At 46.6% G+C, this 144,179-nt stretch overlaps 2 protein-coding genes, 1 long non-coding RNA gene and 1 pseudogene across 4 annotated transcripts; all 4 read left to right on the forward strand.

The window, feature by feature from the left end:
- Positions 1 to 25,264: 25,264 nt before the first annotated feature.
- On the forward strand, positions 25,265 to 38,223 carry LOC144175571 (uncharacterized; the record flags this gene model as incomplete). Its single annotated transcript, XM_077704631.1, has 6 exons — positions 25,265 to 25,657; positions 28,159 to 28,272; positions 33,994 to 34,090; positions 34,186 to 34,310; positions 36,458 to 36,748; positions 37,949 to 38,223. Coding segments are annotated over exons 1-6 (1,263 nt in total), but the record flags the coding sequence as incomplete, so codon positions are not given.
- A 51-nt stretch (positions 38,224 to 38,274) lies between these two features.
- LOC144173594 (uncharacterized) lies at positions 38,275 to 43,812 on the forward strand. 2 transcript variants are annotated; one of them, XR_013323331.1, is made up of 3 exons: positions 38,275 to 38,985; positions 40,227 to 40,567; positions 43,609 to 43,812. It is a non-coding gene; the product is annotated as an uncharacterized LOC144173594 (long non-coding RNA). The 2 variants fall into 2 exon arrangements; XR_013323330.1 differs by having other exon boundaries at positions 40,232 to 40,567.
- Positions 43,813 to 48,679: 4,867 nt separating this feature from the next.
- LOC144173595 (protein eyes shut homolog) lies at positions 48,680 to 100,395 on the forward strand. The gene is made up of 10 exons (XM_077701952.1): positions 48,680 to 48,806; positions 54,251 to 54,415; positions 61,101 to 61,181; positions 73,730 to 73,972; positions 83,850 to 84,006; positions 85,527 to 85,618; positions 88,438 to 88,713; positions 89,945 to 90,073; positions 96,874 to 96,981; positions 100,298 to 100,395. Exons 1-10 carry the CDS (start codon positions 48,752 to 48,754, stop codon positions 100,336 to 100,338), a joined length of 1,347 nt encoding a protein of 448 aa, XP_077558078.1. The 5' UTR covers positions 48,680 to 48,751; the 3' UTR covers positions 100,339 to 100,395.
- Positions 100,396 to 107,558: 7,163 nt separating this feature from the next.
- LOC144173596 (baculoviral IAP repeat-containing protein 5 pseudogene) lies at positions 107,559 to 108,319 on the forward strand (annotated as a pseudogene).
- Positions 108,320 to 144,179: the final 35,860 nt, after the last annotated feature.

Genomic DNA, 144,179 nt, shown 5'->3' on the forward strand with positions numbered 1-144,179 from the left:
TATTTCTGAGACCCACTTTGGGTTGCCCATAGAAGCAGCCATTCCACTGAGAGAAGGACGAGTCATTTATGCGAGCCTTCCCGATCGAGATGTCAATAGTCACCTGCACTCATGCTATTGTCACTCCAATTGCCTTTGAACTCTCAACTGTGCGTTGTGCTGTCAAAACTGCAAATGCTCAACGCAGGAACACACGTGTACACTAGCTCAATCAGCGCAGTAAAGCACTGGACAGGAAGATGCTTCGAGTCTTCCAGCATATTCATGGTCACTATTCAATATTTCCATCTGGTGATTGCAAAGACACAGCCTGAATGTTTCTAACCACTTTGCCAACCACATTTTCCCCTCGCCATACCAGACTCTTTGCCCAATTACTGCCTTCAGGTCCTTCTGCTTTCTTAAGACTCAAAAATCTCTGCCCCCAAAGTTGCCGATGCATCTGCTCCCTTCTTTGCACTGTTTCCGAGAGGAAGTTTCTCTCCAAAGGCGTCTAGTTGGAGTGGCCCTCACACTTTTTCGATCTGGACACATGTAATACTCTGTCCACTGAAATCCACATACATGAGTCACTAAGTCATAAATTTTCATAATGTCTTTGCACATTGATAGCAGGTATAGGTTCTAAAGAGTGGACTCTGGTGGTATGTTTTGGGGCAACACGTTACATAAAATGGACTCGGCAAGCCTAAAAAGGCATTTTTAGGGCAACAAAAAGCCAATATAGGCACGAATCTAAAAATAAGCCCTTATAGGCACAATCAACAGTTGATTAAATTTCGATTCCTGTAGTTTGTGCTTATGGTTGAATAAACTTTACAGGGACTCCAGGAAAAAAAATGGGCATTTTGCCTAACGTTTCGATCTCTAGTTATATTTTGTATATCAGGGCATGAGCTGTGTCACAAATGTTATGTGCCTGTGCATGACTGTTTTGTGTGCTGGAATTTGCTTTTTTTACTGATGTGCACATGGTTTTTCTATGTACAGGATTGTACTTTAGCAGTAATACTTTGTTGCACTTGTTCCTGTCATCCTCCTCTGCCTCGTGTCAAAATTTTGCCTGTATATTAGAGCACTGCACGGTCCTGATTTTAAGGCCCGAGCCCGACCCGAGCCTGCTTTGTGAAGCCCGGGACCGTAACGCCGGGCCCGGGCCTGGGCATTCATAAGTGAGGCTAGCCCGGGCCCCGTTTCAAGCCCAGGCCCGGCCCGGGCCCGTTGTCTCAATCCCAGGCCTGGCCCCGTCATCTCAAGCCCTTGCCCAGCCCGGGCACGGTCTTTTTGTGTGTGTGTGTGTGTGTGTGTGTGTGTGTGTGTGTGTGTGTGTGTGTGTGTGTGTGTGTGTGTGTGTGTGTGTGTGTGTGCGCCTAGGGAGGTCCCGCGTGTGTGACCAGGCCTGGTCTTAAACGTTGAAGAAAATTTGTTTATTATATTTGGTCGAGTGTCTGCGTAGCGGGAAATCAGACAGAGCATCTAGTCTGTACAAGCACGCCCTGAATTGTAACGCAAAAAATAAGATTTTAAAAGTACACGTAGTTTAGCTCACACCGTCTGCAGTTCACGCCACATGGGCGTAATAATAGCTCGTATTCTTACACGAGACACACCATCACCTTTGATGACCAGACTCTTGGCAACTTCATGTGGTTGTTTCGGTCACAAGTTGGTATTAATGAAATTTCTTGCTCTCCATTTGAATCCACGAGTATGTGCGTGCGTTGAAATATTTTCCCTGGAGTCGTTAAGCGGTGGCGCTTCTCTAGCACGCGAGTTTGATTTTCAGCCACGGGAGCCGCATTTAGATTGGTTCGACATCTAAAACACACGTACATAGACATAGGTGCACAGCTACAGGGTGGCTTAATTAATTCCTTCCCCGCTAGGGCATTCCTTGTAACCGTATCTTTGATATGCTATACACCAAAATATAAAATCTTGATGCAGTTCATGAAATGTCATTAAAGCTAGAGTATAGTGACTATCAGCCCTAGCAAAACACGTTTTTAAAACAATGTGTACAACTAACATCAAGAAGCGCGTAAAAGTATATTCAGAATATTCAATTTTATGATCTTTTCTACACTTCATGTCGGAACTATTAACGGCCGGGCCTATGAATTCAAGCCCGAGCCTGGCCCGTGGCGTCGAGCCCGAGCCCGGCCCGTGCAGTGCTCTACTGTATATATGCGAATGTATCTTACCAATAAATCCTAGTTGGAAATAGCACTTGTTCATGTCATCCTTCTTTGACTCTCATCCAAATTTTGCACTTTACACGTGTGAAGTCGCCCAAAAGTTCACATCGGTCAGTTACATGAGAGATCCAGAACACCACGCACTAAAAGTCTGCATGGCTTCACCTAATAATTAGGCTGTAAGCTTCAAATGATACCAACTAGCCATCCAAAGTTAACATCTATGGAGAAAAAGTGAGTAGTATAATGCACAAAAGAAATTGGAAAAGATACGAGGCTGTTTGGGCACAACTTTTTATTGCAATCGAATATTCTGAAATAAAAAGAGTCAGTGTTGGGTGCAACAGGGCCTCGGAACACATTGGCTTTAATGTTTGTTTCAGTGAAGTTTTTTCTGAGCCGACATCACATGCACAGAGTTAGGTAACAGCACTGTATCAATATCAAAACTATCATGCATAGAGGTGTGGCTTCTATACTCAATAAAGTGCAAACTCTTTATTAGAAGAGAAACAAAAACTGCATGCAGTGCCCTTAAAGCAAGTAAATATCTTCATTCAGTGACTTTCGCTTCACCTAATGGGAATGCACTGTCCCCTTATAACTGGTGAAGGTGGTTCAAAAACAATTCAGCTGTTATCAACACACCCACTGAAAGGAAAGTGCTGGTGATCCCTTTTACATTCCTGTGTTTGAGGTGTTTGCAGCATATTGTGGCAAATTTTAATTTTTGTTCCCAGTGCAAATTACGAAAGGCACACATTGCGGCTCGTTGAATGTTATGTGGTGCTTTTGAATGGACTGCGTATTAAGGGTGGGCGATTGATCGACCAACTTTCCGATATATGCTTTAGTTGCGATTAATTTTTTAATTGGTTTAAGTCATGTGAGCAAACCGAAACAGGAGTGCCGCATTGAAATTGTGTGCATTTTGAGGACCATATTTGTGTTCAAATAACCCGCCTGACGTTACAACAGAAAACAATGCAAGTATGCTCAGAGATGACAGCGATTAAAACTGATAGGGCGGAGAAGCATTTTATTATTTTATTATTTTGTATGGATATCATTAAAATAATATTTTTGGTCATTTTTCTTTTAAAACCAATGCTACCAATTAATTGATTAATTAAGATTAAAGCTAGCCAGTTAATCGGATTAAAACTTTTAACCAAAGCCCAGCCCTACTATGTATGCAACCTACACCTTGGCTTTATTCAAAAGGTCAGACAGTGCACATCATTACTACAATATTGTTGTGTGAGGAACAACACTACCACCACACAGGAATTAGAATACGCATAGATAAATTCCACAAACAGGCAGCCAGAATGCAAAGGAAGCCAAGTAAACCAGGGGAGGGCTTCCACTTATTAAACAGCCATCGGCTCAGTTCTTGTGCAAGATGGATGAAGCCTGCCACTTCTGTGGTATCAAAACAGCTTGTCCGAGTTGCTGCTGGTATGAAATGAAATCATATTTGCTACCACTAAACAAATGCGGTCTTAAGTAGGAACAAAATGCCTGAACTAAAAGCCTGCAACCCTCCTAGTTTTATTTCTTATAGGAGTTTTTGTAGAGACCAGCCACACCAGCGGTGCGAGAATATGAAATTCTGCTTTTGAATCTGTTTTATTGGAATAGCTTTTAATAGAAACAAATATTTTCAAGTTAAGGTGCCCTCCTAAAGCACCATTCTCTTCAAAACGCGTTTTTGGTTGAGTTGGTCTACGATATTGACAAAATAAATAAAAAATATGAGCACTACATGAACAGCGCACGAAAAGAACGGACGACAAATACACCAGCTGCTTGCCTTTCTCGTCGGTTGTTCTTGTACAGCTCATATTTTTACACCTCCTTCCTCCTGTTTGTTCAAACCTCCTCTTCAGAGGTTTGAACATTCGTAAAGCAATTTCAATCTTTGCGAAAGGCGAGAACGGCCTCAGGAATAAGCTTCGTCCAATGCCACACCATGCTCAAGAAAAGTGCACGTTCTGGTGCAATTTGCAGCTACATCCTCTTTGGAAAGAACTTGATGGCTATGATATAATTCCCCCTTTTCAGGAATGAGTATGCGCACAAGTGGCGTAGATGAAATTCGCACCCGCCGCGGTGGCTCAGTGGCTAAGGAGTTACGCTGCTCAGCACGAGGTCGCGGGTTCGATTCCCAACCGCGGCGGCCGCTTTTCTGATGGAGGCAAAAAGCAAAAACGTCTGTGGGTACGAGATTTCGGCCCACGTTACAGATCCCCAGGTGGTTAAAATAATCCGGAGCCCTCCACTAACAGCGCACCTCATCGCCGGCGTTGCGTCGGCGCGTTAAACCCTACAATCGATCAATCAGATGAAATTCGCAAGGCACCAGGTGAACTTTCTAACGGTTTGCTCCGCTTTTGGGCAGCTCCGCCACCGTAGAGTGTGCATTTAACGGAAGAATTTTATGACATACGATGCATGAATGGAGGAATGTTTTGTAGGATGCAGACGCAAAACACAATCCATGTACTGGCTATTTGGGTGCATTGGTTGGACACAACAGAAAAAAACTACATAGCTGCAATGACAGATATGTAAGACGTGACCCACTCAGCACTCGCTTCCGCACGTGCCTGTTCGTTTAGACCAATAAAAATTAAAGCACGCAGTTGCAAGCAAGCATCAGCAAAGACCAGGGCCGTAGCCATAATTTTTTTTCAGAAGGGGTTATGGGCTATCGGAAGGCAGGAGTTTTGCCGAAGGGAACACGAATTCTCGCTTAAGCGCTGCCCGGAAAACTTTCGGAGAAGGTTCGAACCCCCCCCCCCCCCCCCCCATTTGGGTGCATTGGGTGCATTGGTTGGACACAACAGAAAAAAAACTACATAGCTGCAATGACAGATATGTAAGACGTGACCCACTCAGCACTCGCGTGTGTGGTAAATTGCTTGCTCATGCCCTCTCCTTCTCGCCAATGCAGACATTCAGTTCAAGTGCTAGGCATGAATGCTAGTACAGCAATCTTCACGGAAGAGAGTGATTTAAAATGAAGCACTCATAATCCCCAACCAAGTACTGAAAAGCATGAAGTCAACATTAAAACATTTTTCGTTCGTCCGCAATGCCCACAATGTCTTTGGCACCTCACTGCACCTAGCCTAGCTAGGACTTCGTGCTGTGGAAAGCAAAGATTGGCTCGCTTCCGCACGTGCCTGTTCGTTTAGACCAATCAAAATTAAAGCACGCAGTTGCAAGCAAGCATCAGCAAAGACCAGGGCCGTAGCCATAATTTTTTTTCAGAAGGGGTTATGGGCTATCGGAAGGCAGGAGTTTTGCCCAAGGGAACACGAATTCTCGCTTAAGCGCTGCCCGGAAAACTTTCGGAGGAGGTTCGAACCCACAACCCCCCCCCCCCCTCTCGCAACGTTACTGGCAAAGACTGTACCCAAGGTCTGATGAATCTATCACACACGAATGCTCGAGTTCACCGCCCTGCCGCGACACTTTTTTTTGTTTTGTTTTGGTGCAGTACGATATCGGTCATCCAAACTTTTTATGGGCCTGGTACTGGTACTACAACGGAGTTATGGTGGAGTCAGTGACTGCCGAAGAGGCAACATGAGCAACACGCTTACAGCAGATACGCGACGCGTTCATCAACCAACAGCTCGACGCAACACTTGACAATCGTGTAAGCACTGTCCACAGCGGCTGCGTTGACAGGAACTCGGGCATCAAACAAAACGCCAAAGCGAACCCACCGCTGCAGAAGGGCGCACTTGCGCAATAGTGATAAAAAAACACCTTATACCGCAGTGCATAGCTTCTCGGTGCTGTGCGCAGTGCCTTCGTGATAAAAGTAAAAAAAAAAAAAAAAAAAAAAAGGTCCACGGCCCAGGAAGTGACGAAAATGTCTTTATCACGTGACTTTTGGCTGTGTCGTCACGACCTCGATCTGTTGATGGCCGGAGAGAGCGTCCCGTAAACATGGAGGAAGAAAATGGGTCTATTCGTTTCACCTGCACCGCGTGAACCAGTTCAGGCGGTGCCGCACTTCGCCGTTCGTTTCAGCGGTGCAGCTCGCGGCACCTGAACCGCGCCGTTCGATTCACCGGTGGTGCCGACGGGTGCAGGACGGGTTCACGGCTTTGCCTGCACTCCCTGCCGAGGAGGTGCAGAAGCAGACGAAAAAAGTGCAGGGCTGGTTCCGCCGATGGCGGAACCCACTTTGCACCGCTGTGAACTGGTTCAAGAGGTGCAGGCTGAATCGAATAGACCCAATGTTAGGAGGGAGCATGACGTCAGGCGGCACAGCTTTGGCAAGCCAACCTCCTCTGACGCCGCATTCTCCTCTCCTCGGGCTCCTCTCGCGCAATGCATTAGGGAAAAAGCACCACTCTCAGGCCCGCGGTAGCATTTAGTGGCTCCGGCTGGCCGCCGGCGGAGATGGAGGCGAGCGCCGTCGCCGAAAGCGCCGTACAAGATTGTTCGCCAGCGTTGCGCTCCAAGTTTCGTATCGTGGAAGTACTGCCGCTGTCGCTGTACAAAGCAAGGCGAGACTTCGATCGCATTCTTAAGAAGCACCCATACGAGCTGCAAGCCGAATTTCACTTCTGACGTTGGATCGCTCGAACGCGCCGCCGTAAACATTCACAAGCATGGGGCGGCCTACAGCTGCGCGGTGTTTGCCAGGTATGCTGTGACGATTGCGTTTGGCATTCTGCTGAGTTATCGCGCGTAACGAGTGTCGTGTTGGCGGGGAGGTGGCGAGACTAGCTTTGGTTTCGCGCGCGCTTTTGCATACGTTCGCCTTTTCGGTGCTCCGGCGTGATGGTACGTTTTTATCTACTTCAGTGCACTGGAAAACAAAGGGTTCAGAACCCTTATGTTGGGTGTGACCACCTCGCGTCGCAAGCAGTACTCCGGCTGTTTGTCCGCTGAGGACCGCTCGATCGGTGCGATACGTATATGAAAAAAAAAAAAAAAACGAATGCTAGATTACGCCTGGGAGGCACCTTGCTGAATTGTGGACTGACTGCGCCTTGCCAATAAATGGTTAAAGAAACGGTTGAAATGGTTGATCTTTTCAACTTTGCCGGAGCGGCAAAGTTGGAACGGCAAAGTTGAAAAGATCATTTCCACTTCTGCACGCGGCGGCGGCGCACAACTCTCCGACTGCGGCGTGAACTTCGACGGGTCCGAAAGCTCAGTAAACAAAGATGTTTTCTGCCTCTCCCGTCCGACCACTTTGCCCGCACGATCAGGCCGCTGCGCGTTTCGGGTTGCAGGCAGAGCTTCGCGCAACGACTCGTCGCCGAAACTCGAATACGCGGACGGCCCGGCAACCAAACTGATAGACGCACGCACGCAGCGTCGGCGAAGGGCCACATGAGGCGCAAAGAACTACCGCTTGCCTGTCACGTGAATAGAACACCTCCCATCAGTCTTTCCTTTTTATTTTTTATGACTAGGCTTCATGATTGTCACGTGACGCTCCCTCCTAAACTTTTTTTTCCTCCATGCCCGTAAACGATGCTTACCACACGCCAGCCCCGGTAGCTACTAAATTCGAAGTTGCACTTACATAATACGTCAAACAGTCCATTTCTTGAAAAAATATAGTTTCTTTTTTTTTCAGCGAGCCGCTATGACTTACGCAAACGCCTGCTACCCACCTAGAGTTCCTGTATATAGCTATATACAGGAACTCTAATTTCGAGTGTGCTGAAACGTTGCTCCTCCCTGCGAAAAAGACATATGAGGCGGAAAGGAAAGAGTGCAGAAAAAAGCACGCACATCCCTAAGCAGATTGCTGCATCAGAATTGTTGTCTAAAAAATTTCAAGTGGAAGTGTCTACGTAGGCCAAACTGGAAGGTGCGTTATAGGGACACTGAAGTGAATTTGTCAAGCTCCCGTTTTTGCTTGCACTGCGTAGACTGGCTCAAATTAGCACACTTTTCATCGTTTATCCGGTTGACAAATCGGTAATTGTTTTACAACGCGCGAAAGACGAAAAACTACCATGCGCGGTTTGCGGCGGCCGCACCAACTAAGGCTGTGACGTTGGGAAGAGGGGCGCCGTGATTGGACGATGCCCAAGGTTAGCAATCACACAAGTTTAGGTTTCGGTTTCGGTTCTGTAAAACATAACCAATGGCGTTGTTGGATGGGCATTCTCAATATCTCAGTAATCATCGTACCGCGCTTCTGCCATGTTGTCGGCTGTAAAATGCACAAGATAAGCCTCCCAAAACGGCTTGTAGTCGTAGCATTCACTAGCCGAGACCTACGCAGTGCATGAACGCCCTCCGCGTACCCGCAGATGCCCAAATGTCATGCGCTTTTCCCCCATATTTGGAGCTTGCCTCCCTCATGCCTGTATCGTAAAAAGCGTGTTCGCACCAGGCCAAGGGTCTGTTCATTCTGGCCCGTGCCCACTGCCTGCAAGCAGTCGGTGCTTATGGCAACAGCACGCCAACGAGAACTCGCTAGCGCGCCAGTGCCAGCCTGCGCGCGTTTTGTGGACTAGTTCGTGTAGCCATGAACGTTGCGGCCCAAAAAAAGGTGAACTCAATATAGAAAACATCGGCGGAAAACAGAAAAGTTAACTTACAAAAAAAAAAAAAACCACGTACCCGCGGGGATTCGAACTCGTGACTTGCAAAACATTTGCGGAGACATACCTAACGCCGGAGACCACGGTGCTCCGTGCCCGAGACCACTGAGCCACAGAGCGGGACGCGACGGCCTTGCTAATATTGTACAACAGGTTTACACTTTTATTTAGTTTTGGCATTTCAAGCAGCTTAGGTGACTATTTGTTGTACTGCGATCGTGCAGTAAGCGTCGCCCGAGTTTCCACAGTAGCTCACGTCTAGCAATTGCATTTCGTAGACGGAAAAGCGTTCGCAGATGCGTAGTCGTGCTGCTGACCGCTGTGCTTGTTCGCCCAGCGCAAAAAAGTGCTTCCCGCGCCCTAGTTTTACGCTGTACGGAAAAATATCAGTTGATTTTATTTCCTTAGTACCTATATTGACTTCGCTGACTCTTCTCCCGCCTTCAAGAGGCCTTATATTTTCCTACTGGCGTACCAGTCAGCGAAGCGTCGCATGTGCGCTTGTGCAGCGCTTGTGTGAAGCGACCTTGACTTGGAGCTAGATACAGTTTATAAACAAACCAAGTAAAGAAAGGCGCATTCTTCCATTCACAAACGTGTCCTGGCTTCGTTTCAACTAAGCGAACGAATTGCGACCAAGCAATTTTTTTTAACCTCCTTGATTGCGACGACCCGCCGGTGGCCGGCGGACGAAACGCTGGGCCGACTGACTCTGTCGGCCGGGGAGCCGTGCAGTAGCGCAGCCGTGGCGCAGCCAATTGCCAGCTCATCCCCTCCTGACGTCACACGAAAATGCCGCAGAAAATGGGCGAGCGTAAAGAGAGGAGGACAGCATTTTCGCATTAGTTTTTCTACTAAATAAAATCGCGTAAACGCGCCTAGAGTGGTCGAAACATGGCCTGGGGACTCCGGACTACAATTTGCGCTAGTAATCCCGCAATGTTTACATATCACTTCAGTGTCCCTTTAATGTTCGAACGCATGAGCATAAACTTCCAGTTGCGAATAACGCCAATGGACATCTCCCCATCCACTGCTCGTCAGTGCAAGACGCTTCTGAAGCAAGTGAAGATGGTTGGTGCTTTGATAGTGATGCGATAGAAATTGGCGGAGATTGTTATAGAAGGAAGAAAGGTAATGATTTTATCAGTGATACGGCAGTTTGCTGCACAACAACGAGATAAAGTTTATTCAACGTTTTTTAGGCCACATATTTCTTGCAAAAATTTATTTTATTCGGTTCCGCGTGCGGAGTGTTGCTTTGGTCTGTAATAATATGTATTTAATAAGGTGTAGGTTTAGGCAGATTGGTATTCCATACTGAACATTCACTTGCACGAAAAGACGACAAATGAGGGCACACGACATAAAGCGCTTTGTGTCGTGTTTTCTCATCTGTTGTCGTCGTCTTTCTGCGTTAGTGAGCACTCAGGGCTTATATGTGATCCTGTGTGGAATAAATGTTAACTGAAGGTCTACCCACCGCGGTGGCTCAGTGGCTAAGGCGTTGTGCTGCTGAGCAGGAGGAGGCAGGTTCGATTCCCGGCCGCGGCGGCCGCTTTTCTGATGTAGGCGAAAAGCAAAAACGCCCGTGTATACGAGATTTCGGCGAACGTTATAGGCCCCCAGGTGGTTAAAATTAATCCGGAGCCCTCCACTACGGCGCGCCTCATCGCCTGCGTTGCGTCGGCGCGTTAAACCCTACAATCAATCAATCAATCAATCAATCAATCAATCAATCAATCAATCAATCAATCAATCAATCAATCAATCAATCAATCAATCAATCAATCAATCAATCAATCAATCAATCAATCAATAAATCAATAAATAAATCAATAAATCACTCAATCAATAAATCAGTCAATCAATCAATCAATCAATCAGTCAATCAATCAATCAATCAATCAATCAATCAATCAATCAATCAATCAATCAATCAATCAACAATTAACTGAAGGTCTGCGTCGGCCTTTGGGTCTTGATCTTTCTGTAATCATCGTTTGTTTGCACAGTTTATACTTTTAAGGACTATAATAGCCTTTCTTGAACGACTTAAACGCAAAAATTTTTATCTGTCTCTATGTCTGTCTGTCCCATGATTCAGCTGCCCGGCCAAAAATTAAACAAATTGTTAAGCGAGATTCCTATAAAGACAAAACCACACTAAACTTATAAATATGCTATTATACTTCATACTCATTACCATTTTGCAGCAAAACGAAATTCAAGAAATCAGGAATACATAACTCGTATTAGCAGTCTTATTTCAATTAAAAACTGACATGGACTTCAATTTTTTTGTATAACAAATAGAAACGCATATCGAAAACACTATTTTGGCCGCAAATTGCAAAAAGGGCTTGCGCTCGTCCCTTCACCTTGTGCTTGCTCTCATTCCAAGCCTAACAGTAACAAAATGTCCCCAACAGAAGGTGTGTGGCAGTGTGACATGGAAAAATTGAATTGATTTTAACGATTCCTCTACCACATTTATCATGGGAGGGGGAGAGGGGAGGGGAAATTACATGGCAGGGACAACGAAATTTACAACGAAGCACATACCTGACCAATAATTGTTTGTGAACTATCTGAGAATGAGTGGACTACGCCTGCATGGCTCACTTTGACACCAATTGGGGGGAAGTGGTCGTGTGAAGCAAAGGTAACTACGCGTTTGCACTAAATAAAATTTGCGAATTTCTCGGGCTACCTCTGCTTCTGTAGCTCCAGGAGAAGTAGGAATGCTTTGTCATTCAAAGCACGTCAGCAGAGTTGGGTGCCAAAGGAAATTTTCGCTGCAGGCAGGCACCCGGGATGTTATGTTACGAACAAAAACAGTTGTAGGCATTGCCTTTGTATTCAATGGGTTTTGATTGTTTATAATACCTTTCCCTGTATTTTCTTCTTTGAAGCGCTCCTGAAAGTCGTCAAGTGCCTGACAAATCGCAGCCAAACACAAGCTTCTGATGCCACTGATGTGAGTAATTATGACGCAATGGCTGGGTAATGCACTATTGTGAACTTTTTGCAGTCTGAAAGACGGATTACCCGCCGCGGTGGCTCAGTGGCTAAGGCGTTGTGCTGCTGAGCGTCAGGTCGCGGGTTCCATTCCCGGCCGTGGCGGCCGGTTTTCTGATAGAGGCGAAAAGCAAAAACACCCGTGTGTGCGAGATTTCGGCGCACATTAAACATCCCCAGGTGGTCAAAATGAATCCAGAGCCCTCCACTACGGCGCGCCTCATCGCCTGCGTTGCGTCGATGCGTTAAACCCCACAATCAATCAATCAATCTGAAAGACGGATTACCATTTTCGTGCTTTTTGTGTCGGCTTGATGTATCTGATTCTCGGTGGCAGGAAATTTTCAAACTTTCAACTGCAAGTTTTCAATTCTATAGGTGCCCCATTCAAGGTGTCCCGTAGTCATCATTTGTGTGGTGGAATTAACCTGAGTGCAATTATGTACCTTGTGTATGGGCCCGCTAGAATATTGACCAACTTCTGTGGATATGTTGCCATGAACCGGGCCGTCTGATTTATTTGTGTTGTTACTAGCGCCCAACCACGTCCGCCTATTTCATCCTGTGTTTCAAGCGGAGCGTGCGTTTCTTACTCTTGTATGCCGCACCAGCAGTTTTGTTTGATAGGGAAAGGGTTTAGCTTTGCAGTCACTATCCCACACTGCTCTTGTTTGATTGACAATGTTCTCGATCTGATTCGATGCTTCCAGAAAGAAGAGCACCCCAGAGAAATGCGCAGAGAGCCAACGCCGCATCATTCCATTCGTCAAGGCTTAATCGTGCATGTGACATTGTTGACTGCCTGTTCGCCGCCTGTGTCTCGTTCCAATTGCTTATTGCGGAACAGAAGTGCGCTCCAATAAACGTTCATTTCTTCAAGAACCTTGCTTCTTTCTTCACTGCGTGAGAATATACCGACTAGTCTGTCGGAATGCATCGCGCGTTATGTGCGTGTATTGGAAGGGGGAAGCCACATATTATCTGGCTAATCATGGAACCAAACACAATTGAGTTTACTTTGAATGCTTGGGATGTCATGTGCGTGTATTGGAAGGGGGAAGCCACATATTATCTGGCTAATCATGGAACCAAACACAATTGAGTTTACTTTGAATGCTTGGAATGTTATGTGCGTGTATTGGAAGGGGGAAGCCACATATTATCTGGCTAATCATGGAACCAAACACAATTGAGTTTACTTTGAATGCTTGGAATGTTATGTGCGTGTATTGGAAGGGGGAAGCCGCATATTATCTGGCTAATCATGGAACCAAACACAATTGAGTTTACTTTGAATGCTTGGGATGTCATGTGCGTGTATTGGAAGGGGGAAGCCACATATTATCTGGCTAATCATGGAACCAAACACAATTGAGTTTACTTTGAATGCTTGGGATGTTATGTGCGTGTATTGGAAGGGGGAAGCCACATATTATCTGGCTAATCATGGAACCAAACACAATTGAGTTTACTTTGAATGCTTGGGATGTTATGTGCGTGTATTGGAAGTGGGAAGCCACATATTATCTGGCTAATCATGGAACCAAACAGCGCGATTGTTTACTTTTTTGGGTGTTATATAGAATGAAAGCTCGTAAATTCAAACTCCAATAATGTGAATTTGCAATTATTCAAACTGCACAATTTGGTCCGGCCAAGAGGCATGTATATTGAAAAGCCCAGTAATTCAAACGCGAAGGGTGATGTCACGGGTCATCAGAGCTATGCCCAACCGCACTGGAAGCTTTGGGCCTGGCCTGTGACTGGAGAAACGAGCCCATTGCTTGTACACGAGGCTGCGTCGCCACTGGAAAGGAGACTGAAACGGAGAGAGAAGTTAAATCGGCCGAAAGCAATTAGAAACTCGCATGGTGGACGTTTCGAAAGAACTTTCCTTGTTAACTACGTCGATGTGGGCACGAGTTCAAGGTATAGGGAATGCTGAACGATGGCATCATTTCTGAAAATAGGAGCGCAGAACGTGTCGTTGCCAGTGACCACGCATTGTCGCATGAGCGCCGGCAGGATTTTGTCAGGGGGGCAAGCCTGTTGCATCGCGAGGGGAAAGGGAGGGTGCAATTGCTAGTGCGACTTGGGGGGAGGGGGAGGGGTGGCAGTGCCGCTTTTGCACCCCCCGTGCTCACGCCCATGGCTGACGAAGTATCAGTGCGGCCATCGCTTGGAAGCCATAACAGGATGGAATGCCACCCGTCTCTCTTTCACGTTTGGAGTATACACGAAAAGGAGGCCTTCCGCCATATTCGCTCATTAGAACAAGGCTTTCGCCTTCAAGGGTCATTTAAAGGGTGTGATACCGGGGTTCTTGCACCCGGCCGCGGTTCCCAAGAAAGGACACTGAGCCCCCTCGATCACACCTTTACTTGGAGTCCCGCTACGCCAGGGTACACCGCTCAGCCGATCCGGCTGCACACACGTCGCCCAGCCGAGTCCGCCATGTCCTATTCCACGCTCCTCTCGCGCCACCTCTTCATCCTCCGCCGGCACATGTCCATCGCGCGGGATTGTCCACCGCCACTATTGCCGGATTCCCACACTCTCCCCCCCTCCGAAGAAAAGGCCGACGCTGGCTGCCCTCGGCTGCAGTCGTCGGCACTCTCGAGGGACTCCCACGGCTCAGCCGGGATGGCAGTAGACCGGTGCCACAGGTGGCCTCCTAAGACCCGGGGGTCCTTGCAGAAGGTCCAAACGTGGCAAGGTCCTGTCCGCGGGCCTTGCTCCGCGGGTCGCGTCGGCACTCTCGAGGGACTCCCACGGCTCAGCCCGGATGGCAGTCGTCAGCAGCTGTCCGCCTCGAGCTCCTGCTTCATCTTGGCGAACTCCTCCTTGGTCATGGAGCCCTCGCCCTCGCCGAGCTTCTGGAGCTTCTCCCGCGAGGCGTCGAAGTCCGGCCGCGGAGGGGCCGGGGGAATGATCATCCCGGCGTAGTCCTCGCTCTCCTCCAGGGCGTCATGGAGCCAGATGAACTCCTCGTGCTGCCGAAGCACAGAGAACTCCGGCTTCTGGAAGTCCGACAGCGTCGTCTTGGTGTGGACAGTGAACTTGACCTTGTCCCTCTCGCTGAGGGCATCCGAGATGTCCACCACCAGAGACTGGTCCGCCAGGTCGATCGTGTCTGACCGCATCCTCAGCGAGCTGTCGGTCACGTTTGCCGTGTCATCGCTGCCGTCCTGAAGAGTCATCATCACTGGGCGCTGGCCGGCACAGCGACGACGCAGTCCACCGAAATCACGCACGACCCAAAGCAGCGACCGCTCCGAGCCGGCCTCGCTGCTTCCTCCGTTCGAAAACGCCCACTCACCATGTCCTGTGCCACTGCATTCTGGGCGGGAAGAAGACCACAATGCCCTTCCCAGGAACCACGGCCGGCCCCACGTTCAGGGCGCCAAATGTGGTACCGGGGTTCTTGCACCCGGCCGCGGTTCCCAAGAAAGGACACTGAGCCCCCTCGATCACACCTTTACTTGGAGTCCCGCTACGCCAGGGTACACCGCTCAGCCGATCCGGCTGCACACACGTCGCCCAGCCGAGTCCGCCATGTCCTATTCCATGTCCTCGCGCCACCTCTTCATCCTCCGCCGGCACATGTCCATCGCGCGGGATTGTCCACCGCCACTATTGCCGGATTCCCACAAGGGGCTCCGAAAGAGGTTTTTCCTATTCTTGGGTGTTCATATTTTCAGATAAATCAATGTCCTGGTAGTCACCTCCTTCAGGAATTTTGTTAAAACAATCAGTACTGGTGGAGTTATTGCAAATCAAAACAGAGCATTTTCGCCCGCACTGCGATTTTCCCTCGTTTTGTCCACCACCTCGCACCGCGCGAGCGTGACTGCCCATGATGCCGCGCTTCCTTCGCGGTGACGTCTGCAAGAACGTCCGGTGCGCGCGCCGTCCGCTATATCTGCCACGGCCGGACTGGGCGCGCACTTTTATGAAGAATGGCAGCATCTCCACTCCGTGGATGATGGCGAAGGTGCGGAGTACGGGGACTCGAAATGACATCCAACTTGCGCCCCGACCGTCATTCGATTTGAGCCGTGAGTTAATTGCACCTTGATTATTCCCTAAATGAAACTGCAACTCACGGCTCAAATCGAATGACGGTCGGGTCGCGAATCGGATGTCACTCGGGCCGCAACTTGGATGTGGTTGTGATCTAGACATTTCACAACCGCGGATCACAACCTGACTACGCCGGTGTTTTTGCGTGTTTTCTCGTTGCTAGGATATATGTTTGTGCCTGTTTTAGAGTGTTTTGGAGTGTTCTTGTACTCTTTTAGGTAGTTTCCGCACAGATTTTCGCTTGATGGTGGTGTGCGCACGGATGGACGCGGACGGGCATGGGTCCTAATGTACTCCGCACCGTTACAGGCGAGGGAGTAAGCCTTAGAGCACTGCACGGGCCAGGGCCGGCCCGAAAGCCCGGGCCCGGCCCGCCCGCTCGAAGTCGATTATCGGCGGTCCCGGGCCGGGCCCTGGCTCAATGTCGCGGGCCAGGGCAGGGCTCGGGCTCAACGCCGTGGGCCCGGGCCGGGCTCGGGCTTGAACTCATAGGCCCAGCCGTTAATATATGTCCGACGTGAAGTGTAGAGAAGACCATTAGAATGAATATTCTTAGTTTATTTTTGCGCGCGTCTTGATGTTACTTGTACGCATTGTTTTAAAAACGTAGTTTGCTAGGTCTGATAGTGGATATGCTGTAATTTTAATGACACTTTAGGTATTGCATCAAGATTTTATATTTTGGTGTACAACATAACAAAGATGCGGCAACAAGGAATGCCCTAGCGGGAAAGGAATTAATTCAGACAACCTGTAGCTGTGCGCCTATGTCTATGTGTACATGTTTTAGATGTCGCGCAAATCGAAATGCGGCTGCCGCGGCGGGGAATCGAACTCGCGTGATAAAGAAACCACGGCTTAACAACCACTGGAGGTGAAATATTTCAACGCACGTACATACTCGTGGATTCAAATGTGAATCAACAAATTTTAGCAATACCAACTTGTGGCCGAGACAACTAAAGGTGATGGTGTCTCTCGTGCAAGAATACGAGCTATTATGACGGCGATGTGATGTGAACTGCAGACGTTGTCAGCTAAACTATGTGCACTTTTAAACCCTTATTTTTTGCGTTTCCCTTCATGACTTGAGTGTGCATACTAGATTCTCCCTGTGATTACCCGCTACGAAGACACTGAACCAAATATAATAAACAAATTTTCTTCAGCGTCAAAGACCGGGCCTGGTCACATAGGCGCGGGCCCTCCCTAGGCTCAAAAATAAATGACCGGGCCTGGGCCGGGCCTGGGCTTGAGACGACGGGCGCGGGCCGGGCCCGGGCCAGGCTCATTTACGAATGCCCGGGCCGGGTCCGGGCTAGGTGCTAAGGGCCCGGGTCAGGCTCGGGCTTCACAAAGCGGGCTCGGGCCGGGCTCGGGCCTTAAAATCAGGCTCGTTCGGGCACTAACTCACGGTCGTAGCCCAGTGGGTAAGACGACTGACAGTAGCTCTGTCTGGTCTATCAGACACAGGCTGTGTCTGATACAGGCCGGTGCCTGTGTGATTTTTTGCTATTGTAAATGCTATGCGCACGAACTCGGACGGACAATGCGAGGTCCTACGGTACTCCGCACCTAAAAGTGCGCGCCCGCCGCTCCTCTAGTCCGGTCGCGATTCTGCGCCGCAGCATCGGGACGGTGCCGTGTGACTTTCTGCGTTCCATTGTGGCCGTTTTTTTATCATTTTGGTTACGAATCTTGCTCTCTGGTCACGGCTGGAAAAGCTGATGGAAGTAATGGGGCGGGACTTCTCCGCTTCCACACCACGACGAAAGATCACACGAAAAGAGAACGACCCTGTCACCGCGCGTTCGCGGCGACGACATGTCTTTGTACATATGGGAGCGTAAAATATATGAGCGAATGACTTAAGAACAGTGTCCAAATTTGTTAGAGGCAGCATGTACATGCGGTCGGAACCGAGGACGGTTTATACCTATATAATGCTTATTTGACCGCTCGTTCGCGCCAGTGTCGAGCTTTGTCGTGTTGTAATGACGCCATGCACGCAATGCACGTGCGTACACAGGCAGTAGTAGTATTACATTCCGTTATTCCGAGGGGTTCTAAATATTAATACCCGTAACAAAAAAAAAACAACAATAAAAAAAGTAAGTCGAACGATAGAATGGGACGGCACAGGGACTTTTTTTCGAGTGATCAGGTACACGCCATTTGTCCCACACTCTATGTACCCTCCTGTGGAATTACTGCGGTTAATGCGCTACTCTACGTCATATGGTCTGGGAGTGCCAGAATAACCCAGGCTTGAAACAAATTTCCAGTCCTACATACGGGCAGTGGGAGAGTGAACTTGCCAGCTCTGACCCCAGCAGGCAGCTATGGCTGACTGAAAGGGCGATGACGGCGGGTAGAACCAACGGAGTCCTGGACCTCAACCACTTACCAGCTGTTCAGTCGAATAAAGTATTTTCTTCATCCTACTCGTGCATTCCAACCTCCCTTACTTTCCGGGAAACTTCTGTGCGACCCTGTGTTTATCAACTACTACACACGCACACTCTACGTAACCGGTATTTCGAGCGGTCTCGGAAGGGTACGGCGAGTTTTGGAGCCGTGCGCGCCTGCCTCTTTGTTCGACTGTGCATATGATTACACAAAACAATTATTCCACCCTAGCCTTTTCCCTTGATGGCCTGGAGTCCCTTTTGTCTCTATAAAGGCTGTGTGTTCATTTTCTTACGTGCTCAGTGTTGCCAATTGCGATAGGTGGACGGTTTGGTTATGGTGAACTAGAATAATTGGGCCCAAGTATTCTAGTTCACTGCAGTTTGGTTGCCGGCCGCGACCCTATATCCAGATCAGTGGTTTTGAAGAAGTGGTGATATGGCTGGCCCCGTTTCATCGCTTGGCACCAAGCTTCACTTTAAAAGTTGCAACGACAAGACTCAGCAACTTTGTGCAAGGCTCCACAGGAATTCGTTAGTGTCTTTCGTCGTGGAGGCTGTGGCTTATCCAGCAAACATTGCGTATTGTCTCAGCCCATTTACGCCTACTAGTCCACACTGTCTTGGCCGCAATAATTCAGACGTACTCTTATTTCGGCCCTAGCCCAGGTGCGAGCACGTGACGGTCATGCACTTATATCGGTGCTCCGCAACAGCACTAGGAGCAAAATGTCCGGTAACCGGCCGCCACCGCTTAAAGCTGCAATTTTTATTGCACCAAAATATGCACCGCGGTATAACGTATTGTTCTAAAGAAAACTTTGTCTGGTCTACAACATTTCAGTTGTATATCTTGCAGCATCTGTCTTGCGTTCTCTCTTGATGGACATTGGGGAAATTTGTGCTTTGGGGCTTTATTTTAGGTTTTTATGGTTTTCTCGACCACCGTTACTTGCAACATTGATTTTTAATTTTTAAAGTATGTTTTCACGTTCTTGCAATATATATTTTCTTTGGGTCATTCTGTACAGCTATGCCTAATTGCTTTTCTTAATATCACACCGTTGCTCAATTGATACCTCGTAATCTTGCTGTTTGAACGACCTTTTAGGAACATAAATCCCAAATATTTACTCATTTTGTTGCTTCTGAAATTTAGGAGGCGCCTTTGAAATTCCCGTTTTGAGGCGCATCCACAGCAATCATGCACGCATCGTCGGGCGGCAGCGCAACTAGCTGTAACATCACAGTAAGAACATTAGAGAGTTATACCTTGCTTTAACATTTTTCTGTGTATATTGTTCGGTACAGCTCGAAACTAGATAGTTCAAAAATAATGCATCCTTTTCTCGTTGTCATAAACAGTTTTCTATCCACGTGACCGGTGTCGCGACCGTTTCAGTTGACTGGCAACCATTGTAGCAGAACTCAGACCCACAGGCTGTTCGTACGGTTTGTAGCCAGTTTAACTGCTGAAGTTCACGTTGTTTTGCCGAAATCTCTTGGGATTAATCTTGCCTTTTTTGTATCAAACGGCACAAAACCGCTCAAGCATAAAAAAAATGACCCTGTGCGATTCGAACTGGCGGCCGCCGGGCCAGCCCAACGTTACGGCCAGCCTGCATTGAAGTCTGACACCTTGGTTGCCTTAAGGCATCGACGTGAGAAGCACAGTCAGCAGGAAACTGCGGCATAAAAGCCACATCAAATTTTTAACCCAGCTCTCTGGCGTGTTTTCATCAATTCTAATCAATCCAGAGCTTTAACCGCCAATTTACTGTTGAATTAACGTTTCTGCTGTAAGCCAAAGGGGAGCATATCCAATCAACGAGGAGAAAACAGGGAAGCAATCGAACGGCGGGCTGGCGGCACTCGGCGACTCGGCGCTGTATCACTGCTTCTCGCTAGTTATTTTTGCGCTTGATGAGTGAATGATGGCTTGGTTTTAAGTTCCGACTACTCAAAGTTCCTTCGATAAACGTGGTTATGTGGTAAATTCTCATTTTAAGCTTTCGGTCATTTATCTCGCCAGGTCAGAAGTTTCACGTTCGCGAAACTCACATTACAGGCTACGTGAGACAGACGTCGGCGAGCTTGTGCAATTATACCGGCTAGCGGAGCGACAGTTTAGACCTGTGCGATACAGCGTAAACAGTTTAGTAATGCCCAGTTTACGTTAAACGTGGTTACTTCTGCCTGCGCCACTCGCCGGTGTTGTTGACTGAAAGTTCGACCATGTTGATCCGTTGTATCAGAGGCCAGACATTTCGATTTCAGTTGCACGGAGAGTTTCATCATGGCGCCGATGTTGTAGCTTTATCTGGAACGAGGAACGAATACTCAGGAGAGGCCCCTAGCATCCCAATGCATTGCGAAAAGTGTGGAGGAAGTGACGTCATTTTTCTTGAGCCCCAAGACAGAGTTGCCTAGTTTCTTGCGGCTGCGGTGGTTAAACGTGGCAAAATGCCACGGACATTTTTTTTACGGTGCTTTGACTGTGGCTTCCTCGCTTCGTTGACAACACAGCGTGGCAGCCCCTGGGGCGTCGCCGTCGTCTGCAAAATGTGCACTACAGCTGATTTCGCAGCGTTTCTTCTACTGCCATTTCCTTTGCGGTCTAATGTTCCTTCGAAAACAACACCCGATGGTTAATAATTGGCGTGGTCGGTGAGCATATTTCGGTGAGCATATCTCGTCGATTCGCGCTGTGGTTTTCCATCCATATCGGTCTAGCGGTGAAAGGTGCGCGTTGGTAGCTTCGGCAGCGTCGACCCACTTTCTGCGGTGATTTGCTTCAGTTGTGAATCTATTCTCAACGAACACAAAACAAAGTGAGGCAGACACATAGTGCTTCCGTTTTGCTCGACATATAGCGCATGGGCGAATATACTTACCTGTGAACCGGGAGTGCGACGGACTACCCGGCACTCAACAGTGAGGCATCTTGCGAACCACTGCAGCCACTTATTCACGTGAAGTGAGATTAGAGAGTTTTAGTTTCACGAGTGTACAGAGTTCATGTACGCAAACGTGAAAAGCGTACGTAGTCCACGCGCATGTAGTTTGCAACTCGTGCGCGACGCTCGCCGGGCGTAGGGTGCCTTAAGGTCCCTGTGCCTGGGTTCCTAGCGCCATCTATGAACAGACACTGCAGTAGCCACTCGTGATCCCGCGAGCCTGTTGCTATGAAGACGACAAATTAACGCTACTTCGTCCTTCTATGTCAAAAACGAATGCCGTTTTTCGATTGAAATTTTGTGTGAGGATTAGAATAGGCAAATTGAAGGCGAAATCAGCAGCTTAGAACATGACATCGCACCGAGGAATTAGCGACGAAGCTGTTTTCTCTGCGAAGCGGGAGGTCAGGGCGCCGCCATGTTGGTCAAATCAAACCGGAAACAGCAGAGGAGAGTGGGAAATAGTGCGGGGCTCAATGTGCTCATCGACATGGCTGGTGTGGCTTCACAAACGTGACGTCAGGGCCTCTCCTAACCTTTTCTTTCCTCCATGGCGAGCCCGCTCTGTGCCGATATGTTGTGCAGACGAGGGGGAACTGTGATTGGCTGCTTAGCAAGCTTCACGATTCACGAGTTGAGGAGGAAAGCCTCGGTGGAACCGTAACAGTATTTTTTAACGCGAAAGTGTTTTATGCCGGGATACTCAAACGTCACCGACGTCATATCCGTTACGGAAATGACATCACCAGGTAAGGTTCTATTGGCGCGGCGGCGCTAGGTTTCGAGCCGATGATCACCCTGGCCGCAACGGGAGGTGTGAAACGCTCTACCGACTGAGCCATGAAGTAATCCCCCGGTAGCTGTCCGAACGCGCCTTATGTGCTCTCCTCTAACTTGTGCATTCAGATGGTGCTGCCGTCTCGGAGAGGCGAAGCGTAGCGCGTCATGATGCTAATGAACGCGATAGGTGGCGCCTCGATAGGGCTGCGGGTAGCAACGGGCATTAGTATGAAACTGTATGGCAGCGGGAGCTGCTGGGTTTACCCGTCCGCCGCCTATGTAGAACGCCGCTCAGCTTGTGGAACGCCGCCGCCGCGTTCTACAAGCTGAGCTCGTCGCAACGCCAGCGTCTGGTGTACACGCCACGGAGTAGGACCAATGTGGTCGCACCTTTGCCTAAGCGACCCGCCAGCAGGACGTCGCTCGCCAAGCACACCCACAAAACTGCTGCCGACCGGCAAATCATGCTCCTTTCGCTCTAGCGCACTGTGACCACCAAACGATTCGCTGACAACCCGTCCGGTTTTGGTTCGCACGGTTTGCGGGCGCCTGTGTTTTCAAAATCTAGTGTCTGTGTCTAATATTGATGCGTATAACGGTGCCATACCGACGAAATATAAATAGCGATGTGCAAGTTCATATCGATGCACAACAAACATTCAATTACTCCTGTGAAGGCAGATTTCACTTTCGTGTTTTACGGATTCCTATGAAAGAAGGGTCTTTATAAGGACTTGCTGTTGGGCGAGTTGCTGCATCTTGGTGAATGAACACGGGTTTGCGCAAAAAAAAAAAAAAAACACCACACACAGGACGGACGGGACGAGCGCCATCCTGTGTGTGGTGTTTTTTTTTCGCGAAAAGCACGTGTTCATTCACCAAGAAAGAAGGATCAACTACATTTTTCCTATTGGCGGATATCGGGCAACAAAACGGGTATGCGTTGTTTGTTTATCAAGGTTGCGCAGTTATAAGTACCCACACAACACATTGAAATATATCTTTTCACGACCCCTTTGATGTCTCAATCATGCATATATCGTTTATGGCTTCTTTGGTTTGTTTACGTCTGGTCATTTTCTTTTGTCTTTTTGCTGCCCTCTAGTGCCAAAGAATTTGCGAAAAAGTCTGCAGTCCCGTGTGAATAAATAAAATAAATAAATAAGGATTAACACGAGGGCGTTATCGATGTCTTCGTTACGCTAAGGAGTTCGTGTTCGTAACAATTATTAAATCCACACACACGCACACGCATACGTACTCAGGCAAGAAGTTTAGTGGCACAGGTCTATGTTATGGCTGGTGACCGTACTTCACCGTCACGACTGCCCACTAAGCTGCTAAGTGGTTAAAGTCATCGTATCACTACCACGTTTGGCTAGAACCTCAGTTATCTGCACAGACCCACGGAGACGATATTGTCGCTAACCATGCATTGGGTTTGTTCATGTTTTGTTTTTGCCAACCGGCTGCTCCGGGCTGTGTTATCTGTATTGCCCTTGGGCCAAGTGAAGCCCGTGTTCCATTATTTATTTGTATACTGCACGTGTTATCTCTTTTGATAGGGAGAGCGTTTCGAACAAACGTCAACAGCCTAGAATAATCTTCCTTGATCTACACTGTTCTGGATGAAATCGGCGGTTCGAGAAACGCTCGCGCCCAAAGATAAATGACCGCAGAGCAGACGCTGCGGCATTCTATTTCCCGACACTCGCCTGCGCACGTCACTTTGTTGACTGCTTGCTTCGCCGACTGTGTATTCTTTGAGTTGTTAGGGGAGCACAAGTTCGCTCCAATAAACTAGTTTTTTTTCCTTCAAGACAACTGCGTCGTCTTTGGCATCGTGACAATATCCTATGTATCATGTGTTTAGCAGACTCAGGGTCCAAGCGGCCAGTTTCTGTACACACAGATATACTTCAGCGTAGCCTTGTAAGTTCTGTCCCGCCTTCCGCCTGGACTGGCTATAGGCCCCGTAGCGATGGTCAATGACCGCCGTCACGAACGCGCTAACCTCGGCCACGGGGCAAGCGTTCCGCGTGCAATCGATGGTCTTCCGGCGTCGCCTTCGCGCTTTGTTGGTCGCCCCCCAAATGTGCTGTCGGGCGGTCGCCATGGCGACCCCGTGGTCACTGCCATGCGGCCGGCACGCTGCCCGACAGTTCCGTGAATGACGAACCCTGGGCAGTCAGCAGCGACCATAGAATATCCCGGAAAACGAAACGGAAACAATCAGTGGTAGGTGCCCTAATCATTCTCTCATTTCACTTCCTTACTGTGTTCCACTATATTCCACTATATTCGCAATGATATATTTGACGTAGAAATATGGCTTTTTTTTGAGGAGTTAGCTCGAAGGCGTTGAGCCGAATTCGTTCGGTCTCTCTTAACGTAGATGTTCAAACGTACAGTCTTTGTCAAAATATTCTAGGCCAAGCCGGAACCGCGCAAGCCGCAAAAAACTCTATAAGCTGACGTCCTGAGCGAGGCTGAAACGTTTTATGCAGGAAAGCTAGAGAAAACACCTTTCTTTCTTACTGTCATAAGACATTTTTGTCACATTTAAAGGTATAAAGCTCATTTTTGAATCCTTTGTGGTCAAGAAGGCTGAGGATTGGCGTAGTAAAATTTGACAAAGGGTGCACGTGTTAAAAGATGAATTTGGGTTGCAGAGCAGGCTAACGTATTTCAATATTACATTGTGTGCACATGTAAACTGATGACACAATCGATAGCTTTAGGGAATAGTCCTTCTCGCGTACTAATCATGAACATTGAAGAACAAGAGTATGGCAACACCACCACGCTAGCTCAGTAGTTAAGGCGCTATGCTACTTAACAGGAGAACGCAAGCTCGTTTACTGGTCAATGTGGGTGTTTCCTAAAGGGAACGAGAAACAAAAACACCTCCACGTGCGGCATTCGCGCGCAAGTTTAAGATCCCCACGTTGCCTGACAGTCTGTGACGTGCCCCATATCCCAGCCGTACACATTCGATGCGTAAACCCGCCACGTAGAATTGATATTACCTAGTGACCTCGACTTTCGCACTATAGAAAACAGAAGGGTCCTGTCGGCGATGCCGAGAGACTCTGTGCATTCGTGACGAGCTTTACACGTGTTGCAATCACGTTGTTGGACACCATGCTTCTTCGTTAAAGGCACGGCGACAGGGCATAGGACACGTGGCCGGGATCCTTCCTGCCGGTATCCTGCCCGTCATCCTGAGAGACGGCGCATTTTAGAAGAAACCATGGAACTGCGAGCCGGCCTTCTCTTGCGAGTGTCATGCTACTGTTTTAGCCTAGGGATGCTCTGTCAAGCGTCGCTGCGACCAAGTGGCCCGGAGACACTGTCCCCCCAGCTGGTCGTCGAGTGGGGCGACCAGTCACCGGTGCAGCTGTCTGGTGCCTGCACGGCGACCTCGTGCGTGCACGGTGTGTGCTTGGACGTGGTTGAAAACGGGACGCACCGCTGCTACTGCGTTAACGGATACACGGGCCACAACTGCGCCACGGACTACGACGACTGCCGCAGTCTGCCGTGCTTCTACGGTGGGACGTGTGTCGACCAAGTGGCCGGATTCCGCTGCACGTGTGTTGCCGGATATACGGGTAAGCCCATCCGAGTTAATTGAAGTTGCGTAACAGTATTTGTCCGGGGGAATTATTCATTATCTAACTGCAGCAGCAGAAAAAAATGACGAAAGCACACACAACTGCTTCGCCAACCGGAAGTACGTGACGAAAGTGAAAGCCAATCAGACAAAACTTCCGGCGAATTCACAGTTCACGGTGAATTTAGTGCGTCGAGAATAGAGCCCTAGGGCCAGGCATCGTATCTGAACGCCTCAGTTGTAGTTTCCTGTTAGCATCGACGGCGTACTTCCGGGGATGCTTGATGAGCACGGCTGATAGCGGACGACTAGCAGGCACGGATAAACCTCCTAATAACACTATCGCGTTAAAATTGTGCGCCTGTCGGCGTCTGGAAACTTTATCCACGTGAGATCCTCATGTCCTGGCACATCGGCGTTTCTTCGTGAAAGCAAAAAGTTAGATATTGTCACGTTTACAAGAACTTCAAAGAGGACGACGACGAAGGGAACGCCTCCAGCCACCTCTCTTCAGTGCGTGCCGACGAACTGTGGATGACGACGAGGAGGAGGAGAGTGTCTCCGGAAGTTGTGCGCGAGAGCACGTGAAACGAGCTGGGCGAGCTAGAACGCCAGTCCAGCGCGTGGTGTGCGGGAGCAAGTGACTGCTTCGCTGAGTTGCTAGGAGGCACAAGTTCGCCTTGTGCCTCCTTATTAAATTCGCCTTATTCTTATTAAATTCTTATTAAATTCGCCTCCTTATTAAATGTTCGCCTTATTAAATTACCTTGACCCACCTGGACTATTTCGTCCTTGTTCTTATACACGTGACAATATCAACAAGCAGTATTCTACGCTTATCATGCTGTTTAACAGCAACGTAAGTAGACGTGCACCCGTTGTCAACACCTGTAAATAGACAGCGTGGCGATGCGCTGCGTTACGCGAGAAGGGCTAGCATGTGAGCCGCGTACGTAAACGGCCATTTCCTTCCTGGCTTAATGCATCGAGTTTACTGTTCTTCAGCCACAGAGTAAGAACAAGACAGGAGGGGAAACGACGCTTCCCAGGGCGGCCAGATAACGTCACAAGCGCTTGGCCCACGTTAAGCTAGCGGCATCTGTTACGGGAGAAGCAATTACGTGGCTGGCCGCCACGATGAACATTTCATTGCGCAGCCCCTTATTGCATAGTGGCCGCTATTATTTCGTCAATCAGGTGCCTCTCCTTCGACGTCGCAACTATGGAGCTTTGTAGCCTGGATTAGTTTTCATTGGTTTCCATCTGGTCGCTTGCCCGCGCTTGCCGGAACGGGCCGTTTCGCCTTCTGTATATATTCTTGTTCCGTGGCTTCAGCACTTTCAGGCTTTTGTTTGTAAATTTATTTTAATTTAGAAAGTATTATATTGCTCCTGTGGCGAGAACCTTGGTGCCGTGTCCAGCCAGCGTCATTGCAATTTTGCGCTCCCTAAAATAGAGAAAATTGGCCGTGCATCTGCTCACTTTTCTGCAAATGCCATCGAAAGATGATATCCTTGTGCCGCGCCTCCCTTCTCTCTTCGGTCCCCCGCCCACCTTTCACGCTCATCCTCTCCCGTACGGCTCCATACACGCTTATTTCGACGGAGGCTCGCTCAAGTCAATTCAATTGTCCCGATGTCCCGTGCTGGCGCTCAGTCTATTGGAACGTGCTTTACTAATGAAATTGGAATGTCGCCACGGGGTCAATAGACCTCGTGGCGACATTCTAATTGAGTTCACGGGCGCGAGCGATTTTGGATCAAAACATCGTTTTCAGTGCGTGTTTTTTTTTATTTGGCATCGACAATATCACGCGCACACCCTTATTTTCAATTAAAAGAAGACTGCCAATTCCAGTAATGTTTTCATGTCTTGCCCCAAATATGCCTAACATTTTCTTTTTGCTCCACAGTGTTGACATGTATGAACAGTGGTTTCAGGTTTAGTGGTTTACGGTGTTTTTGCTTATTAAACTTTTAGTTTCAGATTTCCGTTTTATTCTGGCTGGGAGGCTGATTTGAGAGAGAGAGAGAGAGAGAGAGAGAGAGAGAGAGAGAGAGAGAGAGAGAGAGAGAGAGAGAGAGAGAGAGAGAGAGAGAGAGAGAGAGAGAGAGAGAGACCAAAACTTTCGGGTTTAAGCAGCCCAAGAAAGATTACCGTCTTTAAAAGCCGTCGCAGTAGCGTGAATCGATCGAACTCATTTACGCGCATTGTTAGGCAACTATGCTTATAAATCCGAGGCAAAGCGTTTATATACCCAAATTGGCGTAATTTTGGCCTATCCCTGCTCATTCAGCTTATTACCTATAAGCAATTCCAAGTGTCCAATGGTCTCGTAGCAATTATATTCGTTGCGAGTGTGCAAATAAGCACCACGTCGTTTGTTTCTATCAATTTTCACTGTGGGAGAAGTTGCACATCAGTATTGGAGATATCTAAATGGAAACAGTGGCGGACGAAAGCACGAAGGTAAATGTAACAGCCCACCTTACTTCGCAGGGTCCAGCTGCGAAACGGACGTTGACGAGTGCCGCTCAAACCCTTGCCTCAACGGCGGAACCTGCGTTGACGGTGCCGGCAGCTTTGTCTGCGAGTGCGGCCCAGGCTACAAGGGTTTGTTTTTATATTGATTTTGCTCTTTCGATGCGCAGAAAAACGAGCAATGAGTTTCGATATTCCTGGAACATTTGTGCTTGCGATTTGTAAGATGCAACGTATGAAAGAGCAAAAGTTGTAAAACGTTGTCGAGGGCACGGACGGTTCCAGACTCGAGCAAGCTGTGCTCAGAAAATACTCAGTTTTAGAAAAATAGCAATCTACCGAGGTTTTTTTTTGGAAACTCTTAAATATAAAGAAAGTTTCTTCCGAGAGTAAAAGAAGTATGTTTCAGTTCAAGTTGAAGGTGATGTTTTTGCTAGCCGAAGATATATGTGCTTGGTCTGTGACAAGTGTCGTAGTGGAGGCACACGGAATAATTTATTCGACCTAAGAGCTGTGGCAGTGTGTGAAACTGTTGCACACAAAGGATTTTTGTCAGTTTGGTTTATTGGGAAAAAATGTTCAGAAATTCAGAGAATTCGCGACTAATGCGCCGCATTCTTGCGCCGCGTGTCTTTATTGTAAATTTTTTATAGCCAGGTTTGGCTTTGAGGAGCGAAAGACGTTGGGTTATTTTTGTTTTATTGCGTCTTATTATTTTCACAAATCATGCACATTTACACTAATAAAGCAATTAGCTGCCTTGACACCGCCAAATATGCAATTTTGTGCAAATGCAAAGTGTTGCACGGTTGGTCCGATTTTACATTTTTTAGTGTTGTTGCAGTTTTTATTTTACGGGCTTTTTCTTTTTCGTTTTAGGGAAAGGTGTACAAGATCCATATTTATGAATTTGTAAGTTCACGTTTATAAGTAAAAATAATGTAGTTGTGTATTTCCTTGTATTTTAAAATTACGTTTGACCAATTATCTCCATTTTAGCTAATACAGCGATTAAGTGTGTCATGCGGGTTAGTCCGTTTGCACGTTCTTTCATCCGTGTTTCCTTGTCTTTTTTAGGCTTTTTATTATGGCGAAAGTGTTAGGTGCCCCATTCTGCGAAAAACCATTGTTGTTGTTGTCCGGTAAAAGAAATGAACACCGCTGTAAAATTGTAACAAACAAAAAAACACTTGATACCCGAAGGGGTTTCAACCCTGGCTTGCACAGTAGCAAGCCGATCCGCTACCACTGCGCCATCTTTGCAGGTGGCCAGCAGTAGAACAAAAGTCGTTGCCGTTGTTGTAGCTTTCTTCGATGTGCATGCTCACTTAGGGTATTAAAAAATTGGCTGGCATCGGGAGCTTTAAGGGCGAGTGTGCCCGTTTCACGAAATTCACGAAACTTTGAATTCGAAACGTAAATGTTAGAATACTGCGAGCCGCGTGTCACCCGAACGTGACACCACGTGAGCAAAACAGGTGCATACCAGCCACGCAGAACCCTGATTCTAGGGAAGTCCTGGCTTGTGCCAGTGTGCTTGCTGACGTGTTTCGGGCCATAAGACAACGAAAGCAAAGAAAAAGACGCCAATGCGATGTTGCAGCAAAGAAGTGGTTAAACTGGCTGGTGGTTACGGTACTATTTATTGCAAAATTTGAGCGCAGCGTGAACTGCCGTCTTCTGGTGACGGCGCATAGCTGCTGTGTCTCTGCAATGATCACGTCATCAGCGAACGCATCTGTTTCGTTCGCTCGATTAAAACGAGGCCGACGGCGACACGAAACCACAAGAGCGGGAGCTTAAAGGGACAGACAACCGATTTTTGCCGAGTACACGTTCTCTAGCTCATATGAAAGCCAGCGTTTTATATAGCCCGGTAACCACAAGCAATTTATAAACAAATTGGCGGAAATAATTTTAATTTGGCAGCAAACTTCCTGAAATCGGAAGGGTGGCGGTTCGTGGTGTCGAAACTTGACACCACAATATGTGTCCCTGTCACGTGAGAGAGAGAGAGAGAGAAAGCTCTTTATTAGAGGAAAGCAGAGAGGTCTGCCGGCATGTTGACGCCGACATGCTACTCTGCGGGGGAGGGAAAAAAAGTTGCAATAGGAAGAAAGGTGGAAGAGAGAGAAGATAGGAGAAAATGAAAGAAGTGAAAAAAAAAAAAAAGAAGGGAGCGTGTGCGTTGGGGTCCGTCAGTGCGACACGTGAAAAGTCTATGGGCGGTTGTACAGTGCAAGAATGGTCTGGTCCTATATCAGCTCAGCGACGCCGATGTCATTGAGATATTAAAAATAATGCGGTTAGCACTTTACGCTGAGAGGAGGGAGATGGCCATGGTCCCAGAAGTGCTTTTAAAGTCAAGGAACTGTGGTTGAGGCACTCGATCTTCTGTGCGAGGTTGTTTCTTGCTTGATAGTATGTAGGACACTCCAGTAAAATGTGCTCGACGGTTTCTGGTGAACCGCAGTTGTCACAATAGGGGTTCGGGGTTAGGCCAAGGCGATAGCGGTAGGTATGTGTTAGCGCCACGTTGAGACGTAAGCGATGGAGCAAAGTCTCTAGCCGACGTGGAAGTCGCTCCGGTAACCTCAGTGCCAAAGTTGGGTCGACATGATGCAGGAATGGGTGCTGGTTTTCCGGGAGAGACCAGAAGGTGCTTCTTTCCCTGAAAACAAGCTCCTTTGCTAGCCTAGAGGCATCGTGCTTCGTGAAGAAAATGTTCCTCACGTTCCGTCACGTGACCTGCAAACCTAGCAGCTACTGTAACTGCTGAAACATTTATTTACGTATTGAAAACCTATTAACACAAGTATTTCTAAAAGGCTAAATTGTATATGTATTTCTAAACATTATTTTGAAATTTTTAAAGACACGCCGCCCGCCGTCGCTGGGTGGCTCTCAGTGTGGCGTTGATTCTGGGCCTCCATGCCCAGAATCAACGGCAGCGTTCAGTAAACAGACCAAGCGAAGGAGCTTTGCCGATTCTTCCTGAGTCAGGGGCGTTTGTGCTGCCAAAATGTTTGATTTCAGTTTCCAAATACGCCACCGGCAGCTTACAAAAACAAAAAAACAAATTCGCGCCCTGGGGGAATCGAACTTCCCACCTCTACAACGTGAAGCCAGATTCTACCTATCGTTTATCCCAACAGATGGCGAAGTCGTGCAAAATAGACCGTTGCATTAAAAAAAAACACATAAAGTAACAGGAAAGCCTGTGATTCAAACTCTTTTAGCTGGGGACAAGTTTTTAAATATCGTTTTTCATTTCGCATACAGACAAAAGTATGTTGCCGAGCTACTCTATGTCATGGTTGCCAGCATTATTTTTGGGAGGGACACGTCTAAAAATTTCGATTTAAAAAGTTCTAGGGCGTTATCAGCAAAACCGTTCCTCGTCAAGGTGCTTTAAGTGATGCCCTTTCATTTGGGATAGAGAATATATACTCGACAAATATCGGTTGTCTGTCCCTTTAAAAGTTGCGCTCTAAATATCTCGTCAAGCTGTCGCAGTCATGTAGGCAGACTTAAGGGCCCTAAATAATTTTTTTCATCTTCGTTTTTTGGGGGAAGTGTATAAGGTCCATACTTTTGATTTGGTAAGTTCACTTTTGTTATTTAGACGTAAAAGTGCGCGCACGCACGGGACAGCGAAAAAGAAGAGACAGGATGAGCGCAGACTCACAACTAGTTTATTTAAAAATTGAACATGCTTATATACCCGCACTAGCACACGCGCATACATGTCACCATCTTTCTCACTGAAAGAGCGGGTTGAAAATTCGTACTTAATTTTATACAAAGATATTGATGTTTCACTGACACACTGTTCGTCATGCTTTCGAATGTAGACAGCCTCAGTTATTTCCCTTGCCAACTGTTCTCGCCTTTTGTTCAATACATTTGTCTGATTCAGAAACGGCTCGCATGGCTTGCTTTCACAAGCTATAGGCAGTAGTGAGGGAGGTGGAGCCCGTTTTGTTCGGCATAGACAACTGGTGTTCCTTTAAGCGGTCGTTCAGACAGCGGCGCATTTGACCGATGTACACCCTCCCGCACGTGAGCGGGATCATGTACACCACCCCGGTCGCGCACATCACGTATGGCGCTGTATGCCTTTTCAGGCAAGCTGGTGTTTTGTCCATTCCTTTCATAATCCCGGGGAACAGATTAGCCAACTTTTGAGGTGCACAAAAAACGACTGGCACTTTGCGCCTGTTGGCCACATTTTTCAGGCTGTGTGCCACTCGAGGGGCATAGGGAACAACCACCTGTTTCTTGCGCTTAAGGCCGTCCGTCATTTGGGGTGTGTTTCCCTTTATCTTTTGTAACAAGGATTCGGCCACCGCTGTCACAATCAATAAGGAAAACCCAGCTGCAAGCAATCTGGCAACCTGAGCGCCGAAACCTTCCGTAATCCTGTTATGGCATGATTTGTTAGTGTTCCACGAAGACAAGGAGAAGCAATTGCCCTTTTTGCAGTCTTGGAATGCGCAGATACATAAGAAAAGAACTCTTTACGCACCTTCGATCTGTAAAGCCAACACACCTTGCCCGATAAAAGCGTGATATTAATGTCCAAAAACCGCAAGCGGTCATTGTTAGGCAACTCATGGGTGAAAAACAGGCCTTTCTGCACTCGTCGGAACTGGTCTAAAATCTGGTTAACGGCATTTAGATAAAATTTGGCTAAACAGCATCTACCGCACCAAGATGCAGTCATGCAAATTTCATGTTTCAGGAAGCGGTTGTTCACAATATGACCTTTTTCAAAATGTTGGCCTATACGTCGTGACGCTGCTTCGCATGCCTATCTGCCGCATGCCTATCTCTAGCTGCCGCCCTGGGAAGGGGGGGGGGGGGGATGGACTTATTTCATTTTCCCTCTAACCACACCTACAGATCTAGTGGCTCTAACTACACCCTTAGCAACTATAAAGTTCTTGAACCTATATGTACAGTAGCGGCCTCTATTTTTGCTTTCTCTGAAGGCGAATCTACGACGAATAATTTATTTTTCTATAGCCTCCAGGTGTTATGAATAGTTGTGAATAAAACCAAAAATAAGGCATAGTGTCTGACTGGTTATCAGTCAGGTTTCAGAAACCCGTAAGAATTGGTTTCGGTCCCTTTACTGACAGGTGTGTTTTAGTACTGAGCAGTACGTAAAAACGCCCGCACACGCGCACTCAGAAGAGGAAGAATGGTTGAATACTTACAAGGGAATTTCAAGAAATACTTTGCACATCAGTGCCGTTTGTAGGCACCCTTTTGGAAGTTTCTTCATTCGCGCCACTCGGTGGCGTACTAATTAGCAGAGCCTCATCAATTTTGCATCCTCGAGGTGGTTTCGTACAACCTGCCGATTCTAGTTTTAGCAGTTTGCTAGCTACACCACTTTACAATGATTTATCAAGAGTTTCTTATTCACAAATACTGAAATAATCTGAATTATATTTGTTGTATCTTGCAGCACTAGAGTTTTTGAGTACTTTTCTTGAAGTTTTACATGCAGAGTTTTTCGATTGAATGTTGCTCTACACTCTGCGGACACTTATTCCCGAGTGCCTTTAATGTGTTTCTGACGGTGTGTTTCTTCGCTGCACCTCATAATGAACACGTAGAGATATAACAATATCTGGACCAGGCTGAAATTACACTTACCTCTGTTATGAATCAGCAGAGCCTATAGTTTCAAAATCACTTTGCCCCACTTTCATATTAGAATACGTTACATGTAGAATGTCTAGGCTAGTTTTCATGACTAAAAATTATGTTATTTCACTAATTTTTATGTGGTAGCTTACGAGGGCAAGGCCGTTTCTTCGTCCCCTTCTTTTGTTTTTACAGGCGACGTGTGCGAGGTGGACGTGAGCGTGTGCAAGGCAGTTACTTGCTTCAATGGCGGCATGTGCATCGATGGTCCAGGGGAAAGCTTCACCTGCCGGTAACGCTGCGATATTCCTGTAGACAACATAATGGAGCTGTACAAGCTGCTCCAAAGCTTGTAATTAATGCATGGGTATCGTTTTCCTCCGGCAGATGCATCGCAGGTTTCACAGGGTTGCTATGCGAAGATGACGTGGACGAGTGCTTGTCCCGGCCCTGCGCGCACGGCGGTACCTGCTTGAACCAAAGAGGAAGTTTTTTATGCTCCTGCGTTTTCGGTAAGCAGAAATCAATATTAGCTTATTGGCGCTGAAGTTCTACAAAACAAACTTGGCGGTTTGACTCTTCTAGCAAGGTCATATAGAGACTGTCGTTCTGGCATCGATCTTCCTTCTTGATCTTGTAACACTTAAAGTAACCGTTTGTGGCCCGACATTTTCATGAAAATATAACACAAAGTTACGGAGCGAAGCATAATTGTAGTTGCTCATATCGGTTTTGTGGGACGTACAGTCTTTGTCAAAATTTTCTAGGCCAAGCCGGAAATGTGCAGGCCGCAAAAAAGTCAATGTACACGCTTACGTACCCAGCGAGGCTGACACATTTTATGCCAGAAAGCTATGGAAAACACCTTTCTTTTTTACTCTCATAAAATATTTTTGTCCCATTTAAGAGTAAAGCTTATTTTTTGAGTTCTTGGTGGCCGATAAGGCTTAGTTAGGATTGGCCTAGAAAATTTTGACAAAATGGGTACGTAAGTGTTTTCCCGGAAAGGGTCTGTTTTGTGCAGGTATCACCTAAAAATAATTCATCTAAAATGTGACTTTTATTTATGCAAGCGCAGTATGTTGAAAATATACGTCGTTTAAAAAGACGTCATAGGCAGTTATGGCACCACGGTAAGAACGAGGCTCACTTGAGGACACTCCTCATCTCATTTCTCGCGAATGAGAAATGAGACGAGGAGTGTGAAAATGAGAATGAGAAAACACGCTGTGTATTACCGCGTGTTTGTATGCTTGCATCACCTGTATTAATGCACATAGCGATTTATGTACTATTGCTTCTCGGTACAGCATCGTCTTTAACCTTTGATGTTACTTTAATGCTCTTGCAAATAGTTTTGTATTTACCCCCCCCCCCCTTACTCAATGCTCCTAGGAGCCTGTAAGGAATTGTGAATGAAGAATGGTTTCGCCGAATTCGTCAAGCTATACAACTCGTATGTGGGTTTGCACCAGTTATTACTACTATTGTCGATCTCCTAAAGTGGCTGTCACTATCACAGTCGGGCTGGTAGTCGAACACCTCGAGCTGATCGTTGCTCTGTTCACCGAACTGTAGGTCACATTACTCATCTGAGTTCAAGGCTCCGCTTCCCCCGCCTTAAAGGCCGCGCGACAAAGGACAAAGCTCCCGGTGTAGTGTACCGCAGTTTCCATGTACTGTGTTCTCCTTTTCATGCATCGGCGAGACCAAAAATCCACCGGGATGTATTGGGCAGCACGAGAATGACGCCCGGAAACAAAACAGAGAGTGCAGCGCCGTCGCCGAGCACTGCGAGACATGGGACCACAGAAGTTGACTTCGCCCGAATGGACATCCTAGAGAACGAAACCAACTAGAGTAAAATGCTTCTGCTTGAGTTGGGGCACATTCGATGAAGTCCACCAAAAGTCAATCGCTCCTTAATTTGGAACTGTCTTCTCTGTGTCAAGCACTGGCTGTGTCGCGCAGCGAATAGCTTTGTGAAAGATCGACCGCGCTGAAAGACTATAAAACGTCGCTGCAGCGTGGGCTAGCTCCTGAGGAAGGAAATGAGCTCGTTAAAAAACGTCGAGTTCACCATTTTTTGTTCCGTTGGTTGGATCCTGTAATTATATTTCTCAGTCGTAACTGCCCAACCAGATAGATTAATGCAATACGTTTGTCTTGTAGAAGTTTTTGCGTGACTGCTTTCATGTGCTGCAACCCGCTTTAAAGATGTTTTACAAACTAGCCCAGCACGCCGCCACCCTTCCAGCGGATACACTGCACGTCATCGAGCCCATACATGCATTACATTCGTGGACGAATCGTCGGAGAGACCTCTTTTGAAATGTAGTCTCGCGCTGTGTGCTGTTAAACTAGGCTGTGCTAGAATAGGCTGTGTGCTGTTAAACTAAATTAAATACTGTGGATGGTCAGCGCTTAAAATAGCAATAACGCAAGTTGGACTAGTTGGTACATGATTGAAAACTTCAAAGCGCACAAAAAACGTAGACAGACAGGAGCGACACACACAACCGCTTACTCGCAACTGCCGGTTTATTGAAAAAAAAGCACGCTTCTGTGCTTGTGTGTGTGAGCGCTTGTGTGTGTCGCTCCTGCCTGTTCCCGCTTTTTGTGCGCTAAAAACAGATCCTTGTGTACTTGCATTCTTCAGGTTGGACAGGAAGGACTTGCGAGCGAGCCATCGAGGAGTGCGGTCGAAATTACTGCCTCAATGGCGGCCTGTGCGTGGTGCGTTCTGTGAGGGGACATGTCAACGACACCCAGTTCAAGCCACTCGTTCCTGATGACGTTCCCTGGGAGTGCTTCTGCGTCCCCGATTTCCACGGTATACTGTGCGAGCGACGCTACAACGAGTGCATCCCGGAAAACGCCTGCCAGAACGGCGGCTACTGCTTGGACGGCGTGGACGACTACAGCTGTGCCTGTGGCGCTGGTTTCGCGGGTACGTTTCCTTCACAGGGGAGCGATTATGCGCTTGTCATTGAAATGTCGGTACACATACAAAATCCTATTCACTAACGTTTACAATCCGGTCACTTAGCGTGTCTTTTGGTTCTGAGGAAAAAGCGGATGACACTGCTCATGTACCAAACATTGTGCTAAGGTCTCGAGTGGAATAGGTATGTGGCATTCAGTTGCACCAGTTCGTATTTGGGAAAGGTTGATGCGCTAATGCAACTGTTTGCAAGAAGAGACAGGATACACTGGCGCCTGTCCTGTCTTCTTGAGAACGTTCGCGTCAGATTATCAGAACTATTAAAGATCAGCGAAAAAAAAAACACGGCACAAGAGGAAAAAAACAGACAGGACAGCACTGCTGTTTTTTAGGGGCGAAGCCCCTTAGGGGCTGGGGCTTTTGGCGTCTCCTGCCGTCCGCCGTCGTCATCGTAATCGCCGTCTCATGTAGTCACGGTACTAAAACACCGGGAAACTCGTTTGCACCGCGGGCTAGAACGTAACGCGTACTAGAACAACACTGGGACACTTGTCTACGCCTCGCGCTGGAGCGCTTCGTAACGCGTACTAAATAACAGCGTGACACTCGTTTACGCCTCGGGCTAGAGAGCTTCGCGCTTCAAATACAAGAGACGTTTACAGCAAAGCTGTATACCTCTACCCACAGCGGTTTCATCTCCGTCGGCAACAACGCCATGGCGCCAAGAATACACTTATACACTGCATGCTTCGCCCCTCCCCAGGTTTCACGTTAGTGGAGATGGCCCGGGATTTTTCGTTCTGACCTTTAATTATAACCATTCACCAACTGGCCCAACTCATAGTCCTCTCGAACTTATCACAACACATCACAAGACCTGTCGAAAAAATTTTATTCTCCAAATATTAAGCAAAAAATGTGAAAATTTCCTTTGGATGTAAAAATACGCCTGATGTGCCTATGTCTGCTCTTTCTTGCTCCTGGGCAAAGCAAGTTCTGGCTGACCACGCTCAGAGAATTTAGTTGGCTGGGCATGTGTGGAACGGAACTGAATACCGAAACCTAGTCGAAAGGCCAATTTTAAGCCGCCTGCCGACTTTTTAGTGCAATGTGTAGTTTAGCGATGGTAGTATACTGAATATGAGAGATAATCCTCGTATCTTTCTGTTACTAACAAAATGTTCTTTTTTTTCTTTTTTGTTCCAGGAAAATACTGCGAAATTCCTTGCCTTTCCGATGACAACTTGTGCCAAGATTACACTGAGGTGTGGAGCAGCTACAGTCCTCCTGCCACATTGCCCTACCTTACATTCAGCGTCGATGAACAAACGCCTGCCGCTACAACAATTCATCTCTTAGGCACGGACGGACAGTCGTACTCGCATGTCACACCGGCGGGGACCCGTGATTATTCTTATTTTTTGACTCCGCAACTTCATTCAAGTGCTTCCAGTTGGGACTTGTCATCTTCGCTTGATGCCATTGCTCATCAAACAAGCGATTTCACTGCGATTTATACGCCATTAGACGCCCTCTCTTCAACGGACGGCTGGCTCTCGTCTGTCGTGGGGGAGACTACGGCTCCCGAGGCCTCATTACAGGTGCTGCAAAGTTATGACGGCTCCGAACCGTTACTTGCTGGCAGCACTCACACCGCTGACATGGAGACATTTGGGGGCTGGTCCTCACTTTGGCACGACGCAGGCAAATCAACGTTCACTTCTGAGCCGTTTGCTCTAGACTCCTACGCAATGCAATCGTCTGTGGGTGAAACACATGGGAGCACAACTGATTATTTTATGATGTCATCCATACGTGACCTGAGTGCAGCAGCGAGTCACCATGACAGTTTGACTCCGGAGACCGCGGTACTAGAAACGACTCAGAAAATCACCGCGACCACTTTTCAGCCACGCCGTAGCAGCCAGGCTTCAATTCCGACGGATGCTGCGCTATCTTCGATACCGGCGCCTTATAGTGACGAAAGTGCGCTACATTTAGGAGATACGAGTTTGTTACCGACTGCTTCGACTGCGTCGACAGCATCAACTGCTAGTGACGACAATATTCAGCCAGCATCGTCGACGGTGTACGAAACACAGACGATATCCGAGATGGGCCCCGATGTTACATCAGTTCCCAGTTCTACTCGTGTTGTGGGAATTCTAAGGGAATGTGTGTGGCTGTCGTGTTTCAACGGCGGAAAAACGGAAGCTTCGGATGACAAGGAGGTTTCCTGCAAGGTAATATTTTATTATTTTTGTCAGTAAGAAAACATCAGTCCCGCGGTAAGTCTGCCAAAACAAAGGTTCATAACAATACATGAACGTGAACATTCGAATAAATCGACAAATGAAATGTTAGCAAACCTCGTGTATACAAATTTCGGTATTGAAAGGTGTTTTATAACGAGTAAAACTTCGTACGCTATTTGGACAAAAAGCTTAAACGAGCGCACAAAAATTCAGGAATAAATGTTTTAGGTTTAAATACTCGACATGTGCCGCCCCAATAATTAAGGAGTGGTATAGCTAAGGAGGTTTTTTTCTCCACAGCTGAGTGGAAATTGGAATTACAGGAAAGCGTGAATGTTTCGTAGACACTCTTTCCTGCGGCTTTCTCTTGTGGCGTACAGTGACGTCACAAGACGCGCATTGATGGCGGGGAGCACCTGCTAAATTTGGTGAGCGGCAGCTCAAAATACATCACGTACTTCAGTAATTTATGTCGGCACCAGAGCAAAACTTCCGTGCTGTGTTCACGAAGAGCATCCGCACCTTTCGTGAAAGAGGCCAGGGAATGTCCACCGCAGTGGCACGCCTAAACCTATTCAGCCACATCAGCTTCGGCGGCCAGGAAGTCAAAACGACGCCTTCGCAGGCCTCCTCAGGGTTTCGCGTCCTCGCAGAACGGTGACAAGGTACCGTTCGTCTTCTTTACGCACTTTCGGGCTCGAAGAACTGCAACTTGAAGCGAAAATGCTCGCAAATGCTCGCATTGATTCATGAATATTCATCGGGTGCACAAGCACTTGAAGTGCTGGTCGACGATTGCATGCTACACCAATGAGAATCAGTCAAAGCCATGAAAAGACATCAAAATTGGATGTGAGTATTCCTTTAAGCGACGAAGTAAAATTTGTGCTTTTCAACGCCTGACGAATCCTCGGAGTGAAGTCTGTCACTATTTTAGTACTTTATCGAACTGCTGCAAGGAAAAGCCAAGAAAAATCTGCAGGGCTGCGCACTCCGAACTGAACTGAAGTGCTTTTCCTATGATTTAGAAATGAGCAGAGCAAATAATCAGCAGAATAAAGTGCCCCAGAATGTTTTTTTCTCCATAAGAACTTGGCTTGGCTTGACTTGGCTTGGCATCGAGACATGGCTTCTAGAAAAAACCCAATCTCTCTTGATTTTTAACATGCAAAATGTGGGTCCGCGGTCGTGCTATAGTCGATTTTTCCTCTTTCCTTCCCTTCTCCCAGTGCAGATGTCCTGTGGGCTACGCCGGAGCTCGCTGCGAACTGCGAGTGGACATACAAGTGCCGGAATTCGCGAGAACGTCCTTCTTGGAACACAAGACTGCGCAGCGGAGCGAATCTAGATGGTTCCACGTGGAAGTGTCCTTCTCCTGGTGGAATGCAGACGGGCTGATCATGAGCGCCCACGCAAGCAACGCTCGTCCGGCTCTCTCGCCGTCGTTCTTAGCTCTCTTCCTGAGGGGCGGAAGGCTGCGGATGACCTTCAGCTGCGGATCGCACAGGACAACTTTTGTGCACTCTCTCTCGAACGCCACTCAGGGGCGTCTGACGCGTGTGTCAATCGAGTGAGTCGATAGATGCTTGACCGGTAGACTGATTGATGAACTGGTTAGCACATGTCGTGGGTTTATTACCGTATTTACTCGCGTAATGATGCAAAAATTTGATTCAAATTTAGGGGTGCGTTCATTACGCGGGGTAAAATTTTCGCGAAAAACTTTTGAGCACAGAAAACGCAAACAAGTTGCGGGTCAAAATTTTTACGATAGGTCTCATGAACATAATAAAAATAATAAAAGCATGATAAAAACTCCGCACACCGCCACCAGCCGCTTTGAGAAGTGACGAAAAATGCAGTTTTCATGAATTAGGGAATGAGTTTGCTGCGAGGTTACAACAGGGCAACCGATAAGTGGCTGCCGCTGTCACAGTGCGGGACATCAAAACAGACATGGAGGCCGACGCAGTAAGCTGAGCGCGTTTTTTCTTTGTCTTGTGAGTACACGATATGTATTTAGTGAGAGTTTCTTTCTCATAAATATTGAACGCATGCTTGCCGATATCGCTAATGTCAGCAAGTCGGCGACAATAACGTAGCCATGTCTGCGTTTAAAAAGAAGGAAACAGAGGTAAGCACGATCATCATCAGCTAGACTTGGCACACATGATGTACTGCTGCGGCAAGTTACGGGTGCGTTCATTGCGCGAGAAATTAAAAAAAATCGAATTTTGTCGACAAACTTCAAGGGTGCGATCATTACGCGAGTGCGATCATTACGCGAGTGCGATCATTATGCGAATAAATACCGTATGCCTTAATCCTGTCTTTTCGCTAAAAACGTTGAGGCCCAGGTGCAATAAAACTGAGTGATATGCAATCGAGGCATCCGAAGTTGTAGCAACTAAAAGCCCACGAACGGCCAATAAGTTTGTGTGACGCTAGCCCTAATTGGCAGACCTTACGGATGAGCTAATGTTCTTCGCTAATGCCCGACTTGCCAAAATAGCCTGAAAAATGTATTGTTTCGCGCGCTTACCCTCCCAAGTAATTAATGACGTCATCAATCCCACGATAGAACCAAAGCCATGTCAGTCGTGGGTTATACGGGTACCCAAGCATTCAAAGCACGTATCGGGGAAATTCACTTCCGTGACTTAGGTCAGTTATATTTTTACAGTTATGTGGCTGCCTCGATCCATCAGACTATTATGAGGCATTTTAATTTTTTGGGAACTGCAGGTATATATACGAGTTATTGATTTTATGCAGTGGTCGCTCCCTTTTTTGAAAATGAAAGGAACAGTAATGTCATTCTGTCACGGCTAGGTCGCCGCCTCAAGAAATTTGCGCATGTTAAATGACATCGTGTCAAAGTTCTGATCACTATAGTGTATGATGGGTACTGCTGGTGTCTAAGATGCAGAAGCGTTGCAAACTGGGCTTATTGGGACGACACATTTTTGGATAAAAGCGGCTGTCCTTGTGTTCCGCTTCCTTTGTCTTTAAGTTTGGGCTTGTTTTATCCAAGAATATGTCAAAGATGCCATTGCTTATGCATAATCTGCTGTTCTTTGTTTGAAAACAAAGCTAAGGCACTTTGTTGCATTATCCACGATTCGTCAGCACTATAGGGTTACTTTTATGCCCCCAAGTTAGAATATAAGCGATGTCACTCGTGTTGCAATTACAGTTGATGTAATTCGACGTCTTTTCTTCTGCAGGAAGCAGCACAAATATCAAGAGGGGACTCGTGACAGTGCGCTGTTTATCTCAAAGTACACTGAAGATGCAGGGTCGCTCATTTGTTTCAGTTCCGTGGTATTGACTTCATCATACTACGTTTTTGGTGTGATAAAGAGCGCCCCCACACTTAATACACATTAGCGTCTAATTTCAGCTGCAATTGACATATGTTACTCACGATTGCTTTGGGGATACCACAGTCTATCCACGACACCTCCCTAGTGCGGGCACGATGTATGTAGAACATGCAAAATGCTACTAAAAATTACAGACGACCTCGGTGATGGCTTCGCAGTGAGATGGCATATTTTAGCGCGTACCCTTAGAGCCCCGTGTCGTAGGATAGCCGGCATCGTGAAGGACAAATCCCGTAGCACCACATTGCGGCGCACACTCAAACCGGCCAGCACTGCGTTGAAAATAAAGATTCATTTGAGCTCTTGTGGGATTTCAACCCGTGTCTCCAAAGCGCAACCGAGTGCGTTACCACTTGGCGAAACCAAAATCGGATCGATGCCTAGCCTCGTGCGTGTCGCGTGACAGCTTAACGTGACGTCACGTGAGTAGAAAAGGTGCACAGCAAACACGGAAAGCTCGCTCTCTCAGGGAACTGTCGCCTGAAGGGCGGCCGGCCAGTCTGTTGAAGTGTTTCGTTTTTTTTCATGTTTTTCGTTTCTTTCATCATGTTTCGTTTTTTTTCATGTTTTCTTTTCATGTTTCTGTTCATGTTTTTTGAATACAATATCGTTTCTTTGTTTAGTTGTTAGCGTGCATATATATATGTATATTTTTAATTTGCATATTTTTGTTATTGCAATAGAATTGCAATACTTTGGAGTGCTTTGTGTTTATTACTCTAGAAGCTGTACAGCATGCATATTTGCCGTCTGCTGCTGACGTTTGAATTGAGCTGATGGGCTTGTCAAGCTGCTTCTATGCAGCTTTTATCGTCAGCCTTGCGATGTAACAACGATAAATTGAAATAAAAGATACCTCATCACAAAAAAAGTAATTCGCGCCAAAATACGAAGAAACGAAATCAAAAGAAGAGTTACAAACATGACGTAGCAGTATAGAAGTATTTGATAATCCCTAAGCCTGTGCCGTCAAACTACGCAAGAAGGCTTGAGTGCCTGGGAAGTTTTCTTTCTGTTACTTCTTCTCACCTTCCAATAGCATACGTGGTTCTACGTCATGATTCACACGGCGGACTACTTTCCAGAGTTCAGTTAGAACAATCGTCCCGAAATCGGTCCCTTAAGCACAAAAATAATGAAATGGGGTATGATCGGTACGGACGTCTAAAAGTTTGAACATTGAAATTTAACCTATTATATTATCTTATTTTCTTTACTATTTCAGGATATCGTGGGTGATGACGGCTCCCAAACGCGGCAGCTGCTTCGCCATGTTTCAGGTGAACAGTTCGGAGCCCATGACAGCACGTCAGCCAGCTGCGCAGTGGACATCATTCGACCGAGTCTTCTTGGGAAAGTACAACACCGATGCCACTGTTGCCTTTAACGGGGTCCCTTTCGAAAGCTTTTTAGGCTGCATTCACTACTTGCAAGTAAGTAATGCTCAAAACTCTTCTTTTTTGAACCGGCCACTTCTTACCATCCCTTCCTGGTTTCCCCCCTTCTATTCCGACATGCCCTAACTATCTTTGAGTGACTGGTCCTCGACTGCTTGGTCATAGTGGCGCCTAAAACCCCAAGCAAACCTGGAATATGGTATCCACTATACAAAAAGCACTTGTAGAGGGAAAAATTGTATGAGCAACAGAAGGGAAGAATTAATAGCCTTTTGTCCCACAATCTCGAAGGGCACTACTGAATTCAAACTACTAATTCTGCCTTGACAATCGTGATAGTAATATTTTTGAAAGAAAACATCCCATTACCGCCCTGCAGTGAGTAAAAGTGAAAACTTACAGCTAGCACCTATATTCAAAAAGTAAATAAATGCCGCCAATATGCCATTGCATTCTTTTTTTCAGATCAATGGTCACGAGAGGAGATTAGTGGCTGACGCAGCAAGCGGATCGGACGTTTTGCCGTGTTCTCTCTGCCTTCACAGCAAGTGTGAAGACAACGCTGTGTGCAAAGGGTAATTTTCTGAGTTTGTTTGCAAAAGGTAGTTGTCTGTGTTTGTTTGCAAAAGATAATTTTCTGAGTTTGTTTTCGAGTATGTTTCCAAAGGGCAATTTCCTGAGTTTGTTTGCTAAAGATAATTCTCTGAGTTTGTTCGCGAGTATGTTTGCAAAGGGTAATTTTCTGAGTTTGTTTGCAAAGGGTAATTTTCTGAGTTTGTTTAGTATACAGTCAGTAGTGACTGAGGAGAAATATCAGGCCAAGAATAATTTTACCGCGTTATTCACTCTTAAACTACAGAGTAAAAGTCACAGTCCCCATACACTCAGGCAAAAGGTACAGATGGAATAGGCACCTGAAGGGCTGCTGATTAGGGATTGTTGTGTAATGTAACGCTATCGCGACGCGATAGCGCGCCTTTGCTGTCCTTGCTGGAAAGTTTTGTCGGTTCTGTGTTCTGTGTACAACAAAATGAAAGTTCTGTGTACGACAAAATGAATGAAAGTTCAACAAATGAAAGTTCTGTGTACAACAAAATGAAGGTCGGAAATTTTGGGTCATGTGGTAGAGTTGATGTTGCGCAGTAAGCGAGAAACACACGACGTTCTTGAACAATATGGCGAGCGCAAAAGAGAAAGAGAAGGTTCTTTATTAAAGAATGCGGAGAGGTCTGCTGGCATGTTAGGAATGGGCTAAAGCATCAGGGTCTTGCAGCGTTGGGTGAACTGAAATCAAAGCGCTTCCGTAACACATAGATTGAAGGACTAGCGCTGTTCACATGAAAACAAAAGAAAGAACGTGTTGAATGGAGTAAATTAACAACGTTAGTTTTTAACATCGACTATCGAAATGGGGTTGGTTTTACGGGATGATGCTCCGCCTCGGTTTACTGTTCGTTACCACGCAGTGCGGCCCAAACACAACTCTCGAATGTTCAAATCACATCGTCTGACAAAACCGCCTACATGCCACTCCGAGTGGACGAGGAGGATGGAATGTAGGCCATAAAGGAAGTAGGGCGGAAGAAGAGGCGAGGGGGAAGAAAAGGTATAGATATAAGAAGTTAACATGTAGCTTTGAAAGGGTAACCTGAGAAGTCAAGGATGTCATATGAACGTCCTTCGTAAGTACCATGAGAAGTGATCCTTCTCAGGCCCCTTTCCTGGCTCCTTGTTGAGAGGCAAACGGCCCCTTGTGTGAACACTAGGGCTGAAGGAGCATATGTATGTATGTGAGGGCAAGTGTGTGCCCCTGGAAACCAACCCGTGCACAGCAAACAATGAAAATTCAGCCCACATTTCGGGCAAATGTTTTAGGAATACCCAAAGGGCTAACTTTATGAGGAGCTTACTAGAACTGTCAGGTGAAAATAGGCTATTCGCGAGAACACCATCATTTGCAAGTTCAAGGCCCGCGTTGATATTTGCTACGTGGGAGGAACCAGTCTTGTTACAGTGAAACACACCCACTGCAACTTTCTGTGTATGGGCGGGAATCTGGCGTCTTTCTTTTTTGGGTCATGTTTTACGTGTCTCCATGGACACGACGATCACACCACGCGGTAGGTAATGTGCGTAATTAAGAAGGTCAGGTGGAGCTGATATCGCGCTCTTATGGGCGCGTGAAAAGAGGGAAGAGCGTGGCAGCGCAGGGCAGTGTCAACGGAAGTCATAGTCTTCAACGAAGCAGTCGAGGACGGCGCTGATGTTGCGTATCACCGAGGTGGAATCAGACAGGAAAGATGTATAGCTAGTTTCTCATGTGGTGTGTAGTGAAAGCGATAGTGTACACGCAGCCATTAGAAGCGTATGGGCAGAGATTGTAAACGACATGCCGTATCAAGGAATGGCCGAATTGGCGCATGCCATGGTAGATTGCCTATAGCTGCCTTCCATAATTTTGTGGAAAGCTTGCGCCAAACAGAAGTGCCTGAAAAAAAGAGCAACTGTCGGCCGTGTACTGCTACTCGTCGCAATGCAGCAGCAGCAATGATAGAGACGAATAATTCATTACTGATCGGGATAGAGAGAATATGTTACATAAAGAAAAAGAAAATAACGATAGTGTGCGTGGCCGCGATTCCTTAACTTCGCCGGTGTAATTGCGGGGCATTTGGCGTTGACTGGACAAAAGCGATGACGTTTACTAAGGCGTGGTTTACCACGCCTTAGTAAACGTCATCGCGTTCGTCCTTTTGTCTTTTCGGTACTTAACAAAAGCGCGCGAAGTATAAGGACCCAGGAAAAGAAAGTAGACTCTTTGTGTCCGTGTAGTTCGAAGCTTTTTAAGAATAACCCGCTTATATCGTTCCTCAAAGAAGCCTGGGTACGAGTTGAACTCCTCACGCTTAGCAAACGTTCCCGTGGTTATGTAAGTGGCGTGTAGTAGAGCATGTACCAACGGTAAAAGCTTACCATGGCACAGCTCCCATGAAAGTGTTTAAAGGTACACATGGGGGAGGAGGCAGGTAGCTCCAGGTAGATAAGGTAGATCCAGGTAACATGATATGGGTACACAGGTAGACATATTCAATTGCCAGTTCTCTTGCAGCAGGGGCTACACGACTTAGGCGCCGATGTAATACCGAAAAACTGCTGCTCCTCGTGTTGCAAACCGAGAGAGTTATCCGGAAAAACCGATGGAGCACCTGTTATACAGAACTGCTAAAGGGTATTGCCCCTAATATAAGCTCAGAAGGAAGGAATAAAGGTAAAGGAAAGGCAGAAATGTCAGTCAGGCCGTGGCCTAGTTTGCTTTCCTACACGTGGAAAGGCGAACAATAGGAAAAAAGATGAAAACAGTAAAAGAAGGGGAAAGGTGAGGACAGAGCGTAAAATTGTGAAAATTCTGTACAGGGCAAATGCCCACGCAAAACTGAGCTTACCTTAACGACAACGTCAACGTAGCCATAACACGATGTGAAGGTCACTGCTGATTTGGTTGTAGAACTGCGGTCATTACTCAGCTGTGTTTCGCGACAAAAGCGATATCTACCTGAATTAAGAATATTCTTTTAGGCGTAGGCTTGACCATCCTCAGAGTATTTTCTTCTGCTGGAATCTGTGAATAAGCACGTGCGCGCACGCACATGCACACGCAAACGCACACGCAACCACGCACGCATTTATATATATATATATATATATATATATATATATATATATATATATATATATATATATATATATATATATATATATATATATATATATATATATATATATATATATATATATATATATATATGTACGGATATATTAGCCCTGTGGTTTCCTCCCGTAATATCTGGCACGTTTGGCACCGCTTCCCGGTTGGTAATTCTCTTCGCCCTGGCACGTTCACTGTCTCCAGATGGTCTGTTGGCGGGGCGCAAAGAGTGGGAATGCCATTATGTGGGTTGGCAGTTATCCCCACTTACTGTATCCCTAGATGTGTTCGGTACCGTTGTGCATGATGACACTGTTTAAATGTAACAGGAAAAAATGGCAGCATCTCCACTCCGTGGATGATGGTGAGGGTGCAGAGTACGGGAACTCGAAATGACATCCATGTTGGGTCCCGAGTGACATTCGATTTGCGCCCCGACCGTCATTCGATTTGAGTCGTGAGTTGCACCTTGATTATCCCCTAAATGAAACTGCAACTCACGGCTCTAATCGAATTCCGCTTGATTTTCGCTTGATGGTGGTGTGCGCACGGAAGGACGCGGACGGACATTGGGAGGTCCTAAGGTACCCCGCACCTAAAAAGGACGGTGAGAAGGATGAGATGGAAAACATAGATGGAATGGAATCGTCATAGTAAGCCGACTTCTAGAACCCTTGAAGCAAGCGTCTCGTCAACCTGGAAGCTCTTGCACGAGCAGAAAAACGAATTTGTTGAGCTTCAGCAACACCACCAAACACTGCAGGCTAATATGTTAATCACCCAATTTGCTGTTATGAGCAGTGGGAGGAGGCGCTAGGGAGCTCAGATCTAGAGGTACAAACCTCCTTGGTCACCAGAGCTGCCGATGTCGCCGCCCGGCACAAGCCAGCGGCCACAACCGCCCCCTGAGCCACATAACGCTCAGTGAAAATGTTTTCTCTCTCTTTCGATCGCTTTTACACGTGTCGTGTAGTCCAAGATGCGCCCGTTCACTCTTTCGCTCAGAAACGTACCGGAATTAAAATACTTCCGAAGTAACATATAATCAAAGTAATGGTTAATTTACCTGCATGGCAGAAGCATTGCCAGATCCACTTTCCTTGTTTTTTGAGTAGGTGAGTGCAAAAGTGCGCTGCTATTGAGTTTCTTCTATTGGCAGGAACGCCACAGACTGCTTTCCTGGTTTCGGCGGTGACAAGGAGCTCTGCAGCCCCGGTTTGTGCGCTGGAGAAGCCGTTTGCGTGGACGGGCCGACAGGGGGAAACATGGACTTCATTTGCCTTTGCCCCTACAGAAAAGGGGGTGAGCTTTGCCGAGAAGGTAAGTCTTATTTATTTCACACACAGCATTCATTGTTAAAGGGGTCACCAAAAAAGATTACCGCAGATTTGTGATACTATCATTGAGAAAGCAATGGTAACTCAGCTTGTAGGGGTGAAGTAATGCACTCCTATACTTGCAGTTTGAGACGTACACATTACGCCCTGAATCATTTGCTGTTGTAGTAATACTGACAACGGCAGTCATCGCACATACATTGAAAACTTTGTGGAGTTGTTGTCTCTTTGGTAACGTGACAGGACGCCTGTGCTCGACAATCTGTTTGCGGAACTTGGCCGTTACAGCGGAATTTAGAGGGTGCCCTTCTTACCTCACCGGCCATACTACCGCCCATATGGCAACAAGGCTGTTACCATAACTACAGGCGGATCTCACTTACCTAGAATAGCTGCAGGTTATTTTAACACGAAGGTGGCGTATTCCCGGGTACACCAAGATTTTTATGACGTCATATCCGTCACGGAAATGACGCCAGCACAACAAACACAGGCGAAACGCCAGAAAAAGTTTCATTGACGCGGATTGTCCTGCCGTCTAGGAGAGGTGAAGCGAAGTAGTGCATCATAATGCTAACAAGCGCCGACAGTTGGCGTAAGCTGCGCCGTAGCGACTCCGATGGGCGAATGGCGGGAACGTCGACTGATTGGATGCGAAGAGAAACGCCAGCGGGCAGAGGAACGCGTTCGCGTGTGCACGGTTAAAGCTACAAATTCTACCTCTGGCATTTCATAAGCTGAGCTCGTCGCAACGCAACCGTCTGCCTTATACGCCATGCAGCAGGACCGCAGTGGTCACGCCTTTCCTGAAGCGACCCGCCAGCAGGACGTCGCTGCAGGCTTCTCTGAACATTTCACTTTCGTGCATTACCGATTCCTATGACAGAGGAATCAACCAGAGCTTTTAACATATTGTTTCCATGCATATGTACCCTATCCGAAAAAAGCAGCGTATTTCAGCGCCATTTTTGTGCTGGAATCCGCTGAAAGCGATGGTTTGCGCTGCTGGCGCCGCTGAAAGCTGCTTGCCCTGCTTAGCAGCGCTTAAGCCCCGCTGTCAAGCAGCGTCACGCGCGCCGGAGTGGCGTAAATGCGCTGAAATGTGCTGCAGGCGCTCCAACCTCACTTGTGAACAGCACTTTTCATGCTGCAATTGACGTCTCGCTGGCGGGCGGTACGCTGGACTCAAGCGGTGCTGGCACTGCAGTGCGCGCGCGCGTGCTGTGCGGTGAAGCAAAGAAAAGCTTTTCATGCAGAAACTTCGAACAATTGCGTTATTACAAAATCAAGGCGCCTAACTGACCAAAATTGTCAACTCTGCCCTTTTTGCTGTCGCAGAAACAGCAACCGCTTACCATATTAGCACGTGCGTAGGTGCGTGATTACGATCGAGGCAGTGGGGTTTGAGGCACTGCGTACGGTTGCACGTAGGCGTGACTACGTGCAACAAATTCAACCGCAACCGCAACACTTTCGTTGTCAACAACCAACATTGATCTCTCTCTCGCAAAGTCTCTCTTGCCATGCTCAACTTCTTCAGCTAGTTACAGACCTCCACGTTTCACAGCTGTGTTCTTTTGCACCAATGCCGTCTTTATTGATTTATCGAAGGCTTTTGATCGAGTTCCCCATAAGCACCTAATGATTAAAATTAGGAACCTTAATTTTGAAGGAACAACAACAACTTGGATTAAACTTTTTTTAACAAACCGATGATAACAAACCGATGGCAATCAGTAAAATTGAAGGACTATGTTTGTATTCTTTTCCGTGTTTCCTCTGGTGCTTTTCAGGGGTCTGTAGTCAGCCCATTTTTCTATTAACGTCTGAAGTGGGGCCTGTTCGTTCATTATGAACATACAAACAGCGCCAAAAACACGAGGACTGAGAGAGAAGGAAAAACACAGACAGGAGCTGAACAAACCGAGCATATTTATTGCGGCTTCCAAATAAATACGTTTGTCACACACATAACAGAACAGTTAAAAATCGAGGGATTACATAAATATAAGATAGACGCAATCACGTCGTGCCGTTTCTACACTCTCGGATGTTCACCCTTTTAAGGGATTTCTTTCTTTCACTGTTAAGGCCACCGACGGCTTTCTGACGCACTCGTTATCCCTTACATCAGTATCAGATTATTAGAATTCCCGAGTGCCGGCATCCGTATACTTGTTAATGATAACGCAATCTTCTAGACGAGGCAAGCATTCACACGATGCGCAATGAACCACGAGGTTACTTTCCGTTCGTGTCTTAGTGCGTTCGCGTGTTCACGCAGCCGGTCGTTCACCCGTCTTCCGGTTTGCCCAATATACGAGCGACTGCAACAAAGTGGAATGTCCTACACAACTTCCGTGTTGCGCTCCGTACAGCATGTGGCATGATTCTTGTGACACGTTTTCTTGTAGCGTAAGCTACACTGGCCGAGGTTGAGCAGTTTCGAGTGGCTCCTGGAGAGCGTTGTTGCGCATGCGTGAGGAGCAGTGACGTCTCACGGCACACAGCTCGCGCGCCGGAGCCGCACCCACCGCAGTGATTGGATTGAATTGGGCTGGATTGGACTTGGCTTAAATTGGATTAGAATTGCTTTATCAGCAGTAAGCATTATAATCAAGCTAATCCTAGACAACCAGGAAACCTAAGAATAACCAGCTGAACCTTAGCTCATGCTACGTATATCTTGGCATAGCCGAGCTAAGCCACTGCTATTTTTTCTTCCGTGTACGCGCGAAGACACTAAAGACACGAACGGAAAGTAACCTCGCGGTCCATTGCGCATCTTGTGAATGCTTGCCTCGCCTAGATTGTGTTATCATTAACAAGTATATGGATGCCGACACTCGGGAATTATAAAAAGAATTTGATATTGCTGTGAGGGATGACGAGTGCGCCAGCAAGCCGTCGATGGCCTTAACAGTCAAAGAAAGAAGTCACCTGAAAGGTTGAACATGTAAGAGTGTAGAAACGGCGCAACGTGATTGCGTCTATCGTCTATTTATGTAATCCCTCGCTTTTTAATTGTTCTGTTATGTGTGTGACAAACGTATTTATTTGCGAGCTGCAATAAATATGCCGAGTTGTTTGTTCAGCGCTTGTCTGTGTTTTTCCTTCACTCTTAGTCCTCGTGGTTTTGGCGCTGTTTGTATGTTCAAAATAACCCCCTCCTGTATGTAATTTACATTAGTGATTTAGTTATAAAATATTTCCTCATCAATCTGCCTATCCGCTGGCGACTGCGTAATTTAAAGAGAAATATTTGCTACAGATGACGTTTCCACACTCCATCAAAATTTATCAACATCAACTCAATGGTACAAACGATGGCAAATTGAAATAAACGTGGAAAATTTAAGTGCGATTTTGTTCGGTGGCCAGCCCGTACACCTGTAGTTATACAATAAATAATTCCGCAATTCAGACCATTTCCTCCTTTAAATACCTTGGAATCATACTCAACTTTGACTTGAACTGGGCTCCTCATGTAGAACAAATGACGTCGAAAGCGTTAAAAAATTTTGTTTGTCTGAGCGCCGCCTTCAACTTGCCAACTCTGAAATGAAGTTTCAACCGCACAGTACTCTTCTTCCCTAGAATAGGCGCACATAATATGGCATCCTCATCAAATTAGTCTCATTGACGCGACTGAATCAGCACAAAAGAAAGCTGACCTATTGATTCTGTCCTTATTCTCCAGAAACCGAAGCGTATCTGCCCTAAAGGATCAATTGAAACTGTCTCCTCCCACTCTGCGCGGGCAATTTACAAGGTCATCTTTAACAGCAATTCTGTTAGCCTCTGGTTGGTTTGAAAATTTTGTGTCGTAAACAAAAAACCCAGGCAGAACGCAGCAGTTCTCGCCCAAGACGCCCAGCGCACGGCTCAGGGTAATCAGGCGTGCACCATAGGGCTCAGTAGCGTCACTAAATAAGCCACGCTTAAGAGTACCGCCACTTCGGGCACCCGGAAGCGTCTGGGGGCCATTTTGTTTCCTGCTTGCAGTGTTGCCATCTCTCCTAACGAAACCGCCGCCGGTAGTGACGTGCAGAGAGTGACGGCCGCTCTGGCGTCCGCGCAGCAGAGAGAGAGAGTGAGGAGAGGCGCCCAGAAACAAAATGGCTGTGCCCATACGTAAATAAATATCACGTGATGCCGACCGACCAATGAAAATTCTGGCGGCACATAACAATGAGAGAAAAGAGTGCCGATACTCTAAAAGTCTTTATTTAGTGACGCTAGGGCTCAGTATTCGTGTAAAGAAGAAAAACTACAAAACATGCATCGAAACTGCCCGATGGATGATAAGGCGCCGGTGAACAATGGTAGCCCCCATCACCCATCCCCATCATGTATTGTGGTAACGATTAGATTTGCAGCTGCTCTCGAAAGAGGAGGGTGTGTTGACATTACTCTAGGGCTAGCGCATGGGTCAGGCTAGGCGAACCCAGCAGCTTTCGCCCAAGACGCCGAGCGCATCCGTCAGGGCCCAGTATTTGCCGCCAGTGAAGCTGAGCGCAAGCGACAAGCGCGCCGAGACAACGAGGAACATTTCATACCCTCCTCCATCAACATGTGTAGTGGTTTACAACAGCTGCGCTGGACATCCACTCTGCAGGGCGGGATAGCGTCTTTTATTTTTATACACATTACCATAATCCATGGAATCCGTTCGCAAATTTATCTTTCCAGAAGCACATACGTGTGCACGCGTCGACCATGCTTACAAAGTTAATTCTGTATTCGCCGGGACAAAAAAATATCACCATTCTTCTGCTGTAGTAGCAATAAACGTATGCCATTCTTTGCCTTGAAAAAATGTGACGTTAACAGATGCTTCGGCCTTTCGAACCACTCAAAACAATTTTTAATTTGCTTTGCATGGTGTTCTTTTTTCCTTTCTTTTAATATGTAACAATGATGGTTCTTGTCTGTACCATATTATATCGCTTCATATTTGTCACTATGCATTCTTGTCTATGTTTGCAATGTTTATTTCTGTACTTCGTCATTGCAGGTGTAATTCCTGTATTACTTTCGTAGTTTCATTGTATTAGCTTCTTTTGATGCGTGCGAAATTGTATTTTTGGCGTGTTTTACCCATGTCCCCCCTATTTAATGCCAGTTTGGTCGGTTAGGGGACTTAAAAAAAATTTAATAGAATTTAATCTGGACAAACCTGCCATTAGGCAGGAGATAGAACAGATTGAAATACAACGTAATGCTTTTGCAACCCTGCATCCCCAGACGTAAGCAGTCAGAAGTTTCCCCTTTATTTCTTAGCAACCTTCTGTGTCAACTACCTTGCTGGCGTTATACAAGTGGGAATTGTTGCTTATTGACTGTTTTTGAAGAGGTTTCTCAACACTTTTCGTCTGGAAATCGGATGCGCGATTCTTTAAACACACATCCATGCTTGCATTGCAGACATCTCCATCACGGAGCCCTCATTCTCCGGCAGCGCGCACTCTTTCTCGCCGTACTTGGAGTATGAACTGCCGGTGGACGCCTCGGAGAGCATCGAGTTCAGGATGACGTTTCGGACGGACCAATTGTCCCAGACTTCGCTGCTGGCGTTTCTCGGACAGAGAGGTACGCACGATTCCAGAGAAAGGTTCATCTAATGAGAATGCACTCACCTAAGCAACGCAATGATGATCATGATATAAATAACGGCAAACCTGGGCTACGGCAGCAGGAAAATGAGCCCTCTGCAAAGCCGCTGAAGTCACTGAACAAAATTGCACAAAGCTGTCACTTTTATAATCTCATGTTTATACGCTTACGTGGTCATTGTTAGAGTGTGTTGATCTAGTACAAGTTGGCCACGGCAGTGTGCTGTTATATTCGTTTGCTCCACCTAGACGGCGCCAGCGAGCCTCGTCTTGTACAAACAGGAGAAGTAACGACAGCAGTGTTTCTAGCGGTGGGACCTACAGGCCTAGTGACGGCGAAGGACAATACCGCTCTTGGGTCGCTGTATTCAGCGTGCGCTGACCAGCGGGGAATTCCGAGCAGCGTTTCTTTCAAAAGCGTCGCTTAGGCGTCTGTGTTAAAAGGAAACTAAAGTGCAAAAGGAAATCGGTCCACATCGGTATATATTAGAGTGTCGTGAACATATAGCATTCGCAGCAGAAGCAGTTGCTTATTAACGCAAAAAACGCCAAAAGCCAGATAACGGCGCCCCGTACATCTTCACGCAGTGCAATTTCTTGCATCCCAAATCCCGAATGCATGGTCCAAAGAGATTGGCGGAGCTCAGCTGAGCGTTCATCGGAGATAAACATTGAAGGAGAGACTCAAGCATGAAATAAACGTATGCGGGAACGTTTACTCGTCGTGCTATATTTAAATGTGACAGACATCAGCTAGCAAACATTATACTATTGCAGTGAACGATGCATTGGGCTTGTTTATTTATGTTTTGTTTTGGCTGACCGGCTGAACCGGGCTGTGTTATCTGTGTTATTCATAGGCCAAGTGAAGCGCGTGTTCTATTCTTTTTTTAGGCGACATGTGTTATCTCCTTTGATAGGGAGAGCGTTTCGAACTTACGTCACCAGCCCAGAATAATCGTCTTTGATCTACAGTGTTCTGGATGCAACTCGACGGTTCGAGAACCACTCGCGCCGAGAGATAAATGCCCGTAGAGCATACGCTGTGGTATTCGATTCGCCGGCACTCGCCTGCGCACGTCACTTCTTTGACGGCTGCTTCGCCGCCTCTGTATTCCTTGAATTGTTAAAGGAGCACAAGTTCGGCCTAATAAACTTGTTTTTCCTTCAAGACAACTGCGTTGTCTTTGCCTTCGTGATATCTGGCGGAGGGGCGAGGCACGCACCCTTTATGCTCCCTACGCCCTCTGGAAGCTGAAAATACAACCCAAGCCATGCAAGCAGCCGACTTCAAGGTTTGCCGGCCGAGTTTGGTCTCCTACCAGAAAGAACGAAGAGTAAGAGCGCCGCAACAGACAACATGGTGCATGAAGCCACTCCCCCCCATGTCCCGCAACAGCTCCGGGAACCACCTTTGCACTGAGGATCTCCCGCTGAAGAACCTGAGGACTGGTTGGAGAAAGTGGAGCGTGTTCGGATCTTTAACAGGTAGAATGATGAAGAAACGTTGCGGCATGTGTTCTTCTATTTAGATGATACAGCCCGAACATGGTTCGACAAACATGAAAGCTCCCTAATCGACTGGACTCTCTTCAAAAACGAGTTCCTTAAAACATTCGCCATCGTCGTGCGGAAAGAACGAGCCGCACTTTTTCTGGAAGCGCACACGCAACACCCCAACGAAGGGGTCGTGATATTTGCTGAGGAGATGAAGCGCCTATTTCGCCGCGCAGACCCCGAAATGACGGAAGAAAAGAAACTCAGGTTTCTGATGCGAGGAGTGAAGCAAGAACCCTTTGCTTGCCTTGTCCGCAACCCCCCTAAAACGGTGGCCGAATTTACATCTGAGGCTGCTGCATTGGAGAAGATGCTGGAAACTCGTACGAGGCAGTACGACCGCCCCATCAATGCGCTTCCTTTGGAGACGATCGGTGCCGGAGCTATTAGCTCCGAGATACTACGCGAGACGCGAGTCGTCAGGAAGGAGCTTCGGAAACGTTTCCCTACGACGCCGCAACCTCAAGTCACTTCCCTGACTGAAGTCATGCGAGAAGAAGTTCAATAGGCACTGGGGACTTCTAAGCCATCCGAAGCACCCTACGAGCCACAAGCTATGACCTCCTCCGCTGCTGTTCGTCAACCCCTTCCCTGGTACAACCCATCGTCAAGAGGCCCCGCAGTACCGCCGTCCACTGTCGCGTGCCCAACTCCCTGTAGTCAATACCAGATGCCGAGGAAGGCCGACGTGTGGCGTACTCCCGATAATCGTCCGCTTTGCTACCACTGCGGAGAGGCCTACCGCATCTACCGGGGCTGCTGATACAAGACGATCAGACTGCGTGATTTCTCAGTCGATGCACCTCACCCTCTCCCTGGCCAACGAACACGTGAGACCAACGAGTATCTATCTCAAACCAGCCGTGGCCCATCCCGTTTCAACCATTCGCCGTCGCCCTACCCATACCAGTCGCCGAACCACCGTAGCAATGCTGACTTTGCTCATGGAAGGTCCCCCAGCCCACGAGGGGGAACTGAAAGCAGCAACTTCTGGAGGTGAAGTTGCACAACGGCGGAAAAACGGAAACCCTCCAACGACGCAAGGACGCACCGAACACCGTGCCCTCAGCCGGACGACCAGAGCTAATCCTGACGGGACTCCAGAACACGGCAACATCCCAACAGTGCGACGCGTACCCCACATGACCGGGTCTGCTGGTGAGAAGACGACGATGACGGCGCAGTGTTCCCGACCATCAATACGGACAAGCCGAGATACGGCGCCCCGACGCCCCCGGAACTCGAGAAAGGCGGCGTCCGATGTCCAGTTGTCCATCGACGGCTTTGATGTAGTCGCCCTCATAGACACGGGAGCCGACTACTCAGTAATGAGCGGATCGTTTGTGTCTAAGCTGGAGAAAGTTAGGACCACATGGCACGGTCCGCACATACGCACAGCAGGAGGCTATCTCGTAACGCCAAGTAGAACGTGCAAATCACGCGTCACCATAGATGGCAACACGTACCCTGCTGCGTTCGTCACTTTGCCTAACTGCTCCCGCGACGTATTTCTTGGAGTAAACTTTTTGAGGGACCATGGTGCAATAATTGATCTACAGGCCAAGTCCGTAACTTTTTCCTCCCATCACTCCATGACGCCGGAACCGAACCCCGAACACCGTGATGCTGTAGGGATCGCAGATGGTCATGTCACCCTGCCATCCAGCGCAAGCTTGATGATCACCGTGTACTGTGAAGATGCTGCTCCTGACGTCGACGCTGTCGTAGACAGTGACCAAAGGTTACTTCTTGACCGCGGTGCTTCTGTCGCAAGACGCATTGCGCGCTTTAAGCAACGCCAATCCCACGTTTTGGTAACTAATTTCACCGGGGAGTACCAGCATTTAAACAAGGGAGCTGCAATTGCGTTCCTCGAAGAAATCTAAGAAGGAAGTGACGGGATCGCTTCGCCGACTTTGAACGCGCAAACGAAGATACCTTCAAGCTTCCGCATCGTTTCGACGTTAATCCGGCGCTACCGCAAGAACAACGGAACAAATTATTGGCTTTGCTGCGTCGCTGCAGCGACTGTTGTTCGTCGGACTCAAAATTACGTCAGACACACCTAGCGAAACACCGAATTATAACCGAAGATGGAGCGCGACCTACACGACAGTCACCATCACACGAGCGGGAAGCCATCCGGACACAAGTCATAGACATGCTCAGCGGCGACATTTTACAGCCATCTTCTGAAAAGCCCCTGGGCTGCGCCGGCCGTGCTAGTGAAGAAAAAGACGGCACATTAATGTTTTGCGGTTACTACCGGCGGCTGAAAAAAATCACCAAAAAGGACCCCTGTCATGAATCGACGATGCCCTCGACCACCTCTGCCACGTGAAGTGCATCTCATCGATGTATCTGAAGACAGGCTACTGGGAAATAGAAGTGGACGAGAGAGACCGAGGACTGCATTCATAACCCCGGACGGCCATTACGAGTTCAAGATGATGCCGTTCGGGATGTGCATGGCACCAGAAACGGCAGAACGTTCGATGAACACCTTGCAAGGTTGGAGCCAGTATTCGAGGCCATTCGCTCGTCGGGGCGCACGCTGAAGCCTAAAAGGTGCAGTTTCGCGTACGAAGAACTGAAGTTCTTGGGCCATGTCGTCAACGCCGCGGGAGTCCTACCTGACCCGGCAAAAACTTCAGCCATTGCGAACTTCCCAAGACCGAAACACAAGAAGGGCGTGCGAAGATTTCTCGGACTATGCGCATACATACTACCGGCGCTTCGTCGGAAACTTCGCACTCATTGCAGAGCCACTCACGCGCTTGAAGAAAGATAGCACCCCTTTCAGCTGGGAAAACGCCCAAGCAAAAGCCTTCTGCGAGGTGCAACAATGCCTGAAAAACTCGCCAGTGCTCGTTCATTTCGACGAAAACGCCAAAACAGAAATGCACACGGACGCCAATCATATAGGCTTAGGTGCCGTCCTCACCCAAAAGCAAAGCAGTGGCTAAAAAGTAATCGCCTATGCCAGCCGTGGCCTGTCGAAGGAGGTGAAAAAGTACTCAGCTTCCGAGAAAGGGTGCCTGGCAATTATATGGGCCATTTCACAATGTCGCCCATACGTATAATGTAGACCAAAGGTTGTGACAGATCACCATTCGCTGTGTTGGCTCGCCATTTTGAAGGACCCTTTTGGCCGTCTTGGGAAGTTGAGTTTGCGCCTGCAAGAGTTAGACGTTAGAATCGTCTATAAATCCGGCAGGAAGCACTCCGACGCCGAGTGCCTGTCCCGCACCCCCGTCGACCCATCACCGCAAGACTCTGATGAAGACAGTGCGTACTTCGGAGTCGTGACGGAGAGTGATCTAGCCGCCCAGCAGCGTGCCGACCCCGACTTGCGCGTAATGATCGACTATCTCGAAGGATGCAACGTCGCCTGACTAGGGCGTTCAAATGGAGCTTACCGGCATTCAGCCTGAAAAACTCCGTCCTCGTGAGGAATTTTAGCCCTGGAACGAGAACGAATTATCTTCTTGTCCTCTCCGCAGACCTTCATGACGAAATTTGGAAAGCATGCCGCGACGACCCGTCTTCCGGACAACTCGGCACAGCTCGCCCTATTGGAAAAACCAAGACGAAGTACAACTGGCCCCGCCTTACATCCTAGGTCACCCACTACGTCCGGAACTGCCGTGACTACCAGCCATGAAAAATGCCACCAACGAGACCCGCCGGACTTCTGCAGCCGATCGCCGTCCCATCGAAGCCCTTTCAACAGATTGGAATGGACGTTCTGGGCCCGTTCCCTACATCACGATCCGAGAACAAGTGGCTTGTCGTAGCAACAGACTACATGACGCGCTGTGCAGAGACCGACGCTCTTCCGACGGGGACTGCAGAAGAAGTCGCAAAGTTCTTCATAACCCAAGTTGGGCTGAGAAATGGAACCCCTGAAGTCCAAATCACTGACCGCGGAATGATCTTCCTTGCGGAGCTTATGCAAGGAATCTTGCGCTATAGCAACACGGATCACCGAAGAACGACGGCGTACCACTCCCATACGGACGGACTAACAGAACGTCTGAACAGGACTATCTCAGATATGATGTCTATGTACGTCGACGTTGAACATGAGACTTAGGACGAAGTCCTTCCGTATGTCATGTTTGCGTACAACACGGCTATTCACGAAACTACGCAGATGACGCCGTTCGAGCTTGTCTACGGAAGACGGCGGACTACGATGCTTGACGGCATGCTTCCGCACGTAGATGACGACCACCTCAACGCCGACAACCAAGGATACCTTCAGCGTGAGGAGGAGGGCCACCAGTTCGCTCGAGTTCGTACACCGGACCAGGAGCTGGTGAATGACGGACGCTACAACCTCCGACGCCGAGACGCCAAGTAGAACCCAGAGGACTGTGTGTGGGTTTGGACTCACATGCAACGATGTAGACTCAGTGAGAAGCTTCTGCGACGCTATTTGGGACCCTATCGGATTCAACAACGTGTAGGCCAAGTTATCTACGAAGTGATCCCCGATGGTGATTCCGGAACATCACGACGACACACAAGGCCTGAAGTCGTCCACGTGGTTCGCCTGAAACCTTACTACGCAAGATGACGGACTTTCGTGTTGTTTGTTTGGACTGCCTTTTATTTTAGCATCGGGTCGATGCTGTCTTAGAGGGGAGGGCGGGTAATGCCACGAACTATGTTTTGGATTTGGTTATGTTTTATTTTTGCCGACCGCCGGCGCCGGGCTATGTTATCTGTGCTATCCATGGGCCAAGTGAAGCGTGTGTTCCACTGTTTATGCCGCACGTGTTATCTCCTTTGATAGGGAGAGTGTTTTAAACTAACGTCACCAGCTTAGAATAATATTCTTGGATCTACAGTGTTCTGTATGCAATGCGACTGTTCGAGAAACCCTCGCGCCGAGAGAAATATGCCCGCAGAGCCGGTGCCGCGGCATTCGACTCGCCGACGCTCACCGGCTCACGTCACTGTGCGGACTACTGCTTGATCGCCGGTGTATTCTTTGAGTTGTTAGGGGAGCCCAAGCTCGCTCCAATAAACTTGTTTTCCTAGAAGACAACTACGTCGTCTTTGGCTTCGTGACAATATATAGTTATCACTTCTTGCAGATGGCGTGGGCCCGATGCCGGACTTCATGGCGCTCGTTTTGTCGGTAGGAAGGTTGTTCCTGTACGTCAACCTCGGCTCTGGTGAGTGTCCCAATTCAATTCGGGATGTGCGCTTGGACATTTCGTTGCGCTCAGCGTAAGGGCAAGCTTTCCATCAGCACGAAAATATACATGAAATAAGATGCATAGTGAAAAGTTGACAACCGTGCTGAAGTGCGGGATGTTTGAAGCGGCTTACGTGTGTGCATAAAATACAGCCCTGTTTCCGAGGACAGCCGCATCATTGCGCTCAAACGTCATATGACCCGCAGATGAAATAACAGGTGAACAAAGAGTAGTTTATGCATAATAATGTACATATGTAAAGAACGCTGTTTTAGTGATGAGGAGATTTGGCCGAATTGGCGGTGAAGGACGGGGCTTGTAGGCGACTGATACAGAACAGATATATTTACGGGAAAGATACCGCACAAACTGCAGATAGGAATGCCGAAACTAAATGATCAGTTCAGTTTCTAAACGAACATGTCTGAGTTATAATAGTTCTCGCTCACGTGCGGTGCTTGATCAAGATTTGAGGGGGTAGAGGTAGTCGATGGCGTTGCCGTTGACGGGGTCGTGGAGTGCCGTTGACGTGGCGTTCGGGCAGGGAGCTTGCGGGTTCACGAAGACTCACGGTGTTGCCGGCACTGTCAAGTTATCGCGAGCCTTAAAGGCCTGAGGGGAAATGCAGTTTGGCGTTGTCTCCCGGGTGTTCGCGTCCAGCTGAGAACTCTTCGAAAGCAGCCACCTCGTTCCTCCAACCGGCCAGCTCTTCCTCCTTCTTGGCCAGGTGGTTTGCGTCGAGCACGGCACGCGCGTCGTCCCCTTCAGTTCTGTTGCTCTTCAAAAAGCACCTCCTCACAACATATTTTAACAATGATTTGTTAATGATCTTATTTCAACTAGCTTATTTGCCTGCAAAAAAAGTTTTTTGTGACGCGCGCCCGGGCCGCCGCAGCACAGCGTGGACTACCGGACTAAGATGTCCACCCACCGCCTACGGTAGCACTCAATGCGATAATTATAATAAAAAAACATTTTCCACTCCACTCCACTCCACTCCACTCCACTCCATTCCACAATTCTACGAAAAACATGGAGGTACGAAATTACTTTTCTCCAGACATGTAGCACTCTTCCGAAAGCAACTAACTAAATACCTTGACTTGTTAAGTGCTCCAATGGGGCAAAATATGTTTTCGAGCACTGACCCTCAAAAGATACAGGTTGGTAAAACTTAAACGTAACGACTTACTTTCTTACTTCTTTGTAAAGCTAAATAGATGATACCGTCACAGGTTTTAGTGTTGTATACTGAACTGTAATTCGACTTCTTCCGCTGTAGGTTCACTCAAAGTTATCGTCGGGTATGTTTTCTACTTGTATAGAAACGACGTTTCCGGTGACACTAAACAGCCAGACTAAGAAAGTGCTTGGGGTCACACATCCTACCAGAGAGCGGGAGAAAGGTTCACAACTTTGTTACTTCGACATTGCGGGGGGGGGGGGGGGGTGGCTGTGGAAGTTCCAGAATGACCCGTAAGGGGGAAGCAGGACAGTGAAGTGTACGCTAAAGCAGTGGTTCAACAACACAGCGGTTTATTCCCTGTTCACAACTAAGACCTGAAGGTTGAAGACCACCTCCAGGGGAGATCTTTGAATGTCGGGTGGTCTTTCTCGAAGTATCGGCGGCAGCTCCTTTACGGCCGGCGCTGGCTGCTCTCAACTGCGGTCGCCGGCGTGCTCTCGTCAGAACTCAGGAACCGTGTGGGAAGAAAAATGCCATCCAAAACGGCGCCCACGGCTCAATCCATGTGGCGGTAGACCTGTGCCTCAGACAACCTATTAAGAACCGGGGGCCCTTGCAGCGGGTCCAAGAGCGGCACGGTCCCGTCCTTAAACTGTGCTCCACGGGAGTGGTGTGTGGTTCAGTTTTCAGCAGCTCTCTATGAAAATAAAAGCACTCCGGGCAGTTACGCACGCCAGTTGTGAGCCCCCCGGTGGGCCCAGTTGGTATGGCGTCGGATCGGTATTCTGAGGGTCACGTGGGCTCGGGTCGCACAAGGAGCGCACCTTTTTCTCCACTTTTTTCCAAACATTTCAAAAACACTATCTCACCAGGAATGAATGATGAACGTTTCCCCTACGCGTTTTTGACATTTTTGACTTGTGGGTTTTCTTTCTGTATACATACATACGCACATACATACATACATACATACATACATACATACATACATACATACATACATACATACATACATACATACATACATACATACATACATACATACAGTACGGAGCACTCCACTACCCGACAGTTGCCACACAAGCACAAAAACTGCCAACTTGGAAACGTCGAGTAAACGGGATGCTGCCACACGCAAATCGTTCGCGATGGAGCCACTAAGCAAGCCAAGTTTTGTTTAGTGACGCCAGCGCGGCCAATACCAATGTCGCGGGCTTCGGCGTTGCGACACCCCCAGATAACTGCCGAGGACGAGAGCCTGTAGACGCGTAGCAGCAGCGCCCTAGACATTTTCAAGGCCCCGAAATCTCGCGCATGCCCGTAGGCCCACCTCAAGAGCCAGTCAGTTAGTCACAGCCAGGACGGAGGAGTTTAAAATACCTACCCAAAATAAATTTGCGCTTCTGAACGAGAAAAAAGAGGAGAGCGTGGACAGGCTAAATGACAACCTAACAACGGCAATCACAGAATCGGCAGCAGCTGTTGGAGAAGCAGCACGTAGGAAAGAAACGGGAAAACTGACTAAGAAAACGAAGGAACTAATTTCGCAAAGTAAGAACATGAAGATTTCGAGTGCGGTGGATCAAATTGAGTTAGCAGAGCTGTCTAAAGGGATTAACAGAAGTAAAACGAAGGACATTTGTGCACACAACATGGCCGTGATCGGGGAAACACTGCAAAAAAGGTAAGCTTAAAAGCAACTGCGAGGAAGCTTGCCTTCGGCAAAGACAATGCACGCAATCAGAGACGAGCAGGGCAACATTACGCACAACATGGACGAGATAATAAAGATAGCAGAAGGATTCTATACCAGATTGTATGCCAGCGACGTTAGATGATGAAGTAGGAAAGGCTCTCAAGGACATGGAAAGAGGAAAAGTTGCAGGTGACGACTGCATAACTTCGGTTCTTCGGAAGGTCGGAAGAGATACAGTACTGGAAAAGCTTTCTGCACTATTTTGGGAATGCTTAAGGAGTAAGAAAGTGCCCATAGCCTGAAAAAACGCCAACATTATTCTGATTCATAAAAAAGAAGATACCAAGGTTCTTAAGAATTGCAAACCCACCGGCCTACTCTCAGATGATTACAAGCTATTTACCAAAGTTATAGTTAACCGTACTGGAGACAACCTGGATTCCCAACAACCCAGACAGCAGGCGGAGTTTAGGAAGGTGTACTCAACCATGGATCCCATTCATGTTGTCAATCAAGTGACAAAAAAATTTCCCAATACACTAAACCATTTACATGGCCTTTATAGACTATGAGAAAGCGTTGGACTCAGCAGAAACCTCAGACGTGCTAAAAGCATTAAAGTCAGACGTGCTAAAAGCATTAAAGGACCAGGGAATAGAAGAGACCTACGTAACACTTCTAGACGGCATGGTATAAGGGATGTGCGGGCTGCACAAGCAAAACGATCAATTAATTTCCCATCCAAAAGGGAGTAACACAAAGAAACACTGTTTCGCCAAAACTGTTCATAGCATGTCTGGAGGTGGTATTCAGAAAGCTTGACTGGGGACACAGGATTAAGGGTAAACGGAGAATACTTGAGTCGCTTGAGGTTTGCGGACGACATATTATTGCCGAGTGAGACTGCACAACACTTGCAAAAAATTCTTGAGGCACTAAAATCAGAAAGCATGGCCGTGGTGCTAAAAACAAGTATGAATAAATCTAAAGTAATGATGAATGAGCATCCGTAAGCGCCCTCTTCAGCTTAGGAGACGAAGCGCTAGCAAAACTAAAAGAATATAACTATCTTGGACAGATGGTTACTGCTGACCCCAATCACGAGAGAGACATACGGCGGAGAATAGGTATGGGTTGGGGAGCTCTCGGCAAGCACTATACCTCTTTCACTGAGAAGAAAAATATACATCCAGTGTATACTATAGGTGATAGCATACAGAGCTGAAAATATGCATCTTATTAAACCTCTAGAAAGCAAACTTAGAATACCTAAACGGGCCACGGAACGAATAATATTATCAATAACGCTTAGGGAAAGGAAACGAGCAACCTGGATTGGGGAACAAACTGGAGTAGATGATATCACAGTTCAAGTAAATAAAGGAAGTGGACTTGGGCTGGCCTTATGGTGAAACGAATCGACAACCAGCGGACAATTAGGGTAACAGAGTGAATACCAAGAGGCGGGTCTAGAAGAAGGGGAAGGCCAAGAACACGATGGAGGGATGAAATCGGGAAAGTCGGTGGTCAACAGTGGACTCGAGCGGCGCAGGACAGGAGCTGTTGGAAATTAATGGGAGAGGCCTTCGCCCTGCAGTGGGCCTGAGCAGTTTGTTGTTGTTGATGATGAACTGGCAGTGCTGTGGCATTTTCTCCCTGTCACAAACTCGCGTAATTCCCCTTGTAATTGTACTTTTTCTTGCGTACTAGATAGCTACGTCCAAAATCAGCTATAATATCACTACCACATCAGCCGTTCATATCATGTTTTTGTTTTCATTTCCACACAGTTTTGAATGTTTAACCTTCCATTGAGCTTAATTCGCAGACTGTAGCGTGAACTGTTGCAGAAAATGTGTTCACCCGTAACACCTTCTTGCATACCGAGATCCTGAATGTGTACTTTACGGCAGGGCGCCATACAGGGGCGTTGTATCAGGGATACCTTTTGCTACCGACAGTGGTCACGACGCTCACGTTACCTGAGTATTCAAGGCTCCGGTTGATTGTTAACGTATTGTTGGTTCAATGATATCCTTTGTGCTGGGAACTTCGCAGCGATGGGATGGCTGAGGACGCGAGCCAGATTCTATGAACGACTTACATATTTCGTAAGTGTAATGCATCTTATTTTTGTGCTTTAACCTTTTCGCACCAATATGCAATTATATCAGGCTGCTGACGTCATAGCCTCCACTCTACCCCCTCCGTGAAAAGGAGGGGGTATGTCGTGCACAGACAGCTTCGTCTTATATAAAAGAAAGCGAGAAAACGCCGGTCTGCGAAGTGCCAGTGCGTGTAATACGTATGCAGTTGAACCTTGTTATAACGAACACTATAGCGAATTATCCGAGATAGCAAACTAAATACTTTGGTTGTTCACGCTTCATTTGAGTGACACTTATTTTTTCATAACGAAAGTGAGACAGTGAGAGCTGCGCGCATTATCTAATATAACGAAGAAATATTTCATCAGTAGGCTGAAAAGCTCCTTGGAAAAAAATCCCGGCGTCCGAGACTGCAGAAGTAGAAAAGTCCCATTTGTTCATGGACACTGTGGAAAACTTCATCCTGCTCAGTTCTGTGAATAACTACCAGACGAATATCACATCCTCCCTCGAAAAAATAGGAAAGCAGGTATGTTTTGTCAAATGAACTTTGTTTTCTGGAAATTTCCCATTTCATGTTTTTGTTCATTGGGCTTGAAATGTTACAAGGAGAAAGATAAGGATTTCCTTGTTTATAGTTGGTTTGAAGATTAAAATAATGCTTTTTTTATGCCAAGGATTTTTGCGGAAGCCAGATTACCGATTGACTTAAACCGATTTGTAGCTTTACTGTTACAACGACTATCGGATATAACGAACTAAATTACTGACCCGATACTACTTCATTTTAACAAGGTTTGACTGTAGTGAGCTTTCAGCGACGGTAGTTGTTCAAAGCAAGGTTAACGGAAACTTCTCTTTTGTGCACTATGCGGTTGGGGTAAAAGTACTCGAACAGGGTTTGCAGTCAGTTTTGAAGTTGTTAGAGAAAAAGAGTTATAAAAGTACGCCGTGCTCAAAAGATCTTCATGTAATTGTCGGCCTTAAGCCTGAATGAGGTGATCCGCACATTTTTCCAAAGAACCCGCAGCTGAATCGGTGCAGTTTAGCACTTTATTACGCCGCTCTATCAGGGCTTCAGCAATAAAGGCCGCTTCGCTTTAGCAGAGAAATTTAGAATTCATTGTTCTGATGTGTCTGTTCTATATCATAGTTAACTACGACCACCTTTGCCAACGAGTATACACAAGTGCGCAGGTGTTTGACTGTCACGAATAAATAAAAACGTACAGTCGGGGACTTAATTTTGCAGACCACGCGAGCGCGTGGCAAAAGCCACCGATGCGCGCTCTGGAGGCCCGGCGCCTGTTGTCGAGACCGGCGCGGTGCGCATGCGCGTCCTGTTTTACTTGCAGGCACGCCGATTGTCTCGCTTCCTGCAGCGGTGCTGCAATGGTCACTCAAACACCGCATAGCGACGCCTTTGTAGCATTCCTTTCTTCCCGATGGGAAATTTGGGGCCTAACGTGACGATTGCGAGGACTTTGGCGCAAGTGCTGCTCGCGTCCTGATAAACACTTCCACGTCATATTTTATTTGTTTGTTTTGTGCTTTATTGTTTACAGACGATGAGACTAGCGGCAAGGTAAATATAACTGGTAGCGAAGCTTCCATAGAAGCCCATACGTTCAGAAAATGGCGGCTCTTAAGCTGCTCATGGGGCTTAACGCCATCTGTGTGAGGAGGGAACACTTCCGGCGGAACAAAAAATAAACAGGATGTGACGCAAGATCCGGTCAGAAAGTGACGTCATTTTGGTGGCATTCGCGGGAAAATTTGACTTCAAAATAGCCTTAGCAGGACTCTGATCGCTGAGGGCTCATGCCATTGCCATCTGACGCAAGTTGGCGAGCCCTTGGCGTGCGTGCTTCAAGTCAACGCCAGCTTATACTCGTGACTAGAGAAACGCACTTTAGCATACTGTCGTATGATTCGCCTCGGTGTTTATAAAAGCATCTTGCATCTTCTCTGAAGCTTTATTCTGTATTCATGCCTTCCACTGCTGTATAAAAGCAATCAGTAGTTTATTTTGATTGCAGCGGGTGGCAAACGTACACCCCCCCCCCCCCCCCGACCGGAATTTTTTTCTGCCTTGGGATACAGAGCCCAAAAATGACACTTGACCACTCTCCCCGGCCCCCCTTTTATATAAAAAACGTGCCCACTCCTTACCCCGATACCAATTTCTACCAACGCCACTGCTAAGCTTAATTGCGTCGCACATACGCAGGTACGCGTGCGTGCCTTAAGTATAGATCAAGGTTATATAATGCTTGCTCAGTTTCTGTACTTCTGTTCTAAGAGAAGAAATAACGCAAAGTCATGCTATAATCAAGACATTTGAATTTTATTCCAGGATGAACATAAAACATATTTACCACACTGCACAAAATAGCACGTATACAATAAGTATAAAATGTTCGTGGGCACTACATGCATTATGATTTTCCTTACGCGCCGAAAAATTTACTTTACCCGTAACACATAGCATTATGAGCAATGAAAGCGTCAACAGCAGAACAACTTCGAAACAAGAGAAAAGAACTAGGCACTGCATCTTGACGTAGAAAACCGGGCCGCAGGAATGCCGATTCACGAAAGTGCAGCGAGCACACTGCAGCTGTCCCGGCGTCTTATCAAGTAGACAAGGGTTTCTACAGAAGTTCACTCAGCATTCACGCCTGCAATTTCCTGGTTGCATTATTAGGCAAGTGTCGCAACAGATAAGTAAAAAGAGGAAAAATGGATCAATGCAAACGAAAGCGGCGGCAGTATGTAAAAGCACATAGCAGGAAAGATCTGGCAGCAGCGCAGCACGGAGCAGCACAACACAGTACTGCGATGGAAATAATGCTTGCGCATACAAGTGCGGGAAGCAACGAGCACTACAACCGTTGTAATGCAATAGAGAAGACACTGAGATAGACAATTAAAGCGACTCGTTTAAATTCGAGTGGTACTACGCCGAGAAGTCCTAGAGTAATTGACACAACTTGCTCTGAGCCAGACTGAGGTGAAATCAAGAGATAACTGTGACATAACAAAGCTTTAGACCCATTTTTTTCGAAGCACCACCACGTCCCCTTACACAACCACCCTGCACATATCAACAGTACAATAGTTTCGCGTTACCTGTGGAAATGAGAGGAAAATGGTGCAGTAAAACGCCAGGTGTACGGGAGTTGCTGTTGCAACTTGTACAGCACATCGTTTCCGTAGGTACCGACGAAAGCACTCCGCTCCAACCGTTGGCAGCATCGTCCCGTAGTTCACCGTGCCTGCCGGGCACGGTACTACACGTGTTCACCGACGATACAACGCACCTCGCAACTCCACGCACAGCAAAAATTAAGTGCACACCAAATTAACAAGGAAAAACGAATGCAAATGCGCACCACCAAAACACGCGAGGGGCGTTTCCTAGCAGACGAACTTTAGGAGCGCCTTTCCGATCGCTACAAGGACTGCATCACAAAGCAATGACATGTGCCATTCTTCAGAGGGCGCTACAAAAAAGGTTTTTGAGAATGAACGTCATTCTCATAAATTATTTTTACACTGTGCCTAAATAAATTTGATTCAGAAATAAATATAGTTCGTAAAATATAATTGTTGTTTTGTTGTTGAAAAAAACTTGGTTTTTTGTTACTAGTGTTTGTTCCCTCCTCACCTAGTCGCGCTTCAATCGCCACTCCCATAAGCCCCATGTCGCTGGCAATAGGTTCTGAACCGCTTTTTGCCCGAACCTTCGCTACCATTTATATTTACCTTGCTAGCGGCTTGCGAACGGCGTCCCCGAATGAAGCGCGAACGAAGCACAGTCTCACGGTACCGCGCTACCGACGACGAAATGCCAGCTATATGAATAGCGAACCGTTATTCACCTTCTTTATTGTGTAATTTGGCCACTGAACATATATTCTAGCTCGCTCTCCGCTGCCCATAAAGTAGGCGATTTGCAAGTTTGATAAAAGAAATTATTTCGACGTTTTTGCTTCCTACTTCATTACTTAAAAATGATAGAAATACGTACTCAAATAAATTGTCTGTTCGCTCTGCCCGTCGCATCTGTAAAAATGGCACGTCGGGCTCACATTGAATGCCGTAAAATTATTCGCTACTTTTAAGGAGCTGTTTTTCAAAGGGACCTTTGCCGGCTTACTAATGGGCCAAGAGATGCTGTTAGCTGAGGAATTCATTCCTACGGGGATGGATTGCTTCAAGGCCAGAGCAATTCTTCAAGGTCGGCTTGCATTGATTGATTATTAGGTTTTAACGCTGCGATACTACAAAGCCGATAAGGCGCATCGTAGTTGAAAGCTCCGGATTAATTTTGATTACTTGGAATGTGTAACATGCGCCGAAATCCCGAACACACTTGAGCATTTTATCTTTTCGCCTCCATCAGGAAAAAGCCACCTTGCAGATGCCCAGCGGAGCCGAAGGACAAGGTCAGCAAGAAAACAGGAGGACAAGCTGATTGTTTTTCAGTGGTTAAACACCCGTTCATTAGTGACAAAACATTCGAAAGGCCCTCAGTAGCAATTAATATTACGGCGAAAAGTAGCGAATAAGGTTATGGCGTTCTTCGACGGGAACCCGAGGTGCCGTTTTGAATAATACCGACGCGCCGAACGAACAGACAATACATATGGGTATGTCTTACAATCATTTTTAAGTAAGGAAGTGGACATTAAAATAAAACAGAGGATTTCTTTTATCAAACTTGCAAATCGCCTACTTTATGCGCAGCGGAGATCGAGCTGGAATATATGTTCAGTGGCCAAATTACACAATAAACAAGGTGAATAAAGGTTCGCTATTCATGTAGCTGGCATTTCGTCGTCGGTAGCGCGGTACCGTGAGGCTGTGCTTCGCACGAGCTTCATTCGGGGACGCCGTTCGCAAGCCGCTAGTCGCATCGTCTATAAACGATAAAGCACAAAACAAACTAATAAAACATCACGCGCAAGTGTTTATCAGCACGCGAGCCGCACTTGCGCCAAAGACCTCGCAATCGTCACGTCAGGCCCCAAATGTGTCATATGGAAGAAAGGAATGCTACAAAGGCGTCGCTATGCGGTGCTTGAGTGACCGTTGCAGCACCCCGGCGGGAAGCGAGAAAATCGGCGTGCCTGCGAGTAAAACAGGACGCGCATGCGCGCCGCGGCGGTCTCGACAACAGGCGCCGGGCCTCCAGAGCGCGCATCGGTGGATTTGCCACGCGCTCGCGTGGTCTGCAAAATTAAGTCCCCGACTGTACATAAAACGTTTTGCAGCTTCAGTACCAACAACAATAATAACAAAAAAAAAAATGCGCCAAGCTAGACGCTGTCATAATATTCTTAGCGCACGAAAGAAAAATTGCTATGAGTATGTTAACAGCAAACACCCAACTGTATTTTGCCTTAATATACTAACAAGGCACAGGTATTATTTTAACTTCAAATTGGGAAATACCGTGCAGAAGCTGCACCTAAACTTTATGGTGTGCCGTACATTACGTTCACAGAATAATTTATATTTTATATAATAATTTTTAATATTTTAATTGTTATAATATTTTATATAATTTGTAATAATTTACACAGAAGCGTCTTTGTTTTTCAGCTCCATCGAAAAAATGACCACCCTGGCCGGGATACGAACCCGTGATGTTATGCTCAGCAGCGCAAGGCCTTAAAGCCACTAAATAATTTAGGGACGTTATTGAGCCTTCACGGAGGGAGCGACGAATTCGCAGCCATACAACAAAAGCAATATCACGTAACGTCAACGTAAACTTTATGAAGTGCTGTTCTTGTGGTTCTCGCAGTAAAAGGCGTGAAATGTGCTTAGCTGGGATGATGAGCGACCAAGACGAGTGGTTCTCATAGTGCTCACTCTTTTCTGAGACGAAATTGCAGGCGACCAAAGCGTGCAATTGTTGAAGTCAGAATTTGTGTTCTGCCATCAAACTAAATATGTGTCCGGTTGGATAGCGAAATCAGCGCAGGGTGGTCGGTTTCCACGGTGTATGGCGCCCCTTAATTCAGGCCTACGTTTGGAAATTAAACGCTTTGATCTGCGACTTGCCAGTTTCTTTGGCGCTGTGACGAGCCATTTATGATTTATTGGACATGTTCCTGCAAACTTGGGTACACAGGTGGACCTGTGGGTTGTGGGTAAGGGGCACTCGCGCCCTCATTATGCGACTATCCTGCCACAAGAAAAACGGTTCATTACCTGGCGGGTGAGTTTCTGATCGATACATTTCAAAATGGCAAATAAGAGCCATTGGCACACGCGGAGACCCAGATATAGTCAGTCGTTTTTTATATATTGAGAATTCGTTAATTTTCTAGGCCGGATGCCTCGAAAAGTTTAGCAGGACACCTGTTGCGCTCACGACGTGGTAACAAAGTCCTGTCGTACAAGAGGGGCCCCTCTTTATTTAGGGGGAGGAGGAGGAATCACTTTATTGAGCCTTAGGTTCGTTTACAGAAGCGATGTGGCCGCCAGTTTGAGGCCGGCAGCGACGTTGCAAGCACGGGTGACCAGAAGTATCTGGACATCCGGGTCCAGATACTCCCTCGCACTTACCTTCATTAACTATGGATGGAAAGGGGTCTTGAGGACGGGCCCACATGGATTGGACCAGCGTGGCTAGGTCCCCGCAGAGTGGACAATTTGGCGAGGGGAATGGCGAGGGGTGAATTTGGTGCAGAAGTGCTCGGCAGGCCAAGGAGTGCGTCTGCAGGAGTCGCCAAAAGCGCTCCTGATCGTTGGTTAGCTCAGGGTGGGCAGGAGGGTATTGACGGCAAGCGAGGCGGTAATGCGCGGTGATATCATGGTAGCTGAGTCTGGCTCGCCTGACGCGAGGCAGAGGAGCCCGTGCGTGCACTTTTTGCGTTCGATTTCCAACCCGACCGACCGCACGACATCGTTCTAGGACCACACCCTTAAACCAGATTGTCTTGTAATCCTCTAGAAGTAGAGAATTAGTGAAAATAAATGTTCCAACAAACAAACGAATGAATGAATGAACAAACAAACAAACAAAGAAACAAACAAAGAAACAAACAAACGAACGAACGAACGAACGAACGAACGAACGGACGAACGAACGAACGAACGGACGAACGAGCGAACGCGCATTCGTTCTTCGTACCCTCCCGGAGGAGGGTTCCCTCATCGAGGAATCCGTGTCCGGCTGCGGCCGAGGGGGCCCTGTTCACTAGCTGAATCCGTTTGGCTGAATTAGATCTGGCTAGCATGGCAGCTTGGGAAATACCACGCACTTGCTGGCCACAACCGGCAAGTTTCCCACGCATGTTTGCTTTCGTGTCGAACGAGCACGAGGGATACGGTTGCCGTGTGGTTATTGCAGCATCTGTGGGAAATTTTTGATTGCCGCAGACGGAGCTTTGAGCTTGTGCAATTGTTTTATGACGGCCCTTTATGGAATGTTCTCAACTTTGCGCCTGCGAAAACGTTTGTGGCCCCTCCTTTATAAATAGCAAGTGTCTGTCGTGCACCCCTTTCTATCCTTTAGGGACGCGGGAACTGTGCAGCCCACGTGCACTGGATGCACGGCTCGGAGTGCACAGCGTCGTGTTCGGCCACCACCGGCGCTTCGTGTGGCTCGCCGTGGACCAGCAGCCGCGTGCGGTCGGCCTGACCGAGGGACCACTCACCTCACTCAACGTCCACCCGAGCCTCTTCGTTGGCGGACACGTCAGCCAGGCTCTGCGGGGCCTACCCGAGATGGGGACGTGGCCTCTTGGAGGCTTTGTCGGTTGGTCTCCTTTGTTGACGCGATTTCTGCTCACATTGGACTCTAAGTGAACATGCCAGCCGACGATGTTGTGAGTTTCATTATTGTCGCATTGCGATTTCTGATGTGACAACGATTCCCAAGTGTGTTTATTCTGGTTTAAGGCAGTTGAAGAAATCGTGAGCCGTTCTACTCCAGCTGTCAAGGTGCATTACCAGCGAAGCTCTTGAGCACACGACATGGACGTTGCAAACAATTTAGGTGAAATGTATCAGCAATTTCTATTTCAGCTCAGCGCAGGGCGCCCGTTCTTAAGAAACAAATGTACCTACGGGAACACAGTTTCTGCTTGATGCTATTGATGTTGAAAATGATGCCTAATGGTAACTTATCTTCTCAAAAGGAATATCCAAGAGATGATGCGTTATATGCTTTAGGTCTGATTGAAGTTTTGTTCTTGCAAATGATGCACGTCGATCAGTAAAAAACCTGATCCAGATGCATATCGAAGTAATGACAGGTAAAGCGCGAAGTTCAAATCAGGTTTTGAACGACGTGCGACTTTGGCGGGGACTGCGTTGGAGTACCACTAACACCAACACACACCGCGACGCTTGTGTTCCAACGTCTCGCGCTATAGAACATCTCGCGCTTAAAAAAACGTGGAACCTCTGGAGTATTTCTTCTCGATTATCAAAAATACGTGGAACCCCAAGCCATGGTAGCTTCGCTTGACAAGCATGGAAGTAGAAATGTCGGACACATTGATTTACCCAAAATGCCGAAGTTGAGTGGGGATACCATACAGGGCGTGAGCTTTTTCGGCAATGCGTAGTGACAGCAGTGAGAGCACATAGGTATTTTCTACGGTACGTTAGAAATATACTGGCACATATTCTGCGCACTTGAAACGATGTATATCCCCGGAAAACCCTGATGTTGCTGACAGCTTTGGAGTGAATGGCGGTTACGCCCTACGAGCACATGGGCGACTATAACAGGAACAGAACGGCCGGCATATTTACCGAGCACGACCATTCCTGATCGATTTACGGCGAAGTGAAGGTTTCTTTGCAGCAAAACCTTGTTGGACCACGTTTTGGACGCATTCGAGTAAAGAACGGGCCCTCCTAGTGTCGTCGTTCTTTGTGGAGAGGGACAAAACTTTTTTAAAGACGATAGTCTTTCTTGGGCTACTTAAACCCAGACATTTTGGTCTGTCTGTATGTCTGTCCGTCTGTCTGTCTGTGACTCGATTCAGCCAACCGGCCAAAGCAAAACAATGCCTGCGCAATAGTCTTATATAGTCACAGCTAAATCTACCCGTCTATGTCCGGTGTAAGGTTCATACTTGTCAACACTGTTGAAGAAGAACAAGACATTACGCAAATATGAGACAACAAATCAATACCGAAGTGATATTTGCAGTGTTCCTTTATAAAAAATTCAAACATGCTTCACTTTTGCGAAATTAAATACTTCATCAATTGCAGAAAAAGAATTCACTCCGCCGTCGCCTGCTGTCGCCCGCGCCACTATAGCTTCTGGCGCCATTTTAAGAAATCAACCGCTAACAGTTACGCAAGGTTCCACTGATAGGTTCCACGTTCTGCTTGCAACGCACGTGGAGTAGGGAAACGCGGTTCTATAAACGTTGAAGTAGGGCGCCTCGATTAACGCGCGTCTTCGCCGTACGGCAGCGTTCGCATCGAGACACCCTGTTTGGAGCAGTGGAACGCGGGAAATTTAAAATGATTTAAGCAAACCTTTCGCGTCTTTACCTTGGGAGGAGCGCGACGCAAGAAGAACAACATGAGAGGTGAGCGGGAAAGCGAAGGGAGGCATTTACTTCGCAAAAGCCGATAAAGACTATCGTCTTTTGACGACATTTGCAACGAAAGAAGCAGATACGCGGCCAATTTTTTATTGAGCATTAGGTGCGGGGTGGTCCCTTATTTCAGGAATCCATGCGCCGTCTTGGCTGGACTTGGCTCAACCAGCATATGTTGATCTTGAGAGGAGAGCCACTCTGTGTTCGATAAGCGTGGTAGTGCTGAACCATGCCAAAGCCTAGTTACGAATAAGCGTTCTCGATATCACCATTGTTGGTGGCCATGGAATGCCAGCTGTATGTTGTGTCAACATAGGTTCAGTAAAGCCCGCTGATATCGAACACGGATATATCGAATTATTGCCTATATCGAACCCTTGTTTAATTCTGGTAAAAACTACGTGCATTTAAAACTTTTTATATCGAACGGGATTTTGCTCATAATGGATATATCGAACTCTCCCGCGCGGGATTTTTCGCTGTGATGATGATGATGATGATGATTGCTATTGGTTTCCCCTTTGAAGCGGGGTGATGACATGTCGTCTTACCAAAAAGGACTAATATACCCATGTTTTACAGTCTTGGTTTAATACTAGCGCTGCTTAGGGCAGGCACAAAAAGCTTATTAGGCACAAAATACTTTTTTCCCTGTTACAGGGGGTAACTGTCCTAGGCAATATTCCGCTCTCTGCTTTTCGTCCACCAGCATTCTAATGTTTTTTTCATCCTCTCGACAGCCTTGAAGTTAACTTCCTCTGTGGTACCCTTAAATCCTAGGGCTTCTGGAAGCCCAATATTCCCTTCATGTAGATTTGGATGGATACCCTCACATACTAACACTATGTGCCGCATAGTTTCTGTTTCTTTTCCGCAGACCACGCATACCCCATCATTTTGTGAATACTTCCCCACAAAACTCTTAGTTCGCAGGCAACCTTCTCTAGCCTCAAAAAGCAAAGCACTGCCCTGGGAATTATCGTAGAAATTTTCCTTTCTGATGTTCAATTACTCAGCCCTGTACATCTTTAACGACGTTTTAGCTTCCATTTTTTCCCTCCATTTATTCGTTTCAATCTGCATTGCCTCTTTTTTGGTTACTTTGGCTATTTTGGATTCTCCACTGTTCTTTCCGTATTTCATCGTTAGCCTTCTGGTCTTTCTTAACCACTGCATGTCCACACTTTTCAAGTATAGGTACCTAAAAACCTTAACTGCCCACCTTCGTTGATTCATTGCCCTCAACCTCATCTCAAAGCATATTTTACTCTGAGCTTCTCTAACTTCAAATGACGCCCAGCCCATATCTCCCCGAACTGCTTCGTTAGTTGTTTCTCCATGCGCTCCTAATGCCAAACGTCCTACCGTTCTCTGGTTTACTTCAAGGCCTGATAGAACGTCTGATTTTAAGCAGAGTACAGCATTCGCAAACGTGAGACCCAGAACCATTACTCCTTTCCACATTCCTCTTAGTACTTCATATTTGTTATACCCCCACAGAGCTCTATGCTTCATTATAGCTGCGTTTCGCTTTCCCTTAACCTTAAGTTGCTCCTCGTGAGTTCTTAAGTAGTTATTCCCTTCGTTTATCCACACTTCCAAATATTTATATTCCTTCACTCTAGGTAATTTGCCTTGCTGGATAGACACTACGTCACTGGTAGTGTAATTGAAAACCATTATTCCTGATTTTTCTGCACTGAAATTTAACCCGAGGTTGGTGGCTTCCTGGCCGCTAATATTCATTAGCCGCTGCATATCGGTTTGGTTATCAGCTAAAAGAACAATGTCGTCTGCGTATAACATTCCTGGAATATGTTGTTGTACCACTTCGCATGGCAGCATATGGGTTAGGCTAAACCCTACTTGACTTTCTTCCAGTTTCTTTTCTAACCCTGCCATGTAAAGCATAAACAGTACTGGGCTCAAAGGGCATGCCTGTTTCAGTCCCCGATGGATGTTGGCCTGCTGGGCGCATTTCTGTCCTTCCCATGTAAGGTGCACTCAATTGTCTTTATAGATTGCTCTAAGGAACTGTACTAACTCGTCATCTAATCCCTGGAGTTTCAGCATTCTCCACAGCCGTTCTCTGTTTACGTTATCATATGCCCCTTTAATCTCCAAGAACGTAATTCATAGTGGTCTATTCTGTGCTTTCGCAATTTCAATGCATTGCGTTATCACGAACAAATTGCCATCCAGTCGCCTGTATTGTCTAAATCCATTCTGAAGTTCCCCAATTATTCCATTTTCTTCCATCCATGCTTGAATTTCTGATTTCATCGCCTGCATTACGAATCTATACACCACTGACGTTACTGTGAGTGGTCTGTATGAATCAATACTGGCTTTGTCTCCTCTGCCTTTATATATTAAATTCATCCTACTTTCTAGCCAGACCTCGGGTATTTGTTTGGTTTCTATCACCTTATATATTTCCCTCATAAACGATTCCTTACTTTTAGGTCCAAGCAGGTTTATCAGTTGCATTGATATTCCGTCCGGGCCCACTGCTGTCGGGGGGAAACCTTTTGCTCTGCTTTTTTCCGATCAAGATTGCTCAAACTTATTTCCCTTTCCGCAGTCTTCTGTGGCGCTGATGTTATCGGTGCAGGTTTCCCTACCACTATTGCCCTAAACTTCTCACTAATCACTCTATCAATATGCGCTAACGCGTGCTCTCCTTCTAAATGTTTCCCCTCCTCATCAATCAGGAATTTGTGATAGTTATCGTTTTTTGAACATGAGCTTTTGTCCTTCTTGCGTATTTCTGCCATCCATTGTTGGCTTTTCTGCTTGATCTTTGCTTGTACCATTTTCTGCACTTCTAGTTTTTTCCCACGGTAGATATCCCATTTCTCCTTCACTACATCCGGTTTCATACCAGTTCTTTTTGCTTCTCTACGTTCTCTCGACGCCCTTCTTCGCTGGTCAATAGCCTCTTTTATTTCCTTATTCCAACAGCTTCTCGGCTTTCGCTCCCCTTTCCATCGGTTTCGTGGCTTTTTCTCATTCATCGTACCCTTTATGAACGCCATCATTGCGTCGTAATCCCAATTTTTGTTTGGGTATTTATTTATTTCATCTTGCAATCTATCAGCGATGATCTTTGAGTGCTCATTGTTCAAATTAGTTCCTCCTATTGTACCTATTTCTACATTTGTTCGGGTTGCGCTTCCAAAGTGCAAGCTAAGCCGCTTGTGGTCGCTTCTTAAGCTGTCTGTTCCATTTTCATCTATCCTAATTTCCCGCAGTCTTCCGTATACTGTCTCAGATACTAAACTGTAGTCTATGCTGGACTGTTTGTTACCGCTTTCCCACGTTATTTGTCCGTCACACTTGCTTTCTAAGTTTGCTATTACAAGCAGGTTTTCCTGACAGATTTATCACTAGAGAACCGTTGTGGTCTGTGTATCCATCGAAACCTTCTATATGGGCATTCATATCTCCAACTATGATTATTTCGCCCGAATCTTTGAACTCGTTTATATGTCTTCTCAAACAGTTTATTATTTCCTTATTTTCCTCTCTGGCACTACTTCCGGTCCACAGATACACCACTCCTAACCATGTATTTTTCCCCTCTATGGTGCCTCTAACCCATAGATGCTCTTTACAGCTTTCACGACGCCGAGCTCTCCTTAGGCATGCGGCAGGCTTTCCCGCAATACATTTGCGCGCAGCGGTGGCGCGGGTGCGCGAGCTAGGGCGCGTCCAAACCAGCCGTGGCACAGTGGACAATCTCCACGCATGCATGCCGTTGGAGACGAAAGCGCCACATTGGGCGCTGCGGGCTGCGGTGTCACCGAACTTCAAGTCCACGCCACTCGCTCCCCGCACTTGCTCGGTTCACCGGGTTCGCCGTCATTTGCTTGTATCCTTGCGTGTCTCCGCTCTGTTGAAGACGCCGAGGACTCCGTATCGCTTCCGAGCACGAGCGAAGGCGTCGCTGCCATGGCCCTGCTAAGGCAGCGGTCTTGTGCTTGTCGACTGTTTAGATACCGTGGAGCAAGCAGTCGATCACCAGCAACGCGTTGTGCTCCAAGAAGCAGGCTACACTCACGCAGTTCTTCCGCCCCAATAAATTAATGTTTTCTTTCCGAGAAGTGTCGTATCAATAGTGAACTGGAGGGTGGTAAGAGCTCAGCGTTAGCTCGTGACTCCGTCGGCAAGATTGCGCTCATATAGGTTTTTTGTTTCTTCCCTTTCTATATCGTATTTTCGCTATATCGAACTATTTTACAATCCTCGCGCTGTTCGATATAAGCGGGCTTTACTTAATCGCATATGTAATACAGTGGAACACGGATATAACGAACTCCAAGGGGATCGCAAAATAGTTCGATATATGCAAAATTCGATATAAAAAATATGGGCTTTGAGACCTCACCTATGGCGGACGATCACTTACCGATCGTCGCATTCAAGAATGACAACTAATTCCGCACTCACAACGCAACAGGACGCTTTATTTCCGTGAAAAAAAAATCGATGATCTTAGCCTGCTTCTTCGTCCTGAAATGAAATTAAAGACGCTGGTCTTTGATCTTCTCGAGGCTGCACAACTAGAAAACTCCAGCAGTACGCTGCGCCTTCGCACACCATGCACAACACGCACGCAAAAGAAGTACAGCGCGCACGTACCACAAGAACTTTGAAGGTAACAATTTCAAGGCTCTCTGACCGGACTTCAACAAAGCCCTCACGATGGTCATCTCCGAGAGAAACAGTGATCTCCGAAAGGTGCGGGACAACTCGCCAAACAGCAGCAACAGCAGCAAAATGCAACAGCAGCAGCAGCAGCAGCAAACCCGAGACGACATCGGGGGAAGACATACCGAAAGAGAGAGAAAAAAAAAACTCTTTTTTGGCAAGCCGGGGAACGTACGTAACCGCAAAAAAAAAAAAAAAAAGGACGTCCGCAGTCGGGGCATCTCTACCTCGCAGTGTCACATTTTCTGAGCGTTCGGGCTTGTGTGCCTAGAGAGATGTAGCATACCGGGCTCCGTCAGCTAACGCTACGGCGGCCGGTAGCGGAGCCCGAGCTGGGCAAGCGCAAATTCGTTCCGGTAGGGGGGATTAGTTCCGCGACCCAGCCTTCGCCATGCCCGCGCATTCCTCCACATCCTCCTCAACCTCAATCGGGGGTGCAGCGACCGCAGAAGAGCACCTTCCAGCTTGCGCGGCGTTCTATATAACCAATGTCGGGAAAAATACGGTTCGATATAAACGTACGAATTCCTATACTTTTACACAGAATTTTCAAGGGGATAATGTATGAGTTCGATATAGACAATAATTCGATATACCCGTGTTCGATATATCCGTGTTCGACTGTACGTCGTTTTGGAGCGGCGTAGCAGCTGTGCTGCTCGACGAAAGTGTTACGCCAAGCCGATTGACCTTATGTATACGCCAAAGAGCTCGTGTTCGGACAACGCCTTGCTCCTGAAGCTTGTCACGTATGCGAAATGATGGGAGCAAAAAGATACGTTGCTCCAAACACTGCTGCCATTGTACTCAACAGCTTTCTCACCATTACGGCATTTTAGCCTAGTTTCCTTACGCTTTTGCCATTACAAGTCTGTAAGCTGGTAGCATGAAAATCCGTAATGTTTTACAGAGAAGCTGTTTTAAGCTAGGTTCTGACCAAAACTGTGTACATGGTAAGGGTGGGTAGATGAAGGTCACGTCGACGAACGTTCAGCTTGCGGTGAAGCCAACTTTCTCGTGAGTGCTGTTTAACTCTCAATCTAATGTGGGTACCTTGAAGAAAAAATCGCGCTGAAATTGTCTGCTAAGACAGATCTTTCGTTACTCTGGGTTTCATTTACCTCCCGTAAATAGGTCACAGTGAAGCTGCAATCGTTGCAAAATTCTCGTCTGCTGTATGCAGTATAGTTACAAAACAAAGTTGTAACCCTTGCTTTTCTGAAACTATCTTTAAACAAATTATACAAAAATTAGCCGCTAAGACGACTCTCACTTTACGTCAAGTTCATTGACTTTTCAAAAGTACATGGTTCATGGGGAAGCTATAAATATTGTGGAATTCCCGTCCGCTGTCAATAGGTGGGCGCCTACTGGAGGGAAACGGACTGCCCCATGTTTTTGCGCTAGGATAAAACGCTAGTTAGTCTATGTTTCGTTCAGCTCATATACTAGGAAGTAGGCTTAATCGCAAATTACAAGCAACCTTTTTATTTCGCGAACTTCTTGAAATGCGATTGATTGATTGTAGGGTTTAACACGCCGACGCAACGCGGGCGATGAGGCGCGCCGTAGTGCAGGGCTCCGGATTAATTTTGACAACCTGGGGTTCTTTAACGTCCGCCGAAATCTCGCACACACGGGCGTTATTGCTTTTCGCCTCCATCAGGAAAGCGGCTGCCGCGGCCGGGAATCGAACCCGCGACCTCGTGCTCAGTAGCGCAACGCCTTAGCCACTGAGCCACCGCGGCGGGTACTTCTTGGAATGCGCCCAGCTCCCCTGGTCACCCGCCATCGTGGCCTAGTGTCTACGGCGCTTTGCTACCGAGCCCAAGGACACGGGTTCTATCGCGGCTACGGTGTCGCTTTTTAGGTGGAGGCTAAAAGCGAAAATGCCCGGGCGTCGAGATTTCGGCGCACGTTAAGTTAACTTGGTGGGCAAAATTATTCCGGAGCCCGTCGCGCCTCACAAGCCCAGGTGAAGCTTCGGTGCGTTAAACCCACAACATTTGCGTTTTTAGCTGCGCTGGTCGTCCTTCTTCATGAAGTGGAAGAGCACTGAATGTTTTTAAAATGTGGCGTGGGTATATGCGAACGTAAAGTACAGCCGGAGTTCAAATACCTCAGCGGAAGCAAATTTTGTCGCTTTGAACACTTCATGGATTGGGTTTACACCCGAGCTTGATTGTTTAAACAAGGCTTAGTTTAGTTATTTCTATGCCACTGTGACGCTTTGGGTAGGAGTGTCGTGGGTATATTAGCATTCAGATCACTTTAGCTATGGAGGCAAAATGGAAGGATGTATCGCAATGTTTACATCTTAAGTGCAGAGCACTCTAGGGGCTCGCCTTCTCGTCGTAGCTCGCTCGCTTGACCCAAGTAGAGCCCCGCGGAGTACCGTCGTAGCAGCGTCCCACAGAAGCTTTGAAATCCAAGCGGTTTATAATGTCATAACCATTCGAAACCAGTGAACCGCTGGCGTTTGTCATACGTCTACCCGTTGTCTAGCGCAAAGAAAACTGTAGGTACATTTGAGGCAAAATGTGCGTAATTAACCGGCAGCGCCCGCAGTCATTTAGTCAGGGACGCTCGTTGGGTTGCTTTTTACGATAGTAAGCGAAAAAAAGTGGCCGTGCAACGCCGTCACATGCGGGAGGAAAAGCAAGCACAAAAAGAACAGAACTCCCGCTGACGCAGTTTCAGGCAGGGGGCAGGCGAGCACTGCGAAGGCGGGAAATTTGAAATGCGTTGGACAAACCTCCGTTGAATTCATCAGGAGAGGAGAGAAAACAGGCAGGGGACGAGCGTGATGAGTGGTAGCAGTGAGCGGATAACGGCGCCAAAGCTGATTATGGCGAATCACTGCTCTGCACTTCCGACAGCTTCCACATTGAGCGGAACGGCTTAAATTTTTTAAGAGCGAATGCACTTCTTAAGCGACCCTGAACCTGCGTCCACCGGCGATGTCCGCATAGCATACCCACGTGGGGGATTGGCCAGGAATCTCCTCGTCTTCCTTGGCAACGGGGGGAGATGGGCGCGCGCTGCCTGGCCGCTGACATGGCACATACCTACGTGGGGGATTGGCCAGGAATCGGGCGTGAGAAGGGCTAATGCACCCGCTTAAAGGAGTACTGACACGAAATTTCAAAGCTGAGATCCGCTCTAGCAATCAAGTACAACGACAACACAAATAGGTGTCTGTGAATAAATGCATCCTTCTTTCTTTGTAGTTGTGTGTGTGTGTGTGATCTCTCTTTCGCGAACATTACCGAACCGCGCAAATTCAACTCGTGCATTCGCACTTCCACATTCTTCCCCTCGGGGAAATGCGGGGAATTTTTTTATTCTTCCCAGGGTGCATTCCGACCGTCGAGGTGCGTGGCTGCGCCAATGATGCTTTTGCGCCCCTTACAAGAGTTCTGCGTGGGCGGAACGTTTACCAGTGCCAACAGACGCCGTTGATTGAGTGCGGTGTTGCGGATCCCTGCGCGGCAACGGGCTACAACTACAGGTACTTTTCACTGAGTTGTTACGGGGTTAACTCACGCGAGAGTCGGCGTTTTGACTTTGAAAGCTTTGTGTAAAGGTCACACAAACACAGGAGCCTCTTACATTGCGTGCAGTATTCGACCTTTAGAACGCATTAATTTTGCTCATTATTATATACGAGATTAAGGTATTCAATCACTGTTATTTAACGCCGCGTGTTTCTTGGTAGGTACTTGAGTATTTTAAAGCAGATTTACCAGCAGAAATACATCAAGGAACACCCAAGCTTCCAAACATTTAAGAAGGGAAGCAGTAAAATTACAGAGTGACGTATATACCGTGTATGCAAGCATATACATGCACTGGTGTATACGTATGTCAAGATAAAGAATATTTCAGAGAGCTTAATAATTAGATCCATGAGCCTCCTCTTGCTATAATAAATGTGTTTGCCAGTGTAATACATAACTGCAAAAACGACATCGTAGTTTTCGGGTAGTCAAGAGAACAGAATGGATTTAGGACAGGCTGTAGAACAAAACAGGTTTTAGGACAGGACTGAGGAATTGATCACGTTCATGTCGCCAATCAGGTGCCAGTTAAAATTCGGAAGAGAAAAAAAATATACACCAAGTTTGGGAAGCGTTCCCTACCAAGTCTGCTCCAGCGAGAACTATGGGCCTAGTTGGCTTCTGGGGAACTACGCATGAAAGTCCGTAAAAATAGGCTACGCGGGTGCATTCCTTACTTTCCTTAAGCTCACACGTTTGACGCTTACAAAAAGAAGCACCGCGTACTTCTGCGGTCTAAGCGATGCTCAGATGTCTTGCGCTCCAATACGCGCACTCACCTCAAAAGGTGCGCAAGGCAGCTGATGATCCCCCGGTGTTTTGCTTGCGTCCACACAAGTGCAACAATGCCATCTATCTTGCGGCTTTACTGTGGCTAGTTGGATAGCGTACACCTTGTAAGAATGCATTTATTAATAACAGTGGGAGATGTCGTTGACCAGCCTGGACAACAACTAAAAAAAAACGCTTGGTAACCTGGGCTAAGACCGCGCGGTAGACACATCGTTTCCTGGAATAAGGATCCCCTCATGCATCTAAATCTTAATAACTTTCTGCCTCCCTCTCCTTCAGCAAAGGTCTGCGCACTGTGTGGAGAAATGAGGTATATGAGGTGCGCCCGTGAACCAATGCAGCACTCCAAGGCACATCATTGAGAAAGAAAACAAAAGTTAAATGGAACATAAGTGGGCTACGGAGGGTTCCAACCACTGTTCGGGAAGCGAACCTTTCCATGTTTATCTGATCACTTTTACACATCATAATCTGCTCATACCCATTCACGTATGTCCTGCTGCAAAATAAACACTCGAGAAATACATAAGCAAGCTCGCTGCGTTAAATTATAACACGCTCTAACTGTGGTAACGGATATTGCATTACAGAATTGCACAGCAGTGACGAAAGAATGTCTGTGATTAGGACTTTCTGAAGCCTGTGTTATTTCTATGATTACCTTTTCATATTGCCACAGCTGCCCCTGTGCGGATGCACGGATCCCAACTGGACTCAAGCACGGAAGGAGTGATTGTCAAACAAGATCTGCAAGCAAGCACTGCAAGCTGAGTAAGTGAACGACTCAATAACTACCAGCCCCACCCTGGTGGCTCAGTGTCAAAGGCGTTGTGCGGATGAGACCAAGGACGCGGGTTCGATCTCGACCGCGGCCGCCGCTTTTCTTGTGGAGGCGAACAGCCAAAACGCCCGTGTGTCGAGATTTCGGCGCACATGAAAAATCCCCAGGTGGTCAAAATTAACCCGGAGCCCTCCACTGTTGAGCGCATCGCAGCCCAGGTGTAGCTTCAGCTTGCTAAATCACACTATTTGAATTTGTTTCGAAAAATTACCAGCGCACTTAGCCTGCGACTTGTTCAACCCTTTGATGCCCATTGTTGCTCAGGAGCGACAACTCAAACAATATTTTTATCTCGCACTTTGTGCTGTTTTCTTCGACATTTACCATTATCTGGGGAAAGACGAAGGTTCCCGGGCCATCAAAAATTAAAAAAAGACAGGGAAGCACGTACTTTCATGTGCTAAAAAAAACTATTGTTTACGCGTGTGAACTCGCATCGAGCCCTGAAGCTCAATGGGCTAGTGACAGGCAAGAGAAATTGTGCAATTTTGTTATTACAAATGGTAGCACTGCAAACTTTATGTTATTGTCTTCACTTGAGCAATAAATCGTGCTGATCAAGGTAGCTTTCTTGTTCAACTGATACGTGGGGAGCCAGTGCCCAGTGTTTCCCAGGGCCAAGTGGGTCATTATGTCCGTCCTGATGAACCAAATCTTTTTTCTTACTTCATATTTGTGATGTCCGACGTTTTTTTAGATCATAAAATGTTTTCACAATCTTAAGCAAAAAAAAATAAAAGTTTTGGGCATGAAAGGGGTAAGGCAGCAAATACAGCGCGTAATGTGGGGGAAGTGCAAACACATATTTTATATTCAGTTTAGAAGCTGCAGAAATTGACAAGATTTTATCCTCTGAAGCACAGGTTGCGAGCACAAGGTGCGGATCATAGAGGTTCCTTTAGATGCAGATTTGATACGGTCACGTAGGGCAGCTGCTTACAAAAATACCTAGATGTTTATTTCAGCAGCACAACGGATACATTGACAACGTCAGTGCCCCATTGTCAGATTTGGGAAAGAAAAATGATGTAATTGTATAGTTAGATTATCAGTAATACATTGAAAGACTCTGGTAATACTAACCTGAACGGCGCTTTTTATCCTAAAAAGAACAAAAACATGCGCATGCATCTCTGATGAAATGACGCTCTAGAGAAGCTAATGATCACTTGATCGCAGAATCTGTTCAATTCATTCGGCAGGCAAATTATAGTGACGCTCACCCCCACTTGTTACAAACGTCATTCGTCCTCTCCTTTTGAGCTGCAGAAGCCTTCCTTCCAAAAGAAAAACCACGAGCCACCTGCTCCTTAGCGATAAATAACAGAATGAATGATGGATTTAGAAGACGTGCGCTTGCTTGGAATTAAAGGTATTGGTCATCTTGCTAGGCGCCAATGTCACCGTTCCCAATTTTTTGATGAGCGGAATTACAAGTCCTTACTTTAGGCAGGCAAGAATCCACTTCTCCTGATCGTGAGGTGTAACAAAAAAGAGAGGAGGGCACTCTAGTTATCTTTGGATGATGATGATGATGACGGACATGAAAACCACATGAAAGCGACACTGGTAGCTATACAGCGAAAAATGTTGCGACACCAATTTATTGGATGAGCCTGCGAAGTAGTTACTTTGTCCGTGTGTAATGAATTGCTAGCACTGATTGGATAGTCTAGGCAGCTAACACTTTAAAAGGAGATAGATAACGGCCTGTTTGGTTTTCTTCATACTTTTCCCAATGTGCCACATAGAGGATTGATTGGAAAGAACTAATTTACGTGAGTGGGTTCTACTTTCACCACATGTACGATGTTCTTTGTTAGTTTTATTTATACAGAAGCGCTTCGTACTGGGCTTGTGAGGGTCGCTACAACCGCACATTTCCCTTAGTCATATGTGAACAAGTCAACGCACTACTCTTTGTGACACATCTCCACGTTGAGATGCAATTTTATGCTGAAACTCTAGAAAAGCCTCATTTGTATCAAAACTTCAAGTCACTTTTTTCCTTCCTTCTTTACCAAACGTGAAAAGTGCGTGGCCTTGGGCATGGGTCGGCGTTTTGAATGCGGGAAAATGTCCAACTTTTCTTAAATGTGACGGGGTAGGAACTTGTCCATATCGATGGGCATATCGACAAGTACTGAACAATCAATTTTCACGCAATACCCGATGTTGAAAGTACTCGTAAACGTATGTCGTTGAATGTGATCAAGTGCACGGAAATTTGAACTCTATGTATCCATGTAGTCTACGTATCCATGATTCCGGAAGAGTGCATTAGGTCGATGGTCTCTCACATTATCCATGCACCTTGAAAGTAGTGACGCCTTCGCTGAGAAAGTATTCTTAATGACGGGAATAAGGTCTGTTCATCATGGGTTATGTCTATTTCCAAAAAGCTGTCGTTTTGCGTATACTACAGCTGCATCAGCAGTGTTGATCCCACGTATTTTTATAGATCCACCGCTGGATCTTTGAAAAACATTTTCTACCTTTTCACCTCTTCGTACTTGGCTAGCCGAACCACAGATAACCCTGGAGATGGGAGCACGGAAGACGTTTGGGCGCTTCGCTCACCAGACCTTTGTTCCTTAGCCTTGCAACTTAACAGAACGCCAAGGCAGCTGTACTAACTGCTCCGTTCGTTCTTCTTTTGCCTTCTTCACTATAATCTGTGGCGTGGCGTCTTTGCGGCGGGAAGTAAAATCTTTGGCGCATCCGTCACTCACTGTGGTTCATCGCGCAGGTGGCTACAACTTGATACAACCGATGTTTCTGGCTGGTGACTCCTTCTTAACACTTGTCACTCCCGTGATGAGGAGCAAGGCGTCGATTGAGATCCGGCTGAAGGCCTCAGCTCCGGACGGGTGGATTCTGCACACGTCTCATCGACAGCCTCGGAGGCCGAGGTCCGCACCGGATCGGCTATCCATGTACCTAAGGAGAGGCCGCGTAAGGCTCGTCTACAACCTGGGCACAGGGACGGACACAGTGCTCGATTCAAGCACACCAATCGTTTTAAGTGAGTAGAATCGCTGTACCTGAATAAGATGTGAAATTGTAAGGTCTTCTGGAGTCCCCGATATGCCCCCCCCCCCCGCTCCGAACACAGGGGAATAACAAAAATATGAGGAGTCAGTGGAGGTTACAGTCGTTTTTAAAGGAATTTGAGATTCGAACTACGCGTGGTGCCTCAAACTGAATACAACGTAGAGGATGAGGTTGCGTGTTCTTGCGTAGCTAAGTTAGGTGTTAACTTGTGGTTAACTCGTTTGACTGTACTGAAATATTTCAAGGCATATACTCCCAGTCCTGTCTTATTTAAAGCCTGCCAGGGAGAGGTATTTAGGAAGCTTGATTGCTGTAAGTCAGGCATGCAAAATCGTTTGATGTACTTGAGATTCGCAGATGATATCCTCTCGTTAATTGGACAAGAGGGACAAACCACACGGTTGTTTTCCTAAAGAGACGGCTTTGTCATGAAAATTACCACCAGCTTTATCGCAAAGTTGAAAAAACTTCAGATATTAAAAAAAAACACATGAAGCAGTGGTGATTCCTCAGCAAATTTGGCTGACGTTTTTGTGACGTCACAGAATCTTGTTGGTGTGATTGGCGGCCGCCGACCAACGCCACCACCAAGAAACAAGGCTGGGCAGTTTTAGAGGGGCCTCTAGTTTGGCTTTATTGAATAAGTTGAATGCTGAAGAGCAGTAGTCGCACAGCCATAATTATCTTTTTAGAATAGACCTCTGTGTCTACACAGCCGTAGCTATTGAATCACTGCTGACGTATCTACCGCTCGGTACATACGTCAAGAAACAAACAATACAAGTGCGCGTGGTAGGTATACCTAGGCCTTTGTCGTCATTTTTTGAGGCGCTTTACTCTAACCTGTTATGTCTCAATAGGTTCACTCATACTTTGCTAATATCAGGAATAATAGTTTCTCTAGTACGAGAGCATTGGCGCTTTTTGTGTAGCTTATTGTTGCTGTCTTAGCTTCACATGCTTTAAACCGCACTGCCATATCAATATATAACATCGATTCCAAGTCACGCTCTTCTAGGTCAGGAAAACAGAACGTCTCTGTGAATCCTTTGACAAGTTCGGTGTTCCAATGTTCTAGGGCGAAAACGTTTAAACAGATAATAGTTAGCATTACCGTCTTTTTTCGCCGTAGACAATGTAAGTGAACGCTTAGTAGTGCAACCGGAACAATTGTACATCTCGCGACCATCCGCATTTTCCAGACAACTGGGTGAAAGTGACAGCCGAGAGAGTCGGTCGTACAGCACGCTTGACAGTTGCGAACGAGACAACGTCTGCTGAGTCTCCGACCGGAATGGTGGCGCTCGACACGGACACCGTCCTTTTCCTGGGTTCGTTACCTGTCAACTTTCTATGCATCGGGAAATGTTTTCAGTGCCCTTGCTTTTTCCGAAATTGTAATGCCATACGCCTGTTATCAATTGCAGAATTACACTGAAAATTGATTAATAGATTTAACGCGCCCACGATACAAAGACGATGAAGCGAGTCTTATTGGAGGGCTCCGAATTAATTTGGGCCACCTGGGGATCCTTTACGTGTGCCACGTGAACACCCACCCGTTTTCGATTTGCGGTTATAACAGAAAAGCGGCCGCCGCGGCCTTGAATCGAACCCGGATGTTTTCACGGGGGACCGGACAGGTGTGTCCGGTCGACATCTTTAATTTTGACGAAAATTTTACATTGCGCTTCTTGTGCGCAGGAGAAGACAAAAGTGAAGTTATTTAGAGAAAAAAAAAATTCTCTTTTTCAAAAAGTTCGCAAAGAGGGCTCGGGTCACTGGCGCGTTGAGCGGCTCGCGGAAAATGGGAACTTTTACCGCGGTTAAACAAAAACTACTGCAGCAATCGCCATAGTTCTTTTTATGTAGAGACTTTGCATACACTAAAACGATTTAACAGACTCGTGTTTGGCTTTGAGGACGAATTCCTTTTAATAGAAATTTCCAAATTAGAAAAAAATGTTTAAAATTTCCCAATCGTGGGGCTTTTTTTCAGAATCTAAACAAACCAGGTAGATGAACTTTTTTAGATTTATTCGTCCATCTTTGTTCAGTGTTCGTGGAAATCTTAGTTTATGTTGTCAAGACGCTTCAATATGAGAAAATGCTGTACTGAAGCAACGCAATGCATTTTGGTATATTTTGAAATACAATTAAAAAGAACGACATCTACGATGTTTTTCAAACTTTCATAAATGTAAGCCAAGGTTGCTCTCATAAATATAAGCCAAGGTAAGCCAAGGTTGCTAGTATTGTGAACTACACAATCTGTGCCATACTTTTGTGTTTTTGTTCCTGCTATGCCGACTAACCAGAAAAACAATGCCGACACCTCATCTTCTACTAGACGCAGAGGAGGCCAGAAATCTTAGGAAAATTCAGACAAATACCTACCCACATAAGTCTAGATTAGCACTCAGGTTTCCGGATAAGTATAACGAAGAATGCCATAAATGCCATCAGAAGGCAGACCTAGCTCTTCCACACTATATGGAACTGCCCGACCATATGGCAACAGAACAACTACAATACATCAATAGAGTCCCGGGAAGCGGCACTGTCCAGCTCGGACCTCTCCAGTCAGCGAGAACTGCTGGAAAGAGCCAAGCTAGGGGCTTTCGCCACTGGAGTCCTGGAAATAGGATTCCACCCTTGACTCCACCCCCTCCTCTTCTACCTTTGTTGTGAATAAAGTTTACCACCACCACCTGCTTTTTATCACTTGATCATTTGTATGTGCACTCCTGCAATAGCCCTAAGAAGGGCTGCAGTATAAATAAATAAATAAATAAATAAATAAATAAATAAATAAATAAATAAATAAATAAATAAATAAATAAATAAATAAATAAATAAATAAATAAATAAATAAATAAATAAATAAATAAATAAATAAATAAATAAATAAATAAATAAATAAATAAATAAATAAAACAGCGGGTTAGCGGCAGCCGAAGCGTTTTAGATGCTAACAATCGCAGGGCAGCAGCAGTCTAACGACCTTCAATACAGGTCAGGTTGTACATGCTGGTTAGTCCTCTGAACGGGATCTTTTGTTCCAGTGTCCAGATTTTTCACGATAGAGAAGTTTCTTTTTGAGGCAATCTTTTCTGATGCCCTCTTAAATAATCACCACAAAGCACGCGCTCCTTACTACTCTTGGGCTATTAGCCTCCTCTGGCTCGTCAATGTGCGTGAATCGCCGCGGGCGCTGATCAGCCAGAAACCGCTGCTAGCTAGGGCAGTTTTTTCAAGCCGCCTGATCCTGTTATCGCTCACGGCGGCGGAAGTCATGGCTATTTGTTTTATTTGTTACTTTTAGTTTTGCTGGGAAGCACGAGATCATACTTTCTGAAACTACGCAGAAACTTCAGCGGCCATTCTTCAGTACTTATTCATTCCCGCCGGAACGCTTACCCCGACGCTGCAAGTTAGACTAAGCTTGAGCATAGCCTGTGCTCCCCGGTCGCTCCCGAGAGGTTCGGGTCCCATTTTACCAACACTGTATAGCCGAGTGGGCCTGCACAGCGCGCACACAACATTGAACAGTACATGAAGAGATGCATCCAGAACAGCGAAAGCTCTAGCTTGAACGATCCACTTGGGAGAGAGAGAGAGAGAGAGAGAGAGAGAGAGAGAGAGAGAGAGAGAGAGAGAGAGAGAGAGAGAGAGAGAGAGAGAGAGAGAGAGAGAGAGAGAGAGAGAAAAGCTCTTTATTAAAGAAGGAAATGCAGAGAGGTTTGCCAACATGCGTAGCTTTTGTACGAATTGTTAAAATTCTGGCTATTTTGTTCACGTTTAATTTCAACAAAGCCTGCTCCCAGCAGTGTTTCTATTTTATGATTTTCTCTTCGTAACGGCTATTCTCTCCCTACATTGGAGTCATGAGCTTCTTACAAACCACTTGGGTATGTTGCCGCAATACTGCTAACAAGGCCATATTTCGCGCTTTGTAGCTGCAAAACAACAAAAACAGTGCATCATATTTTTGATGTAGGTGATAGAGAACAGCGTTGGTTTTCATTTGTGAAAGTTTCAAAAATCGAGGATGGCCTTCGTTTAAATTGGCTTTCAAAATATACTGAAATGGCTTACCTTGCTGCTGTACCGGGCTTTTTTTATAGTGAAGTGTCTTGACCACATAAACAAATTGCCACGAAAATTACACAAGGATAGAAGAATAACACTAAAAAAATTTCAACTACCTAACTTGTTTAGATTTCGGAGAAAAAAAAACCTCACACTTGGGCAATTTTCATGCCTTTCCGAATTTGGGAATTTTTAGTTAAGGAGTTCCCCTCCAAACCAAACCCGAATATGTTAAATCGTTTGAGAATATGCACAGGCTTTGCATAAAAAGAAATAGGGGCGGTAGCTGCAGTAGTTTTTGTTTAACAGCTGTAAAAGTTTCGAATTTCCGCCAGCCGCTCAACGCGCGAGTGACCCGAGCCGGCTTTGCGAACTTTTTGGAGAAAGGGAATTTTTTTCCCCACGAAGTAACTTCGCATATGTTTTCCCTGTGCACAAGGAGCTATATGTAAAATTGTCGTCAAAATTAAAGATGTTGACCCGACACGCCTGTCGGATCTCTCGTGAAAACGCCAACCCGCGTCCTTGGGCTCAGCAGCACAATGCCTTAGCCACTGAGCCATCGCGGCGGATGCGAGCTGAAAATAGAATAACGCAATCTTGTTGAAAAGATGCGGATACACAACTGTTGTATTCTTTCTTTAAGCGGACTAATCAACACAGAGAGGATAGGCACCCTAATTTGTAATATAAGTTGTCTAGCGGTACACACACACAAAAAAAAACACAAACCCAGCAAACTTACCTTGTTTCTGAAAAAAGACGTACATTTTTGTACTAACAACGCTAGCAGCCGTGTTATAATTATAAAAATAAAGACAAAACTATACCGCAATGCTTGAACGTATGACACTAATAATAAAGGTACTGTGACACTAAGGTATGACACCAATAATAATAAAGGTACACTGATTACACCTTTCAACATCGCTCATGTGCAGTTAACATTGCTGAGTGAGTGAGTGAGTTAGTGGGAAAGTGAGTGAGTGGCTGAGTGAGCGAGAGTGAGTGAGTGACTGGGTGAGCGACTGAGGGAGTGACTGATAGACTGACTGTGTGTGTGAGTGAGTGAGAGACTGAGTGAGTGACTGAGTGGGTGAGTGAGGGACTTAGTGAGTGAGTGACAGTGAGTGAGTGACTGAGTGGGTGAGTGAGTGGGTGGGTGTGGGAGCGAGTGACTGAGTGGGTGAGTGAGTGACTTAGTGAGTGACTGGGTGAGTGAGGGAGAACTGAGGACTGACGGAGTGGGTGGGTGAGTGAGTGAGTGAATGAGTACTGAGGGAGTTACGGGTGAGAGGCTGAGTGAGTGAGCGAGCGAGTTATTGAGTGAGTGACTGAGTGAGTGAGTGAATGAATGGGTGAGTGAGTGGGTGACTGACTGAGTGACTGCTGAGCGAATGAGTGAGTGACTTAGTGAGTGAGTGACTGGGTGAGTGAGTGAGTAACTGAGTGACTGATGGAGTGGGTGGGCGAGTGAGTGAGTGAGCGAATGAGTACTGAGGGAGTAAGGGGTGAAAGGGTGAGTGAGTGAACGAGCGAGTTACTGAGTGAGTGACTGAGTGATTGAGTGGGTGAGTGAGCGGGTGACAGACTGAGTGACTGCTGAGCGAATGAGTGAGTGACTGAGTGAATGACTGAGCAAGTGGGTGAATGACTGAGTGATTGAGTGACTGAGTGAGTGAGTCATTGCGTGGCTGAGTGAGTTACTAAGTGAGTGAGTGACTGAGTGACTGGATGAGGCAGTGACTGAGTGAGTAATTTGTTAGCAAAGGACGGACCTAGCCTTGCAAGGCGTGCCGGCAATTGCTGCTGCGCCCGATTGGCCCTATTCAAAACTATTCGTCACGAATAAATAAAAGTCACTGACGTGTGTGTCCTTAAAAATATCAGGACAAAGGGTAAGATGTCTCGCCTGGCGATCAAGTGTTCTTTTGAGAATAGCATGCCGTCGAAAGAGGAATTCGGGGTGGCTCTTCTACCTATTGCCTCGGAAGTTTGAAAGCCCAGACAAAAATAAAAATATACGTAAAAGCAAAATCAAATCTATACCACTCGTGGGTGTTGGCAAGTGAGCCATAATGACGCGTACAGATTGGGCTGGATTAAGTAAACGAACCCTGGCTGGTTATTATAGGCCTCCAGACTTGAGCGGGAACCTTGATTTAGATCAGAAAGTAGAGAAACTCTTGAGTGACAATGTTTAAATATCTTGTTTGCTGCTAAACCCGACGAAGGGATTTTCCCTGGGGATTAATGGGTAATAAAATATACTATAAGGATATTTTAAGGAAAATCCCCAGGAGGTCAAAATTAATCCGGAGCCCTCCACTACGGCGCATCTGATAGCCTGCGTTGTGTCGGTGCGTTAAGGCCTAAAATCAATGAAGAAACGTACTAAATTGCTTTATCCTAATAAAAAGATTTTCCTGGTGGTGATTGGTTACATAAGGAAAACTCCAAAAGCTGCTCTAGTTGGCTTGAATGCCTCTCGGGCAGTGCCACGGTAAACGGGACACAACTAAATAAAGCGCTCTCGGGAAACAGGAATACTTATTAATTTATACGCATACAACTTCATCATTTATATACGACATCAGTTGGAGGTTCCTACCAGATACAGGGGCCTCCAAGAGAAAAATAAAATCCAACAAGGAAATAAAAAAAAACGTGGTTATAAAACTAAAACACCCGATGGGGAAAATTGGCACGCAATGTGGCTTTTCTGTTTTGGAAGTAGTGTCTGGTACGTACAGAAGTAACGAAAGTCAGAACTGTAGAACAGCAAGTAGGAGCGAATAATGATGTGGATATACGGTCCCATAACAAACAAGAAAACAAAAAGATAATTCAACGAAATGCGGGGTAATTGCTGCCGACATTTTTATAAATTACACTGATTGACAATTCACTTGCGTAGGTTTGGGTAGGGGCAGGAAACGAGCTACCTGGATCAGAGGACAAACTAGAGTACAAGATATCATGCTTCAAATAAAGAAAAAGAAATGGACTTGGGATGGCAATGTAGTTACAAGAACCAACAACCGGTGGGAAATTAGGGTAACACAGCGGATACCAAGAGATAGGTCTAGAAGAAGGGGAAGGCCGTTAATCTGATGGAGGGATGAAATAAAGAAATTCGGGGGTTAATTGGGGTCTCGAGCAGGGCAGTACAGGAGCGCCTGGAGGTCAATGGGAGAGGCCTTCGTCCTGCAGTAGACCTGAGTAGGCTGATGGTGATGATGAGGACTAGGCTATTCCATCTTGTAATTGCGGAAGGCAAGAAAGTATATTTAAAAAGTTAGTACAGCCATGGAAGAGCCGAAAGCTGCGTTAGCTGAAAAAGAGATGTGACTTGCAAATAAAAAGGATAGAGAGTCTTTTGCGGAGGTCACGTGAATGAAAAAAAGAGGATGAAAAATACTAAGTCAAGCACTCTTGCGGCGATGTACCAGTGCGGGGATTCCAGGGATGGGTGGATGATGTCAAAACAGGTGATTATCAGAAAGGCTGCCAGGACGCATGAAATAACAACAAATAACGAGTGGAAACATCAACAGCCGTCTACACCAAGGAAGAGTGCCTAGGGACTTTATCAAAATCTGTATGAAATTAGCTTTACGATGCAGCGTGTTTTATCAAGCATCAACACGCAAGGTGAGATAAACAGAGATAAATACAAAAAAAGGAACTCGTCTGGCAAAAGCGACGCTAGCAAACGTGCCACACAAACAAAAATTAATTAATTGTGTAATTTTTTAGGTGGAATGAATATCATGAACATCTTTCAGCATACGAGGACGGAAATTGAGCCCTCTCTTTTGTAAAGGCACGCTACTCTCGTCCTAGCTAGAACTAAAATTGTGGGTAGTTGCTTCTTACTTTGTTACCCAAGCGAGCACGTTTTAATGTGTGGCGTTGGAATAACAGCTTGTCGCAATACAGCGACTGAAGTAGGCAAAACTTTGCCTTTGCCCAGACTCTTAGAAGAATGACGCGGGTGAAGACCCTTGCAGTAATGGTTTGCGTCGTTTCGCTCTAGGTGCGCCCGTGGGGACTTCGTTCTTCGCCCGTGACGCTGGAAACATTTCATCCTTTATCGGGTGCATTGGGGCCCTCACCATCAACGGAAGGCGGATCGACTTTTCAAGTAAGGCTTCCGGGCGAATAGCCTTCGCCTATACTCTTTTCAACACCGCAGTACTTGCTGCATGATCAGCACCGCTTGGGGAATAGAAAAGTAGAAAAAATGTGTATTCGCTGATGTCTGTGGTTATACAATGCACTTCGCACCCCTGTAAGTACTGAGCGAAAAAGAAACAGACGGATATGCTTGTGTTTTTATAGGGCGACTAAGTCGGTGCTCTTCTCTGGCGCCTTTCATGCTTTTCAAATGGGGGGGGGGGCATGGAAGAGTGGTGGTCGCATCTCCATCCATCATGCTCGCTGTCTTCAGCGGGCGGGGTCACACAACAAGCAAGCTCGGGAGCAAGCTTTCTTGTACGTGTGCCTCTACATGGTGCTCACGGTCCTGTTGGTACTGTGGTAGACAGGTAGGCAGTGAAATAAGCACGGTAATGAAAATAATGAGATCACGCATGTACGGCGATCCATGCTGATACCTTTGCGGAAAAAGCGGGAAGAAAAATAAAATTTATTTTTGAGTTACCAGATTTAACATGCTAAGACGACCACATTTAGACAGCCTCTATATAATTTATGATTTAAGAAAAACGGAACAGAGTTCTGCCAGTAATAACAGAGTGTGAGAGGCATAAAGACATCCATCCTGTCTGGACTGCCACAAATAGTTGTCAACGTTGGATTGAAAGGACGCATACAAATGGCGTCATTCAGAGTCATCGTCATTTGAACTAAACGTCTCGGTGTTATCATCAGTCGCATTGGCTGACCTGTAGCTCCCAGTGCGTGGGCATGTCAACATATCTCACTCACTGTGGCGGTTACACCGCTTAAGTGGCCAACATTAAGTGTGAGGATAACTTTGTACTACCTCATATTCATTGCTGCAGTTGCAGCTGCGTATCCTTCCGGCAACATTCCTGTTAAGTAAGTCACATACGAACAGTTCCCGTGGCCTTAGACTGCAGATATCTACTCCTTGAGCACCTCGCCTCGCTTTGTGCCTTGTCCCAGTTTTCCACCAGATGAGGTGCCCGCCATTACCGGCTTCTCATTTATTTAATTCTTGAGTCTCAAGGCGGGTCTGTGTTTTCTAATGCTATTCGATAAAATATTTGTAATAGAGAGGCTGCAAAGTGAGTTTTTTCCACACCTTTTGTGGTTAGGTATGCTAGTTGATGATGAAGACATAAGGGTAGAAGCAAGTGGTTCACGACGAGCCCGCATTTTGTGTGCTGTAATTTGCATATGCTTTTTAGCATCCTGATGGTAGTTGCTGTGATTATTTGAAGGCATTACTGTGGTTCGGAATGTTTCAATTTCTATGAGTGAACCTATATTCCCCCCTGTTTGAAGATCCACGTCATGAATGTAGGTCATGATTGTATGAAGTTCGCGTGGAACAGCGGTGTGTTCACTTTTAGGTAACATTACCTTTTCGCAGACTACAACGTTCTGCCGGAGTGGGAAGCCTCTCAGTCAAGGTCACTGAGGGAAATTGTGCCGCGTGAGCAAGACAGGGCCTTGCTAGGCAACACCCGGATAATCTGTCTGTTGCACGGAAGACGGGTTGCTCGAGTGCTATCGCTACCCTGTGTAACCAAGAGGTTGCTTCGCTGCTCGAACGCTACATAACTAAGTAAAGAAGTCTTAAAATAAAGTGTATGAAGAATAGGATATTAGTTACATAAACAATCATAGGAGGAATTAGTTAAAGTATGCTCGTACAGAACTAAGGAAATTTCTTCGTTGGACTAAACAGTCAATATTTCAAATTTTGCTCTTGCATGCATGTTCTGATGTAAAAGCATTATGCATGTCTTGGCATACATAGCCACTATGTTTTATTTGTTATTTATATGTATTTGAATGAGTAAGTTAACTTTGAAGGCTTCTTGGCAATGTGCACGATATGAATTCCCAAGAATATTTGGGCACCACCCCGCAGTACCTACTAAGCATATGTTTTGTTTTGGAAAGAATTTTTTTGTAGCGAAAACAAAACGGCCTTCCTCTAGAATTCGGGAGACCTGCTGCGCATGCGTAGTCAAGTATCCGCCTTGTTGTACCGGTGCACTAGGACGCAGCACTCTCACTACAGTCATCTGCAACCAAAACTCTCCGTATTCTCCTATTTCCTACGCAATTTAAAACTGGCCCCTCGCTAGCTAGAATTACTACCCTACGGAACGCTGGTACGCCTGAAATGAATAAATGGAGGCGCTATCTGGAATCCCGAACTAAAGTACCTTGTTCAGGCATTGGAAGCTGTACAAAATCGAGTCAGGCTTGAATATTCAGATTATTCATCTTTTACGAGCGTAACTGAGCTTAAACAGCGTGCTTCTCTTCCACTTCTAAGTCACCGCCGAAAGCTTGCCCGACTAGCACTCTTTCATCAATATTGCAGACAGTCACTGAACAAATACATCATAAGTCGCGCAAGTTTTTCGAGGAGAAGCAAAAACACATTCCAAGTATCGTATACCTGTGCCAAAACAGTTGCGTTTGCACACCCTGTTTTCATTCGCACAGCCAAAGATTGGAACGACCTTCCGCAGGAACTGGCGCAGATTAGAGATTCAGTACAGTTCAGGCAATGGCTGTTAAAAATACAAGCCGATTGACTTAGCTTAGTTTACATGCATTGCTTTGTCCCCGATGGCCTCTCGCACGTTTTCGACCATCTGCATATCTTTACAATTGCTTTGATCCTTCTTTTGGTGTCTTAAACTTTTGTTTCCGTTCGTTCCGCTTTCTATGTTCCCCCTCATGGCCCGCCACCCGACTTTGTCAAATCAATTTCTTGTTAGATTCGTTGATATCTCGCGTGATTTTTTACCTGTGGTTTTTTTTCTTCAGTGTGTGTTCTAAACTTATTACATTCCTTTCGCTTCTTATTTTTTTCCTTGTCATCCGCCGCCTCCTGGAGTTTTTCAGATCAAATATTTGTCAAGTTATTTGTTAATATCTCTCGTGTTTTTTACCAGTGATTTTTCTTTTGAGCTCATCCCTCATGTAATGCCTGTTGTCCAGGCATTTGAGGTACTAAAATAAATAAATAAATAAACAGGTATTACAAATAGGCAAATAAATAAATAAATAAATAAATAAATAAATAAATAAATAAATAAATAAATCTGTGGCATCATTCGTTACTCCTTTCTCGCTAAAAGTCCTTCCATAGTACCTGCTCTTAACATGCACATTTTTTATGTTTGTTGTTCCGTTCTTGTCCTGTTTCAATGGTGTCTTCTGTTGCACATCAAAACGTATTATGTACAGACATTCATTTGATTTACAATGTGTACTTTGCGTTTCAGGTGACGTGACTGGTGGCCACAAGATAAAAGAATGTGATTGAAGAAGACTTAAGGGGGAGTAACGTATCTGAGGTGATATGAAAAAGAAGAAAAAAATTGGGCCCTTCCAGTCTGTGAAAACGGATGACCTGGAAAGCTGCGCGCCGTCCACGGAGTGCACGAAACTAAACACCTTTGTAACTTACGGCTGAGCATACTTCCTAGCCAATCACCTGAATGAAATTTGGAAAGGCCCGAGCTTTATCCAAGCGGACAAGCGTAGAGCTGCCTGCTTCACTACCGCGTCGCAGGCATCTTACCGTTTGTGTAACATGCCAACCCAATCCACTCTACCACCGGTCGAGCTGGGCTGTTTGACGGCCACGTTTCGACGTATCAACAGAACGGACATGCCATCAGTAAGGCATACATCCTACAGCTGCGTGGGCCGACCCCTTTTGCCCTTCCGTCCACTCCCAGCCACTGCACGCATAAACCGGAAACTGGTAATGAGCAGGTGCTTAGAAGTAAAAGACACTGTCGAGCATGTCGCTCTGAAAGCCCCTTAAGCTAAACAAGTGATATTGGCTCACGTCGGCGTTCCAAGCGGGCTAGTTGGTGTTCATCAGGGAGGAATTCGCAGCTACTCGACCAGCTGGAACGTGAGGTAGCAATGCTGGCGGGAGCGGCTTGCCGTTGTTTTCGCGCCTATCCACGCTTCTGTTCGGGCTGACGCTTCTTCAGTTTCCGCTCTTCTTCCTCCAAGCGTCTGTCCCATGGCGAGTTAACACCTCGAAGGCCTCGACTTTTACTGTAGCGGACACACGTGGGTGTCCCTTTCGTTGCCCAGTCGTAGGCATCTCATTGTCTGTGTAACACACCAAGCCAGACCCAAACTTCTCGATTACGGAGGACAGCTAACAGGGAGCATTGAGCCACGACTCCCACGTTTAAATAATCCACCAACACAAGTATGCCATCGGTAGGGGCATTAAGCACTGCTGTGCGTACATGCCCTTTCTCCCACCCCCGACCCGTGCTCGCCTAACCCGGCACCGGGGATGGCCGCATAACTAGGCGTGATTTACACCGGCGAAGGGGCAGAGAAAGACTTTACATGCAGCCAGACTAAGGTCTATTATTATTCTTCCTCCAGAAGAACTATGAACAGCTGGTAAACAAGGACGCCGACGCGTAAATGCAGCTCGGAATGACTTTCAAGCGAAAGAAGAATTACGTGGGCTCACGCCGTGGTTACAAAGGGGCAAATTGTTTTCAACCGGCAGGGAACCGCAGCTAGTGGGCATGGTGGAATTTGCGGCGGCAACTGCCGCGGCTACATTCTCGGCGGCGGCGGCGGCGGTGGCGGCGGATTTCGGGCGTTTTTACACCCATTCGCGCTGCTGTTGATACTCCGCAATCATCTGATAACGGCGCTACGGCCGTTGTCAGCTGACTGCGCAACTTGTGAAAGAGGAATCAGTGGTGGAGAAGGGAATAACCGTTGTAATAAACGTTGTGAAAGACGGGTCGGTGGTGGTGAGGAGGAGCTCCGGAGCGGCGCCGAGTAAATCGGCTTCACCGGAAGGAAAATTAAGGGGGGGGGGGGAGGCGGGGGAAGGGGGGGGGGTGGCGGGGGCGGTGAGACATGCATTCCTTCGCAGTAAAAATACCGGTAGCTGACCGGGCTAATATTTACAACGCTGCTTTAGCGTTCAAAATAAAGCCGCCACGTTGGCTCAGTGGGTAAAGCGTTGTGCGTCTGAGTCCAAGGCGCGGGTTCGTTTCTTGGCCACGGCAGCCGCTTTTCTCACGGAGGCGAAAACTTCAGTGTGTCGAGATTTGGGCGCACGTTACAAATGTCGAGTCGGTCGAAATTAATCCGGAGCCCTCCAGTACGGGACCCCTCATGTCCGGTGTAGGGTCAGCGCGGTAAACTTCGTAACCAATCAAGCGTTGGTAATACAGCAATAAACATAGTGAAAATAAAATGAATGCCATTTTATCATGTTCATTTTTGCGCTACATACACGAGCTTCGCCAATTCTTTGTGTTAGGAATTTTCGTTGCTCGGTAGTTAATTTACATTACTACCGGGCTAACGTGCCAACGTGGTTTTAAGCAATTTTTTACACTACCGAAATACAAATTCCTGCTCCAAATGGTGCAAACGTTTTTCATGAGGCATCAAAAAACAGAACATCTTTCCACCCACCTCTGTACGTTTACAAGCAAAGGTGTTTAAAAAGTCAGGCCTGTACGTTAGGTTATGGGTCACGTTTACCTTAATTAAATGGCAATTTTCTCATGTGCACAAGCCAGCCTATTGAAATGTATTCTAAACGCAACACGATATGCGTACGTGAGTGGCTGTTTCGAGTGGGCTATGGAAGCACTTTAACAAGCAAAGGAATAACAGAGCTTGTAATCCTAACTTCTTTGGAGACTAAAGCCAAACAGCTTTCACGTGTGAGGAATCCAAGCATGGTGTTCGCATTGAGTTCTCATTCTGCCCCACTGTCAGCCCCAGCACTTTTTTTATTAATCTTCAAATTTATTGTTTGCTGTTATTTATTGTTATTGTTCTAACTACCTTACAGACTTTTGATTGAGCAATTTCTTGTCTCACTTTGAGAGCTCCTCTCTGCTTTTATGCCTGTTGTCCCGGGCGTTCGAATAATAAAACCTGTAAACACAATATTAACTCACCGTTCCGGCAAGGAGAATGCGGGTGATAAGCGAAGTTTTTGAACAGGTGGCCCTGAATTTAAGTGAAAGGTCGGGCAAACTTTTATGTCCTTTCATTTCTAAAGGTAATCATCCTTAAGAAATACACATGCATACACGTACACATTTTATTTTAGGGTACTGATCTTGAAAGTTTTAAAATAATGTACACTGAATGCACAAGGAAGTGATGAGACGTATAAGGTGGGAGCACATCATGTTTTGAATGGCGAAAGACAAGGTTATTTAATATTGCTCCAGCTTTAATGCTTTTATTTTAACTACAAGGCTTCAAATCTATTGTGGTTAACCATACGAAGGCAAAAGCCTTGAATCTCTGTTTCTCAGAACGAGTGAGCTACAGAATATTGTTACAACGTACTCAGAATAACGCGAAAAATGGAGCGCACGCTAGGAAACAGAAACAGCAGCACTGGAGGAAGATGTGGAGGAACTGGGTCGGACCATAGGATGTTCTGTACGCGCCACATGAGCTCAGAGTTCCATCCCGTATCGCTATGGGTGAAGAAGCACAAGGCCCAATTTACGGGCAGGGAGGACGTAGAAAGTACGACACGGAGGTAAAGGCCAGGGCGGCAGGGCAGTCGAAAGATGGAAAGAAAGGTCAACAGCAGATCACGAGAGGCCCAAGTAGGCTTTGGCGCTTACATTTTTAAAAATTCTGAAACAAACCCTGTTAGTTTTGGTTCCTTGTTATTTAACAGAAATCAGTAGCAAAATTGAGTGTGTCAAAGATGTATTTTGAAATAATTCGAGGTAGACAAATCTGACCATGGTGCATTTAAATAACGAATATTTTTGTGTACTTATTCAGATTACCCTTAAAGGACCTCTGGCAAGCGGGTATTACAGAGAGAGGGAGTAACGCATGCAATTTAACGAAATATTAAAAAGTAGAAGAAGGGAGGAAGGAAGGAAGGAAGGAAGGAAGGAAGGAAGGAAGGAAGGAAGGAAGCAACAGTACAGGAAATGCAGGGAGGTTGACCAGGGCACTGCCTGGTTGGCTACCCTGCTCATGGGGATAAGGATACGGGAATTGAAAGAGAAAGAAAACCCCGGTGCATAACAAAAGAAAGAATAGGAAGCAAATCATAAATGCACAAGGCGTGGTTATGATAACTGCAAGGGCAATACCAAGCATGCACACAAAACCAGAAAATCCGCAAAACTATGGCGGTACACTGACAAAATTGGCAAACTAAGGACGCTGCACTGTAGTATTGCCGCTACAATCGTTCAGATATGCCCGTGTACCTCAAAAAGCGAAGGTCTAGGTGGCGCCTACATCACAAGCAAGGTTGTTGGCCATAGCAATGGGGAAGGAGTAAGCACCGGTGAAGGCAACACCTAGCCACGGTCGACAAAGGGCCCTATTCTCGACTGCACAAATTGCCGGCATTTCGCCCATGTTTTTTTGCGTAAGCACGACGTAAGCAATCAGTGACGTGCTGGACCTATAGCTATGACGACATGCAGTGTAATTTGACTAGTCACTCATAAAGATCGCTACCAAGGTATCAAATATTGTGCAAGAAAGATATAAAAACACTTGGCATGTACTATAAAAATTAAGACGGTAGCTGAGGCTCACAAGAAAAACACATTTCTGAAGATCAAATTTGGCGCCACTACCACAAGGCGATCGAGTAACGTTGATCCAAAAGCGAGCGAAAGGCGGATGTCGAGCTAAAGAACATCACACAATTTTTTTACCGTATCTATTTATTTATTTCAATCGCTTTTAGTAACATAGCTGGGCTCTCTGCTTCAATGCAAGCTTTGTTGCGTTATCACCGTTATCACCTTCCCTGCCGCCACCGCCGCCACGCCATCGTCTGCTGCTATGTTACAAGTTCATGTCGTGATCACAGAAAAAGACGGCCGCGACCATCGCTTACATAAGAGCAGCGAAGCGCTACGCCTGATAACCGCGGAGCGCACCGATGTCGCCGATTCACTCATTCGTCAAGCTCGACTGCAATCAGCGCTGTAATGAACCAAATTGTCACTTTTCTTTGCTATTTTTCTCTTGAGTTCGATCATGTGACCCAACAGCTTACTAGGACAAGTATGGACAAATGCCAAGCATTGGGTTCTCTTTGTCATGGAGAGGCTTGTACTGCCCTCTTATGTTGCGGTTACGCCAGACAAATAATTTTTATTTTATTGCCAAACATAAAAGCAAAATACTGCATGTTATTTGTATGTTCCATGATCGCTGACTTGGAAGCAGTTGAAACTATAATTTGTTTCGGTAGGAAACATGCTATAAACAGCGCGCATGCGAAACTGCGCCTGTTGCAAATTGCCGCACATTTCGCGGCGCCGTAAGCCGGGGCAATTTTTTGCCCTATTTTGCTTGTATTTTGCGACAAAAACAGCCGCCATTTTCAAGCTGTTACGTAGCATTACGTCACTTTTACGCAGGCTGAAGTTGCCAATGCATGACGTAATCGTTCCCGCCAAGTGTTTAAATTACGTCACGCTTTCTCAGCCAATCACAGCGGGGTGTGTATTACAAGCAGTATTGTTGTTGAATAGCAAAGACAGGCTTACGTTGTCATGTCCGCTGCATTTAGTATGTTTTTTCATTGCCGGCCAAGAATTATGTACCATTAGTAACGAGAAATAAGGCAAACTTTAGAACTGGTGTCCGTAAACGACATGAAACGTCAAAATGACGACAGCACACACAACCGCTTTGTCCACCGGAAGCACGTGACCAAAATTGAAAGCCAATCAGAAAAGACTTCCGGAAAATTGCCTGAATTGCCGGCAATTTGTGCAGTCGAGAATAGGGCCCCAGTTGGAAGAAGTTCATTGCGGTGAAACAGCGCGCGAAACCGGGACACAAGAGAAGAAGACGACACGAGCCGTTGATAGCCAGTTGATAGCGCTCGGGTTGTTGTCTTCTTCTCTGGTGTCCCGGTTTTGCGCGCTGTTTCACCGCAATGATCGCTGGGAAACCTAGTTCCCTCCCCTGCCTTGTTCTTGATCCGCGGCAACCACGTAAGCGCCAAGTGGCTTGGGCGGCGAACAAAATACAAAATTTACTTGAATTTGGAGAAATTAACCACTGCATGCTCTTAGGGTACTGTTGGGTACAGACGAAAAAAGGCGCACCTGCGCCTTTGTCTCATACGTGCTTGTACCTCAACTCGAGCTGTTCGATTAAGTTGGCTTTTCCGCATGGCGGTTGAGCTGTGCAAGAAAGCCACACAGGGTTAAACTTGTAAGAAACACTTTTGATGTAAAGCACCTCATCCATCGTGCTCAAGTAACGCGCACTTTCTTTCGCCATGCGACCTTTAAGCGTTTTGCACTCCTCCTCCTGCCCTGCATTTTTTGGTAGTAAAGGCGATTTCAATATGTAGACATGGGGAAATTAAGCAGCTATGACAAATTACGCCTGCCGGTGGACCTTCCTTTCCTTTTTTTTTTCATTCATATATTTTATCTGGCATTCTTTCAGCTGCATAATGTCACAGGCTATGCTGCTAATGCAATGCTTTTTGTTTATAACGGTTTGTTTTGTGCATTGAAGCAGTTTCTTACCAAGCTCCAAAGACTCACCTCGGCAATTCCACGACACGAATGATAAAAAAAATTATCTGTGGAAGCGACGCCCATCTTCTCATTCTTGTCATTTTCTAGTTTATCCGAGCTGCTGTAGCCACGCATTCTATGTTACGTTTGTAAACTAGAAAATACAGTGAAAAGGCGGTCTCTGAGCAGGAGGAAAGCTATAAAGAAAAGCAGGGTAGGAGGAGGGGTGTAAAACGGTTAAAGATCGCATTGCGAACAAATTGGCCTTAAGCGTTAATTAATTTGCCTTAAGCATTAATTAAAACATGGATGAGCTGCTTTACATCAGAGATGTTTCTTACAAGTTTAGCCCTGTGTGGCTTTCTTGCACAGCTCAATCGCCATGCGGAAAAGCCAAAAACAACCAGCTCGAGTTGAGGTACAAGCAGGTTGGAGATAAAGGCGCAGGTGCGCCTTTTTCCGTCTGTACTCAACAGTAACCGAAGAGCATGCAGTTATTATTTTTCTTCATATTCAAGTAAATTTCGTGTTTTGTTCGCCGCAGAAGCCACTTGGCGTTTCCGTGGTTGTCGCGAATCAAGAATAAGGCAGGAGAGGGAACGATACTTCCCAGCGATCATTGCGGTGAAACAGCGCGCAAAAGCGGGACACCACAGAAGAAGACAACTACCCGAGCGCTGACTATCAACTGGCTATCAACGGCTCGAGTCGTCTTCTTCTCTGTGTCCCGATTTTGCGCGCTGTTTCACCGCAATGACTCCCTTCCAACTGGACCAACCGGCGCAGCCGCCGCGATAGGCATTTCACTGCGCAGCCACGGAATGAATTTTTCGCCGCTGTCATTTCGTCCGTCAGGTGCCTCTGCCCTCTCCTTCGCCGTCACAGCTGCGAAGGTTTGCAGTCGGCCTTGGTTATCAGTGTGACATTATCTGATCGCTCGTCCGCGCTTGCCGAATTGGGGGCGTTTCCCCGCCTGTATATGTTCTTGCTCCGTGGTCGTTGCGTGCAGTCGTCTTGGGTACGTTTAAGTTTCGTGGTAGTGCCGGCGGCGTTTCCTCTACCCTGCACATCAACCAGTCCATCTACCCTGCGCCTCCTGCGCCATGGCCGTCGACCTGACCCTCAACACCGTCCTGCTGCATCGAACCGACCTCGCCATGGACCTGCAGGAAAACCGACTGGCGTCTTTTGCGCAGTGGCCCTTGACGGGCAACTGCAAGTGCACGCCGGAAAAGATGGCGGAGGCAGGCTTCTACCACTGCCCGAGCGAGAACGAGCCGGACCTCGCCCGCTGCTACGTGTGCTTCAAGGAAATGGACGGCTGGGCGCCCTACGACGACCCGGTCGAGGAGCACTCGCGTTCCACCGGCTGCGCCTTCGTTCAACTGGGCAAGAAGGAGTGCGACATGACGCGCCTCGATTACATGAAGCTGGAGCGCGAGCGCGCCAAAAACAGAGCACGCAAGCTGTACGAAGTGTGTGAGGCTCAAATCCAGAGATCGCTGCGTGAGGTGAGGCACGAACTGGACAAAGTGCGGAGGAACGTGCGCTGATGGCCGCGCGCAACGAACCCTAAGCTACGCTTGTTCAGTGGATCTAGGGTCTTTTATTCAGTTTTTATTCAGTTTTTATTTAGTGACGCTGGCGGACGCCGTCTAAAGATCGACCTTTTAGTCTTGCGTGCTTTTCGTGACCTACCGTTGGAACTTCGCCGCTTTCATGTCACTGGCTACTTTATAATTACTCTCTTGTTTCTGCAGAAATTTCGGGTGTTTACAATAAAAAGTTGGAAAAACTCGAACTGTCTATTCAGTTTGAATTGTGGTATGTTGCCCACCTTCTGGGCAACAGCTATTATTGCCATGCCACATAAGATGCCCGTTATTGTGCTCAAGTATGTGGCCTCTTAGGCGGTCACATGCTCATAATATAGTCCCGTGTTATCTTTATTCACTCACTGCAACTCGTCCGTGCTGGTGATGAGCATGCAGAGTGTGATGCTTAGCATAATAAAAATCGGAACACGTCTACTCAGTTGGACTTAGAATATGTCTTCTCGTGAATGCCTAAATAAATAATCAAACCATCAACTTAAAACAAGCTGAAAGAAAAAAAGCACCCCTCCCCCCACCGTAAAATAAAAAGACAAGGTGAAACTGGTAACTATTTTACATTGTTTGCAGGTTATTCAAAAGTAAGTCTGCATGCAGAAGGTCGAAGACAGGCTGTTGTTTCTTATACCCCTGCTACACTGTGGTCTAAACGTCATTTGAACCAAATGTCATTTGGATCAAATGCCAAGTTGTGCTGCTACACTAGGTTTTTAAATGTCATTTGGCTCAAATGACATTTGAGCCAAATCAGTACCGAGAGAGACATTTAAGATTTCAAATGCCATTTCCAGCACTCTCGGACGCAGCGTCTTCGATCGGCAATAAAAAATATAATACTTGCGTACGTAAAACAGCAAAATATTGTTGTTTGTGAAACTTTGTTCACTGTTTATTTACTTAAATACGAAATCAACATATTTAATTTTCATACTCTCAAAACCAGTGGGTCAGTTGCAAAAAACAAACAAAAACAACGCAACACAGCTATATTTAGAGTCAAAACTGGTGTCTCTTCTAATTTGATATCATTTTACTGCCTCGGACTGCTCCTGTTTGATTGTTGTATTAGGGCCCTAGGGCCCTATTCTCGACTGCACAAATTGCCGGCAATTCAGGCAATTTTCCGGAAGTCTTTTCTGATTGGCTGTCAATTTTGGTCACGTGCTTCCGGTTGACAAAGCGGTTGTGTGTGCTGTCGTCATTTTGACGTTTCATGTCGTTTACGGATACCAGTTCTGAAGTTTGCCTTATTTCTCATTACTAAAGGTGCATAATTCTTGGCCGGCAATGAAAAACCACACTAAATACAGCGGACATGACAACGTAAGCGTGTCTTTGCTATTCAACAACAATACTGCTTGTAATACACACCCCCTCTGTGATTGGCTGAGAAGTCGTGACGTAATTTAAACACTTGGCGGGAACATTTACGTCATGGATTGGCAACTTCAGGCTGCGTAAAAGTGACGTAATGCTACGTAACAGCTTGAAAATGGCGGCTGTTTTTGTCGCAAAATACAAGCAAAATAGGGTAAACTATTGCCCCGGCTTACGGCGCCGCGAAATGTGCGGCAATTTGCAGCAGGCACAGTTTCGCATGCGCGGTGTTTAATGCCTGTTTCCTACCGAAACAAATTATAGTTTCAACTGCTTCCAAGTCAGCGATCATGGAACATACAAATAACATGCAGTATTTTGCTTTTATGTTTCGCAATGAAATAAAAGTTATTTGTTTGGCGTAACCGCAACATAGGAGGGCAGTACAAGCAGTACAAGCACGGGGCGGCCTCTCTCGCATCCACCGTGGTCCCACGTAATTCGCGCCAGCAGCGCCAAATCCTCCCCTAGTAGTACGTGGCCTCTGAGAAACGTTGCATTAATCGTCATGGCAACGAGTGGCGAGGGGGGAAAGGGCGTTTGCTGACGTCGCGGACGCTGCTGACGTCATTTATCCCGCGGCAGCCAGGCCGTGCCGCAACGCGCCGGCCCCTGAAACCGACGCTCGTCCAACTTTCGCGTCTGCCGCCGGTCGCTGCCTCATGGGCCGCTCGGCAATGGCACCAGGCGCGACAGTTGGACGAGCGGCGCCGATGACTCGAAATGGCCGCCGCCCGTCGTTTGTGATGTGTGCAGTAACGTGTTTAATAATTGAACGAAGAAAAACATGTAGGTAATAGTACGTTTTCTGGTGTCGAATTGTTGTCTTTGTGGCGATAATAATTGGAGTGTTACACAAACATTATTTTTGCTATGCATTTATTCAAAATTCATATGAGGACGTCTTTTGATTCGAAGTCATGAAAACACATGTACTACACCCATATATTGCACATACATTTTATGTACACAGTATTGGACTAAGCAAAAATGTGACATATGCAAATTTAGGCATACAATATTGTAGAATAGGGAAAAAACGTGCTACATACACATTTACAATAACACGGTTAGGCGGGCTAGTTGGTATTCTGAATTCATGACTAACTTTTGTGCAACTTTACACGGTGACAAATACAGGTCTTCGTGTGACTTTTTTATCTGTCTCCGTCTAAAGTTGCACGAAAGTTACAGCCATGAATACACATTTAGGTACACAATACTTGATTACGAAAGAATAACTTCGGAAGTTCTAGTCCCTACACATATTTTTTTTTTCGCGCACACCTCGGCGGGAGAAGAAAAGAACTTCAAAGTTCCACTCAATGTATACTTATTTCTTTGGCTCACCCCGAGACAGGAATGTTCTGTAGACATTAAAAAATTCGTTTCAGTTCAGAGACACAATAACTGGGAATCTATATGTTAAAAGAAAGCACGCACACGTATGCTTCAAGCCCTGCCTTTCGGGCGAGTTAACGCAAACTCTGAAAGAAAGCGTTGACCCGCCCATTAACCTGCATACACTTCCGAGAAATCATGTTCACACCAACAAAATGCAGCCATAAAAAACTTTTGCAACACAATGACCGCACTGTAGACACTCTTTGCTGGATTATATCTACGTACAAAAACAATGCCCAACCATGTGCACGTCGTAGAACACAGAACACAAATCGAACGCACCCGTCTTTTCTTTTAATGGCGCGTGAATTAACAGTCTGCTTACCGGGGGTGGGAGGGAAGGCGGGGGGGGAGAAGACACCCAGAAAAAAAAGAAGCTTTCCTGTATTTTAAGCCGCAGATATCGGCCAGGTTGTTACAAGCTACCCTCTAACTCGTGTCTGGGCAGCGCCTCTTATCTCATCCTGTCCGATACGGCATGACCATTCTAACTTCAAAACTATGGAACACCAAACCCATTCGCGATAAGATGACAAGGCGCGGGCGCCCAGTTTAGATTGAACAGCAAAGCCGGCAATGCTACTTGGTTTTATTTATTTTTTAATGAGCGAAACGCTTGCAATGGCGGCTGCAGACAACGCATGTATTTCGGTTTGGCCTTCCACTGCTTCATGTGAAAATCGACTTGCATTGAACACCGCGGAGTTACGTCAGATTTTTCGGAGCTCTGAAGCAACGCTTGGCAGTAGTTTCGCCGCAAATATACGTTTTGGAGCAAGACGGGGGAGGAAAAAATGCTTAGGGCGCGACACCTCCACGCCATCAATCGATGTGGTAGTATGTACGCCATGAAAGGCAAGAAGCGCGTACAGTTGAGCTTGCCTTCTTTGTGAGCAGGTGCGTCGTGATGACATTGGATGGATTGAGGAGAGTCACCGGAGGAAACGTCCAATGAAGTCGCAAACCGTCCTCGACTTGAGGCCCAAACCTAGACTCATACCTGCTGCACGAAACAACAAAAAATACCTTGATAAGTATACTGAATCGACGTTCCAGCAGTTACTAAGGCAATCATCAAGAAACGGCAATGCCACCACAAATTGATCTTCCGAGCAAGTGTGTGCGTGTCAAAGACGCGTTTACTTCTAAAACTTTGCGTACCTGCACAGCTGGGATATATTTGCACATTAGTTTCCACTCCAAGACGAGTGACATGTCTCATTAACTTCACGTTACATGCGCGAATTATTTTGAAAACAGAAGAGTGCAATCAGTCGGCTTTTAAGGAATTCACTATAACTTGTACAAAGCTAATTTGCTTACCTGTCGTCTTTGGAGAAGGCGAGAAACTTGGTCGAACTGTACCGCCCTGTGTTGCTGCACCACAGAGCTGCGCAGGAGTGGTAACACTCCTTGCTCCGCTGCCCCATATTTAGAATACATTCGAACGTATTTTATAATGCAGCGAAACTTTCCGCCCGTGGAAGCGTTTAGGCAACCCGCGCAACTCTTCGCACGCCGGCTCGCTCACGCGCGTACCGAACTGGCCCGCCGTGCATAGAGAAATAAAAAATTAGAAGAGTGGACACACGGGCTTATCGCGGCCGAGTGGCCTGACTCGCGCGCCGTCCGGCAGTCGGCGCAAGTGGTAAAAAATTATATATTTAAAATAAACTAACACACAATATTATACTTTTAAAATTTTGTTACACATTAGACTACACATTTTTATTTGTGTAATAAGTTGAATGGCTGTCAATGTAAATTTTTGTGGCTTCTTTGCGCCAAGCCTGGCCAAGCCGCAAGCGCAAGCCGCCATTTGGCTCTTCCGGCAGCGTTTGCACGTGCGTTTCTGCAGCCTCGTGCTAACCTTTGTTGTTGAGAAGGAAACGCCTAGCGCTTTATTTGCGACATCGGTTTTGCATCCTGAACGAAAGGTGAGACTTTCTTTTTAATTTTTAAGTGCTGGTGTGGCGTATCATATTTACGTTTCCTTGTACTGCAAACTCTGCGAGCACTGAGTAACCTCAGGGAATGAGGCATAGCTAGTGCTGCGTCTTTAAGATAAGCGCTTTGGAAACGCCCCGGAAAGGCGTAAGACACCATTTTTTAGCTGGACGTAATGGTATTTTAGGCTGGTTGTGCAGTTTTATCTAGCGCTGAGGTATGCCAGCGGTACGCGCCCGTCGTCGCACGTAGCGTTTACGTGCCGCAAACGACGGCTGTGAGTTGCGGAAGTGGCCGGCCGGCCGGTGGTCCGTAGGCGAAGCAGGCGTTGTGCGCTGTCGCTGCACTGAATTACGTGAGCCGCAGGCTGCGTTGTATTATACTAGCTAGCCATTGCTAGCTTGGCCAACTGTTACTGCTATTATGGCCGTGATGCGCTGCAAAGCCGTCCGGGCTAACGTACACGGCGAAGTAGCCGTATCTGCATTAATTTGGCTTATCTGGGCATAACCAGTAGCCGTACACTCATCGTAAGTTTTACACATGGGTGCATACCAAGCTGCCTGCGTACAAAGCGAACCCGCTCGCCGACGCCGATAACGCGCGCTCGTCGCTTCGCTTTGGCGCGCCAGGTACGGTAAAAACGCGTCTTTCGTCGGCAGATAACAGCTTTGCTCGAGGCGGGGTGAGTGCGCAGTGCATTGAAACCATCAAATTTGGTCTTCGTTCTACATCGTATATCAATTCCGGTATCGCAGGCATTGCATACAACTGTTCCACACTTGCCGTTTTTTCAAGCGTTTGCTCTCTTTTCTCTGGTCATATTTTGGCTAGTTTCATTAAACACGTATTGCGCAGATTGCACCTATTCAGTCGGAACTGTGTGTTTCTTGTCATATCTTTTTAAGGTATGGCCTTTGGCGGTCAGTACTACTCAGTACGACGCTCACTGCTGCTTGCCATGGTGCCCACACAGCGCCCAAATATACTTTCGCCAGGTGCCCGTTCTCGGGATGCGTTTCTTTCGCGAGCCCGTGGGGCAACAGGTTTGTTTAACGTTCAGCTCGCTCTCGCTCTTCGTCCTGATTTTACAAAAAAGACAAAGGGATTCAGGCTATGTGAGCAGCGTTATCATTCTTGTTAACCCAAACAATAGGTGAATTGCAATAAGAATGTGCCTAACCAGTGTTGCGAAATTACAAAGACCCATATTTTAAGTGTTGCTAATAGCTTGACCGCATGATTGCTAAATAGAATAAGAGAACTTGTGTTTTAAATAGGTGGCATGCACTGGAGGCAATACTTGAATACTAGTTGCAGTGAAATTTACAGACTATTCGCATATCATCTGTCATTGCAAGCAGTTTGGGTACTATATCATTTATCACCTGTGCAGGTCTACAGGTGCCCTGAAGACAGAGCCAACCAGCCAGCTGCATTCGTCATACCAAACATGGTGCAAGCACTTCATGAATCGTTCCCTCACAGGACTCACAGAAGTGGCCGTGCCAACTGTTCTCCCAGAGTTATTCATTTGTATTGATGACTGCCTGCAATGCTTCTTGCTACCTCATTGATGCTTCTGATGGATACCGCAAGTGTATTCCATCTATTGAACCTTGCCATTAGCACCTAAAATCTAACGCAAGTCTCGGCACTCAATAAGGCGTGACCACTGAAAAGACTATCGTTGACTCAAGGAACAAACGGTTTTTTATCACTGACATGCCTCATATCATTAAAACCACTAACAACAGCGTATACAGTCTCCAAACTCCACTCGCAAGTTATTGTTGCTGCTAGTTGTAATATTGTGAAAACAGTACATTCAGAAAAACCCTTTTACATTATGAAGACTGCCAGGGTAAGAGGTCATGCTAAATGTCGTTTGTCACCATACGTGCTGCCTGTTGTCGGACTGGCCTAGATGAAGAGAACCATGCTGGGACCTACGTTGTCAAATGCTTATGGGATTCTGTAATGTGCCACCATTGTCTCATACACGAGAAGCATATACTGCTTCCCTGTTTCTTATATTAAACTGTTCGTATTGACAGCGGAAGGCATGAATTTGTGTGCCTTAATCGAGCCTGGAACCTGTCGGTTGACTACGTGCACGTACCTAAAATATCCCCGCCTGGCCCTTTGCCTTTACTGGGAAGGCAACGCTTTTGTAAGGTAACCCGGCTTCTTGGGAAAATGCACCCTTGCAAGAAACCAATAGTAAGGTGATTTTTTTCCTCTTAACCTTTTGCGTGTGCATCTCCACATAAATGGGATTTCTGTTCAATTACTGATACTGATTTGAAGTTGCCCCGAGGCAATAGATCTCATTAGCGTTCATCAAATAAGCGAGGCTATCAAAGCCAAAGTTTTTCCCTTCTTCCACATCCTAACTGGAGAAATTGCCAGACTAAGAAAATTATCTGCGGAGATAGGGGTTGTAAACAGTTGCAAGTATCCGAGTGTCTAGATTATGTTATTGTTGATATTTTTGTATGACTGCAACAGCGCACACAGTCTGAGGGTGTCGTAGATACAAGTAAACCTGTGGATGGCTGAGTTTCTGGGTTTTCTGCATTTTCAATTACCGTGGAGAAAAAATCCTTTGTGTGGTTGTGATACCTTTACTTGTGCATTTTTTTTTCATTCCTGGAAACGTATTTTCCTCTCACTACTGTGTATTGTCTCTGTTGTGTATTACTCACTGTTTATTATTATATGTGTGTTGCGAAGAATGATGACAATTTGAACTTGTTCCGTTTAGTGCCATGCAATAAATATTTCTTCATTTATGGTGTGTCTCTTTTATGTGGCTCGGCAACATGTGAACACGCGACAGAATTCTTAACCAAGTGTGAGTGGTACTGTAAATTGCAATTTCACGTTTTCAGAAAAAAGTTTTTTTTTTTTGTAAAAGTATACGGGCACTGAGCCTGAGAATGATATATTCAAATAAACACTAATTATTGCATGAAAGCGTCCGAATACCGTACCGATGCCCGTCGCTGTGAGCAGCGCTTTCCAGTCCTTCAAACTACCCGCCAAAATCGGTGTCCGCGAAACCGAAAGTGAACGTACGAAAGTATGGTTAGTAGTTTGGCTCTCCGTCCGCTCGGTGCGCTACACTACAGTACAGTCATTCGGCCGCAGGGCTCTATGGGAGTGTCCACTCTTACCAGTATTTCTTTCTCTATGCGCCGTGCGCCCCGAGAGAAAGAAAAAAAAATATTGGCGCCGGTGAGCTGTTGCGCATGCGTGAGGAGGCGCGGAAGCGTTGACGGTGTGGAAAAAAACACTGAGGGAAAGAGAAGGGCCACGCCGCAGCACCGTGCCGCTAGGATCGCCACAATTTCGGAAACCGAAACTAGCCAAAGTCGCCGACCAGTGGTACAAGCCTCTCGATGACAAAGAGAACCCAATGCATGGCATTTGTCCATACTTGTCCTAGTAAGCTGTCGGGTCACATGATCGAACTCAAGAGAAAAATAGCAATGAAAAGTGACTATTTAGTTCATTACAGCGCTGATTGAAGTCGAACTTGACGAATGAGTGAATCGGCGACATCGGTGCGTTCCGCGGTTATCAGGCGTAGCGCTTCGCTGCTCTTATGTGTCATAGAAGCGATGGTCGCGGCCCGGAGCAAGATAAACTCCGTGGTCGCGGCCGTCTTTTTCTGTGATCACGCCATAAACTTGTAACATAGCAGCAGACGATGGCGTGGCGGCGGTGGCGGCAGGGAAGGTGATAACGCAACAAAGCTTGCGTTGAAGCAGAGAGCCCAGCTATGTTAATAAAAGCGATTGAAAGAAATAAATAGATACGGTAAAAAAATTGTGCGATGTTCTTTAGCTCGACATCCGCCTTTCGCTCGCTTTTGGATCAACGTTACTCGATCGCCTTGTGGTGTTGGCGCCAAATTTGACCTCCAGAGAGAGAGAGAGAGAGAGAAATAAATTTATTGGGAGAGGCTGGTGATCCTAGGCGTCGGCCAAGAGCCCTTGGGCTCTAGCAGCGCCTTCGGCCAGCTGGACGGCCCAGAAATATGTTTTTCTTGTCAGCCTCAGCTACCGTCTTAATTTTTATAGTACATGCCAAGTGTTTTTATATCTTTCTTGCACAATATTTGATACCTTGGTAGCGATCTTTATGAGTGACTCGTCAAATTACACTGCATGTCGTCATAGCTATAGGTGCAGCACGTCACTGATTGCTTACGTCGTGCTTACGCAAAAAAACATGGGCGAAATGCCGGCAATTTGTGCAGTCGAGAATAGGGCCCCTACCTGTGCTCCGGAAGAAGTTGTGGAGATGCTGCCGCCTGCATGGCAAGTTCACCAAACTGACCTCCGATGCTGACTTTAGCGATCGGCAGGCGCACGTTTCATGTTGCCACGGCCTGTTTTACCCAAACACACTGTCCAGTCAGCTGATCCGGTTCAATGTAGGAAGGGTGGATCATGTCTACCGTCGCTGCGGAGTCGCGAAGAACTCGGCACGGTTTACTGTTGACCACTAGCTCACGTATGTACGACTCTAGAAACTGCCTGCTGTCCTCACTCTGATCTAGCACGTGAAAGACGAGTTTGCCCTTCTTCCAACTTGCAGCGAAATGCCCCGTCTCGCCGCAGTTGTAACACGCAGCCTGTTTGCGCGCTTGAAAAGCTTTTTTCCGGCGCTGCTCCCCGGCGTCCGCGCTCTTTTCGTTTTCCTGGTCTGTTTCACTACCCGAGAAAACGACTTTGCTAGTTCCACCATCTTCCTGGGGAGCTCTGCCTTTCGGCCCTGACTTATCAGGTCTGGGCCTGAACTCTTTTTGACCGTCTTTCGGCCCCTGCGCACCTCGACGTGCGACGAACTCGTCGGCTAGCTGAGCTGCATGACCCGCAGTATTTACCCCTGGCCTGTCTTGCACCCAGTCTCAGGTTTTCTGATAGACGGCGGCAAAACTGCTCGAGACCGAAGCACTCAACTACGTTGTGCTCTCCGAAAGCCTTTGCCTCTTTGAGCCACTGTTCGATGTTAGCCCTCAGCTTTTAGGCGAACTCCGAATACGATTCGCCCTTAGATTTCTCGGCTTCACGGAACTTCCAAGTTCCAAAACCATGAAAACAACGGCATACGCCGTCGCCGAGACTTTCAAAATTATAAAGGCAACATTTGTCGTACTGGAGTACCGTGGCAACCGCTGAAATTGCATTACCTTACTTCGCACAGGAATCGAATAATATTTGCGATTGCCCTTGCGGAACTATCGAACAGATGCTTAGACATCATTACATACTCTATAGGCCATTAGTCTCTAGGCTGCAGGCAGAGTACCAGGATGCTTGAAAAATATTCTCAAATTCACAATGATAAAAGCTCACCATAAATTGACCCACGGACACAAGGTTCTGAAAGGGAGTGACGCAGATCCACTCGAACTCACATGCCGTGCTCCCTGGTGACCACGACTATCACACTTCCCTCTCCGAAAAACATGGCAAACGTCTCCTCATCGTACGCTTAGGAATACAATCCTTCCGCGTTGCACACGGGGATCTCATCACTTAAGAATCGCTAACTCTGTTTAGGACAGAAACCAACACATGTATCCACAAACCTATATGGGCGAATATATTTGGCAGGAAACGTCCGATATTAACTTAAAAACTGTGCTAAAGAAGGACATAACACAACGGCCTTCGGCGAAACCTGTTAATATTTAAGGATACACTCAGTGGTGAAAAATTCAAACATCAATATACAACTTACTTCGACAGATGACAGGCTGTCTTACCAGCTTGTTACCTCAAAATCAGCGTGAGCTGATTCTGAGTCCCTGCAATTCTGGTTCATCCCATAGGGTCTACCGTATTCTTTATCACCTGTTCCTAACTTTAAATAAATCTTACTCAACTAAAATTTTTCTCTCGCTCTCTTTGTCTCTTCCTCTCGCTCTGTCTGTTTGTCTGATAAGAACCTTAACGTTAATCAGTCAGGCTTCGACGATAAACACTTTTAAACCTTAACACTGTTGCTTTCTTTCTCGAACTGAGCAACATCCCGCTACGGCACATATCTTAATGAGGTTCCTGCGCTGCGGTGATAAAAACCGTTGCGGCTAGCCTACCTATATCTCCTCAATCTGAGTCAGTTCGTGGAAACCATAAACGGTCAATGCGTCAACTGCGTCCCAAAACGCTCCCTCGACGCCGGAGTAACGCTAGCCCGTCATACATCGAAAGACCTAACTTATATGTCATCTGCAACTATTTTAGCTTTAAAGCCAACCCATTAGCTTTAACGCTTTTGTAAATGCCTATCTAGCCTTTTTTAGATGCAGAGCATCTGATTCACTCGCCTTGTCCCTCCGGCGTCGTCGTCGTCGGCGTTGTCTGCCCCTCCCCCATTCTCCTCGCCGCTCCAGCTGCGCTCTCCGCCGCTCACACCATCTCCTCTCCGATAGCGAACACTCTCTCGCGAGGGGCATTGGATTGGATTCGATTGGATTGGCTTGGATTGGATTGGACTGGCTTGGCTTGGCTTTGCTTGGCTCAGATTGGATTGGATTGGATTTGGAATGGATTGGATTAAAGTGGATTGTGTTGGATTGTGTTGCGTCATAGCCGCGGCAGACGCGCTGGGGCCGGCGCATGTACAGTACTCTCTCTTCCGCGGTTTCCTCTCCTTCGGGCGCGCTGCGCATATAACCGGTGTGCCGTTCTCCGGCGAAGCAACATCCACGCTTGGCTCAAACACCCAGAGTCCACGCCGCTTTACAAGTACGCGAACGTCGTCATCGATTGGGACCGGCTTACGCAGTCCCCTCAACGTTATGCGCGCTATAAAACGCGGTCCGCGGTCCCTTCGCCGCTCCGCCTCTGCGTCGCATGTACACAGGGGTTCCCGCGAGGGGATGTGGGAGTTTTTATTTTATTTCTAGATATTGCGTACTGCACGCCAACACAGCTTATTGTGTTTGCGATTGGCTCGGGCCAGTTAAATGGCCCAGTAATCAGGCTGACGGTTTCATGGCGTGAAGGTCCCGGGTTCCATTTTCGCTACCTCCCTAACCACTGTTTTTTCTTGACGCGCGCAATCCCAGCACCCGCTAGTGGGCTCCTTCCCTGCTCGCCACTTTCCCTCACGCTTCTTGGCTAAGCATTTTCCCCTCCCCAGTTCTCGCCTATGAAGGTAGTTGTCTGTTAACAATAGGCACGGACAGAGCTCCAGCTTAAACAGCTCGGCTGTTAAAAGGGAAAGGAAAAGAGAGGCAGGCGGCATTAAGGGCTTTCGCTTTTCGATTCGTGTTTAGTAGCTTCTGGTATTCCTTTGCATAGGTGATGGTTGTGATGTCTGATGGCAGGTTATTACACTCGGTTATTATGCACGGTATGAACGACAAAGCCGAATAGTTTACGGTGCGATTACAAGGATGGTCACGGCACGCAAAGATGCAGGAATGTTGCAAAGAAGTCCTGGCATGATGGTAGAGCTTGTGATGTAGCGATCAACGATCTATTTTGCGAAGACATGACCACTCGTGCAGTTTGGCACGATTCTTCAATGAAGTTACTCTGGTGTTACGGGAGTACAGTTTTTGGCCAGATTAGTAATACCTTTGTGTGAGTATATCAGATTGTCTGAAGATTTTAACACTCAAGCAGAATTGTGAACAAAGTACTGGAAAACAGTTATACGCGAAGAATACAGTGATTGACAGAAGTATATGATGGTCTGAAGATAAAGGTCTGAAGGTCTTCATTATTTTGGAAAGTTAGCGCCTGATGCGCATTTATAATACCTGAACGTGTTGTCTAATTTCTCTTTGCGTATTAGCTGCATGCGCCTCAGCTGGAACGATTGTTTCTGGAGCGCTTCCCCGGAAAATAACATCCTTTTCGTGCTGGGCTTGCCTCGTCTCGGTAGAACGTCCTGCCCGCGCCTGCCTGCTCCAGCGCTTGGTGTTTATGCACCATTTTCTTCGGTCTTAGGCTCACCACGACGTTTCTGAAGTTGCCGCTGCTCTTACCCTCGTTGCTGCTAATTTAACAGCTTAACTTCAAAATACATGCATCGGCGATATATAAATGCTTTTCGTTATCGTACTGACTTCCTGCAGAAAAAGGCACCAACTGTCATATGGGAAAATAACTAAGGCTGAAGCCACGGCAGTGCGTCTTCTTCCTTTTCCAAAACTAATCGTTTCTCGCTTCTGATGGGTGCGCATTGTAATCTGCACACAAGCGAGATTTTCTCATTCATTTGCATACTGAAGCGATGAACAAATGATCAATGGGAATAAATCTACGGCGCCACCGCATCTGCTACCTGTCCACAAAGGCGCCGCCCTAGAAGGGCGTGCCGTTTGTGTTCTACGATCGCTAAGCTAGATCCCGACCGTTTCAACATAACAATCAATCAATATTTTGGCACACCCTCCACGGTGGCTCAGTTGCTAAAGCGTAGCGTTGCTGAGCACGAGGTCTCGGGTTCGATTCCCGTCTGCGGCGGCCGCTTTTCCCATGGAGGCGAAAAGCAAAAACGCCAGTGTGTACGAGATTTCGGCCCACGTTAAAGAACGCCAGGTGGTCAAATCAATCAGCAGCCCTCCACTACGGCGTGCCTCATCGCCTTCGCTGCGTCGGCACGTTAAACCCTACAACCATCAATATTTTGGCACAGTACTAGCGTGTACGATAAATTATAGGGATAGATCTATACGAGGGCACTATCCACTAACCGACACCTGTGTAGTGAAATGTTTGCACTTGTTGTCCCACATTTAAAAACTTGAAACAGCCTGCTACCCACCCCAGTACCCATTCCCACGCACAGATTATATGAATATATATATATATATATATATATATATATATATATATATATATATATATATATATATATATATATATATATATATATATATATATATATATATATATATATATATATATATATATATATATATATATATATATATATTGTAGTGAAGATTAGCAGCTATGCTCCGCAAAAGCATCGGAGGCGTCATTACCCACAATAGGTCATGTTGACCAGTACGAGCAGCGTCATCATCAGCAAACAGACTGTCGGAAATCCTCATCGCCATCGCCTAGAACGACGGGGTTCACTCGGACTGCTTCGCTCGGCTCGTGTCTGCTTCCCTGGTCCGCGATGCCTGACCTCTCGCCTTCAGAAAGATCTTCGGCAATAAATCACCTTGCAAGTGGTGGAGGAGCCGGGGTCACGCCTTAATCCTGGAACTCCGGAGCCGGAAGTTACCCTCGGCCATGAACAACCAACCGAACGAGAGTGCTACGCCCTCATCGCCGACGGTGATGTGCTACGGTGCTATGCAGCGAGAACCTCCATTCTTCAACGGAACCGATAATAACGACGCCGAGGATTGGCTGTCCGTGTATGAACGCGTAAGCACTCATAACCGATGGGACGACGCCATGAAACTGAATGACGTCGGCTTCTCTCTGAAGGGCGCCGCCGAGTTATGGTATGGGAACAACAAGCGCGACTGCCGGACCTGGTCTGAGTTCAAGGTAAAGTTCCTTGCGGCCTTTGGCCGTTCAGCGGTGCGCAAGCTTGAAGCGGAGCAGCGTCTGCGTGTTCGAGCACAGCAGGCTGGCGAGAACTTTATTAGTTATATTGAAGACGTCGTGGACCTATGTAAGCGCGTCGAACCATCTATGGCGGAAGCTGATAAAATCAAACATATTTTAAAAGGCATAGATGACGACGCCTTCCAAATGCTTTTGTCCAAGGACTTGAGCACGGTTGCCGATGTCGTCAAGCTGTGCTTAAGCTTTGATGAGCTGAGGAAGCAACGGGCCCTCACTCGAAAATCTCTTGCACGGGATGGCCCTGGGTTGAGTTTGGCAGCGATTTCCGCCGATTCCGCGCTCCTTACGCAACTTAAAGACTTCGTGCGTGAGGAAGTGGCGCGACAGCTGTCCCTCCTACCCTCCACGACGACGTCGGTGTCCGCGCTAGAGCCTGCCCTCAGAGATGTCATCCGGGGTCAAATTGCTGAAGCACTTCCGCCGCCGCCTCCGCAGTACGTGCCAGTAGCTGCGCCAGTCACTTATGCCGAAGTCGTCACCAGACCATTGCAGCAGCCTGCCGTGACGTTCCAGCCGACATTCCCAGTTCGACCTCGGGTTCCGCCCTCGGTGCTTCCTCAACCTCAGTTCGTGCCGCAACCCCGGAGTGTATGGCGTACACCGGACAATCGCCCTATCTGCTTTGCGTGCAGGATGCCTGGGCACGTTGCACGCTATTGTCGTCGTTGTCCGCCGTCAACCTGGAACTCAGCGCCTGCAGACTTCACTCAGTCGCCTCAAGTCCATGTGACGCCACGCTCGTCGTTCCCGACCTCCTCTTCGAACCGCGCCACCTTTACCGACCACCGTTCGCCGTCACCACGCCGTCGCTCGCTCTCCCCGATGCGGCGCCGTCCTGGTCCCGGAGATACGGAAAACTAGTCGCCGCAGTTCCTGAGGCACGAACTGCGTCGACGTCGAAAAGTCCAAGGCCTCATCCCCTTCCGTTCCCTACAAATGTCATCGATGTTGTTGTTGAAGGCATTCGCACATTAGCTCTGGTCGACACAGGAGCCGCCATTTCCGTTATTCACGCTGATCTCTGCCGTTCCCTTCGCAAAGTAAAGACGCCTCTGGATGGACTATCACTCCGAACCGCAAGTGCACAACATATCGAGCCAGTGGCTGCATGCACGGCTCGGGTTGTTATTCAGGACGTCGTGCACCACGTTGAGTTTATAGTGCTTCCGGCTTGCTCCCACGAAGTAATATTAGGATGGGACTTTATTTCCCGCAATAACGCAGTGATTGACTGCGCACGCGCACAAGTGGAACTTTCAGCCTCTTCTGACGCATTGTTTGACGACGACCATCCCATCCACGCTGCTAAACTTGTCGTGGCAGAAGACACTCACATTCCGCCCTGTTCTTCTGTATGTGTGCCTATATGCTGTGTGTCTGTGACCGACGCCACGGCGCTGTTTACACCATCTGACACGTTTCACCGCCGCAACCTTTTTCCACTGCCGTTTGCCGTTCTGGATTTCCACTCCGGGGGAAGCGCCATGTTCATCACGAACACATCGACCGTACCGTGCGCACTCCTAGAAGGCGAAACTCTTGGAAGTCTAGAACATATCGACCCTGGCCTTATTTTCAACGTTGCGGATGGCGTGTCACACATTGACATCGACGGACTGGATCCGTGTTCGTCAGATCCAAACTCAGCGACTGACGTGTTTCGTGCCTCCGTGGATGATGCTCTAGACAGCACCCAACAAGCTCAACTTATGGCTCTACTTCAGCGATTCCGTTCGTCTTTCGATTTGTCGCACAACGCCCTTGGTCGTACGTCCACTGTGGAGCACACCATCGACACTGGAAGCCATGCTCCCCTTCGGCAACGGCCGTATCGCGTCTCCCCAACCGAGCGTCGCACCATCGAGCAACACGTCGATGACATGCTCCAGCGTGGCGTTGTTCGACCCTCAAGCAGTCCCTGGGCATCTCCTGTCGTTCTCGTTCGAAAAAAAGATGGCTCTATTCGATTTTGTGTAGACTATCGCCGCCTCAACAAAATCACGCGCAGGGACGTCTATCCTCTCCCTCGCATAGATGATGCTCTGGACTGCTTGCAGGGGGCAGAATTTTTCTCGTCACTTGATTTAAGGTCTGGGTATTGGCAGGTTCCTATGGCAGACGGTGATCGCTCGAAAACGGCATTTGTCACACCTGATGGGTTGTACGAATTTAATGTCATGCCGTTCGGGCTGTGCAACGCCCCTGCAACATTTGAACGCATGATGGACAATGTTTTGCGCGACCTCAAGTGGAAGATCTGTCTTTGCTATCTAGACGACATTGTCATCTTTTCCGCCGATTTTCAGACGCACCTTCACCGTTTGGAGCAAGTTTTAACATGCCTTTCACGAGCTGGGCTCCAACTTAACCTGAAAAAGTGTCGTTTTGCCGCCACGAAACTTACCATCTTGGGTCACGTTGTATCCAAGGACGGCGTGCTCCCCGACCCAGCCAAGCTTCGCGCTGTCGCCGAATTCCCGAAGCCAAACAACATAAAATCCCTTCGGAGCTTCATCGGGCTTTGCTCGTACTTCCGGCGCTTCATTCGCAACTTTGCTTCCATAATTGAGCCATTGACGAAGCTCCTCGGTGGTGCCCGTGACTTGCCTGCCTGGTCTCCGGCCTGCGACCACGCGTTCCATACTTTGCGCCGTCTCCTTACATCGCCAACCATACTTCGACACTTCGACCCTACAGCGCCCACCGAACTTCATACTGACGCCAGCGGAGTTGGCCTTGGGGCTGTGCTTTGCCAACGTAAACAAGGTTTCGACGAATATGTCGTCGCCTATGCCAGCCGCACCCTAACGAAGCCAGAATCCAATTATACAGTTACCGAGAAGGAGTGCTTGGCCATCATCTGGGCGCTTGCTAAATTTCGACCATATCTGTACGGCCGCCCATTTGATGTGGTCACTGACCACCACGCCCTCTGTTGGCTGTCTTCTTTGAAAGATCCGGCCGGTCGTCTGGGGCGATGGGCGCTTCGCCTCCAAGAATATGACATACGAGTAAAATACAGGTCTGGTAAGAAGCATTCGGACGCCGACGCTCTCTCCCGTTCACCCGTACCTGCTAATCTATCGGACTCTCCGGGTGACCTGGCTTCCCTTGCTGTCACTGACATGGCAGCTGAGCAACGGAAGGACCCATGGATTGTTGCCCTTGTCACCTCGCTCACCAATCCTTCCCAAGCTGTAACGACACGCGCTCTCCGTAGGCAAGCATCTCACTTTGCAGTACGCGATCAGCTGCTTTATCGACGCAACTACTACTTGGATGGCCGCAAATGGTTGCTAGTGATTCCTCGGCATTTGCGGTCCGATGTTTGTGCCTTGTTCCACTCTGATCCCACATGTGGTCATGTCGGCCTACTCAAAACCTATGAACGTTTGCGTCTTCGTTACGTTTGGCGCGGGATGTACAACTTCGTGCGAAAATACGTTCGATCCTGCCAAGATTGCCAACGCCGAAACTCGCCGGTACCTCACCTCTGTGGTCCGTTACAGCCGCTGCCTTGCCCAGTGAAACCATTTGACCGTGTGGGCATTGATCTGTACGGACCGTTACCCTGCACAACCGCCGGCAACCGCTGGGCTATAGTTGCCATCGACCACTTGACGCGCTATGCTGAGACCGCCGCTCTACCAGCTGCTACCGCACGGGACGTCGCCTCGTTTCTCCTGCGGCGTTTTATACTCCGTCACGGTGCGCCTAAGGAGCTGCTCAGCGACAGGGGCCGCGTATTTCTGTCTGACGTCGTCGCGGAGCTTCTTAAGGCATGCAGTGTAATCCATCGAACGAGCACTGCCTACCATCCGCAAACGAATGGCCTCACGGAGCGCTTCAACCGTACCCTCGGGGACATGTTGTCCAAGTACGTTGCGTCTGACCATGGAAACTGGGACCTTGTACTCCCTTACGTGACGTACGCCTACAACACCGCCATACAAGCGACGACGGGTTTTTCTCCGTTTTTCCTCCTATATGGGCGGGAGCCATCGTGCATGCTGGACACGATCCTTCCCTACCGCCCTGATGTATCCGAGTGCACGCCGATTTCTGAGGCTGCCAAACACGCCGAGGAATGCCGCCAGCTTGCCCGTTCTTTCACCACTGAAGAGCAGGAGCGACAAAAGTCCATCACGACTGGCGAGCCCGCACCCGTCTTCGGTCCCGGTTCTCTCGTGTGGCTCTGGGTACCCACCAGGACTCCTGGCCTGTGCTCGAAATTCCTGTCGAACTACCAGGGGCCGTACCGTGTTGTTGAACGCACTTCCCCGGTGAACTACGCCGTCGAGCCGCTAACACCTTCCCAGGATCTCCGACGCCGTGGACGTGACACAGTGCATGTTGCTCGTCTCAAGCATTATTATGACCCGCTCGTCTCGCCATCACCTTGAGTCGCCAGGATGGCTACCCTCTTTTCCGGGGGGTGATTGTAGTGAAGATTAGCAGCTATGCTCCGCAAAAGCATCGGAGGCGTCATTACCCACAATAGGTCATGTTGACCAGTACGAGCAGCGTCATCATCAGCAAACAGACTGTCGGAAATCCTCATCGCCATCACCTAGAACGAATGGGGTTCACTAGGACTGCTTCGCTCGGCTCGTGTCTGCTTCCCTGGTCCGCGATTCCTGACCTCTCGCCTTCAGAAAGATCTTCGGCAATAAATCACCTTGCAATATATATATATATATATATATGTATATATATTTATACTGTAAGCGCGAATCTTAAACGTCCCGTCATCTAGCCATAGCTCAGTATTATGACTGGCCAATACCGCCTTCGTGTTTCGTTGTCGTCGCTGCATTGGGTGCGTCCATCATCATCTCATCGCTCGTCGTCTTTATATTAATACATATATATATATATATATATATATATATATATATATATATATATATATATATATATATAAATATATATATATCGCTCGAGGTGGAGGACTGCGTTTTTGTTTTGTTGTTACTTTGGAACATGTCAACCTGTCCTTCCCATTCGTTAGCCCGTGTTTATTTATAAACATTTTGTTTTGCCACTTTTTCACTCCCGGTGGTTTTTCTAAAATGCGTTAGTGTCCGTAGCACGTGCCTTGAATTCTCCAAGAGGCGTCCGGGCTAACTATTCTTCTTTTTTGGTAGTCATCTGTTCCCCAGTATAGACACAGCATTGCTTATTGTAGCACTAGTCTAACCTTGACACATGACCTTCATAACTCACTCTATTATGTGATTTCTATCATCGATATTTTCAATTCTCATACATTGTTAATGCACAAAGGCGCACTTCAGCTCAGAACTCCCTTACTGCAATAACGTCTGATCAAATTTTCTTCCCACCACTACAACAAAAATGTGCCCATCAAGGCCCTCTTCGGCGCTTCTCTTTATTTCTGCCTTGTTTTACAAGGAGGGAGTCACCTACATTGCCGAACCGCTCATTTGTGTACGTTTCTTGTTTTTTGCTGCTCTGTGATCACAGCGAGATCTCCAGCCGCACCGTTTTCACCGCACTTATCTTACCGTCACTGCGGCGCTCGTATACATCCGTGCGAAGTCAGTCTGCATCGTACTGCCATAAAGGGAAGTTCACTTGCCAAACCGTATGTAGAGAACTTTGTTGCTATTGCTTTTTACGTGTGGCTGATTTCTCACGCTTCCTATTTTTACGCGCCCGCGCACTTTGCCATTTTGTGTATATATATAGACAAGGGTTGGCATTCAAGAAAACCTCGGAAAGCAAAGGGGGGAATGCGGTAGGTGTCAGAAACAAATGAAGAATCTTTTGAGTCAGAAAGAAAGTGGTGAAAAAATGCCCGTCGGGTGGGATTCGAACCGCCGACCTCCAGAATAAAGGTCTGGTGCGATGACTACTACGCTACCGGCGGGGCTGGTTCCCCACTACTTTCGCGGGTATTTATGTTAAGGTATGTTTTGTTTCCTGCACTTGGGGGTGCCAGTCGGACTGCTCGGGGTGAAGGGGACCTTCTTTTTAAGTTCTGGGCCATGACTCGAGTGTCTACGACATGTCAAGAGTGGTCGATTAGCGTTGAACCTTCTTAAGCTCAATTTGGCTCCAAGACTGCCAGAACAAAGGACCTCGCTAAGCATGTAGCGAATGAGAAATGGGTAATGAGAGGCTAGGTGAATTAAGACAGAATACGGGTTGGCAGTCAAGAAAACCTCGGAAAGCAAAGGGGGGAATGCGGTAGGTCATAGAAGCAGATGAAGAATTTTGCGAGTGAGAAAGAAAGAGGTGAAAAAATGCCCGCCGGTGGGATACGAACCCACGACCTCCAGAATACCGGTATGGTGCGATGACCACTATGCTACCGGCGGGGCTGTTTCCCCACCACTTTCTTAGGTATTTATGTTGAGGTATATATATATATATATATATATATATATATAGTAAAAAATGGGTATAGCTTCTAACAAAACTGTTTATTGGTCGACGTTTCGATCGGATGCCGATCTTTCTCAAGACAACATTTCGTATTTCTGTGCACGTATTTATAAGCTCGTCGTCCAACGACGCCGAAAAAAGAGAGAGGGGGGATTTGGGGAGAGAGGTAGCAACAAACACGCTCTCGGCGAGGTGAGGTGAAGGTTTGCAAAAAAGAGAGAGAAAAAAAACAGAGAAAAAAAAGAGAAAACGCAAAACCAAAAACAAACCTAAACATGCAGAAAAGGGAGAGAAGTACACAACTCTTTCAAAAACACTGTCCTCCATCGTTCGTCAGCTTGTAGAACGAGTGACAGGTAGCGCCCACTTCAGAGGGGGGCCGCTCTGCTTAAGAAACGAAAGCGCAAAGCAGTAACAGGGACGCTCTCACACCATCACTGGGAGGCACAGAATTCTAATGGTCACTGACCTTACGGGAAGAGTTTACAGGAAGCGGTCGCAGCCGCACACATATCTCAGTGACGCCAACCCCACAAAACAAACAGGCAGGCTCGTTAACAGTGTAGGTACGATCTCCGCACTGTGGCTCAAAGCATGCACGATTCTGCCTACCGGCAGGACGGGCGAGTGCCATTCATCATTCTTAGCTCTATTCTTCTGCCCTGCCCGGGCAGCCGACAGGGTCGTCCCTGACCATGAACCAGGGAGAAGGAGCTTAACTAATCCTCTAACCGCACGCGGGAGTCGCGCGGGTCCTTTGTTGGAGTAAACGGCGGCGGGCGCCTCGATGTTGTTTGTGGCATATGCCGCCTGTGCGGACACCCCAGGAAGGGAATAAATAAAATAAGAATAGCTTGATTACTTGTTTAAACAACACAGAGACTTAATTTAGATAGGGGATTATTCTGCAGCCAGATTATCAACAGCATGTATAGACGACATAATGCCCGGGCTAACATTCATTCCTGCCTTTACGGTGTTGAATTTGTAAATAATGTAAGATTCACGTTGTTCGCGTTCTCTTGTAGTAGAAAATCCACTCTGTAAAAGTGTGACCCTGATGGAGTCGAACGGGTGGTTTTCGGAGTTAATATGTCGTGATAAGGGTAGATCCGGGAGTGAACGAACATGTGCGCGATGGTTGTTGAAGCGCATGCGGAATGCAGTGTCCGTCTGGCCAATGTATTGGATGCCACAAACACCGCACTCCAGAAGGTACACCACATTAGAAGAGTCGCAGTCGAGTGTCGCGTGAATTAGATGCTTGAAATTTGAGTTGGTGCTTTCTGCCACCGTGGTTGTCTGCATGTGTTTACATACGCGGCACCGTGCCTTTCCGCATGGTCGACACCCACCCTTGGGTGCCCTCTCAGTTTTGGCGTGTACGAGGTAATCTTTAATATTTTTGGGGCGCCTGTATACGACCCGAGGAGGGGTGGGGAAGATTTTCGAAAGCCGTTCCCTCTGTTGTAACATGTTGAAGTGCTTTTTCAAGATTTTGTTTATGTTTGGGGAGTTGCCCCCGAACGTCAAAACTAGGTTGCCTCTCCCCTTCTGATTTAGTTCCCTTTCATGGTGCAGCAACTCTTGGCGATCAAGGTTGACCGCTTTGCAAATAGCGTCGTTGACTATGGGTGGTGGGTATTGTTGCTTCGCGAGTACATTGCGCAAGTTTTCTGCGTTTGCTTCGAAGTCCTCGGTGCGGGAACAAATTCTCCTAAATCGGTGGGCCTGCGAGTATGGGATACTCGTTTTGCAGTGGCGCGGATGACAACTGTCGAAGTGCAGATACTGCTGCCTATCGGTAGGTTTTTTGTACACGGTAGTGATCAGTTCTCCTTTGTCTGTATTTATATGCACGTCAAGGAAATTGATTTCCGTGGTTGGAAATTGATTTCCCCCACCCCCCCCCCCCTCTCTCTTTTTTCGGCGTCGTTGGACGACGAGCTTATAAATACGTGCACAGAAATACGAAATGTTGTCTTGAGAAAGATCGGCATCCGATAGAAACGTCGACCAATACACAGTTTTGTTAGAAGCTATACCCATTTTTTACTATTTGCTACGGCAACCAAAGACAGCCCTTCTCGCAATCTATATATATATATATATATATATATATATATATATATATATATATATATATATATATATATATATATATATATATATATATATATATATATATATATATAGTAAAAAGGGGCGCAATAAAAAACATAACAAGTTTACTTCGAAAACATAACTTTACATCGACGTTTCGGACGGGGACCGTCCTTTATCAAGCGCTTGATAAAGGACGGTCCCCGTCCGAAACGTCGATGTAAAGTTATGTTTTCGAAGTAAACTTGTTATGTTTTTTATTGCGCCCCTTTTTACTATTTAACCTTCACTAGCCTAATCGTTTACCTTATATATATATATATATATATATATATATATATATATATATATATATATATATATATATATATATATATATATATATATATATATATATATATATATATATATAGATATAAATATATTTATATATATATATATACATATATATAGATAGGGTTTGGAAATGAGGGGCTCGTTAGGAAATACAGAAAGAAATGCCGGCAGTCTACAACGCCAAAGAAGGCATAGGGGAATGGTTAGACTATTTTTTACCGTTAGTGACGTTACATTATTTTTTTTATTAATTACGTGCGAAAGAAAGAAAGAAAAACACGCGCCCAGAGTGGGGACCGAACCCACGCCTTTCGATTAGATCTCGAATGCCTTACCAATTCGGCTATCTGGGCGACTGTGTTCTCCTTCGCTTTCTGGGGTATTTATATTTACTACAGCTGTACCTGACGCTTGAGGGTGGTAGCCAGCGCCACTCAGACTACACGGGGAGAAGGGGACCTTCTTTTCAACCCCCGGGGCGTGACGCGAACGTCTACAGCCTGTCATAAGCGGGTAACTGGCGGGAAGCCCTCTTATGCTAGCTTGGCATCAAGGCTGCCAGAACCGAGGCCCTCGGTAAGCTTTCGCACGATAATAGGGTTTGGGAATGAGGGGCCCGTTAGGAAATACAGAAAGAAATGCCGGCAGTCTACAACGCCAAAGAAGGCATAGGGGAATGGTTCGACTATTTTTTACCGTTATTGACCTTACATTATTTTTTTATTAATTACGTGCGAAAGAAAGAAAGAAAAACACGCGCCCAGAGTGGGGACCGAACCCACGCCTTCCGATTAGATCTCGAATGGCTTACCAATTCGGCTATCTGGGCGACTGTGTTCTCCTTCGCTTTCTGGGGTATTTATATTTACTACAGCTGTACCTGACGCTTGAGGGTGGTAGCCACCAGCGCCACTCAGACTACACGGGGAGAAGGGGACCTTCTTTTCAACCACCGGGGCGTGACGCGAACGTCTACAGCCTGTCATAAGCGGGTAACTGGCGGGAAACCCTCTTATGCTACCTTGGCATCAAGACTGCCAAGGTAAAAAATAGTCTAACCATTCCCCTATGCCTTCTTTGGCGTCGAAGACTGCCGGCATTTTTTTCTGTATTTCCTAACGAGCCCCTCATTTCCAAACCCTATTATCATGCGAAAGCTTAGCGAGGGCCTCGGTTCTGGCAGCCTTGATGCCAAGGTAGCATAAGAGGGTGTCCCGCCAGTTACCCGCTTATGACAGGCTGTAGACGTTCGCGTCACGCCCCGGGGGTTGAAAAGAAGGTCCCCCTTCTCCCCGTGTAGTCTGAGTGGCGCTGGCTACCACCCTCAAGCGTCAGGTACAGCTGTAGTAAATATAAATACCCCAGAAAGCGAAGGAGAACACAGTCGCCCAGATAGCCGTATTGGTAAGGCATTGGAGATCTAATCGAAAGGCGTGGGTTCGGTCCCCACTCTGGGCGCGTGTTTTTCTTTCTTTCGCAAGTAATTAATAAAAAAAAATGTAACGTCACTAACGGTAAAAAATAGTCTAACTATTCCCCTATGCCTTCTTTGGCGTTGTAGACTGCCGGCATTTCTTTCTGTACATATATATATTATATATATATATATATATATATATATATATATATATATATATATATATATATATAGCAGGTAAGAAGTTCCAGACTACCGTAGCAATAGGTCAAAACTTGGGTGCAGACACTTGGAGAACACTGAACAAGGGTTTTATTGTTCCCAACAGTTGCGAAAGGAGAACCTTTCTTCTTCAGGGGTTATTTTAGAATCAATATAACCCCTGAAGAAGAAAGGTTCTCCTTTCGCAACTGTTGGGAACAATAAAACCCTTGTTCAGTGTTCTCCAAATGTCTGCAACCAAGTTTTGACCTATATATATATATATATATATATATATATATATATATATATATATATATATATATATATATATATATATATATATACATCTTTGCTGAAACGTTGGCAACAATCGTTGTTTCTACCTTGTTGGAAGTTTTCTTTTGTTATACATATATAAAACACGGAGAGAGAGCGAGAGATATCTGCATGTGTGCAAGTGTAAAACACGGAATTTTCAAACGAAGGTCTGGAGAAATGTATCTAGACAGAGAGTTTTGTAAGAGAATAAAATCCAGGAAAAAAAAAACCACCGTCTTGTTTGCTAAAGAATCGGAACACCTGCAAAATATTATGAGAATTTCTTCAAAACGCCGAAAATAATCCAGGCTGACTTACATATGGAAATAGGAACTCGAAATCTCGAGAAATATTTAAAATAATAAAGCATGCGTACCTAACTGTGGGCTGTCTGTTTGCCGATATTGACCTTACAGAGCGCTGATATACGAGGAGAAACGTTCAACTGGGAGGAAATGAAGAATCACAACAACATAGCCTGGTTCTACTTCCTCATCAATCTTCTTGGATTTATTCTGACTGCAACTCAACTGTCGCACCGATCAAACCTTTCAGAAACACTAGCGAACGTTATAGCGCAAACAGTTTCAGAAGATCGGAGACCAGTTACAGCGGTGGTGGTTCGCAATCGAGGGAGTGTGCAGCTGGACGAGATTGGCGCCATGAAGTTCTCTGGAACGCGTGTGGTATGGATCGAGGAGGATAATTTGATTTTGCACGATATTTTGCAAAGTCATGCTGTGCGGGGAGAGCACGCGGTAGTGCTGTATCCTGCAAAAACTTGCAATTCTATATTTATCACCGCCTTACAAATAGACAGCTACAAGTACCACCACACAACAGTTGTATTCATTACGCAAAGCAAATATTTTGAAGTAACCTGCATGCCTCTGCGCCACTTTAAATTTGCTTCTCTGGCCATAGTGAGAGAAAATTATGTGACGTGGTACTCGCAACAACTGCGACCAGAGAAGGCGTGGTGGTCAGGACTCAGAGATCAGACCCTTGGAGTTATGTGTGGAACAGGCTTCACAGAGTGCGAAAGTAGATTGGGTAAGGCGACGTTAGATGTGCTAAGAATCCTAAATACATCGGTGACATTGGTGTCCGGGCACAGCCTCGGATCTATTTCGGCAGAAAAAGTTTTCTCGTATGAAACACTGTCCGAGCAGGATCCTTTCATATTTAGCATATCACCTGATTTGTTGCGTGATGACATCATTTTTTACGGCCACCACAGCCTATCGGACGAGCTCAAGCCAACGCGCCGCAAGTTTTCTGCTCAAATTGCTTTTTTTGTGTGTTATGTTTCTATAGCTGTTACATTATGTGCTATAGTTGTCACTGCTGTGGCTTCTATGACACAATTGTTCCATACGGAACCTAATTCAGGCCTCTTTGAGCTTTTCCTCTGCCTAGCTGTGGCAAAGAGTTACGAAGTGAAGAAAATCCAACTGTCATCCTGCGGAAGAAGGGTGCTCTTCTCTTTATGGTCCTTATCTTGTATGTGCATCGTCGTGTATGTGCAGTCGGCTTTGACATCATCAATCATTGTTCCAGCTGAACTAAATGCGGTTTTCACTTTTGATGCCTTCTGTAAAGCCATACTAGAAAAAGACATCTGCCCATGTGGGGATGATTTTGCCGTCACAAAATTATGGCTAGTTCTTGTGGAAGAAAACGCCGAGAAAATGCGAAACCATCTGGACGACGAGATCAGTAGGTGCTACAGCCAGTTTTCTCATGAAGAATGCGAGCGTAAAGCCGCAGATGCGACTCACGTTGCTGTAGCAAGAAAAGGTACTGTGCAAGCTTTGTGTAGTCCCAGCCTTGTTGAAAAACTGGTTGTGGGGAAAACGACGGTGGGCACAGTGTTAAGGGCACCGTGCATAAGGAAGGCATTCCCACTGTCGGAACCTTTGAACAGTCTTGTGCAGCGGTTAATTGAAACAGGAATACTGTATAAGGACACGTCCATGAACTCCACGTCATGGAATGGAGGGGGTCACTCGAAAGAATCTTTGCCCAGGAATGTTCCCTTCATCGCCATTGCGTTTGGGTTCTCTTTATCAACACTAGTACTTTTTTGTGAGATTGCTTTACGGCCATGTAACTTGAAAGGATGACGTTGACGGCAGTTTGCGCTCCTAAAGGAACTTCACCACTCCCAGTAAGTAATGTACCGTCGAAAGTGTTCTGAATGTGTAATGTGTTTGTGACGACATTTCAAGCTACTTCCACAATATGAAAGTTGGACTGCTTTGTTTGTTACGTAAAGAGAGCTTAATGTTTGTTCGGTCCCTCAGACAAGTACTGAAGATGGAACTGGATATAAAATAGGTATTTGTTTTCTTCGAAAATGTTTTCAATTGCCTCTTGGAGCAGAACTGAACTTAATGTTACGTTGGGTTAATTCTATCGGGTAATGTCTCATTGTGTCTGAGCGGTTGTTGCTTAGTAAGACTACGAACTTTGTGACCAGCTTTAATTATCTACTTCGGACATACGTGGGCCTTTAATATTTATGATAGCCCGTATTGGTGGCGCTGCGTTACTTGCCACGCCATCCTAGGACGTTGTCTTTCCACCAAGGAAAAAGCATATTACTGAATCGTGGGAGGTGCAGTGGTAGCTATTGGCAGATGTAGGGCAGTCACTATCAAGACAATGTTCGTCGACACAAGTGTTTAATGCGAACGGAAGAATGCTAATAGAAGTTTATCGAGTGTGAGTGGAGGTGGCGTCTCACGGAAGTTTCGCTGTGACTAGACGGATCACGCGCCCTGTTTAGCAATCCATGGACGTCCCATTGTAGGAAGATGGCCTTCTTTTTTGTATAGCGTCAGGTGCATTTTTCAGGTACACTGCAGTGATCTCTAGCCTCCAATATTAGGGAATGGGAAGCTGAGTCATCGTTTAGTGTCCGTTCATACGAGCAAAATTGCTACGGTAGTGAGAAAGTGCGTTCGCGAATTCAAAATCTTGTATACCTGCATATCGTTGCGGGGTTCAATGAAGAAATATTTACCATGTGCGGCATATTGTGTTTGGCAGTTTTGGTATACGTCTACCTGGCATCTAGCAAACTGAGTGTCCCATCGCTTCTTGCGGCTACCAAAACCGCAGGGGCATCTGAGCCCTACTTATGATGTTTCAAATGAAAAAGCGGCAGTATGAGTTTGTCGACATTTTCCTCTGATAATCATGTTCAACTGTGTTATCATAGGTCTTTTCCTTGTTAGCTTCTCATCGCCTTGTAGGCGTCTCGTTGCCATTGTCAATTTACTCCCTTTCTACGTCCGCCTTGAGCGAACTAGAGTCTTGGAGATGTGAAGTTGGGATATGTGCGACTATTGGAGCTCAGCTTTTGTCATCAGGCGCTAATTATATGCAACTCTTTCAATTCAATCACTTTTTTCTGTTTATGCGCTCAGCCTATTTGTGTCTCATGTATTGTTTACACAGTACTCTAGGCTTTCACCTATCATCTAGTTATGTTTCCTGGGAAAGATGTCCTGTTTCTTCCGTAGCATATCCTCTTGGTGGTGCACTTTAACGGAGTAAATTGTAAGCGCCGTCGGTGTAAGGGCGCTTGATAAGCAAGTCAGCACGGTTGACTTTGCTCTAAAACAAATAAAGGAAGGAAAGTAGAAAGGAAAACTTTTAGAACACAAGTATAACCGCTTGTCCTTCGTGTCTTGGAAGTCTCCGTCCAACTTTCGCGCTGTTATGTGTTCGTTGGCTCAGTGCCAACGTGTACATGAACGTATTCTATTGCTAAGGTGTACTCGCCAGAACGTCCTTCACTGAAGGTCAAGCAGCGATGATCGAAAACGTGAAGCCGTGGTTTGTTCGCCGGGGTTTGATACTGAATTTGGGTACCAGAGTCTTTCAAGTTGTCTTTGAAGTCCACTTGTCAAGTTGTCTTTCTATTTAAAAAAGCTATGTGGTACTATTGCGAACGTGCATTCTCTTTCTGTATGGTCTGTCGGGACAACGTTTGGCGAGCTATTCGAGCCGTTTGGGTTGTAATGTTATCCTGAGCGAGGGCAGTCACCTAATGGGAAACTGCTGAATAGTGTGATGGTCAGAAGCGCCTTGCTTCTCTCCCCGTCTACAGCCTTGGAGGCAGTGAGCAGAGAAATATTTAAGAGAATTGGGTGGAGACATCGTGTCATAGATGGTGAAGTGCACTGAGGGCCCCCAGAAGTGCTGAGTTCGGGGAAGGGGGGGATGGAGGCGTTTTCCACACTAGGTTAAAAAGTGGCGTATGAGTGTCCAAGAGGAGATATTAGAGACCTTGTGTGTGCGTATGGACGTGAAAATGCACTAACACAATACCACTTGCACTGACTGAAAAACAAACCTAATCTGGAACCATAAATGTTACCCGTAAGGCAATTTGACTCGTCTTTTGCGATTTTGTTTGTGATGTATATGTTGTTGCGTTTGCTTTTCTAGGTTTTTCGCCGTTCTTACGATCTTATGTTTGCAGGATAGTGCACCCTGCCTGTAAAACGTCTGCCCAATAAAGATAATTTAAGTCCAGTGAATGTGGTCTTTCATTTCATTTATTCATACTGCAGGCCAAGGTGCTAGCCTATGCAGTGGGGCACTACAGAGCAAAAAAAAAATACAAAGAACGCATGAAAAGGATACTACCTACAACATGTTACGAAAACTTCTAAACACGTCCCTTAACACACGAACCGCAACATCAGAACAGCACAAAGGAAATCACAGTGGGGCAAAACACCTTCCCCAAACAACAACGCAGCACTACAGTCAAACCCGGCTATAACGAACCCGGATAGAGCGAATGATGCTATATATCGAACAAAAATATTTCAGTTACGGGAATACATGGGAAACATATTCCTTATAACAAAGTTCACATCGGATATATCGAACTCTGTGCGCCTGGAATGGCCGCCGAAATGCATGGTCTCGAAGCGGCGATTAAGATGTGGATTGGCCGTGACCACGGAGCAAGAGCCGCGACTGAGACATTGCGCGTCGCACGGAGCGACGTGACGCCCGACACTTTCCGTAACTGTTTCCGACGCGCGGGACTCACGACGGAACCCGCCCAGTCAGCGAGTCCGGAACAAGACAGCAGCATTGAATTGTGGGAAGAGCTCGCCAATGTTCCCGATGATGTCGCGAGTGAGAGCCGTCCGACGCTTATAATGAAGCGCTTTCGGCAGTCGATGTCGATGTGCTCCGCCAATGCTTCTTCGATTTTGGAGGACGCGGACTCGAACTGGTGCAAACAATGTTTCGTGTAGAGAATGCTATGCCAGTTGAAGCCGCCAAAACGAAAGAGTGAAAACAAAAATCACCGCTTTTTTTTACAAAGTAGGCAATTGGGGCAGAAAGTAGCTTTATTACTTGCAATAGATGGATTACTTTGGGTGTGGTAATGGCTACTTTAGTGTGTTCGTTTCTGCATGCGGGGATGGTAGAGTTGGGGAGTGGGGAGGGCTCCCGCGGATTGCGAACTCGTAACAATCAGCTCGTTATAGGCGGGTGCGGCTATATCGAACTATTGGATATATCGAACTAATCGAGGTGCATATTGCAGTTCCCTACAAACTGGTTTGACTGTAATATAGCGAAAGAGCAGGTGAGTTTTATAAAGCACATGTGGTCAAGAGTGGTTTAGATTATTCTCCTTCATGAGGCAAGTACTTTTCCAATTCTTGCGCAAAGTTTCTTGATTGTAAACCCTCAAGGGGGCGGGAATTCCGTTCGTTAATGGCATGCACAAAAAAAAACTATTCATGTGAGAATTTGTATTAGAAAATATTGAAGTAACGCAGAGGTTATGTCTATGTCTTGTTTTTCGTGTTTACGAAAAGTAAGGAGTGATGTAGTTTAAGTACGATTTTCGCACTTACGACGCTACCTAAAACTGGAGACGACTAACTTTGTGCCGCGTTCTAGCGAACTGATTTTATTTCTAAGCAGTACTAAGGTTGGGAAATCCAGTTTTTTATATTTTTCAGAGATGAATCTAACGGCCTTTTTTTGTACACGTTCCAAATTCATAATGCCCTTTTTAGTATAAGGGTGCAAACAACCACAGCGCATTCGAGTTTGGATCTCACGAAAGGGTTACAATTTATTAGTGTTATAAGTTACATAACTTTTATAGGTGTTATAAGTGTTATAACTTTGGTTTTTGCCCATGGATTTGTAACTTTTCTCTTGAAGAACCAAAATTTGCGCAAAGTTGCTGAACATGTAACGGGAATATGGTCTGACGAAGAAAATTTATTAGTAAATGTAACACCTATATATTTGTATTTGCTAACTTCAGTTACGATTGTGTCATTTAGAACATAAGAAAATAAACTAGGTTCTTTTTTTCCGTGTTACGCGAAGCGAGATAGTTTTTAAGGTTTATTTCCATAGCTCTAATGGACGTTTGCACTAATTGAAATTGCGATAACTGAATTTTGCAAACATGAGTGATCGTTTCGGGAAGATATTTGTTTAAAAATGACGCAGTCATCTGCAAAAGGGTTAATATGCACATGATCAGGAATTTTGTAAATTACATCATTTATATATATATAAGAAATAAAAGCAGTCCTAATACGCTTCCTTGCGGTACACCCGAAATTACTTGACGGACAGTAAGAAACATTTGTCAATTTCTACGAACTGCTGTCTATGTCGGAGGTAAGCCTGTATCCATGGGATGATATTTAAAGGGAGCCCAATGCACTCGATCTTATGAGTTAATTTTCCGCGGTGAGACTTATCGAATGCTTCACTAAAATAAAAAAAAATAGCATATCAACTTGTGCAAGGAGTCGAGCTCTTTCAAAATTTGATAAACAACTGAGTTAAAGTGCACAAGCATTTTCTGAACCCGTGCTGTATTGGAGGCAAAGCGTTGTGGTCTGACGAATACTGATTGGGTTTATTAAAATGGTTAACGCGCCGACGCAACGCAGGCGATGAGGTGCGCCGTAGTTGAGTGCTCCAGATTAATTTTGACCACCTGGGGATCTTTAACGTGCGCTGAAATCTCGTACACATGGGCGCTTTGATATTCGCCTTCATCCGAGCCTGCGGCCTCATCTGATAAATATTGACGAATGATGCCTGCTACATATTGTTCTAATAATGTACTGCGAGCGCTTGTAATTTAAACTGGACGATAATTTGACACTGTGATGTGATCGCCCCTTTTAAGCACGGGGGACATTCTTGCCTTACGCCAGTCTGACGGTATCTCTGCTTATTGTAATGATAACTTGAGGAGCTCTGTTAAAAGTCCGAATATCTGTTCCCCATACCTTCCTAAATATCGTTCGGAATTTTATCAGAGCCTGCAGAATTCCTAACGTCAATATTCAAGAGGATATTCAAAATACCTTCTTGAGAAATTGTAATATCGTGTATAAAAGACCTACTTGCATTACATCGTTCAAATGCGTCTATACCAGAGACATAGTATAAAAGTAATCATTAAACTGCTCAGCAATACTGGTGGCATCTTCTACAATTTCACCGCTAACTTTTATGTCATGTATTACTCCTTTTTATTTACCTAAATGCCGCCAGAACTTCTCCAGAGCATTCGTAAAGAAATCAGGAAGGTTATATATTTTTTTTGTGCGGCCTTCACTTTTTTAATAATTCGATTTTTAATTACTTGAGACATGAACTCTCTACTTTATGTTTATTTATGCTTCTTTTGAGTTTTGACTTAGTTTGATGATATCTCTATTTATCCAAGGGTTGGATGGAAATTTCTCGACGCCATTCAGTGGAATGCGCCTTCCGATTCAGTAAGTAACAGTGGCCTAAACTTTTGCCATGATAGCTCGACATCATCGTGGTCAATATTGAGGGGCAGGCCCAATTGATGAATAATGAATTCATCATCTGCTTTAACATAATTCCTAACCTGAGAATTTTCTCGAGGTCGTCTGACATTATCCACGTACATTTTTGACCTGAAGAAGAATTATTTGTGATCTAAAATGTCAGGTTCAATTTACACCATCCTTTCACTGAACATTTTACTGGGCAATACAAGGTCAAGAATGTTTTCTCCCCAGGTGCGTACACGGACAACCTGCTGAAGACTGAAAGCTAGCATAATATCAACAAGTAGATCACACGAAACATTGTGCCCATACCTCCAATTTTTCAATCTATTTGTGGCAGAGCAAAACCACCAGTATTTATTAAATATTTTCCCCGGAACTTCAAAAAGTGATCATATAACTGTTGCATAAATTGGTCATCTGAATTTGGCGTCCCATACGGAGAACGTAATATGAAAGGCACATCTCAAGCCGAGACACTCAGAAGCAAACTTTCATGGACATCAATCTGGTGTAGTTCCCCTATATCCACACCCTTTTTTACAATAACTGCGACGCCATCACCTCGCGTGCACCTATCTATTCTAAACAGCTGGTGGTTGGGTGAAACTATTTCGCCATCCTGAATCCCTTCGAGCAACCAAGTTTCAGATATAACACATACATGTGGATCATATACCAGTAAAAGGACTTGCAGTTTCTCTGTTTTGTTGACCACACTTTGGGCGTTCAATGAGAGCAGACGAAACTGGTGCGACCATGATTGCTATTACGCATGTTCTGATCGTATTTCTGCGTTCCCGTTTCCTTTTGCAATCAGTGTTCGCGTGTTTTGTGCATCATCCCAAATGTACAGGTCGTCGTGAATGCTACTCTTATCATAAATTAGCTTGCGTTTTCTGCCACCGTCTTAACCTCTTTTGCATTGCTCCAGAGCAGACGACGCTTGCGCAGTGTGTCTGCGGAATACATTCAAATTCTGTTATTGCGAACCTCAGATTAACAATTTTTTCATATTAACGAACATTTTTAAAATACCCTACCGAATGCCCATTAATTCCTACGTAAGAATATTTCACTACTACGAATTTCAGAACACCGAATATTTCAGAACAACGTGTCGAATTTTATCCTCCTCATATAAAACAACACTTCAAAGTAATGAATTCCGAGTGCACGAAACTACTCGTGTTGGTGCGAACGACGACTTATGGTGGGCATGTACAACTATCATCACCAGCATAATAAATGCGCGTTAGCTCTATCGCCCTCGCCTGCGCTTGGGGGCTCTCGCCGCAATGCTAGCCAGTGGCGAGAAGACAGTGAAGAACGCGACGCATGGGATCAAGTCGCAGAAAAGCTCGCCGTGGACGCTGTAGTCACCTTTGAAGATTACGTGCAGTGCGACGATGAAACATGCACGCCTGCTGAAGTAGCGACTGGAGACATCGTCAACACCGTTCGTCACGGTGATGGAACCAGCGACGAGGACGCCTTGAGCGACGACGACGGCGCTGAGACCTAGGCTCACAAGCCAAGGCGAAGAAGCCGTGTCTAATGCCGATATTTTGCAGTGCGTAGCAAAAGTGCGCACTTTTCTTAGCAGGTGCACCAATGCCACCGAGGCAGTGCACAAGAAAGTGGACAGTTTCATATCGTTCGTCCTGCAGCAGTTGAGTGGCACACGTCAGGCAAAGATAACCGATTTCTTCAAGTAAACGTGCATCCAGACCCGCGTTAGAGCCTAACGCGATTGTGAGCGTGTTCCCAGTAAAGTTAAGTGGATGCTTTTATTTCGTTCACTATTTTTACTGCGCATTTTTTATTTTTTGACCACAACGATTATTCAAAATAACCAACTATTTTTAGCTGTCCCTTGAAATTCGTTGTATCGAGATTTGACTGTAGTCATTTTCTTGCGTTTTTCAAGACGACTTGTTTTTCACAATTATCCTGTAAAAAGGTTATAACTGGCCTTCCTGTGGTTGATTTTCCTAATCTGTGAGTTCACGCCACTGCTGTGCAGTTTATTCCTAACTTAACTTGAAAGACGTCCCTTAGGGTTTTCACTGTTTCATTAGGACTCGTTCTTTTACTTTCGTTTCCCTTTTCTTCATTTGCCTTCATTTTCCTCATTTTGTTTTTCTTTGACCTTGTATATTGCGCGCAGCTAAGACATTTCACAGACTTCGCAACAAACTACCCCATATTCCCTGCTCAAGATCTTGCCGTGAAATCCGCCCGAAGTGGCCAGCGAGAAACGTTTACAGGTTAGTGTTTATGTACATGTCGGAATCCGCAGACGGGTACAGACCGCCGAATGGAAAACTCGTAAAGGGACTGCTGGAGCCATATGGTATGCATTACAACTAAAACCTTTTTGCAGAGAGAGGCGAAACACATGCTGTGTCATTGGTAGCTTAATTTGATGAGTTTATTTGCAATCAGATCACGTTTTGTTGCTATCACTGTTGGAAAGTTCATATTTCTTTCCTGAACTCTTTTTGCGGTACAACTGAAGAGAATGTCCAGAAATGAAAATACAAATATTGAAGCAGGAAAAATTAACGCTACTTAAACAAGTGCGTGTATATCTGCTGTCAACAACATCATCATTCCCGCCCACATATATTTAGCGGTACATGTTTGTAAATAGCACATATTCTCGGCATAAGCTCATCAAATGTGCTGCCCAAGCTTGATACAGTGGAACCCCGCTGGCACGTCCCCCGAACTTACAACGACCCGCTTGTTACGATGGACAACCGCGGTGCCGGCGAATTCCCTATAGAAACAATGCATTAAAAACCCCGATGATATGACGTTAGGGTGCACGCGGTCCGCTTGATACGACAGACGCTGCGCGGACCGGCGTTTTTCGCATTAATTTACACCACTTCGCCACCTCGTCCTGGCCTTCTTTATGGTTAACCCCTATTTGAAGCTCCGTAATGTGCAAATGTCCGCAGGTGGGCTCGATCCCTTCATGTACAGACGCAAGCAAGCAGG

The sequence above is a fragment of the Haemaphysalis longicornis genome, unplaced genomic scaffold (genome assembly GCF_048455015.1).
Source record: "Haemaphysalis longicornis isolate Haplotype H1 unplaced genomic scaffold, Haemaphysalis longicornis Haplotype H1 scaffold_3, whole genome shotgun sequence".
NCBI classification, from domain to species: Eukaryota; Metazoa; Arthropoda; class Arachnida; order Ixodida; family Ixodidae; genus Haemaphysalis; species Haemaphysalis longicornis.

What these genes read in the sequence shown, in the direction of transcription:
- LOC144173595 (XM_077701952.1), top strand. Translation starts at nt 48,752, where the DNA reads ATGGACTTCATTTGCCTTTGCCCCTACAGAAAAGGGGGTGAGCTTTGC. An exon ending in AAGCAAGCACTGCAAGCTGA is followed by an intron (nt 85,619 to 88,437) that starts GTAAGTGAACGA and finishes TTCATCGCGCAG; the next exon opens with GTGGCTACAACTTGATACAA. An exon ending in GGACACCGTCCTTTTCCTGG is followed by an intron (nt 90,074 to 96,873) that starts GTTCGTTACCTG and finishes GTTTCGCTCTAG; the next exon opens with GTGCGCCCGTGGGGACTTCG.